The sequence below is a fragment of the Atractosteus spatula genome, chromosome 6 (genome assembly GCF_055471065.1).
Source record: "Atractosteus spatula isolate fAtrSpa1 chromosome 6, fAtrSpa1.hap1, whole genome shotgun sequence".
Classification (NCBI taxonomy): Eukaryota; Metazoa; Chordata; class Actinopteri; order Semionotiformes; family Lepisosteidae; genus Atractosteus; species Atractosteus spatula.
In genome coordinates this window covers 50350422-50494600 of record NC_142711.1, presented here as the reverse complement: position 1 = coordinate 50494600, position 144179 = coordinate 50350422, and the positions used below count along the sequence as shown (strand labels likewise).

Sequence of the window (144179 nt, the reverse complement as noted above, 5' to 3'; positions counted from 1 at the left end):
TGGCATCCCATCCAGAATGCATTCTGCCTTGCCCCCATTGATTGGCAGAATAGGCTCCAGTTTCCCACCTTACTTTTCAGTATAGGAGTGCTCAAACATTGCTCCTCAAGGCACTATTGCTTCATATTTTACTGTATTTCCATCCCGAGTTCTTAAATACCCAATTGAATTAATTGATCACAATACTTCTCTTGCTTTTAGTAGGGAATAGATTAAAAAGATCTAAAATATTTGGTGAATCTGACCTTCTAAACAGGAACTGGAAACCCTGTTTTGTAGATGTGAGAGTCTACCCATAAATGATACGTAACAGTTATTGCTTGCAATTGCTGTCAAGTTTATTGCTAATTTGCTAAACCAGTCACACAGCAAATTTTGGAATGTCTCAGAAATCACTACCAGACATTTATGTGTCTCAGGTTAGCACAGCCACAGATCATGTACCATTATATGATTTATTAACTCATTGTTTAAATGCAGTAAGTAACAGGTAATCTTGCAACACACATACAAAATAAAATTCTCTAGTTGCTGTCATTGGGTCACATTGCAGTCCATTCTAAACTGTCTGTAACCAAGATTATATCCATTCGATTTAATTTATTTTAATTTTAACATATTATAATTCATTTTAGATTATTAAACCAAACAAATAATCTTTGTAAATTGGAGACGTGATGTTGATTAGCAGAATCCTAACACATTCAAATGCTTGTTGGCTATGTTTCTTCATATGTTCTTGAAAGCTTTACTTTAACAGTATTGACATTTGTGTCTCCTCTCCAGGGCCAGTGAAACCTTGAAATTCCCAATACATTAATTAAAAAATACTGTGTATGTACTGCATATATATTTTCTAAATTTGAAAGAATCAATATGGAGTAGCTATTACTGATAATTAAAATATGGAAATAATTCAAACAGAATGAGAAATTAGTGACCATTCGTTGTAATGTTCCATATGTTCCAGCATTTGAATCAAGGACAAATAATATGGACTTCAAAATAAATTAGAAAGGGAACAATCTATTAGCAAGAAAAAAAAACATAAAGACGTGGTATTTTCAACAGGATTTATGGCCTGAAACTGAAATACTGGGAAAAATTACAGACATTATTCCTGTCATGTGATTGAGGTGTGGAACAGGAGAATGAATAATGATGTTTTCCTCTTGGTAATGACAAGTTCTTTTATAGTGTTTTATGGATTTGTTTTAAATGAGCTTAGGATAAGGTGAAGGGATATTTATCATTTAATAACTGTTCTTGAGTGCTTTATTATTTATTTGCATAATACACTTAATTTTAATCTGATTTAATGTTTGTTTTTCAAAGTGAAGAAGTATGTTTTCATACAGTATAATCAGTGTCTGATAAGGCAGAAACTGTTGAGGATGGCAGTCAACAAGTGTACATTTACTGTCTGATCTAATAAATCATTAGTAACACTTCTTCTTTGTAACAGATAATGATTTTGGAGTGCACAGACCAACCTCCAATATCATGCATACACATGAGTTTATAGCTGGATCCATATATTTCCTGCAAGTGTCAAACTGCAGTAATTGGTTTTTTTTAATGTGACCTGCAGTACGGGGATTAGCAAACTTTTATTTAGTTCACAATTTCAAATGTCAGACTATTAGAATCTCCAGAGGTGGACCCATGGCATTACCTTGTTTGACCTGCAGTTTGTTTTTTTATAAGTTTTGATCACCCTTCTTGTTTCTTTGTGGATTGTTGTGAAGGAACAGCAGATTGTGATTATGTGTTTAAAGTTTTAATGAAGTATTAAATCACTTATGTATATTCTTTGTGTGTACCACCAAAGATGATTTCAGTGTCTGAGAAAGCAAGCATGAGAATCAAAATCAAATGCTCCTCTAGTCATATACTATGGCACAGATATTTGGATTTAATATGAACATAAAAAAATGGCACAGTGTACTGTATATATGAGGCTCAGTTCGAAAGCAACTATTTGATTCCAAAATTTGATTATTTGCTTTATGAGTATTAGCTGATAAGTCAATTAGTCTGTGTATTTCTTAATAATGGTAGCAGCATAATGCAAACGATGACGTCTCCGTACACATTGCCTTCTGTCAGGATTGTCAAAGTCAAAATGGTAAACATGGTAGAAAAGTCTAAATATGCTCGATGAATAAAACTCTTTACAATCTCTCAGATGTTCTGTGGCTCACAGAAGATGATGATGTTGTTTTTCAACTGTCAGCTTTATGCCTGAATGACCACTGGGTATGCACATCATGTTCATACAGACAGGACGCTACTAATATTCTGCTGATATGAGAGAATTTCTTCCTGGAATTCCGTGTGCTGTAGTAGCCACAGTTAAAGATCTCAGATACAGGATCTAGAAAGTGTTAGATGTGTAATGGTCCTAGAGTGTTGTAATTCTCTGTCTGTCACTCACAAAGCAGGTTTCCTGGTCTCTGGACTAGTATGATGATTGCTAAAGCAGAATATGACATTTTCCAGGCAGTTTCTCTCACAGACAAGCTAACTTAAATAAAGCTAAGAACTAACAATTTCTATTTTGTTTCTAAAATGTTATTCTACCTCTTGATACAGATTCTTAATCAATGTAATTAGGCATTTTTGTAAATCATATAACATGAACTCAGTGTTTTGTTTCCTAAACAATCACCCTGTCTGTACGCTATGTAAATGTATAATATTATTGTCATGTGTGAGCAAACAAGAAGTATTTGGACTTTCTTTGTGCATTATTGTATAAGAAATTTACATTTTCCATTTAGGATATAGGATGAAGAGTGCTGTAATTAATGTCAAGTTATAGTCACACGTCCCTTAATAATCTGCCTTTTTCCTAATATAATAAGATTAATAATAAAGCTTGTTTAATAAATTAATATTTAGCAATTAATTGAACACCTTCTGTTACCCATTGTGTAATATTTATAGATGAATACATATATACCTTAATGTAACATAGTTTTGAGTATTAGCTCGGATGTGCAAAATTGCAGGAACTAGTACATTTCAATTCAATCAGCTTTTTAACTAGCTCTTTATTGTGTTTACAAACAAATTGAAAATTTTCAGTAGGAAGAGAAAAGTGTAGTGTTTAGAGCTCAGGCAGAAATTATGGAAATTAAATTGAAATGTGGAAAGTGTAATCTCACTTCTGACAGCAGAAAACCAAATGCAAATGTCTTAAAAATAAAGATTAAAGTGCAAGAGAGCAAGAAAGAAGAATTCATAAATAATACAAGGTTCATTTTCTAAAAGGTCTTGAAAGTAGCTTTTTGACATTCTAAAATACATATTTGCAGATCTTGAAAGCATATTGACATTAAGAAATCAGAAACATACATACAGTAATATTTGATACATTTGTCATACAATATCTGTTTGAAAAAATATTTAAATACTAAATAACAGTTTATATCTGCACATGTACATGTTATATAAACATTGAGAAATAAAAAAAAACTGATAAATGAATCCTATACAGTATATACAATCAGTCTGGATTTTTTTAACGTTGATCTGTATTTTATTTAACTTTTTCTTGAAGTCAAGATGGTATAGTTTTCATATGTTTAAAAAAAATCCCCAGGGGACGATAATAAGCTTGTATTGAATTTAAATAATGTAATGAAATAGCATGTAATTGATTAAGCTCCAGACATGTGAACAGCAAGGGTTATGTTGTACAGACATTTCTTGATCAATATATACTGTACATTCAAAGAGGCTTATGATTTTTAATTGAATAGTTACTGTAGGTGCAGGTGTGTCAGCTTTCAATTTAAAGTAAGTCCAATTCTTTTAAATTCCCTAGCAATTACCTGGAATTTCTTTTTGTTTTGGTTTCATTCATATCATGAAATTCTAACACAAAAAGAAAGATCATAATGCCAATCAAATAGAACTATATACTGTACATTATATACATTTGTGTAATGACACTAACAGAGCAGTAGTCAACATATTTGAATCTGTCTATGAAGCTGTATTCTAGACATTACTCATCCACTGTCTTGTGATATCTGCCTCCCATTTTGACAGCCTCACTGTATTTCAGTCAGCAATTGATTAACTTGAAGTTGCATTACTTTGTCTCTGCTCATGTGTCACAGGTTCTCTTCTCCCCTCAGTCTCGTGAAATCCTGATACACCTTGACTGATCTTGTCAAATCAGCATTGTCAATCTTTATTCCTCCAGAGGGTGTAGTTACTTGAGAAACTGCTGAAAGAATCAAAAAGGCTTCAGCATCTGGCCCCATACTGCATATTTCATCTCACAATACAATATAATCCATAGATTTATACAGAATCTTTAAGTGAGAACTCTCCTCAAAGGCACTTTGTAAAAGGAAGTAAAGCAAATCAAAGGAGCAGGACATGAGTTAGGGATTAAAGACACAGATACAATACTTCTGATGTAATCTGGGAGAACGTGAAGAGTACATGAGGGGGTAACCCTGACCCTCACAAGAGTCAACCATCCTCACACAAAGAAGGGTATATTTAAGCCACTGAAAAACTAATACTTGAGGGCACATTCGCAGTTGCAATTTGTATTATTTTAGCACATCAATGCAATCTTAATATAGGTCTAATTATCCTTCTCATACTTAGCGACAAAATTGCACCACAAGAACAATGAAACATAAATGTTATTAATATCTAAGTTTAACAGTCCATGAAAGTATTTACTTTGCCACGACGAAGTTTATTGTACTATCTTATTGTAAAGATAGTGCTATAATTACTATATTATACATTACTATATTTTTAGTACTATATTATATATAATTCTATATTAAAAACTATATATAATTAGATGGTATTATTATAAGATAGTATTATTACAGTATATCAAGTCTACATCTCCTTGAACTCTTTTTCACATTTTGTTGTGTTCGTGCCCCAGTGTTTCATGCATATGTCTATATTGAGGATGCATTCCCCCTTATCTACGCACCAAACTACATAATTTTAATCAGAAAACAAATGTTTTATTGGGGGAAATTGTGTATTAAGATAATATTATCATATATATAATATTAGATATTAAGATTATATATTAAAATTACATTATATATGAAAAATATAAAAGTAAAATAACATCAGAGGATAAGTCACAGTCTTCCAGAGTTAATATTTGGTGGAAGCACCTTTCGATGCAAAAACTCCAAGTTTGTTGGGGTCTCTACCAACTTTTCAAACCCAGATTTAGCAATATTTGACCATTATTCTTTGCAAAATTGTTCAGGCTCTGTCTAGTTCCCTGGCGAGAATTGATTGAAAGCAATCTTCAAGTCATTCCACATTTTTTTTATTTGATTTAGGTCAAGGCTCTGCTTGGGCCAATCAAGGACATTATTTACTTTGTTCCTTTTTGTTCCCCAGCTCCTGCTGATGTGAAACATCCCTATAACATTGCAGCACCATGCTTCACAGTAGGGATGGTGTTCTTTGGGTGATGTTATGTTTTAGGTTTTCTCCAGATGTAATGCTTTGCATTAAGGTCCCATTGGACCACAAAACATTTGCCACATGTTTTCAGTATCACTTAAATGCTTTATTAATTTTGTATTTTTTCAGTAACAGCTTCCTTCCTGCTATTCTGCTATACAGGCCACATTTGTGGAATACTTGGAACATGGTTGTCACATGCAAACTTTGACCAATCTTGGGCACGGGAGCCAATAGCTCTTTTAAAGTTGCCTTTGACTTCTTGATAGCCACACTGCATTCTCCTTGCTTTTCTCTCCTGTTTCTGGACTAAACACATCTACACATCTACTGCTACATCTGCTCTCTTTCTTTTCACGTTCACAACCGTTTTTTGTGCAATATATGCCAGGGACCCGTGCAATACATTTATATTTATATCTATTTATATCTATATTTATATTCATATGTGTTATACGATTTTTCTGCATACTGTTCTATTCTAGTTTGCAATTTCCCTCACGGGATCAATAAAGTATCTATCTATCCATCCATCTATCTATCTATCTTAGCCATCTAGTTTGCAGGTATGGCCTGATTGCTACATGGTCTTGGTGGTGCCATACATTTTCCACTTCAATTGTCATGATTGTGCTCCAAGGGATATTCAAGGTCTACAATTTTTTTATATCCATCCAATGACCTGTACCTTTCCACAACTTTGTCCTTTTTTGAAAACACTTTGGTACTCATGGTTGAGTCTTCGCTTTGCAATGCACTACCAATCAGAGGGAGCCTAGAGGAACTGATGAATTATCCTGAAATAATTTAAATCACTAAAATTTAAAAGAGGAGGCCAATTAAGATGGAGTGTGATTTTGAAGGTGATTTGTTACACCTTAGATAAATTAGGATTTCTATTACAAAGGTGGTTGATAGATATCCAACCATTCTAATTAATTTTCTAAAAAAATATATTTCCAGAATATTTTTTCACTATCAACTTGTGGGGCAGGATGTGTACATAAATTTAAATATATATATATTCATTTATTTAATTCCAGTTTATAAGGCAACAAAAGGTGGATATTTGGGGATTTTGTTAATGTGTATACATAGACACAATCCTTATTGTTTAATTATTATCTGCTTACATAATAATTATATGAACATTGTTTTTCTCTAAACCAATGCAAGGTTTTCAAATAATATGTTCATGAATTGGAATTTAAAACAATATTCATCAGACGAACACTGTTAGTATAGCTAGGTCATTCTGTGTGATCCATGTATAATGGCCAGATCGTATCCCGATTTCTAGGTGTGCACTTCCCCCCCAAGCAAATTACAAGCTTTACACAGATGGGTGGACTAGAGCAATTGGAGTAAAGTACTTCACTCAAAGGGTTTGCAGTAACCTGGGAGCTGTCCTGCATGCATAGGTGGCAAGGCAGAACTACATCCTGGACAAGCTCACTGGCACAATTTACATACATTACTTTTCTTAGCCAGCATGTTTCTGATAGGTTTGAGGACCCTAAGCACCAGCAAAAATGCACACAAACATGGAAGGAACATGTAAGCACCAAAACAAAAAAGAGGGTAGCAGTGATAACTATTTATGTTTGTATGTTTTCTGATTAAGAAAATAAAAATAAAAAGCATATCAAATATATGATAGCAAGAGCTTTGCATCCCTATGTCTGATCTAGTCAAGAATTATTCAAATATAATCCAGAGTGACAAAGTATGAGTAGAGACGTTAAAAAAGGGAGTCTATTATGGGTGTGGTGAAGACATTGCCCTATGTTAACTTACGAAATTTGTGTAGCTCTTTGAGTCCATGACGGTCGGTATGAGCTACATTTTCCATTTGGCTGTATGGAGAAAACAGTCTCCAGGAAGCATTAACCACAGGTGTTTTGATTCAAATACTGTTCAGAGTATACAAAAAGTGTGGAAAATTTAAAGTTTGGGGTTATTGTTCAGAAAATCGAGAGCTCTTTTAGTGCTGTCCGAATTTGCTCACAGGGAATGAGGTTTCCTGTGAAAAGAGCATCTTTGATATAAGCAAGTTGAATGTTTTGTTTTTTTGTCCTTGTAAGATAATACATGCTTGCAAATGAATAAACCATACAATCCTTTAGACAGAATTGTCTTTGTTACAGTGTAGACTGGACGCCAAAGTACTGTACCTATTTAAAAGTTCCATGCCACATTGTAACAGACCCCAGGGCCATCCCAAGAGTCAGCACACAAAAACACATGATGTGCACAAGAAATAATGTCCAGGAGGTCTCATTGTATGCCTTTTCAGGTCACAACAAAAGAAAATCTGTATCAGTGTCTTATGTTTATATCAGCAATTTGCAAAACACTACCTGTATATTTTTCTACTATATCAATTAATACAAATTTTCTGTAAGTGAAAGCAGCTTATTTTAAACTGTCTAAGTCTCTAACCACAGTTCCATTTATGATTCATCAATTAGGTTTTTCATTTACCAGTGCACATCAAAGCAAGAAATCAGCATCAAGGTCAATAGGACTGGCTGCCTGGATTGGTAACTATACTGTAGACTGCATTTGAATCTCTGTTTCATCTTTTAACCTTCAACAAGCTGCTGGTGCCAAATCCTTGTTAAGCACCTCTATTATAGATTACATTACAACTTTAGTATTTTGAGTTGCAGTGAAAGCAGCAAGCTAAGAATTAAAGTGCATGATCTATTTATAAAGCATTAACAACATTGTGGTTTAAATAGCCAAATTACTGCTCTTTTATTACTACTCAAACAACAGTTGTGAGCTACTCTTTCCAATGTGCATTTACAGTACTGTAGTTTCTAAAGGCATTGGAATTCAAGCAATTCCTAGCTCTTAGGAACAATTAATAAAAAAAACTCTGATACAAATTCTGCAAAGAAGTTACTGTATGACTTAAGTATAGTATTACAAATGGTATTGATCTTAGTTTTTTTTTGGGGTCTCTTGGATTATAGTTCAGCATCCTTCAGTATTCAGCATTAATCTGTTTTTGCTAAGTGTCCAAACCCTTGCCATTTTAGTCTTTTCACTCTGGTAATCCTATTGTTTACGTCCTTTCTGAATTGTTTGCCCTGTAACATGCTACACTTGTAGTGGAATGGCCCTTGGCCAATAAATGGTTTGAAGCAACTTCTTAAACAGTTTTTAAGTTTTAGATGAACTTGGATGAACTTCAATATTCTTATGTGCAGTTGACAATGATTGTGGATAATGTTGCAGTGTCAACAAACATCTTTAGCTTGATCTTAATGCTGCTGAAATCACTTTCCGTCTAAAATCAAGTTCACAGATAAGAAATCAGTAAAATTATTTGTCTGTTTACTCATGTGAAATTAACACTATATTTCTCTTTATGACAAAATAACAAAATAAATTCTGGATAAAAAATGTTCAGGATGAAAATATTAAAAGGTAGTTAGGTCCCTTTTCAGGCCATAAAGGCCCATGGCGGAATGAGCCATTTTTCTCGACCATCAGACACTGGAGGTGGAGGTGATGTGGTCAGTATCACGCTCCGGCCAGCCTATTAACCCCAGAAGGCTTAACCCCCGGTACTTATCTGGAAAGCTGGCCGAGTAGACCTGTGAGCCATCTGGAAGGAATTAGAGCAAACTACATCGCTTGCCCCTACCTGGGATTGAACCCAGAATGGCTCCTGAAAACATTAAAAGACATTCAAATGACATTTTTTAACTTTAGAAGTTTGTATTTTCCATTTAAACAAATGGGTAGCAAAAGTTTTATAAATAGCAACTATTCTGTTGTGAGATATTTTCTTCATGATGAATATGTCTAACTGAGATCTTATTCCTCAAAATGGCATAATTTTATACCCACCTCTGCAAAGCAGCTGTTGTGTCAAAGCACAAAATATGTATTAAACACACAAAATCCTTGGACGCCCTCATGGTGTGCATTTACTGAGCATTTTGTAAATGCAGAAGACCTGGCAAATGGCATGTTATTTATCACAAAAAATGCCTCTGATGTGTGTTGCAAATTTGGAATTAAAAGTTTCAGAAAAATTAAGAAAATACCATGCAGTTAGAAAATACGTAAAAAACAATAGGCAAGGAAGATTTTTTTTATTTTAATGCACTTACCTATACAGTACATATACATTTTGTGTGTTCATTATCTGTAACTTCTTATTAGGGTAATATATATACTGTATAAGCATAAGAGACTGGTACTGAGAAACTCACAAAAGCATTCTTCTAAAAAAAAACTTCAGACTGGTATTTGTTTCAGTCAGAAATGGAGATGCAATATTGAATAAATAATTTTATTTAATCATGTTTAGGATGCAAAAGTTAATTGCTGTGTCTCTTACAACGTACACTGTAATAATAATTGCAAAAAAGAAAAAAGAAACAAACATCTCCACAAAACACACCTTCTACAAATGAATATTGGAAACATTATTAATCAAAAGCCTCAACAGTCAGGATTCTTTGAAAAAGTAGAGAAAAAGTTAATTCTGGAGAAGATGTGTATGTTCCTTGCTGATAATCATTCATTTTGCATACATTTCTTTTGGTACTTAAGATTAACGTGATTCTTTCTGACACTGAAGCACAACACTGATTGGAGGAGCTGTTTGATCTTTGGGGTCAGTAAAGTTACTCATTAATGTGTTTATTTGCTTCAGAGATCTTCAAGTTCATTTGAAAGCTGCACTAATTTGCATGATGGGGTCTTAGAACTTCTGCAGTTATTTTTTTTTAACAAACTTAGTGGATATTTTAAAGGGATCCAAATAAAAAATGTATGTAAATCATGGACCATTTACCACCTTGCAGTAAAATGCCCTTTATGAGTTTTAATGACTATTATTAAAAAAGGTATCCTAGACACTCACTTAAGATGTCAGTTAGAAAATTAGTCACAATGGATCAATTGCAAATAACTGAAAGCAGCATTCTGACCTGGAATAACCCTGCGGCTCCTGTTGGAGTCGAGGTACAGAGCAGGAAGGTGTTTTTTTCTGAGGACAGAGGAGGGTGTTTCAGAGTAGGGAGCAGGGCATATGAAGTTTTGGAGGTGGGAGGATGGAGTCCTTTAGGAGGAAGAAGGATAGTAATATAGACACAAGGATAATAATATAGAACAATATATAGACATACTGGATATTAGATCCTAATATAGATACTGTACATATGCATCTTCTTTGTAATTGACTCCAATATGTGAGAAAAGTGAATGTACAAGAATTAATTTTAGAAGAGACAGGATAAACAAAACAAAATATATACATTAAAAAGCACCAGTGCTGTTAAACACTAACTTACTGTTTCAGGGTTACAGATCTCAACTGTGAAAAGTTCAGATATATGAGTTATTTTACAAATATGAGTTTTAAGAAGAGAAAATGTGACCAAGCTACAGCTTCGTTCTCCAGATCCTCTCTTTTCTTGTTATTGCTGTTCCTCTCATTTATTTTGCATTTGTTCAGGTGATCCACCAAAATGGCAGGAACACTGACAATTTGACAGCTACTGTTCTCTTTATTCCCAAATAGGAATAAAATGAAAGTACAGGTATGTGATTCCTTTCAATTGTCTAAAATGGTCACTCTGTTGGATCAGCCAATGGAAAATCAGCACAACCTGTGAAAAGTGAGAGGGCAGCAGTTATCACCTTAATTTGCTACAATGAAATATAACTTAAACTGTCAAATTTCAACTATTCAATAATTTGTCTCTAGGCTTGACTTTGTCAAGAGTGAACAGTGGGTACAAAAATATTAAATTTTCAAACTGCAAGGTCAGGAGGGAAAGGTAGTAAAGCTGTCATGTAATCATAATGGTCTTGCCAGAGGGACTTGGACATTATGATCTTGTCATATTCCTGAAATAAAGTGGTCTCCTCATGCGATGTGGTTTCCACATCTGGTAGAGCAAGATATCATTGTCAAAAGAGCATACAGAGATCATTCTTCTGGAGGACACAAACAATCTCTGGGTGTTTATTTTCAAGTTTTTCCAGTACACTGATAGACAAGAGCCTTTTGAATGAAAGCAGGCAATCTCACCCTGACTCAGATGCAGGTTCTGAGGTAAGTAGTTATTTGGATTACGTTTCAGTGATTACCCAGAAAATATTCAGGTATGAGATCACAAAGAGAATCTGGAGTACAGTGTTTCCTGTTCTACCGAGTGGTGCTTGAGTTACTCCATGTTGGCAAACAGTGTGTTTATACTGATTTGGGAGTCAGAAGAGAAAACATCAGATCTAAAGAGGTTAAATAACCAACTTTAATGCAGGTAAAAATAAAGGGGTCATTTTCTTTCCTATTCACAGGGAGGGAGAGTGAATGTAAGATTGAATCTATTTTCAATCCACCCTAGACCTGTTTTTTTCTTTCTTTTTTCTCTTCTTTGCTGCAATTGCTTGTAATTGAGTTTTGGTTGCAAGGAGGATTAGCTTACACTTTCTGTTTTGCAGTAATTATTAATAATTATTGTAAATTATTAGGAACAGAGGTCTTACAGTCAATTTATTTTTTTATATATCTGTTGTATTATTTTCTCTTACTGTTCATTTATAGTCTGTATTCTTCTTTAAAGGATATAGTCTTGTTTGTGTTTTCAATTACATAGACTAAAGACACTTACTCAGAAACATTAGATAAACTCAACAAAAATTAATTCGGACACAATCAAGTCTATATTTAAGATTTGGCAGTAAAACAGAATGACGGTAAATGACTTTACAAAAAAAATTAAAATAAATAAATAAATGGTTGAAATCCAGTTCTGAACAAGCCAGATGTAAATATCTTAGTAACAGGTGTTTTACAGAGAATACATGAATTATATACAGGATAATATATATGAATACAACACTCATTTTCAATCTCATTCAGCTGCATTGTTCCAAGCTCAGTCAATTGGTACTCACATTTACAGTAGGTTCTGTAGCTCACAATCCACTAACATATTACCATTGTTCTAAGTATAATTTCATACATATGTATTCCTTGTGGTATCTATGAAAATGTGAAAAAATAGCATGAATTAGAATTTGGCATTGAAAAAAAACAACTTTTAGACATGGTATTTTTTTTTTCATGGGTACTGTGTTGAGCATAATATGAAAAACAGGAATGAAATTAAACTTGACTTCTAGCTAAGTGCTGGAGTTAGGCAATTTCTTGGCAAATATAATAATTTATTACAATGCAAATTAGAAATCTAAAAGGGACACCCACTGTATTTACAACCAAAAGCACCACTAACAGAACACAACATAGTATACAGTATGTCAGTGCTAGAGATGTTTGTAGATATAGTTACCATACACTGATAAGACTATTTTATCATAATGCAAGATCATATAGTATTTAATACAGTTGCTTACTATAAGCAGTAATACACAATGTGCACATCACAATATTTACTTGCAAGAATCCTTCTTACACAGTACAATTTCTACAGTATGTATACTTATATACAGTATACACATTATACAGTATATATGTATAAAACTTCTGACAAACTAGTAAAATGGGAAAAAACACTGGAGAGATTAGGTTTAATAAGTTAAAATAATGTTGATGTTTTCATTAGGAAATTGAGGAAGGAAGAAATTCTCTGCAGTTGAAAGCTTCAAAATTGAATCAAGGTGCCTGGAATCAAATGCTTAAAATGAAAGGATATTTGAAAGCTGATCATCTTTCAGGAGATGCAGAACAAGTAGAATGAGTCAAAGAGTCTTTATGTCCCACAATCGGAAGACAAAACTCCTAAAAGCCTTCCAGGAAATCTGAAAGTGAGATTTCAATAAGTGAGAAGACATGTACCATATTATTGCAAGAAGAAAAAAATCAGCTAACCTCTTCGAGACAGTCTGGGGAATGAATGGATAAACGTGATCACAGGGTACAGTTAGGTAAAATAAAAGGAAGGACACAAACACTTCAAATTTCACTGGTAGGCTTGTGGTTAGGATTAATAATTTTCCATGTCTTGGCCCAGTTTTGATTCCTAGTCAGGGAATCCTTGTTATTTTGTCAATGATAGGCTTCTTTCAAGAAATCACATAATTAATTTCATAAATCAATCAGCTCCAAGCGATTGTGGAAGATTCCATTTTTTTAATGTGACCAGGGACCTTCTCCCAATACCTAGAGCACTGTTTGATAATAGTCTTTTCACTTTATCAAACGCCAGCAGGTATCTTCTCTCTTTACCAGTTCTATGGACTCGCATGTCGTCCCTTACCACTTAATAAGTATGACAAAAACACTTTTTATTCTGCAGTTTATACCTCGCTTCACTCTTAGTATTGTTTTTATTACACATAAGCTACTGCCATCACACCAATACTTGTGCCCTATGATGTACCAGGATATAAAAACTCTGAGCTTACAAAGAGCTGATGCTTTACTTGCTCAGCTGTAAATCAATATCTACAGAGGCCCAGTAACTTCTTTCAGTTATATTCTCCCCCATGCCTACTCAAATACCAGTAATTTTTAAACACCTGCATTTGAGGTTACTTGTTTTAAAGGTGGTCTCCAAGCTTATACTTCAGTGGCCTCTAGTGTTACATCCCACTGTTACAATACCCAAATGGGGCCTCCAAAATTCCCTCCTCTATGATACAAACTTCCACACGACCAAATGAGCTATGTCAACTGAATGGCTTTTCTCAATTGTAACGTTTAGTTTGTTATTATGATGTCATTTATTATTCCATGAATAGATTATTTATAGGCTATGTTTTAGTCTTATTGATAAGATGACAAATATACTAATTTCTGGGATTCATCTGTACTCTAACAATTATCTTAAAATCACAGGGTGACACAATGGCACAGCAGTTAGAATTTTTGCCCAGCAGCTTTAAACATCTGGGTATAATTTCTTAGACTGTGGGGTTTCGTGTGCAGAGTTTTCATGTTCCCAATGGTCACATGATTTTCCATGGATATTCCAGTTTCCTCTAACCTTCCAAACACATGTTGGTTAAGTTAATCAGTGTCTCTAAATTGTCTCCGTCTACTTGTGTGTGTGCCCTATGATGTACTGGAATCCTTTTCAGGGTATACTCCAAGCTTCCTTGCTCATACTTTTAAGATACGATTTGGGTTTTCATGACCATTAGTGATAGCAAAAAAATATAAAACACAACAAGTCAATATTAAATATACTCTGTACATAAAATAACAAAAGTGTTTACAAAAAAACACGTAACTGGATGGATACAGAAATGTTACGATGAAAATAAATAGTCCATGAAGCTCTGCCTTAAGGTCTGTGTTACAGTAATGTTATTATATTTTCTGGTGGATATAAGAAGATCTTTTTAAAGTTTCTGAGCTGTTTATCCTAATGGCTTTACTATTTTTTTTGTGACCAAGATGGTGAACTAATACAGAATATACAGTAGAAATAGAAATAAAACTATTTTTGGGAAATATGGAATAAGTCGTTCTTTTAAAGTAAATAGGTTCTTAACCATCCAAGGGTCTTTATTACACTTGTAGCCAGTGAATTTAATATACTCTGTGTTACAAAGGAAATAAAAATAAATTGTACAGAAAAATTATGTATTTCTATTTACATGAGTGTAATCTTCCAAAAAAAGGCAAATATATGTGTTATAACACAGAGGCCATATACTGTATATGAAAGAAAATAAGGAGTCTAGTACAGAGCCTTGAGGAACAAACTAACCATTAAAATAAACTTATCATTCTATATATGCATGTATGGATTTAGGAAAATTATATATACTGATTTTGGATCTTGATTAAAAGTGTTGGCATCATTATGATTAATTGATTGCTTATGATTTCCTCGAATTACTTTGATTATTACATGAGTAAGAAATCACCATATTATGGAGTTTATTGATGCAACAAATGATGGGATGCTTTAGATTTTCTAATTGCTAAGCCAGGTGAAAATTATATAGAAAAAAACAATTAAAAGAACTAATAAACCACATTTATTTATAGAATAACATCTTTCAGCCATCAATATCTTGGGCGCGGGATGAAGGCAATGCATTGTCACATTCACAGCAATTTCTAAACTAGTAAAATGTAAACTAGTACTCTCTTGCCTGTCCTTCAAAGTAGAGAATGATTTCACTCAAGATAATTTGGTCTTCAGATGTCTGAGAAGCTGCATTCTAGATCTATTGATTCTCTGCCAGTTGGAGTATATTGTTGGGCAGAGATGTGTCATTTGCAGTACCAAGTTGGTTTTCTTTCATGTACAATATGACACTCACACTGATCTGGTTCAGAAGGATAGAGGTCCTAAATCTTTTCTGTGATAGACAAGAATGAAGTCTCCCTTTAATTTCCAAAGTTAGATATGTCCCCTTTCTTGTAGGTGGTCACAATGGTCATGTTCATGGTCATTATGATAGTCTCAATCACCAGGGACATTCTTTTCATCCCAGAGGCAGTACATGCTGGTGGAGACATGATGCATACAGTATACCAGTATGGTAGACCTCTGTAAGTAAACCATTCAAACTGCAGTCTCTGTTGGTTTTTATGTGTTGGATAGCAAACTTCAATTTTTTAGATGGTTACTGGATCCACAGAGAATCCTCTAAATGGTTGACTTCCAGTTATAGTGAAGTTTGAAATTCTCATTCCAAATCTGATGGAAGGAGCCAGGGACCATCCTGTTGTGTAGCATATTTGTAATTACGTGGGATCTGTAAACTGTCTTTGTAGGCTAGTATTCATCTTGCATACCTTCTCCACCCGCCCGTTGTTGTTTTTTTATGATGTGCATAAATCTCTTGACCACAGCGTTTATATCACATACAGTAGATCATATCTATTCTTTTTCATTAAAATTAAGAAGTTGTGCCTGGTGCTAAGTTAGTAGTTACTTAATTGTGACAACAGGATTGTGAGATACGTATTATTACTATGTTCAAAGGCAATTTTTTTTCTTAAAAGAGCAAATGGTTCTCCCAAGTTAACTCTTCCACACTGTAAAGTTGGCTGCACTTAGAGGAAGACAGCAAGGAGACAGATGCCCTCCGAATGCTCTTTGGAAGTCTAAGGTGACTTTTCACAGGACTTTCTGTGATGACAACACAAATACAGGAAGAATTTGAAATTCAATTAAATTATGTTTTTTTTCTTTTTTTTCTGGAGGAAAGACAAAGCACTGAGAGATTCAATCAGCCTTTTGTCAATTGCTTAAACATCTGTCCTCCTGTGTTCCATAAATAATCAACAGTTAGAAAATAGAATTTGGTCTGATCTTTGAGAAAGAATTGTTTTGACAAGATGCACAAAAATAGGTTCATGCTGAGATATGTTTGGAAACCATTACTGTAACTATGAAGTCACTTTTTGAACCAGAACTGTGAAAAAATATGAAATAAAGACATAGTTTTGATTGTACAAAATAAAGTCAAATACAGTTAATGTCTTAATAACTCGACCTCACTAACTGTGATTGCCTTTACTAATCTGATCATTTTGAATCCCCCAGAATTTTTTAAAGGAAGAAAACTAGAAACCACAAAGAAGCATGCTGCACACCTATTGTATAGTGTTTGGGAAGGTTATTATTTATTGTTTTCATTGTTTTTCCTCTTGCATTCTTATCCCAATTGTCAAAAGTATTTAAATACACATGATTTCTGCAATTTTTGGATTAAGCCCTAATTATAAAAACATACACAGTTTGGAAGAAAATGTCTCTCTACTGTTGAACTATCACTCTATGTGTATTGAATTGTGTTTTAGATATTGCTTTACACAAAGCGGGAGATGTGTTCCCTCTTTTACAACTATGCATTAGACTTGTTTTCCTGTTTAAAGCAAAACTTAACCTCAGTGTTACAACCAATCGTATGTGCCTAAAGTTTGCATGCAAGTTTGTGCACGCAACACATTGTGTTTGACAGAGTGATTCATGATCTTTGAAAATGTTGTCAGAGGTATTCACAAAACTAATAACTTACAATCTTTGAATGTATATTTTAACAATCTTGTGTGAAAATCTGTATATTTTCTTTGGCTGGATCTATCTACCTGTATACCTCCATTAACTTTAATCGTCAGTTGAATAGTTCAGTTGAATCTACCAAAAAAGGGTTATGAACACAACCAAGATGAGTTCTAATATCTTAATTTCTTAGGAACACATTAGGAGCAAAGGTGCTTTATTAATGTCAGATTTATTTGCAGTTACAAAAATGCCACTATAATGATTCAAGCCATTTGGTTCTACCTAAAGTGATCACTGGTAATTGTAACATTTTCAATTTCTAAAATATCCATCCATTCATTTTCTAATCTGCTTATTTAGTATAGGAAGCTAAAGCCTAACACTGTAAACAATGGGTGCAAGGCAGGATACGCCAATTGACAAGATGGCAGCCCATCACAAGGCACACAGAGACACAAACATACACACACACTCCAACCAGGGCCAACTTTACATAAGCCAATTAACCAAACAGCATGTCTTTCGACCTTAGAAGGAAACACGAGCACTCAGAAGAAACCCAAGTAAACACAGGGATAATTTACAAACCCCACTCAAACAGAACCCTAGCTATTAAACCCAGAGCCCAAGCGGTGAGAGGCAGCAATGTTATCTACTGTGTCACCCTATTAATGCAGATTTTTGCCAAATATGTAATTTATTGCATTATCATAACAATTTAACACACAAAAGGTAATTAATCTTGTCTCAAGGTTAAGGAAAAAAACAGGCTTTACAAATTGAATTTTCCTAGCCTTAATTCAGTCTAATCTTGTGTCCTACCCACATTAACTTTCAACTGTTCCTTTGGATAGGCCATTAGTCAGACATTTATGTGCTGCCTCATAATTGTATCAATATTTACTGTAATGTATGTATTTGTACTCTAACTACCTCTCCTTCCTTCATGGCTTTTATTCATAAACTTATGGTCGGTCATTGCTAGTCACTTTATGATCACTTTAAGACTACTGAAGACATCAGTTCTGCATAATGAGCATAATGTTCAGTATATGTGTAATTCATAATTTTTTTATGGTGGCTTTATATGAGGCTACATATTTTTCCATTTTCAAAACAATTAAAAATATACATTTAATACATTTAATATTTTCAGTTATTTTTCAGTAATTCATCCACTACTCTAAATAGTTAAACCTCCTAGGACTCACAGTTTGTTTGTTTTTAAGTTGCAAAATGAAGGAGATATTTATATTCTTAGAATGTTCCAAGCGATATCTTATTTCTGGAATTCTGGCAATTCTGATACAAAAACACACAACCCAATTTTCTTATGTCTCTGCCACACCTCCAACTTTTGCTTGAACTCTTTTAAATACCACTGTAAACATTTTTCCATAATCCAGTAAGTTCAAATTTAATCACGGTCCATTAATTTATTGTCTCCTTTGCTCCTTGGCTTAGTAAGATTTAAAGTAGGTAATAATCTCCAGCAACATCATGTGGCTACTCATATGAATTAGAAAGATTTAAAGTAGGCTATAAACTCCAGCTCTGTCTTTATGATCTGATTTCTTCTGTGAAAGCATGTCTTGCAATCTTTTATTTTAATTGATATAAATCAAGTTCATTTTAATGTACGACCCACAATCTTTGATGACACAGTGGTGCAGTGGTTATCATTTCTGCCTTGCAGAGCTGGGGCCCAGGGTTTAATTCTCCTCCTGGGCTGCTATCTGCATGGTTTGTACGTATGCTCTCCTTGTGTTTGCATGGGTTTTTCCTGGGGACTGGTGTCCTGTCCAGGAAGTATCCTGCCTCCTTCGCAGCCCTGAATATGATGAAGCAGTTAGGCAATACATAGACGGACCTAGAATATTAATTTACTTTACCAGTACCTGAAAACTGGCATTAAGACTGTTGTATATTTTGTCCAAAGAAATCAGCAGGAACCCACTAATCAAGAGCAAAAAGCAGCAACATTGTTCAAAAGTTCTTCATACTGTCATGCAAGGTGTTTTTAATGTGTTTTTAACATCATTCAGAATATCATAAAAAATGCAAATGCAAAGATGGCTTTTGGCTCTTCTTTCCTGAGTGGTTGCTATTAGCTTAAACATCTAAGAATTCAATTTGACTTTCCTAGAAGAACAAACAGAAAATAATATTATCACTTGAAATGTCCTACAATATACAGTACTTACCAGTGTAATACACTTTATGGAGTCCATAATAAATATTTGAAAAGAGGACAAGCTCCAGGTCCTATCAATCAGTCTCTAAGATCAAAAAATGGTCCACTAGACCAATAGTACTGAGCATTCATTGTGCTAACTAAACTTCACTATCTCCAATGGTAACTCACCAGCCAATGTATATTTGGGGACATTCCAATTTCCTTTTCCATATAGCTAGGTGATTGTCCTCCGGACCAAATAGGATAAAGCCAAAATATCAATAAAAACCCTTTCCACAGATAATTTATTGCACTTTCTTGGGGTGTGTCTATAACTTCAGAATTGAATCTAAAAATGTGGTTGTGAAAGCACTTGCACAGTGCACTATAGCAATGCAAATTGGCTCTAAAGTGGCAGTATGTGAATGCTAAAAGAACATATAGAAGTGAATACAGTTTGACAGACCACAAATTCTTCTGCTTGTTAAGAGACGAAAAGGTGAGACCAGGGAACAAAATGTGTGTTATTCCAATAAAAGCCCATTGGGTTACATACAGGAAGCCTGCAGAATTTTGGAAGAATTTCAGTAGGACACTAAAAGATTGCATATAGAGCCCTCCAGAATCATACCTGTGAGATTTCTGATGGAGTCCAGCAAGATTGCCATAATTTTCTATCATTCTATCATGTCAAGATTATTTGGACTATTACATTTAAAAGCAGAACAGTGAATTTCAATAATGTTAATGCAATGCATATTTAAAATGTAGAAATACTAGTGAATGTTAATAAAAGTGTTAAATTACTTTTAACAGATTTATGTTGGCAAGAGATATTATTTTTCTTAATGCTAAGTGACCATTATATATTATAACCTTCCTTTTTAGCTTCATTCATGAAGTATTAAAGAATCCTGAGTTATTATTCATAGACTGTAAATAAAAACTTCTTTCACAGTTTTTCAAAACAAGGGTAATAAGCATTGACTGATAAAAATGCTTACAATGCATCCATCTGTAAAAGAGCAACAAAACATAACTAAGCAATTATAAATCAATGCCTTTCTTGTATCACATGCACAGTTATGGAAGGAATAATTATATCTAAAATGGTGAAGATTAATTGTATGAAAACAGGATTACATAGGACCATTAACACGGATTTAGAAAAGGTAGGTCTTCTAAAAACATTTGAATTCTTTGAAAAAACAACAGTACAAACAGATATGCAAACCCTCTGCAGTAACAGTGGATTGAGCCTGCCTTTATACAGTAACATAGTCAATGACTGTCTATTATGTAAGTATCGTTCACTGTATGCCAGCACCAAGAGACATTAAATCTCATCATTAGCATCATTACCATCAGTGCAGGAAAAATCTATAAATCCCTCTCTTAAGACAAGCTGACAGGGACTAAAGTTTATCAGAGCTTGTATTATGGCAAGGGGTAATTTGTGGACTTTGAAAAGAAGGAATCTGTCAAATAAGGCACCTGAGTTTCTTAAATAAATTTAAGGGTCACATTATCTGACTCACTAGACATTGCCCTGTCTCCGTCTTGTTCAGTTAAGTCATCATTAGCAATGGGAAAATCTTCACTTACAGTATATCACCATTCACTAGGAAGCCTGCTTTGAAAGTGTACTTCTCCATGTTTTTGAGACTCACACAACTGCTTTCTGGGGTACTGATCATTGTGAAAAAATTAGTCAAGAAAACACATGATGAAACAGTTATTTTATAATGATCCCTTCATTTTCAGCACCCTATTTAATGTTGCCTTTCTCTTCAACAGGCACAAATGTATACACTACATCAGCAACACAAGATAAGTTGGCAACACATATGGAATTTTATAGGTAGTATTATCCTTGACTTGGAGAGTCAAGTCAACATGCACTATATGACCAGAAATGAATGTACAAAGAATGATTTCCTCTTTGTGACAGAACCCACTCTTAAACAAGATCACTACAGGGATCTGATACCCAGACTGCTACCTAACTCCCAGCCACCACTAACATTGTGAGCCTTTGATATACCCAAAAATTCCACCTATTAAACCATTTCAGAATGTGGAATTAGCTACAACCAGTAATTTAACTAGTTATCACCCAGTGTGTCTGTTTACAAATAACAGAGGCCTTTAATGACCTCTAGCAGCAGGTCAGTCTTTACCGATTTTTAGCTATTTATACTATAGTCTATCCCTAAACCTATTACACCTAAAAGCCAATGCACGATACACTGGAGCATGGATGGAAAAAAAACAGACAGACACTTTGCTGTGCTTTAATTTTAACATGGCAAATCTCTATGGTCAGTCCATTCAAGTAATTGTTTTCTAAGATGTCACAGTCCTTATATTCATATTACATACATATTAAAGTCAAAGCCACAGCAAAAGGAACTATCTTCATTTACTAAAATGCATAATTTTGCATGCAATCAGTATGCTTTAAGGTTCAAGGATATGTAAATTAATGTTTTTATATTGAAGAAATATAAGTACCGCTCACTACTAATCATCTAAAAAGCAGGTTTTTGAAAGCCCTACAATTTCTTCGCCTTCCAAGTTTTAACATATACAATATGAATGGTTTAAAATGTAGTTTAAATACTGTCTTAAAAGGCTAAAGAAAGGACAATAAAATATTGAAACAGCATAACCATTGCATTCACTGATAGATCTTTCAGGTTCTTTTTTCTGTGATTAAAACTCTGGATGCGTTTACATATTTCTGAATCAACTGTCTCATTTTTTTTCTATTGGGGTTTGTGGAGAATCACCCATTCACATACATAAATATAATTCAATTTTTGCACTGTACCCTTCTTTTTGTAAAATATCCACATCATGATTCATTACACTACAATAAAATAATGGCTTCCTAACGAATAAAACAGGCTTGATGATCTAACCACATCATGTGCAATCTTTGTGTCACTTCTAATTAACTTTGACATGCCCACTGAAAGTGACCTATGACAAACATGGGTAGCTCAGCGAGTTTTAATGATTGCAGTACAACAGGAGCTGCAGGATGTGGCTGTTTATACTGTATGTACTTATATAAAATCAGCACTATTCATTACCAGGTGCTGATCTTTCAAGGAACTGTTTATTGTATCTTTTTACCAATGTAGAGCAAAGTCCTCTTTATTACTGAAACACTTGTGATATGAAATGTACAAGACCATTGAGGTTATCACTTAATTGTATGCAGCATTCATGTTCATTGACTATGTGTTTTGCTTTTGCTAATACAATACACCGGGCTAAACACTGAGCGTTAAATGTACTAGGCCTACAGAATGAAATATCCAGTACTTTTACTTTTTTAAAGACTTGTAGCATATCAATTAACATCTCTTCTCAAAATGTATATAACCATATTCCTATTATTCTTATATACAATTATCTGAATACCTGAATATTCCTACCTTAAATGTTTTATAAAGGTCAATATGGTTGATTAAAACTTGGAAATTAGCACATTTAGAACTTCATAAATACCAGTGATTTTTTTCATTCCATGTGTAGGGGCAAGGCATATTATTGCTCTTAGAATTAAGTGTTACTAAAGATTTTTTATAACCTTTGCCTTGACCATGTAGCTTGGTGTAAGTGCAGAGGAATGTGGTTAAGAGACATTGTAAAGCTCTATCCAATGCTGAACCACCTAATGATATTTACTGCAAATGGGCACCATCAAGTCTATTTCTTCTCAAGACCACGTGTCCAAGGTCATTGTTCATCACCCAAAGGAAGATCCACCAATGGGGTATCTGCAGGGTGGGTCCAGATCTATACCTGTTAACATCCTGACCAATCAACAACTGTGATGTCACACTTTAAAAGCTATTTTTTTCTTGGTTAACTTACTGGTCCCTCTTCTCTCTACAACTGAACTGGTAATCTGAATTTTCCAACAATGTGACAGCAAGCAGTCTGAGGTTTCACAAAAATGCCAGGCTGAAAGAGTAAGACAGTAAATTACAGAATACTGTCCAAGATATTTTTTTTCTGAAACAAAATAAATCTTGTATTCAGAAACCTATTGTTATTTTTGCCTGATCAATGAAATAAGACGGTTTGGCTCTTTTTATGTCAACACCCTGAATGTCCAGGCATATTCAGCACCAAGCTATAGCTGGAACGAACCAAACCCTGAAACTACTACTACTACTACTACTACTACTACTACTACTACTACTACTACTACTACTACACAGTGACCCACAATTAGAAATTAAAAAATGGCGGTGTTGTATCCATCTGTTTTAAGGAGGGGTTGTCATATTTAAGGGAAGAACAGGGTGATTCCTCTACACACTTACCCCAATCGTATATTATTGTTACAACGAATGTAAGTGACTATTGAAGTGTCTTGAAAAATCTAGATACAATGGGAAGTATATGATTTATTGTCATCCAACAGTCCTGGCACACAGCATAAAACAGACAGGTAAAGAAGAGAAGAAGAAGAGGAAAGAGTCAGGAGAAGAAAAGAATGAGAAAGGGAGATGGGGAGAGCGCCTTTTCTTGATCGTCAGATTGGAGTTAAGAATTTGAACCTTGTTAAGAGAGCTTGCTTTACAGTTATTTTTAGGAACTTCGGTTTCTTTTACAGGGAATTCCACAGTTAAAAACAATATCTTGATTAGTGGATGCATTTTTAGAATAGGGATATAGGTTCAAATTCATTTTATAGCATCAAATTTTACAGAGAGAGATATTGAACTGTACAGCAGGTATTCTGTTTGATTTAGAAGGCAACTTTCTCTTCCTTTGTACTTTGCAGGCATCGTATAAGAGTTGAATACTTCGTAGAAGTCTATGGTTTTTCCAGGTGGTCAGAATATACAGTAGGCCTCTTGGATGCCTTGTGTGTACATTTCTAAATTGTTTAACTTGTACTGTATGCTGTATGTATGTTGTATGTTTATATTATGTGTGGTTTATTGTGTGTATTATCTTTGGTAATAAATATTATTTTAACCCAGTGTGCCTGAATTATCACATAGCTGTGCTAGAAAATAGAGAACTCGGGTGCCTCCAATTATACCAACAGCTCGGGTATATTCTGGGCAAAATCTTTACAAGTTGGGGTTTAACATTATTTATTTTAAACATTGATTTATCCACTAAGCCTATTTTTTTATTTTCTCTATCTTCGTAACCCCTATTTGTAACAATATGTTTGACAAAATTCCCTAAATGTATGCAAAAAATATTGAATTTAGACAATACATCTAAGTTTACAATGTTTCTTTCTTTTCTATTATATAAGAACCTGTACATGTGGAGTCAGAGGACAATATTTAATAAAATCAAATTAATATTGTTACTTTTTTTCATACAGCTGCTGAGCCTGAACTGCAGCTTGGCACTGAGTTGCTGCCAAGTGTTCAAAGCAAACTGAAATGCCACTCCAAAAAGGTCATCTCCACATTTTAATTAACATGGATTTGAGTTGATAACAATGTCATGGGAAAGAAAATTAAGTAAAACCTTGTCAAAAGCCAATATGTTTTGCTACCCAGCTGAGAATATGCTGATTTCCTTCTCAACTGCAAAAAACAGCTTTTTTAATGCCCATCTTCCGCTTCTGATAAGATAACATTGCTTCCTTCCAGCTACACTGTACATCCTATTAAAGCTGCTTTGACGTAGAGACAATATTGATAAAACAAAACAAAATCAAAATGTAATTCAAAAATTAAATGCAGCAGGTAGTTTAACCTTGAGAATCATAAAGGGTCTAACATAAGGTAGAGATGCTTTTATATTTATTCAACAGGAGTGAAAACCTTGAAAATCTAATGATTTAACTGTGATAGGATGTGCTCATTGTAATGTGGCAGAGCTATAAGTTACATTGTGCTTCACAAACACCTCAGGAAGCAGCAGTTTTTGCTGGCTTTTCCAAATTCTGAAAGAAAATATATAGTGGATGGCAGACATTCTTTCACTAACTGTAGTAAGGTACTTGTTTAAACAAAGGTCACGTATGCAAACCGAAGGGGTTAAACAGGATAATTGAAACTCTCAGAGGACATAACAACATTCACTTGGCTTGATTGGTTCTCTTGTCTGCTCCTGGCTGCCTGGTAATTTGAGTAATCACCGCTTTCCTCCTGCACAGATTCACATTGATTTTTGTGGCAGGAAAGAGGAGAGCAGACTGATTTTTCCCTCTCTCTTGAGTGTCTGGATTCATGGCTTGCAAGCGCCATCACAATATATCTTCTAGTATGATCGAGCATCTGCCGTGGATGCTGAAGCTGCTGGCACTGTCTGCTTTTACCCCGGAGCACGTTACAGATGGCAGTGTCACCAGCAGTAATGAAAGCCTAATATCCTAATGTTAGAAACAAGGGACATCTGCTGCTTTTGTTGACTTTTTTTACTTCTATATCTGTCAAAATCAGAATGTGCTGTGTTTACCTTTAAAAGCGTAGGTTAGGAGAAAAAGATTTGAAAAATACTGTCCACTGGGTGGGGTAGGAGTTTAAAAAAGGATAAGCCTTGAAATTGTTCTTGGCTCTTATTTATATCTACAAAAGTCAAATACATTTCGTGCTTATGATTGTTTTGCAGATTAGCAGATTATTGGATTTGCATATGTTGTTTCCTATAATAATATCTATGTTTTTAAAGTATGTAGAATATCCAAAGTGTTCTTTCGAAAAACAATTACTCTGAAAAAAATAATTCAAAAACGATTAATTTCAATTGAACGTGAAACCTATTAAATGTATTTTTATACATATTTTTAGCTATCACAACATAGCATTTCAAAATACTATTTCTATGATCCTATTGTGTATATTAGACTTTTGTTAAGATTTTCCACACCAGTTTTCTTTTCTATGGTTACTTTTAGTGTTTGGTATACTGGACTATGTAACCTATTCAACTGAATTCCTTCTTTATTACATTACTAAAATAACTAAATAATGCAGTGTTTCTACAGGGAAGCAATATTAATCAGGATGATAACACTTTAAAGTGTTTACTTCATTCAGCATTCCATTCAGATGCACATTCAAGTAACAGTCATATACAATAAGAAAATTGCTGTTACCACTAGACACCGAATGTTGCCAGAGAAGAATTTTAATATTTAAACCTTCAAAAATCTGTGCAATGTTAATCAGAAGTCGATTACCAAGCTTATAGACAATAGCTGTTAGTCACACAAGAGGTTTTAATTTGCACTCGAGCTTTAAGCAAAGAACATTTGTTTATACACAATTATTTTAAGCCAACAAGTAGGCTAATTCTGTGACAGACTATTTAGAAAGATTCATCAATTCTTCTGAAGAGAAAACAAATGATACTTGGTGGTGAAGTATAACCAACAGATCCAAAATGAATGTTGCTTGTTGTCTTCATCTTAAATTAGTTATTTTATTATACTTGGAAAACATAATTGTGAAGTAAATGTATTTGTATTTATTTCCCTGTCGTTGAACGTTCATACAGTATATGAATTTTTCATACTATGACTGAAAATTGAAAATGCTGTTCTTGTTCTTCAAAGACCAGTGATCTAATAATTAGCCTGAGCTTTTAAAGCACACTTCAATACATAACTGCTTCATAATAAATAATTCTAATCACTTCATCCGATATAGGGCCGCGGGGGAAGATGGAGCTTATCCCAGTAAACAGCACATGCAAGGCAGAATACACCCTGGAAGGGACACCAGTCCATCGCAGGCAAAGCTGAATATATTATAAACTAAAGTTCTAAGGTTTGTTGAAATGTGTACTTGTCAGGCCATCCACCTCTTTTTCACAGTGGCTTCAAAATGAGAAGAACAGGACCGTAAGGAGAATAGACGCTTTAATCAGTTACACTGGAAGCCCACTGATCCCTAGCAATACTGTATATAGGGGGTCGATATTGCATGGCAAGACAAGTATAACCAGGTCAATTGTGCATTGTCACTTGAGGAATCTCATTCACTGTTGTAAAATGACATTATCCATATCAGAAATAGTAATACTCTGTAGGACTTAACCTGGGCTACACACACACCTTAAAGATTTATGCCATTTTGTAGGAAAATTGTAGGTATTTAGGACTATAGTGCTAAAAAAATGAATTTAAGTAATATTGGCCATTTCTCAAGTACCTTGTGTATCAGTAACAGCAACACTGTTAATGATGTTTCATTGGGATACATCACATTAGAAAACAAAGAAATACCATCCACAGATAATAGCTCTACTGGTAAATGAATAAACAAGATAATTCCTTGCATCAGCTTATTGCTTTTGATTCCAAAGGTTTCCAAAACTCTATGTATATAAGAGGTTCCACAGAAGTACAATGACCACTATATAAAGTAGGGGTATCAAAATTATTCACCATTGTGGGCCAGATTTGATTTAAATGTATGGCAAAACAGCATACCAGCCTTTAAAATGCAATAAACAACTATTCCATTTCACTAGATGCTGTGACAGTGTTTAGTGGGAGGCACCGCAGCAGTGGGAACACCGGTAAAAAGTTAATGCCCCTGGAGTGGGGACAGATGCACCAGTGTGAGGCTAGCAGGGACCAAAAATAAATAAAAAAAGCAGAAAAATTAGTAAAAAACAAAAAGAAAGTATTTCACTGTGCTGCGTTACCTCCAGGCTGGGCTTGCCCTATTTAATGGGGTCCAGCCTGGGTAAAAAAGAGAGTCGCTTGCACAGCGGTGACCAGACTGGACTGACCCTATTTAGCGGGGTCCAGTCTAGTCAGCAGGGTGTGTAAGAATAACAAAACAAGAACTTAGTGCGTAACAAAAATGCGTATGTACGCCTGCCCCAGTGAAAGTGCGTGATGGGACAGGCCAAAAGAAAAAGAAAACCTTAGGCAGTTGCAATCCCCTCCGGGACTGTCAGTGAAAACTCCCCCCCATTCCGGGTATGGCCTTGCTCATTTCCGTCAGAGGGTGACAAGTGTGCCTTTTTAGGACCCGCCCAGCTAGGGCTCATCAGCTGGAAGCCAAAACAGCTGAGACTACAAAGGCGAGGCGTCGCCCCTCTAACTGGGCTCCGCCTCCACACTGGACACACCCCCTGCGTAATGCCACAATGCTAATTTAGCAAAACTAACTAATTCTCTTTTCTGAGAACTGGATGTATTTTTTACTATTACGAACCATGATACATTACAGTATTCTGTACAATGCAGCTCTCTGCTCTGTTAAAAATGATTTGATCAGGACCTTTCATTCAACAGCTGGTGAAAATAAAATGCAACTGTACATGCCAGGCACATGTTATACAATTTACAATTACACAATTATTTGGTAATTTTTTGCAATTTACAAATTGTTAGTACATCTATGATACTTCCCTTTGTAGCTACCTCCCTTTTGATCTCACTTTGTGATTTTTATTGTTGAACATCCTTCATATTATAACATCATGTTCATAGAGTGTTACAAAATAAAACAAAAAAAGGAATGCATTTTCCCTGGAGGCTATAAAACTATTATAAATTATTTAAAATTTTAATTTAAATAATTTAAATTATTTTTTAAACTGGGAAACTGACTCCACAAAATGCAAGGTTAAGTGTTGTTGCCTGACTATATGCTGAAAATGCATAACTCCATTTGGTAGATAACCGCAATATGAAAAAAACATCTTCCCTTGTACGGCTATTGCTGCTTCTCTTTGGAAAGTACTGTACCAATCGGCACAAATCAAGTTTGTTCCATGAAGACATACAAACTTTTCAGTTTCTCTTGAACCATACAACTTTTTTCTTCTTTTATGAAATTTCTAGACCCTTATTATTATGTTCCAGCATACCCTTTAAAGATCATAAAACACACACTTGATACAGTTTCAGTGAAATCAATTTTAGTATTTGAGTTTACTCCAAAATTAGTAGGAGATAAGAGGAACTGTGCACACAAGTCTTTGTTGTCAATTTCCCCCCCATTGTTTTCAGGAAAAAAAACAGTCCTGTCAAATTCAATCTACTGTATGAAAACATCAAACAGGGGCACCTCAATTGGATGAAGGTAGAGAACCATAGGGACTGCTGATCTTGTAAGACTTTTACAGTAAAATGACCAAGGGCACTTGCTTCATGTGTAGGTTAAACAGGCCAAGACAGGACACTAGTTTAACCCTGTCTGATGGCTTTGACAGGACCCTACCATGAGCCATATGTTTGACAACAGTGATACTGAGGATCAGATAGTGAAGTCAGAAATTACTTCACTGATTTAATTCAGGGGGGGTTATAGGCTTGTGAAATTTTGCAAGCCCAAATTTTGCAACTTTAGCCAGAACACATGGATTTACACCCCGTGTATTTTATATAGTGTTTATGCACTTTTACAAGCTGTGCCATGGGAATCTTTTATAGCCGAGTCATGACACTGGTTTAATGTCTCATCCAAATGATGAATTTTTTCTACCTTTCTGCCCAGTCTGCCCAGTCCTAATGAGGCACAACCTTGCTTCTCTTCTGAGATCTGATAAGAACAGTCAAGAAGAAGGTCATGCTGCTGAGTTTTATGGCGTCTTCTTGATTGTAACCTTAATCATATTATTAAAAATAAATTAACAAATGTTGTGATGTAATGTTCAGTTAAACCATAAAATAAAAATATAATTCTTGCATGAATAATTCTCAAGTGATTATTTGACAGGACAGTGGTTATGAACTGTTACCTTGAAATATTGCATTTTATATCTTGATATATTTTTTATTATAATTTATTTTATGTTTCTTTTCATTGTATTATTGAATCTGTCTACATGTTTTGTTACAACATAAGTAGAGAGAATACTACAGGCCCTGCATTATAAATCCCTTCTGTGGTTACAGTACTGTTACCTATAAAAGTGTGGTGAACTAAACTGTAGCAGTATCAGTGTCAGTAGTTATTCTCATTTCCAAAATGCATAACAGACACTTTTTGATTTTCTGTGACTAATTGAAAGTGTTATTTACAGTACACACATTGTTATCATTTCAGTTTTTGGTTGTAGAATTGTTATTATAATACCATAGGTTAATTCATAATCATATCTGTACTTAGCTTTTCATCATTCCTGTCACTGTTCACAGTATACTGTAATTTACAGAATTGTATTTAGTGTGTATGCAAATAAGTAGAATAAAAATAAAACTGCAATATATTTCTGCCACTGTTTATGAACGTAATGTAAAATATATTGTCTGCTTATTGCGCTTAAAACATTTTTAAAAATCCTAATCAATGTAACCTAGTCACAAATCAGCTTCTTGAATCACAGCATTAGACAGAGACCTACTGTAGCTTCAGGGAGGTCTTTCATATGAGGCATGTTTGTTTAGCTTCATGGTAATTTTCACATTCTTTTTCATCTTTGTCTTATTAGCCTTACGGTTTTTACGCTTTAATTAGGTGTATCGCAGTAATCGCTACACCACCAATACATTTTGCTCTTCCCCTCTGTGTAATATGGCTGAACTTCTTTATGTCCTTACGGCCTACTTTTCAGCAGGAGCATGTCTCCATATTGAGTGTATCAAATCCAATCCTACGCTGTATTGTGGATAGCCCCGGTTGGTCCTGTTCTAAGATTTTCCCTCCTTTTCTTTTGAAAAAGGCATGTTCTGTTACCCTGCTGGTGGCCTGAATCACCTCAATTTGTTCCAGCAATCAGCCAGCAGCTGCTCAATGTGGGAGGAGTGGGGACCACAAAACAGAGCAGTAAGCCTGACCTCAGTTTGAATGCAACAGTCCAGGCTTTTTCTACATGACCATTCGAGCATGTGCAAACAGATTTTCTGTAGCACAGAGGAGCCCAGTGATTTAAAGCAAGTTTTCGTCTCTCTTTTTCAAAAGAGTATAAAGCCAGAGACAGAAGACAGAACAGAACACAATCTTAGTAACATCTGTTACCTTTCAGACTAGTCTTGATTAAGGACAGTTTTGGAAAAAAAGGAAGAAGGGGGGAGGTGTCCACAGTATTAGTTGAACAAAAAATACGTTTTTCTCCAGAACAGTAACTTAGGTTCTTGTTTCTTCCAACACATACAGTTGGATTCTTTCTAGTCCTTTTGTCATTCTAAATACTTTTTAAAAATAAATAAGTCTTCTTGCTTTAGGAAATTTAAGAGTAACAAACCCTCATCTAATTATAAAGCTTAATAAACTCCATCCAAAGGGAATACTTATTTTTGTTTCCTTTGGGCGTACATTATTTCTGCTTGACAGGCTCAATGGCACATCTAAACAAATCTTTTAACATATTTTCACACTTATTACTTCACAGTACCTTGGGTATTCCTGTTGTTTCAATTTCAGTAGATGTCTGTAAGTGTTTGCCTTATGTGGAATAGTGTTTTATATAAATTAAGAGTAAAAGTAGTAATCAGATTTTCAATAAATTCTGTAATACAGCTATTTCATCCAGCACACTATACATTCATTAATGCAATTTATTTTTTATGAAATTATACTACAGACTAGTTATTCAGTTCTTTTAAAGGGCTACTGTCAACAAAAAGTAATTATACCATTTTAATTATTTTCATAAGCTATAACTTGACAATTAAAACGATCATTTTATTTAAGAAATAGTATTTATTAGCATTAGGATGTCAATGGATTGAATGTAACAATGATTGAAAAGACTGCTACTGCCTTAGAGCTAGTACTTTTGGGGCAACAAAGGACATGAATTGTTTCATTTTTCTCTTCGTACTACTGTATGATAGCACAACTGCTTTTTGTTCATGGATTAAGACAGCTCCTTCACAGACAAAAAAAAACTAGCTTGAAGAGTCTTAACACTTACTGTCTGTGATATTCCAAGAGGAAAAAAAACTGCAGTTCTGAAAGAGTCATGTCAGCAATTTGAATAAAAGGAACAATATCCTAAATATAAGCTTCAACACACAGAGATCATCATATTAAGTGATAGTAAACGCTGTGCATCATCCTAGAAAAAATGTATTGACATTTTAACTTTTCTATTTAGGTGTTCTGAAGATTTATCTTACAAGACACTGGAATGAAAAAAAAAGGATTGAACTCCAATCTGTAAAAATATTGAAAACATTTCTACATGCTTATACTCACTTATTCTTATACGAATATATATATAAATTTAGAATGTTTAAGACATAATGGAAAACGTCAAATTCCACTATCATTCCAATGTTATTTGTAGTATAAAAGAATTGTGAAGCAACTTTATTAACATTTCATATTTATATTCTTTAACTTGTGTATGGAGATCTATATTTTGTGGTCTCATGGATAATAGACTTCTCTTTACATAGAAAACTGGAGGTGTATGTTATACATAATTGTTTTCTATAATAATACTATTTGTTGATTTTAGTCTGCTTGAACCCCATAGACCAAAAATCATGGTGTTGGATGAGCTATTATCTGACTCCACTCAAAATTCTGCCAGGTGCAGATTCAACAAGTAGCATTCTAGATACTGCTTGAGATTGGGTGGGCTTGAGTTAATCATTTTACTGTGGAACAGTAAACCTCTGTGCTTCAGAGTCCTACATCACACCTCCAATTGATGTTTACTGTAGACGACATGAAAGTTGCAGAGTAGAAAATGGAGAATGGTTCTACAATGTACATTTCAGTGTAATGTATGTACATTGTTTTCCCATTTCTACTGTATGTGTTAACCCCAGTGTTCTGGACAAATTTCCCCTTATAATCTCAATTTGTTCTGTTCCCTACTGATAGCTGATATTGGGTTGGTGGACTGGCACGCTTTGACTGCCATCATCTCAGTGGGTGCTTCACAATGGTGGTGGTGGAGGGCAGTCCCCATTAACTGTGAAGTGCTTTGAGTGGAGTGTTGAGAAATGTGCTATATAAGTTTCAAAACACTTTAAATGGTTTGGACACATTATATTTGAATTATGAGGTGTAAGGTGCTTTTCTAAATTGATGAAAGAAATGTGCTTAATTGAAAATTCAAATGCTTTTCCTAACTTATAAACCACAAAAATTAAACTTCACTGAGCATTACTTATTGAGTCTATGACATAGGATGCTCAGTATTTCTGTGTTCATTATAATGTAATTATTTTCAGAACAGGAGTTTTCTGAACAGCACTCAGTGTGATTATAGATTACAAACAAAGTTACAGTACATCTACTGTTTAAATACTGTATATTTTTATGTGTGGGCATATGTGTTTGTTCCTATATTAGGTTTTAAAATGCACTATTTGAAAGAAAAATAAGTGTTTTGGTTCTTGCTTTAACATTTGCTAGATGAAAAGTCCCAGACAAGAAACAGCACTTAAAACTTTTAGTTACCTTATTACTAAACAGATTATAAACTAATAAAGGTGATATGGATCCCCTTTCCTTTACGTTTTTTGGTACTGTATAGACAAATATATAAACTGGTATTGTGGCTCTAAGAAGTAATGTTTTATAAATTATTGTCCACTACCATTAGTATAATTTTAAGTTCACATGGAATAGAAACATGTAATAAGAACATTTATTTAGAAATGCTTAATGAGTTAGGCATAAGAGGATTTGAAGGGGATTAAAGTAAAGGATTCTACCCAGCAGGAATGGTGGTAGAAGTAATTGAGCTTCTGCTTGTGTTATTCATAGAACAATGAGCATAGAGGAATACAAATGGAGAGCTGAAGCAGTGGAGGGTGGAGGCTAAGGAATGGGTACTGTATGCCTGTTGTGTTGTATTGGACACAAAGGGACGGGAGGGAGAGTAGAGGTAGAGGAACCTGCTGACTGAGGCGAAGGTGGGACATTAGATAGACCTGGCACCAACTAGGTGGCACCAAGAGCAGCCAAATGAATGGAATCCAAGGCCGAATAACACAACATGCAACAACTAAGTCAGATTGGCAGACTGGCAGAGGAGAGAGCAACACTTACTGTAGATTTCATATTGAGGAAGAGAATGAAAATAGACTTGGGGCCTGAACTGTAATGGGATGGGAATTCTCAGATCACGAGGGTTTTGGGTAGAAAGTTTGTGGATGTGATGGATAGATGAAAGTAGATACTAACTCATGCTAAGGACCATGGGTCAGTAAAGAGAGAAAAGAGTCCTAGAATATCTGCTGTCTGAGCTGTAGGTAAGGTGCTGGACAAGTCAGGGGCTAGGAAAGCAGAGAAGGGACCAAAAGAATCAGAGCTGGAAGCATCAACTGTGATGTGATGTCTTTTGGGCCAGTAGGATGCCAGGGATAGCGACAGACAGAAGAAACAGCAGAAATTAACTTTACAGTGTGGAACTGGGGCTTGAGATTAATTAAATTGACTGGAGTACGTTGTGGGCTTTAAATGGAACAAGAAACAAGAAAACACATGTAAAGGTGGGGATATGAATAGACAACATTAGACATTTGGGTACAAAACATAAATACGACAGAAGACCTGACAGGTATAGGGATAGGCAGTGCAAGGATCCTTGCAGCAGACTGGAATCCAACAACATCGTCAATGACATCTCCAAATTGAATATGTTTTTTTCTGCTACAAAAAGAAATTCTTACAACAGATGCCTATAACAAAAGAGAGACGATTCCAGATTTCATTTTCAAGGACACAACAAAGCAGAACATCAACTAGAATTTTCCAATGCCCCTATTCTATTACATCTATGTCCAACACCAACTGCAATTGGTTAATTTTCCATCTGTAATTTTCACTTATTTTAATCTCCATGTGTTTACGATGATGAGCAATTAAAGTTCAAGTCTAGTATATTAACCTTCCATGTGTTTGACCACACATGTTGTTTGAACTTGCTCTGAGTAAAAAGAAGCCCAGAGAAATCTTTTAGTGTTGGGTAATTAGAATTCCAGTCGTGTGCTGCAGACATGAACTGCTGTGTATTAAGATTCTTTTTTAAAGCATTTCATAACAAAACAGCTTAGTTAACATTAATAATGTGAGTGATGTTTGTTTATTGTTGTCAGTGCTATTTTAGTGCTAAGGTTCAACTAACTTTCAACTAACACAAGGATTACAACAATAATTACATTTAAAACATTACTGTTATACATGGTAAAATGTAAATGGTTAAGACAAAGCAGAGCATAGCAGAGAATTCTGTTACATTTTGCTTTTTCTTAACCCTCTACTTTTCACCCAGTGAATTAAAACAACAATTCTGTAAATTATTATTAACAATTACAGAAATTGTTTTAATCTTTGTTTTATTGAAAAAAAAAATTGCTGCACAAAATTAGCAGTTTTTTAGAAGAAGAATTTAAAAACTCAAAACTTGATTTCAAACTGAAAAATAATATTCCACATCTTCCATATAAGCAGCTCATCTACTTGTGTACTCTGATGGGCTCAGCTACTGCAGTCCCAGTATGTAAATGGTCTTGTCCATGGAGCTTACAAAGCACTCTTTAAGGATTTTATGGGGGCAATGATTTGTATCAAAATAACAGCATTGCAATTCTGAAATTTGTACCGTTTTGCCTTTTTACCTCTGTCTGAAAGTTAGAATATTTACCCCTGTTTGAGGCATGTACTGTACAATAAGGAAGAGGTATCCTGAATTCTACCTACTCAAACTCACTCTTCTGTTTCCACTAAAGACATTGAACAGAAATCCTGTTGTGTCTTCTTCACCACTAGAAGGTGTTACTCACCACAGTTTCTTTAATCTTTTCTCATTCATTACTTTATTTTTTATATTGTGCTATTTTAGTCATTTATGAAGGACTTTAATACTGTCTATACATCCTAAAGGATCTAGCTTTATAAATGCTACTATGAATGATCATAGTGAATGTATACGTATTGTATTTACTCTACTGAAAAAAGGTTTGCCAGCTACAATGTTAACCTAATGACTAGTGTCAGTTCTGGAATTAAGGAAAGGACAGAAGCTCAGGTTATAGAGCTAATTGAACACATCTGTGCTACTGCTGTTGTATTTTTCATCCATATACCAATATTCTGCTTTTCGTAATAAAAAAAAGCATTTGCATTAAAAGTTGGTGGTGGTAGGAAGTGGAGCATTTGGTGGCTTTAATAGAATATTAGGCATTTTCTCTGACCTCTAGAAATGTCTCCACCATAGCAGGTGCTATTACTTACCTGTCATACAGATTTAATATTCAGTGAGGATTTCGGACATGATTGCTTGTCATGCGAATAGCTGTAATTGAAAATAAACATTTGCAATAGTGCCATTCTAAAATATTTGAGTAGGGAGCTGTGTCAGTGTGCATTGGCTGCAAATTAGAGCAAGTAGAGGTTAATTCCACACTGAACTATATTCCACTCTGAAATATTCAATTTGTAACATTTATGAAAGCACAAAGTAAACGACTCAATTATAAAGAAATGCCATCAAATTCTGTCGTAATGTTATATATATAATTTAGATTATTTAAAAAATATATATAATTTTGTTCAGGATAAAGAATTAATATCTAAATAGGTTATATACTTCTTCTTCATAGATAATGTACTGGGCATGGTGGATTAAAATATGGTACTCACTGTTCAGAAGTACATACAGCCTGGTTTACAAACCCACAATTGCCTTTGACATTTTTTTTTTACCAAAAAAGGGATGTTTTTATGCTATAGTTGTTTTTTTAAGTATTTTCTTCTATATCTAATAAGATTTTTTTTTTCACCATTCACCAGCTTGTAGCATCTGACTACTATTTAGATCCTGCTAAAAACAGACTCCAACGATTTGAAAGTGTTCCTAAAAATCCTAGAGGTAGCGATGAAACATCATGAAAACCACACAACTACAGTCCCTCGAGGTTTGTGGCACCCAAGAAGAATGTTGTTCTCTGTAACAGGATGCTACAGTATGTGGTCGCTTGCGGTGAGGTGCATTTAGGGCAATATGCTACAGTGTTAATTTGTCCGCCTTGTACTGCAGTGGCTATTTTTTTATTTTGACTAACTTGACAAGCTCGAAGAAAGATGAAAAAGAGAATGAAAGAAACTTTCATTTTCTCCTAAATCTCCGAGCTTTCAAATGCAAATATCACCTCGCCAAGAGATAGATTGGTTTCAGCCCCACCTCCTTCAAGCCCTTTTCTGATTCCCCCTTTTTAATTCGTAGGATTCATTCTATAGATACTGACAAGTGGGAGTTCTGTTGTGGGTCACTTTGAATAGTACCTAGTCATACTAGAGTGGTAAAAAAGGCTTGTCTCTTTTTTTATTATTAGTCTCAGCTGAAGTGGCATTAGGAGTTGAGGCGGCTGAGCATGATTTGCTCACAGCAGTCCGGAGCTCCAGAGACCATCAGTTCACTGCGCTGTGTGCGCTTCGCGTTGAAATCTACTCTCAGCAGCTGTAAGTTCTCAATGGAGTTAATAGCAGCTATCGCACGTATGTAAAAGGACACGGGCATTAGAATCAAGCTGGATCGGTCTGTTGCAGCATCCGAGAGAATCTGAGTCTGGAGGTAAGGTTCCCAATGCGTTTCATTTCTTAGCTCGTTGTCTTATGTGCGTGGTTTAGATTCTGCCGCAAAGTGATTTGCGCCACAGAAATAATCCGGCATCTGACAGTGGTCTGTACAGTATATAACCTAAATGAAGTGAATTTGGAAGAGCAGAGGAAATAAACCAACTATACAGTATACAGGTACTTTATCATCACTGAGCCCTATCACTACACTCACGCATGTAATGTTAAAAGAAAATAATAATTACAGAAAAAAAGTTTTGTTTGTCAAATTCATATAGTTAATTCAATCTGGAAAGTGAATCTAATACAAGAAGAAAGAGGACAAAAGGTATTTTAGAAAAGCTTTTCTCGTAAAACAGGTGTTCCTACTCTATATTTGGATAGTTGATAATGTTACGGTAGATTCGAACGTTCTCAACGTTTAACACTGCATATCTACAATATCTTATGTTAACACATCTCTAATTCTTTAATTAGTATTCAGTGGAGTAGGTTAGCGCTGCAGTGCCTTTTCTATGTTATTGACCCACGTTTATTCCCCCGTCTTTTTTGGGGGGTATGTAGAACATAAGGGGTAGATTCGGAAATAATACTCTTTCTTTTTGGAAAGAATTTAAAGAGACACTTCTTTCTATATGTATACATTGTTTGAGATTATGGTTCAGGTGAAATAAGGCGCATACAAAATCCTGCCAGGTGCTTACAGGCATTATAGTTCATAGGCGATATTTTATTTTCTTATTCGTGTAAAGGAGCGAAATACTGGGCAGTGTTCTTGATTTTATAGGTACGCAGTCCGAATACAAGTAAGGAGATGAGCAAATGGAAGTTCACCTTTAGATTGTTGAATTGTAGTCATCAGTTTCTATCCTGCTTTATTCACACATGTGTTAAAACTATGGTGGTGCTGCTTTACAGATAGTTGATCGTTTCCCGTCAATTCCGCTACAATGTTGATTTAGTTTAGGAATTTAATATTAATTTTCTTTGCAGGTCTGATGAGATTGTCATGTTTTCAATTTGCTATATTAAGATCTGTTTAGAAATATAATCCTTATTCAAGTAGAAATCATTGACTTAACCTTATTGCTTACTGGTACGATTGCTCGTCGACATTTACGTTCTTGGTCATTCCATGTTAAGGCGTTTAATGTATAAATTTAAACTAATTGTGCAGAAGACGTTTTATCTCTTGTCAGGAGTGAAGTAAATGCCTAAGTCAATGTCAGAATAGCTAGTTCGCCTTCAAAAACCACGCTAGGGTAATAGGAGAGACAAAATGATGCCAGCCTTATTATTTCATTCAGAATTTAAAGATCTTTCTTTAGGGGAAAAGGAAAAATAAAACTAAAAATATATTTTCTGAAAATATATTAATGGATAGACGCCAAGAGTACATATTATACACCAGCTTAAAAAGTAGCCATGTTCCTTAACTTTCATAAGAAAACTATCACAACTTCTTAAATATCTATTTTTAACATCGAGAGAGAACAGAAAAAGACAAGCATATTTAAATTTTAAATATCTGATTTTATCTTCGCGCTACAAGTTCCCAATTCTCAACATTATAAATTTTGCGTTTCTATAGTGGTTGTTATTATTTTTGCCTTAGAATTTAACCAAAAGCAATTAGCTTTACTTCCACCAGGTGGCGCAGACATTAGATTTTAGGGTAAAAGATGTTACTATTTATTTCTACTGTTTCTTTTTCTTACAAATCTTTCAACAAGGGGCCGTTAGTAATAAGATGAATACAATAGCTTAGAAAATGAACACAAACACCTGTTTAATCTTAGATTTCTTCAGTTATACAGCTGTCTTCAGCAGCCTGAGGGCAAGTTACTCTGTTTTATTACTATATTAGTTTGTTTTTATCAAAAATGCTATGCCTGAACAAAAAGTACATTAAGTAAGCATAATGTTCCACAATGTTCAAGCAGTGCTGAGACTGTCCTTTTTTAATCTGCATGTAAAATGGTGTACATTAGCAGTGGTTAGGCAACTCGTAAAAAAGCCCTTGTTTTCTTTTAAAAGTTTGATATATCCAGCTGCTAAAATGCAACATACAATAAGAAAAAAAATATTTTACTTCATTCTTTAAGTCAGATACAAGATATTTAACATTTAGACATTTATACTAGAATGCAGATTTTTTTTACTAGCACTAATTAAGTTTTAGGATGTCAATCATAGGGCATTTTGCCCTGATATTAGAAGATACATCATGTAATTAGGAGCTGCTGCAAGATATCATAACAATATTAAAGAGGATCATGCAAATTTATTCAGGCTTCAGTGTTTTTTTTCCAGCTGAGTTAATGAGTTTGAATGTTCATTCTATAATAAAAAGAAGGAATGCTCATTTGTCCTTAAAGAGTTTTTCAGGGTCAACTGTGAATGTTTTGTTAAATACATTGCATGATACATGCAAAGCTATGCACCATGACTTCTACATTTTCTTGTCCATAGAGTATATTTCCAAAATATTTTGCTTATTCTCTATCTTGAGATAGGGGATTTTTTAAAAAAATGTTTATTAATTATAATAAACATTAAAAATACTGAGAAGTATTAAAACACAAGTGTGTGATGGAACCAGTAGCATCTGTTGCATTTTAATGCCTCTCCAAATACTGTATATATATTAGTCTGAAAATAGCATCATTGATTGTTTCATTTTTATCCTGAATTATACTTTTCTTAGGAAACTTTCCATGTCTAAATATACATTTTTAAAAAATGTTTCTTGGTCTTAAATATAATAATATAATCGGAATTATGATTTTAAAAATTCTAATTATGCAAAACATTTTTTTCACAGAAAAATGTGAACTGATACTCAAGAATAATAGTACTTTTACAAATTAATGTAAATAATTTTAAAAGCACACAATGTGGATGGTCTGTTATCAGAAAATATACATTGTTAAAACTTCATAGTCTAATTAAGTAGTCTAATAGTCATGACTTGTTTCCACATGCTGCATCCCTGGATTAATGATTAGATAACCAAGTAGTATATTCCGATTTGCTAAAAATATCCAGACAACTGAGTGTTAGCCTATCTCTTCTTCTGTCTTGTCAAGGAATTGCATGCAAGACTTCACAAGGCAATAAGGCCCATCTAGTGCAATGATGCCATATGCTCTGAGTCTTCTCTGTGCCTCCTTTGATATCCAGATGCAAAGTACAGTATGTGTTCTCCAATTACAGAACTCCCTTGTGGATGCTCAGGCCAGTTAGCAGTAGGGAGGGTCTGGTTTTCACTCGTGTCATATGGCAGTAGGAACTAATAGGCTTTATCTTTCTGTCGTGGTCTATTTGATTCATACACATGTTCAAAGTTCAGCATTGTGAATGCTGAAGTTAAGAGAGCACATTCAGTAAGGGGTGTTGTGTATATGCAATGAAAGCAAGACACTAATTATTTAAAGTGCTTTTAACTGCCTTTAAGATTGGTAAACATTCAGTCCTTCATCCATAACCTCAGACACCTTCATATCTATATTGCAAAAAGATGTGGGTGGAAAATTCATAATCCTATTTTTTCATTCTGAAAATGTCACTTTGAAGTAAAACATTGTTTTCATGCTGGAAAGCTAAAAACGAACAGTTAACAAACTAGTTGCCTCTTTAATCATTCTGATGATATTCACATTGGAAAAACACATAATTAGAGCCTTTATGCACTTCCATATTCAGAAATAAGTGTTGTCACTTTTTGAGGTTTTGTTTAATGAGAAGACTGTGAAAAGTCAGAAGGTACATTCGTACTGCATTCAACACTTTTTTTCTATTAGACTTTGAACTTTTTTCAAATGCCTCTTAATATTATTCTATGTCCCTAATGCCTGTGATATGCCATATATGTATATCGTCATGTTAGATTTCACATGCTTAGGATGACAAGGTCTAAGGTAATCTTAGTAACTTAAGGGAACAAAAAAACAATTTGCTTCTAAAAGAGGTGTTAGAGGATCAGCAGGATCAGCAGCCATATCACCCTGCAGCTCATACCTGGCAACCCACTGAAGTAAAGCAGGTATGAGCCTGGTCAGTACCTGGATGTGAGACCTCCTGGGAAAAACTAAGGTTGCTGCTGGAAGAGGTATTAGTGGGGCTAATAGGGGGCGCATATGCTGCAGTCTGTGTGGGTCCTAATGCCCCAGTATAGTGACAGGGACACTGTACTGTAAAAAGGCGCTGTCCTTCGGATGAGATGTAAAAAAAGTCCTGACTCTGTGTTCATTAAAAATCTCAGGGTGTTTCAAAGAGTGTTACCCCGGTGTCCTTACCAAATTTCCCATTGGCCTTTACCAATCTTGGCCTCCCAACAATCCCCATCTACAAATTGGCTTAATCACTCTTTTCTCCTCTGTATTGATAGCTGATGTGTGGTGAGCATACTGGCATGCTATGGCTGCCATTGTATCATCCAGGAGGATGCTGCATGTTGGTGGTGATGGAGGGGAGTCCCCACTATGTGTAAAGTGCTTTGAGTGGAGTGTCCAGAAAAGCACTATGTAAGTGTAATTAATTATTAAAATTATTTATTATCAGTAGGTGGCAGGACATCTCTGTTGTGATAGGAATTTTCCTATGCCATTATATGGTAACACGGATCACTGTGCGGCAGGATGTGCTTTGCTCCAGAGAAAATGTTCAGATGACTTGAAAGCACCTTGAAAACATTTGAAAAAGTAAGCTTAGCCTGGTTCTCTGGATATATTACAATCCAATATTCTTATTTAGGAAACTTTTCCCTTATCAGCTGTTTAGTGACCTGCAAAGTCAATGTTAGCGAGGTTTGATAAGTATTTGCTTATGCCCATACCACCCTGAGTCTGACCAATCATATCTGATCTCAAAAACACAGCAGTGTCTGGGTTGATTAATCCATGATGGGAGACAACAGTTGAATATAAGGTGCAATATGCTACAATTTTGGTCAACATCTTATAGAAAGTGGCTGCTTTGGAATCAGTACAGAGAAGACCGAACAGATAAAGCCTTGGTTTAATGGATTGTCCTACACTGACACACTGAAGAAACTGAACCTTTTTAGTCTTGAAAAAGTCTGTGAGGGGGCTTAAAACATCCAACAATCCATTTGTACTTGTTTCATCCAATTCAGGGTCTCAGGGGAGTATTGAGGCAGCAATATTATTCGTTGCACCACCATGCCACCCTGGACTTAATACAATTATTAAAAATAAAATTCTCGATGGTATCGACTTTAGAATAAACAAAAACCAAAGGACACAAGCGGAAACTTCATGAAAATGCGTTTACCCCTGAAAACAGGAAGCACTTCCTTACCCAAAGGGATGTGAGAGTATGGAACCAGTTAACTCGCCATGTTGTTGAAGCTGATATCCTGGCTTCTTTTAAGAAATAGCTGGATAAGATCCTTGGATCCATAAGCTACTACCAAAAGTACAAGATGAGCCAAATGGCCTCCTTTCATTAGTAACTGTTCTTACTTTTTGTATAACTACAAGCAAGACAATAATCTGCATTACAATGTAAACATGCCAACATGCTCATACTAACCATATGAGAAAGGCGTTGCAATATTTTAGACCTGGGAGTCTTATTAAGTTCAACATTTTACTGGGGAGAATGTTATTTGTTTTCTTAAACAATTCTTAAAAAACGAAAACACACCTAAAATGTTTGAGATGTTTTAATATTAACACAGTTTATACTTAAAGAAATTATGCAAGTGATCTTACAGTTTACCAAAGACTGTTATGTACCCTCATTTATTATGATCATTACCTGTGTAAAACAGGTTCCTGTATAATTGATATTAAGATAGGCAAGGAACTGGTGATGCCAGTGGAAGTAATCCAGAGGCTCCTGATGCAGTGCCAGCATCCTTTTAGTTGCTAGTGGGACCAGCCAAACCAAATCTGTTTATGCCACTGAAAAAGGCTAGGAGAGAACAAGAAAAGTGGCCAAAACAGACATCTGTTTGTAAAACATCATAATTGGACATTCCTAAACAGATAAAAAATGAATCACTGGATTAAGGTATTTGGAAGCTGTACTATACTATATATTCTTCCAAATTGTTGTCTCATTAACTTGTTTTTTATCTGTAGCATTCAAATCTTGATTCCAAATACTAACATTTGGTTAAAAACTTCAAAATACTCATACACAGAAAAAAGCTAGTCAATTTGATTTTCCTCCAAATGTATTGGGTGCTTAGAGAAACTTGTCCCCCAGGGGAGGTAAGAATTGCAGAATGAAAGCATATGTGGAGAATGATAGAGACGCCAGTTAGCTAGTATTGAAATTATAGGTCCTGGAATAAGTAAAGACCATCAACAATATCTGCTAGAAATGTAATATCTTTATCACTCCAATGTGAAGCACAGCAAGAGTTTCCCTGCACTTTGAGTCTTTCTACAAAATGTCAGTTCATAAGTAATTGTATAATTACTGTACTGTATAAGGAAAAAAACAACAATAATGCAATGTCTTAAGGCAGAAAAAAACAAAAAAAAGTTTTTAAGGTTGGTTCTCATGGGGTAGACAATAATAAAAAGTTATTTCTATTTTTATATGACTTTGAAATTTTGGGTATGCAATTTAGCCTGATACCCTAAAGGAGGAAAAACACTTGTACAACTGATCAAATGGAAGTGATGTGAGCTTGAAGAGAATTATAGAACTGAATCAATCCATCCAAGTCAGCACTCAACCCATTTAAAAACGTTACAGTAAACCCTCGGTTGAATAGACTCACAGAGTACCACTGATATTCCTGAATTTTAAACCGACGTAGCACTTTTACCTTTTTATTATCTGTGGATTTTATCATTATTGCAGCAAAAGCACAGTACAGTAGTTCTGATTTCACAGACAAATTTACCCTTTAACAGATTTTGTCTTTTAAACCCAAAGTCCATTAAAGCAAAGTCTTTTAAACCAAAGATTTACTCTATTAAGATTGTTTACCATGACACCATCTAAGGTACAGGGTACCTAAACTATTTAGTATCTAAATGCTAAGGTTTCTAAATTGTCTGACCAGTGGCACAGTCAGTGATAGATTCCACTGTAGAGTTGAATGGCAATCTGTCTAGCTACTTTAAAGGGAGAGAAGGAGGAATAACAGACCTGAAAGAACAAAAGTGAAGAAATGCATTCATTTGTATTATGGAGGTGCTTTCAAATGAGTGTCTGCCTGTTTGAAAATGTTAATAAAGTTATTTCCAGTGAGAGTAACTGCATAACCTTAAACACCCCCCAGTATCTGAGGATTTGAACAGAGGCAAAATCAAAGAGGCTGACATTATCAGTTGCCAATTTAAAGCTAATAGTGCTGAACAATGAGCCAATTTTATACTCTTGTGAAGCATTTCAATTATGAAAAAATAGCTGGTAAATAAGGTAGGGATTGGGAGAGATATAGAGGAATATGCAGTATAGAATACTGTTAACAGGAATAGCCATAGAAATGTAAATTAATAATAATTGCTACCACTTATATAGCGCTTTTCTGGGCACTCCACTCAAAGTGCTTTACAGGTAATGGGGACTCCGCTCCACCACCACCAATGTGCAGCCCCACCTGGATGATTAAGCTTTTTCCCCATCTCTTCTCTGCTATCACTATTAGGTACTTCATCTTTTATGAGATCACATCAGCCCTATCACCCTTCATATTCATTTATTGTATTTTATTTGTATGATCATTTTAGTTTTGTAAGGTACTTTCTGATAAATGATAATTATAGAGAAATGTGAAACATCATAATAGTATAGGCATCATAATGAAGAAAATGTCATCAACTGTTATTTATATAATTTCTGAATAGCTTTCAGGACATCTGGATTCTTATGCTATTAAAAAGTCACATGCATAGACAGCTCTAAAAATATATACAAATGTGAGCTCTCAAATATATTCTGCGTGCCACAATCAGGCTGGTGCAAAACCTGTTTTAAAAATGTTTAAGGAGTGCATTGTCAGGGGACAAAGTCCCTTGGAGAATAAGGAAATTCAAACAGACAGCATAATAGAATTATAACAGCGTAAACTCCTTCCACATTACATGACTATCTGGAGTCTGCCATGATTCCCCCCTAGGCTTGGTCAGATACTTAAGACTAATAAAAATTGAAGGAAGCAGCATGTCATGTAGCATTAGACAGAGAGAATGAATAATGCAGGAGAATAATCTAAATCCTAAAAATACTCCCATTCTTCCATACAATTTTGTCTCAAGAAAAAAAATGAGACATAAAAAAAGAACAAAATCACCCTTTTAAGTTTGCCCACTTTATGGAAATAAAGGTCCAATGTACTGTATTCTGTCAGGCATGGGTAAAATTGAAAAAAGACTGAGTATATATGAAGCTTGGGATTCAAGCAGGCTGAGCTATGTAAATCTCTTTTGAGGTTCACACTTTTTAAATTTGTTTCCAATGGCTGAGAGTATGCTGACCAAACTCCAAAATTATCAGTTACTAAGTGCTTGTAATCCTGTTGTAAACCAAGCTTTGCAAATGAGATTAAAGGGATTAGATAAGACATTTCCATACCATAGTCACCCTGCCTTTCTCATCCGTACTAGTGAATTCAAGATCAAATCCTTTGAGAGGGTTGATGTGACCATTCTTCCAAGGTGCAGAAGACATTGTCTGGGGCCCCTGTATTGAGTATGTAGAATACCGAACACCACAACTATGGTAACACCCCTTTTGATGTGTGTTTTCTCTTGAACTGCAGTATTGTCATCTCCAAAAAATCTTCAGGGAATTAAAAACTTTATCTTTTAGAAACTAAAGGATCCGTGCATGGATACAAAGTTACCAACCCTTATTATAGAAAGGAATAGGATCTTCTAAGAAACACAAATCCTTGGATCATTTACTTTGATACAATCTGATAAAGCCCAGTGAGCAGTATGCTTTTTTCTTCTTCATATCATTTTAGGATGGTCTTGTGTTTCTATCAAGATAATGTCTTTAAATTGAAAATGAGCAAAGAACACATTTAAAACCTGAGTGTTGACAGATTCAGGACAAAAGATAGAAATGCTTCTTATGAGAAGCAATACTTCTGTACCATTATAAAAGTAAGACAGAAGTAAAATTCTGTTGGTGCTCACTAGCACAGAATATTTGTACTTACTGTATGTTTAAGGTGGTACTGGACATACTTGAGCTGCTTTTTTCTTAGGTTCATGCATTTCTTTGTTACATCAGAAAGTAGGCTAATCAGAACCTGCAAAACAAAAAGAATAATAAAAAGATCCAATTAAGATCCCTAGATCTCAAAAAGATCACAAGCACTTTTTTGATTTATAAGAGAAATTGGTTATTCTCATATTCTCAACAGTACACTGTGATTTTCTTTTTCTTTTAACAGTGCATTATTTGCCAAAACCAATAAAAAGGAATATGATTTAAATATATGTACTTATAAATACACATCTATCTAAAAACAATAAACCAGTTATGAGTAAAATATATAATAAAGATGTCTGGATTTCACTGGATATATAAATAGCCACTTCAAAATATTCTGAGAGGTATTACTTGAAGTTTTAGTTCTATTTTGTAGAGTGTGAAAAAAAAACACTGTTCTAAAACAATGTGACATGACCAGGTCATGCTGTGCGTGAGTATTTATGTTTTGCAAAGAGTAAGAAATATTTCAAAGAATTAGGTGAATGTTTTAGGATTTTAAAAGGGTAATTTTGCTTTTTAAAAAATTTGAATGTCTACATTTGAGAAGCATTTCTTCATGTTTTCATAGAAACATTTAAGAAAAAGAACTGTTGCCCAGCTTCACCAAGCTGATTACCTGTACTTTCTGTGTTATGAATTTCTTACAATTATTAATATGGATTAATACTTGTAGGTTAACAGGCTTCTGGGAAACCTGACCCTGGTGTGAATGTTCTTTGCTTGTGTATGGACTGTCTTCCTGTCCAGGGTGTATCCGCATTGCATCCTTTGCTTTCCAGGATAAGTTTCCTCTCAATAAACAATATTGTTCCATATTTTTTATAATAAAAACATGGCAATTTGTTTGTGTGCTTTATCCAGCATTTCCATTCTTAAAAATGATGTACAGTATGTACAGATCTCTCCACATTCATTTATAACACAATGAAATAGGAATAAAAATATCATAATATAGAAGGAGTTATGTTTTAGATGAAGTCTAAAAATATTACACACAAATCTTGATAGCAATTCACCTGCTATAAACAATTCCACTCCATAAAACATGAGGATCACATGTATTCATACCACTCTGTATGCATTTCAAAATCAGATCTACAATTAAAATGCTGCTCTGTAGGTATGCAATAGAAGCCTCTGAAGTTTATTTCCTTGTAAAAGGGGAGGCAACATACAGAAGACATTCTAATACTGTATGCAACATCAGTTCAGAGAGCACTCTAATGACTGTTAGAAAATGGTAATTAACTTCAGTAAGTTGGAGGATGAAAAAGATGAATTGACCACTTTTCACTGTAGTATTCATTATTAAGAAATTTAAGACTACTGCCACAGTGCCAACACTGCCAGGTAGGGGGTCTAGATTGCTGTGGGGCTTGCCACCACTCTTCTTATACCAGCTGGCATAGGTTGTCTAATTGTGATTATCTGCAGTTGATGTTATGGGCATGTTGCTCCTACATATGTTCTGTTAACCTCAGGTTAGGAAAGAAAAGCTGACCATGATAAGATCGCAGCATTTTCTTGAAGTCATGCCAATGTGCTTGTACCATCGTGTGGTCTTGCATTGGCCTCCAGGAAAACTCACAATAAGGGATTGGCACATTGGAAAACAAAAACAGGAAAGAACCATTGGCTTGAGGATTTCATCAACATAAGTCTGAGCAGTAAGTCTTCCCTCAGTATGTACCAGCTTATATTAAAGCTGGCTATTCCCTGTATTATCATTAACCACTACATTAGTTGACTTGAACGATGTGACAGTCTACGGACATGCATTGCAGAACAGAGGTGAATGTCAGATTGTCCTACAATGAGTAAAGATCATCCTCATTAAAAAAAAAAAATGTTAAAATGTGAATCCCTTCATCACTACAAATTGAAGCAGAGAAATTACCTTTAAAGGCCTTTTATGATCTGTAACAGACTGGCATGTATCCTGAAACACTGTATTGAATAAGTGCTGCAACCCTGTATTGGATACGTGGTCAGAAACTGGATGGATGTCCTTATATGATTTTGGGAAGTGGAAAGTGGAAACTGTTTCCTGGAACGTCTTGATGCATTACACTGAATGTCAGTTCAGAAAATATTGTGTAATTCTGGGGAAAAAAAAAAAAACAACCTTCACTGTCCAACACAAGATTTAACTTTCCTTAATGCATCCTGAATATAAATTGAATTCCCGTTTGTATATGGATTGGTCCTTTATGGTCTCAGCCTTATATAAAACATTAAAAGTACTTATTAGTCTATAATTAATTTTCGTTAGTATTATCAAATCATATACCACCTCTTGAGGAATAGGCAGAACGTTGCAAAGTGCTACCCTTTTCATTGTGGAAATATTAAAATGATTTTTTCATCCTGGATAACTGTGGCACAGCGTCAATTTAAGAAGGTCATGGTTTTCTGAAAGCACTAGGGAAAATTAGGGAAAATCCCCCTAAGTAAAATAATGGAACACAATGTATTGTCACACATCAATCCAAGAGACAAGTTCCTGTTTTAAATATTTTCCCTTTTTAATTGGTTATAATAGAAAGTTCAAATTCAAGTTAAAGAAAACAATACTGCAAATATGCCAAAGCAATAAATGTAGTTTTCTCAAATGGTCCAATTAGTTTTAAACAACCTTTTAGTGTGATATACAGTGCCATACGTGCCAGTGTATTAAAACCAAAGTACAAAGTACAAAGTGCTTTGAGTTCAATCCTCCAAATTAATTTTAGTTTAGTGATTACTGGTGTCACAGTAAAGTAGATAAAACATTTAAGCTTTAACTTGAAGACTGAAGTGCAAACACCAAATCCTTTTCACTATAAATTAATTTCTTTAGATTTTATTAGTTTGAATCTTGCTTAATGTTTTGATTCTTGCCATGTACTGTAGGTGAAATTCATCATGTCTCAATCAGTTCAAGTCCTGTGAATTCCAAGGCATCAAGAGGTTAATTTTCAAAGCACGTCTTTGATGTTTGAAGTATTGACAATTTACTCTGAATCCAACACTGGTCAAAAACAGTACAACTATTGTAACTTATTTGAAAAATAATGTACTTGGTTTTCTTTTACTGCTGCTGGCCAGTTAAAATAAGCATATGCTTTACAAACTGTTGCCTAATAGCTAAATCCAGAACAAGACACTTTTGCACACACCATTATGTAGGAAGTCAGTAGCTCCCAACTTCTTTCTGTGACTCACACATCTAATGTACTTTTGATAGTTGAAGGTATATCTGCTCTAATTAGATGGATTGAAAATGGAAGATTACATTACTCTTTTTTAACATGGTTGAAAATGTTCATAACATTAATTTCAGCTATGATCTATTGCAGCTAACAGAAAATCTTATCACAGACACTGTTGTCCTATAATAATGCAGTGCTTCTCATTTCATAGTCTTTAATCAGTTTGCTGCTATACATTGAAGAAATTGTTTTTTACTATATATTACAAATTCTTAGGTTTTATTGCACAATATAGTTCAATTCCTTTCTATGAAGAAGTCCATATTTTTACTCATCTGTGAACCTAATAAATCCTGCAACATTGGTATTTTCCATCATGACTTTGAATGACTATAAGAAAGAAGCAATACTTTGTACACCATGGTTTCTATCCACGTATTAGTATGTTAAATGTTTTGACTTTCTCCATTAGCTGAGTTTGGCACATTAACTAACACAACAAAATTGTATTTAAAATGCTGCAATCATAACTATTTCTTAACAGCATTTAATAAAACAACTTTTTTTCTTTCTCTCTATAGGTGCCTTTTACCCGATTTTCCCCTGTGAAGTCAAATTTACATCATCCACCTCTCCTCACCCAGTGTGCTACAAATGGTCATCTCTTGATTCCTGCAGATTTTCTCTGGGTCAAAAAAAAGCTTGCTACAACTCCTGCAAATATTTCAAAGCTCTTGTTCTTTTTGTAGATTTCTTTAATTTCCTCAATACTGTAGCAAATGAAGTCAGTGACAGTAAACATCCAGACATTTCTGGGGATTGTGACCCTTCTCCTTTCCCTGTGGGAGGCAAGTTGTACTGAAAGCTCAAGCTCAGGCTCACATTTACACTCCCAGCACTCAGGTGCGACTCTGCGGAGGGAAAAGCGAAGTTGGGTGTGGAACCAATTCTTTGTACTCGAGGAATATACTGGCAATGATCCACTTTATGTTGGAAAGGTATGTGGACTTTTGTTTTGTATTTGAGTATCTGAAGTGAGAAAGGACATTTGTTCATCCAAATGAAGTGGATGTTTAAGCCTACAGTAAATAAAACATCTAACTGGAACAGTGCACGTGGCAATATCTATAGAATGTTAGCATATAATCATATGGAGAGGAAATGAAGGTAATGGATTTGCACCTAATGCCAGGGTAACCATTGTCAGCACTGTAACAATACATCTATATAATGTATTAGCCTTCAGATAATTTTATAGATATCATTGCCTCTCCATGCCTGACTATGTGTAACTACAAGAATGAACTACACATTGGCTTTGGCTCCTGGGTTTCATGTTTCAAGTTATGAAAAGAAAAGCCCGCAGCTTCATACTATCCCATGACATGATGCAATAGAGTAGTCTAAAGTAGCACACATGGTTTTATGTCTTACTTAGTAGCTTGGCTTGATTTTATTTAATACAAATGCAGAAAGAATATTAAAATTTGTCTTTACTCATAATAGCTGCCATGCCAAATGATTGCCAAACTATATTGTAATGGACTACACTTTTTGAAAGCAAAATGGTTTTGGAATCAGTCCACATGGTTTAATTTTGATTTCCTACACAAACAACAGTGTTTTGTTTCAGTTCTAAAAAGTTGTTCTAAATCTACTTCAATACCAACATGCAAGCAACAGTAAAATAATCTCAAATGGAAAGCAACCCCAGTTCTGCATCAGTGGAGTTCAATCTGTTTTTCCTGAGGGAATTGTTTCATTCCGCAATTCAAAACCAATGACTTGACGTACTTGCGCTCATGGAAACAATATGACGGTTTTCAAATTGTTTGTTTTAGCAGTTTAAAACAGGGTGGAAAAGAATATTGATTTTATAGTAGTTTACTTTACACTAGTTAATATTAAATATCCTACTTCTCATTTAGCACTTATACGTTTTGCTTATGATATAGATGTACGGCATATACTGTACACTATATACAGGGTATGTATGAAATTTGAAACATGCCTCTTGATATGCTCCTAATAAATATATAGTTATTCAATGAGGTATGCCACATTTCCTACCAAAAACAAAACATTCAAACTGAACATTGTTTAAATTTTTATTATGAACAAATACCTTCCAAACAGCCTGCCAGAAGAGGCCCCACTATTGTATTCTATCCAAACGGATTACTCTCTAGTGTTAAGAGGTTATTTATAGTTAGACACTTTATTTAAGAAAATGCTCTAAATAACATCTTATATTAGCACCATGAAGAACTACGTTCATGAATTCTGTTAATGAAATGCTGGTGCATCAAGTAATTTACAATCTAAATTAAGAAACATTGTTTATGAAGACATGATTGTGTGCAATTATTTATCAGTCAGCATTTTTAAAAATGTTCTAGGGACTTATTAATGCACGTGCTTAAAGTTTATTCACAATGTGTATGAAACATTATACAATAAAAACTGGTTTTGCAACAATTAAGCTAAACAGCAAGCAGTAAATAGCCTATGGTGTAATTTACACCATACATGCTAAAAAGGGTTCTGGTTGCAACTTATTGTTTTGAAAACGTTTTTGCAGAGTAAGCAAAATTCTGTTAGTTGCATTACTAGCACTGATTCCAAAATAAAAAGGGGTTCATGGTGAGGCACTGAATCACTAGAATTTATGCTATGCATCAAAATGCACTACTCATAATTGCAACATATACACAAAGGTTTGGGGAAAAATGCCAATCTTTTTTATAGAAGGTGAAATGACATTTTATTGAACAGTTATGACAGGCAAATTCATTATGCTTAACTTTTGTCAAACATGGTGACCAATAGAGATTTTGTGGGTGGGGTTACCGTGAATGTCCGTAAAAGACTAATAGAGTATGGCCACCATCTGAAGCAACACGAACTGTAATGAGCAGCACATTACACTAAACTGTAATGTTTAGTGTTGTACTGATGGAATATTGATACATCTGAATGAGCCAGCCGGAACTGAGGTCTCAAAATTTGATTTATATGTGCCATGCAGTCAGGTAGATATCCGTTACTGCAGTGGAGTTCTGGAATTGGATACTCACTCAGACTCCCCATTGATTGGTTTTCTGTACACAATTAGCATATTGGTCTGCATGTCTGTGTCAAACTCGCAGACATCCATTAGGATGGTCATGATTCATTGCTAAAGAGGACTTGACCCTAATGCTGATGAGCCACGTGACGTGTTCCTCCAACATAATGATGGCATGAAGGCATTGTTCTCTTGAGCTACCATGCCCTGTTTATTCTTTGTGTCTTTCTTGATTTTCACCAAGCTTGGCATTCATCAGTTACATCACATCACCAGGACACTCATCACTTGTGCTCCCTCTCAGATGAGGAGATTTTGTGTTAATACAACTATTAAAGTCACTTAAGTGCATCACTGACTGTCATAAAAGAATAATCGAAATTCCCTGAACATTTAATCAATATCCAAATTTGTACACTTTTAAAAATATGTGAAAGTAATTTTAAGCGTACATAAAAAGAATCGTATCTGCAAAGATTAATAGTAGGAGGATGAATTACCTTTTTTCAGATATAACATGTCCTCTTCACTTACAGTAATGGGAAGATCTTGCGACCAGTCCCTTTCAAGTACCCTTATCATAAAAATAAAAATCAATCTGAATAGGCTTTACAATAAAAAAAACAACAGAGTCAACTCATGACTAAACTGAATAATAAAAACTAACATAAACTGACTGGAAAAAGGCCATGCTCAAAGAGATGTGCCTTGGAGGAATACAAATCTGCTATTTTCTGGGAGAGCTGATGAAATGTGACAGTATTTCTTCATCCTCAGTATATGCTATAGTACATCCTTAGATGAATAAAAAAGGCAGTGGTGGAATGCCTTATAGTTATAAGAACCCTGTTTTTCTTAAAGAAGGGTATCTAAAGTTGTCAAAATAGAGTATTATATAAATGTGTTTGTCTGGGATTATTATCTTATATGCTTTGATATGCCAGTACCATGCTGAACGTAATTGAAAAACATTCTGTTCTCAAGTAACTTGATAAAACAGTGTATCTTAAAACTTATAAAATGACTAGAAATGGGTATAATTTACTGATGTGCAAATGTTATGTACTGTGGTAGAGTTATTTTGAAGAAAATGGACTGTTGAGTGCACTACACCTAAAAAATAGGAACAGAGCTAGATGCTAGGAACTACTGCCACCAATCCACCATACTACCAATCCAACTTCCAGGAGCACTTGGTTACTTGTACACCCCCTTTTTGGAGCTTATGGTCACATAACTAAATTGGCATAGTCCTGATCAGAAGCATGCACATTTACGATCAGTCACATTGGAGAACAGAATTTACTAGTGTTTAGTGATAACAGTAGGAATGTTTTTGGTTAATACTGGACATCAAGAGAATTACCTATGGCATTTAAATTTGTCAGTATGGTTTGAGTTTGATGAGCTTAAGCAATATAAATTATGCATCATAGCTAAAATACAATACATCCAACAACACTTTAAGGGAACACCTCTAAGGGAATAAAAAATCAGATAATACACTGAAATGTGTGTATAAATAGTAGTAATACCACTTGAAGTTCAAGAAAGAAACGTCCTACTTATCCTCTATCCTTTTGGCTATGATATAGGTATTCAATCCTATACAATAATATTTCTGACCTGAAAGTTTAAAAATCAAGCCTTCAGTCAAAATGTACATTGAAATAGGGTACTACAATATGCATGATCAATACCTAGTATAAACAAGCATACAATATTGGAGACTGCAGAGAACAATGTAAAAGGAAAATAGGAATTGTCAATCAATTGTCAGATCAGTGATGTTGTTTGGCAGTAATTGACAATGATGTACGTTCCTACCCAACTCATTCCATGGATCTTTTTATTTAAGATTTGTACATAAGATTTGTTTAATGCAGGCAATTGATCCAGACTAGTGCATTAGAATTTGATACCTCTGATGTACAGGGACAGACATTATAAAATTGATAGCAATGCTATTAATGTAATGAAATAAAGTAATAAAGGAATGCTAACTTAATGATGGCATTGAACATGTACAGTATATTGTTCTATCATAAAAGGGCATGCAGAACTGACATATTCAAACTAATTCAACTATTTACAGTATGAATGTCGGAGTTTGTACAAGTTTGCAAAAAAGCATTTTAATTAAGAGTGTATAATTCAAGTGATATAATTGTCAGTGTTTCTGAAGGCAGACTTGGGTAATGCGTTGATTCTGACATCAAAGGTACTTGAAAAGATTTATTTCTGAATTGCAGATAATTGTACATATAATAATACATACATTGCGCATAATGTCAAAGAATAGCAGGCTGGAGCAGGTAGGACCCTGTGTGTAGCAGTCTCCCGTGGCATCTGGTCAGGAGGTGGATAAGGTTCCGAATCAAAAACTAATCGAAAACAAGAGGCAAAGTCGTGATCGATTATGGTTGCAAGGAGTCAAAAGCCAGCAAGGACAGACGAGAGAAATGCTAGTCTTCAGGAGAAGGAAGTTTTAGAGCAGCTCGGGGAGGAAAGCTTAATAGTGAGCAAGGTCCAAGAGGAGAGTGAGGGTTTAAATAATAGAGTGTGTGCGGTGTTGCTGCGTGGACGTTTACGTTTGCATTTTTGCATGCGGTTCGTGACACATAAGATATTTGGTGCTAAGGTGTCATGGTACACATGCATTGCACACATACCAGCTCAGAAGGTAGTATGTTCTATGATTAATTTGCAAAATATCACAACTGACAAAGAGGAGAGGAAGCAGGTACTTGGGATGTTAAACATTATTGGTGTTTGATGCAGATCTCAATATTAATGCGATAACCATTTTACACTTGTTAACTATGTTTGGATGACTATTAATACTAGTTATAATCCATTGCCTTTGTTCCACATAAGGCACTATAACAAGACAAAACTGATCTAAAACACTTAACACACTGTTCAGTACTTGGTTTGCAGCTAGTTTTAGGTGGTCAGAAATTATAGTCATAAGGATTTAAACAGTCCAAAGATAACTGACAGACTATGGTTTGTAAACCTTAAGAACAAATTCCTCAGCAATTTGCACTGCAATATTGGGCAGCAAATTGAGGTAACCCTGGTCACAGAGAACAAAAATGCCATTTTCTCTAATTGTTTAATCTATCAATGCCAGAGAGAGCAATTTGCACACAACTGTTGTTGACTGAAATGGTTTAATGGAAGAGGAGTAATTGCTTAGTACTTTCCAATTCCAATCAGAACTCGTTGGACAGGCTAGTCTTGCTATCCAGTGCTTTAGGGACACCATCATCAAGCAATCCTCTATTCAATGTATATACAGCCAGGTAGACAACTCATTTTCCAACAGTTCTTGCCCCAACATTGCCAGGATTACATCGGCATTCTTGTCTGTACACAGTGCTCAAGTACTGGGATTGCCACTCATGACACTAATAAATGATAAATTATTTCATTAGGCTTAGCTATGCTTCAGTGTGTATCAGTCCACATTACAAATTGAGCAAAACTCTAGCACCTTACATTTTCTGGTTGTTGTCAACACCTTACACAAAGTTCAAAACCATACAAAGATTTAATAATCTAAAGTGTAGAAGTCTAAACACTTGTCTACAAAAACACAAGGATAAACTATGAAACCTGAGGTGATAGGAAATTATATTAAATGTCTGGCTGTGATAATTGATTCAGTTAACTGGATGAAGTGATTTGGTTACAACACATAGAAATGGTAGACCAATGTTTTTCCTTCCCAGGAATAAAGCAATAAAGCATATCATTTTCTCAATAATGTTTAAGAGGGAATGGTTCCTTGTGCTTAAAAAGCTGTGGAGAAACATTAAAGAATGAATCCTTGAAAGTGTACTTGCTATATCTTACAGCAGATAGAGGTCTCTTGTGCATGAAGTATTTAAAATTATTGATCTCCCTGCTCTTGGAAAGTACTGTCAATTTGTACAGTGTTTAGAATGCCTGATGTATAAAACGAATGCCATTAAGGGATCTGACCAAGTATTCATTTGAATAAGACCTAATCATGGAATTCTTCCTCTCTGTGATGGTAAAAATCGCATCTGATGTATCATTTCTATGATGTTCTCTCTGAGAGATTTTTGAACCTCAAATCAAGTACTGCAATTCCTTGGACAACAACTTGAAAACAAATTGTGTTTGACTTACGATTTATTGAACATTAGGATACATTCATGACTGGACCATTAAACCTAAAGCACCCCTTTGAAGCTAAGCATGCCAGACCAGCAGCACTGGACAGGGGCAATATGCTGCTACTTCCCACCTCTTCCAAGCAAGAAAGATGGAGGTTGAGGAGGGAGAGAAAAAATCCAAAATTAGCAGTAATGCTTCAGGTGTTAGGGATTCGGTACGAGGGACCGAACCAGTGAGTGAACCCACTTGCAGGAGCGAACAAAGCCAAGCCGTAATCCAAAAGCAAGCCGTAATCGTAGGAACGAGCCGAGAGTCCAGGGGAAGCCAGATATCCGAAAGGGAACGAGTACCGAAGCCGAAGCGCGATCCGAAGTCGTAGTCAGTAGAGCAATCCGATAATCCAGGGGTAGCCAGTGATCCGAAACAGAGCGAAAGTAACCAAGCCAAACCGAGATCCGAAAAGCCGAAGTCCAAAGGGAAAAGCCGCAAACCGAAAGCCAAGACGAACACAGGGTAGAAGTAGGAGTAGCGCAACCAGGAAGCTCGAAAGGAAAAACCAATACTGAGCAACGAGGTAGGGAAGGACAGGTGTTTAAGTAGGATGAGACGGGGGTGTGGTGGTGAATGGGAAAACTAATAGGTGAACTGATGGATAGGGGCTACGCCTACTTCTGCCTCCTCCGTTGCCGGGAGGCAGGGATCGTAACATTACCCCCCCCTCTACGGGCGGCTCCTGACGCCCTAACGGGACGATCCGGGAAGTTAAGGTGGAAGTCTTGGATGAGGTTGGGGTCCAGAATATCCTTCTCCGAAACCCATGAGCGCTCCTCCGGACCGTAGCCTTCCCAATCGACGAGATATTGTAGGGATCCACGAGACCATCGGGAATCCAGGATTTTAATGACCGTGTAAGCAGGGAGTCCATCAATTACTCGAGGCGGTGGGGGTTTTTGTTGCGGTTTAGACAGGGTGGATCTGTGAAAGGGTTTAAGGAGGGAAACATGGAAAGTAGGGTGGATCCGAAGGGTAGGAGGCAAGGCCAGCCAGTAAGTTACTGGGGTAATCTGGGCGAGGACACGAAAAGGACCAATGTACCTGGTAGCAAGCTTGCCAGAAGGTTGCTTAAGAGGAAGGTTACGAGTAGATAACCAAACAAACTGACCACGTCGAAGTCTGGGTGGGATCCGACGGCGCCGATCAGTTACCTTCTTCTGCTGAGCTGAGGTGCAAAGAAGGGTGGCTTTGGCCTTCCTCCAGAAGGTCTTCAGGTTAGAGATGTAGTCCTGAACCGAAGGTACCTCTGTGTTGGGGTGGGAGTCAGGGATCAGAGGAGGCTGATAACCTAAGGCACACTTAAAGGGAGACATGCCAGTAGATGTAGTATACAATGAGTTGTGTGCATACTCTGCCCATGGGAGCAAGGACACCCAATTATCATGGGTAGAGGAGATATAAGTCCGTAAATAGGTCAGCAGTTCCTGATTCATGCGTTCTGTCTGACCGTTGGCCTGAGGGTGGTAAGCTGAGGTAAGTGAGACTGAGGCGCCCAGTGACTTACAGAAGGCCCTCCAAAATCGGGAGACAAACTGAGGGCCCCTATCTGAAACAATATCCTTAGGGATGCCATGCAGTCGGAAGATATGCTGTACAAACAATTCTGCTAGTTCTCGAGCTGTAGGTAAAGATGGTAGGGGAATAAAATGAGCAGATTTGGAGAAATGGTCTACCACTACCATAATAGTCGTGTGTCCATGGCTGGGTGGAAGGTCAGTAACAAAATCTACTGAGAGGTGGGTCCAAGGACGATCCGGGATGGGTAAGGGTTGAAGTAGGCCCGCTGCCCTCATCCGGGAAGACTTCATTTGGGAACAGATAGAGCAGGCCTGGACATACTCCTTGATATCCTTAGCCATAGTTGGCCACCAGAAGTCTCTGGAGATGAAATCCAAGGTACGGTGGACTCCAGGGTGTCCAGCGAAGCGGGAGTCATGACCCAATTGTAAAACCGCCGATCGGACGGGATGAGAGATAAATAACTTGTCCTGAGGACACTGAGGAGGTACCGTCTGCCCAACCAAGGCTCGTCGGACAATCACCTCAATGTCCCATCTTACCGCAGCCAGGAACTTACCAGACGGAATGATGGGTTCTGGAATCAATTCGGCCTCAGGGGGGTCATGGATCCGTGAGAGGGCGTCTGCTTTGATGTTCTTAGAACCTGGAGTGTAGGTGATCAAGAAATTAAACCTGGAAAAAAAAAAGGGACCACCTAGCCTGGCGAGGACAAAGACGTTTGGCCGACTGCAGGTACTCCAGGTTTTTGTGATCTGTGTAAATCAAAAAAGGGTGATGAGCACCCTCTAACCAGTGCCTCCATTCCTCCAATGCCAGCTTAATGGCCAAGAGCTCACGGTTACCCACGTCATAGTTCATTTGGGCAGGGGATAACTTCTTAGAGAAGAAGGCACAGGGATGAAGAATCTGTTTTTCTCCATGACGTTGAGAGAGAATAGCCCCCACACCATGGCCAGAAGCATCCACTTCGACTACAAAAGGCAAAGTTGGATCAGGGTTTTAGGATGGGGGCTGTTGTGAACAGGTGTTTCAGACGCTGAAATGCTTCTTCGGCTTGAGGGGTCCATTTGCCTTGTCTTGGTCCTTTACGAGTCAAGGAGGTTATGGGAGTGACCACCGAGCTGAAGTTTCGAATAAACTTCCTGTAAAAATTAGCAAAGCCGAGAAATCGTTGAATGTGTTTGAGGTTCTTGGGTGTGGGCCAATCAGTAATCGCCGAGACTTTACTCGAATCCATTTCCACACCCTCTGGAGAGATGACGTAACCTAAAAAATGAATCCTCGAAGCATGGAAGGTACACTTCTCCAGTTTGACATATAGTTTATTCTTGATGAGCCGGGAGAGTACTTCTCTGACATGGAGAACATGATCCTGGAAGGAATCAGAAAAAATTAGAATGTCATCTAGATAGACCAAGACAAATCTTTGTAGGAGATCACGAAAGATGTCATTAATAAAAGACTGAAACACTGCTGGGGCATTAACCAAACCAAAGGGCATGACCAAATATTCGTAATGTCCATGGGTTGTCATGAAAGCCGTCTTCCACTCGTCCCCTTCCCGAATGCGGATTAGATTATAGGCCCCTCGTAAATCCAGTTTGGTGAAGACTTTGGCTCAATGCACCGACTCAAGTGCTGCTGGAATTAGAGGCAAAGGGTACCGATTCTTGATTGTGATCTCATTGAGGCCACGATAGTCGATGCAGGGACGAAGCCCACCATCCTTCTTTTCCACGAAAAAAAAAACTGGCACATGCTGGTGAAGTGGATGGACGTATAAGTCCAGCCTTCAGAGAATCCTGTATGTAGACTTTCAGGGCCTCAGACTCAGAATTGGAGAGCGGAAAAATACGACCTTTAGGAGGGATAGTACCTGGCAAAAGGTCAATGGCACAATCATAAGGTCGATGAGGTGGGAGGGCCAAGGCCTCCTGCTTATTAAAGGCTTCCTGTAGATCGGAATATTGAGGGGGTATGGTAGGAACCCCTGAAGGGGACGTCGCCGTGAGTGCAATTCGTACTGGTAGACAACAGCAATCTTTAATACATCTGGGTCCCCAAGCTAAAATTTCTTTTCGGGACCAAGAAATGTTAGGGTCATGCTGTTGTAGCCAAGGAAAGCCTAGCACCAGAGGATGTGTTGGGGTCTCAAGGAGATAAAACCAGATGTCTTCCACATGGGTGGCGCCAATCTGCAAGCTTATAATTTCAGTTTGCCATCTAATAAGTCCTGGAGATACGGGGGAGCCGTCGATCGATTGAACACGAAGTGGTGTAGTCACCGGGGTCAAGGGTAATTTCCAAGTTCGAGCGATGGAGGCGTCAATAAAGTTTCCTGCCGCCCCTGAGTCTATAAAAGCTAGCAGAGGTCTCCTTTCATTACCCCAGAATAGTGTAGAACGAATAAAAAATCCAGAGGAAAACTGAGGGGATTGAGAAATCTCACTCACCTTAGGAACTTGAGAAGGTGAGCTGCGCCTCAAGGATCAGTATGAGGCAGGGCAGGCCGCTTTAAAGTGTCCTAATTTCCCACAGTACATGCAGCGACCCTCTCGTTGGCGCCTCTCTCGTTCTTCAGGGGTTAACTGGGTGCGGGCTACTTCCATAGGTTGATCTGAGTCGAAAGATCTGATAGGAGATAGCCGAGGAGCCTTTAATATTGGGGTCCGAGATCTTTCAGCACTCCTTTGACGAATTCTGATATCCAATTCCAACACTTGTGAAATTACTTCCTCCAAGGTACTGCCCAATTGCGGCATATTTACCAGACGGTCCTTTATTTCTTCACTGAGTCCTTGACGGAAAAGAAAAATAAGGACCTCGTCGTTCCAGTGAGTCTCCGCTGCTGCTACTTGAAAATCTATAGCATAGTCTTGTACAGACCGGCGGCCCTGGTGGATGGAGGAGAGGCGGAAGGCAGAGTCTTGACCGACTACGGGATGACAAAAAACCCCCTTAAATTTTCCTAAAAAGAGATCATAATCCTGAATTTCAGGAGCCCCGCGATCAAGCAGAGCAGTAGCCCATTCCAAAGCGCGGCCGGTTAGCAGTGAAACTATGAAGGCGATCTTGTCCTGAGGAGAAAAAAAAGTTTCCGGATGGAGCCTGAAAACCAGCGCACACTGTGCTAAGAAGCCCCGACATTTCGTAGGGTTGCCGTCAAACCTGTCAGGTGGAGTTAGTGGAAGAGGCCGAGGGGCAGGTGTAGGAGCTGGCGGGGGCAGAGCCGAAGCGGCAGCTCCAGCGTTGCTTCCTTGATTGCCGATGGGCGGCATTGCAGACAGGTGCGCAGAGATCTGTTGGACAGAAGCCTGGAGCTGGAGTAAGGCTTGTCCGTGCTGATCCAGAGCCGAGCGAATCTCCTCTTGCTCCGCTGGGTCCATGTTAAAGGGCTCAGTATTCTGTTAGGGATTCGGTACGAGGGACCGAACCAGTGAGTGAACCCACTTGCAGGAGCGAACAAAGCCAAGCCGTAATCCGAAAGCAAGCCGTAATCGTAGGAACGAGCCGAGAGTCCAGGGGAAGCCAGATATCCGAAAGGGAACGAGTACCGAAGCCGAAGTGCGATCCGAAGTCGTAGTCAGTAGAGCAATCCGATAATCCAGGGGTAGCCAGTGATCCGAAACAGAGCGAAAGTAACCAAGCCAAACCGAGATCCGAAAAGCCGAAGTCCAAAGGGAAAAGCCGCAAACCGAAAGCCAAGACGAACACAGGGTAGAAGTAGGAGTAGCACAACCGGGAAGCTCGAAAGGAAAAACCAATACTGAGCAACGAGGTAGGGAAGGACAGGTGTTTAAGTAGGATGAGACGGGGGTGTGGTGGTGAATGGGAAAACTAATAGGTGAACTGATGGATAGCGGCTACGCCTACTTCTGCCTCCTCCGTTGCCGGGAGGCAGGGATCGTAACATCAGGTAGCTTTAAAAAGCAATGCCTGAATAAACATATCTAAATGGTTTCCCTTAAAGGCTATACTCTATAACAGAATATATTGTATACTGTATGTAAATATTTATCACTTTATTTTCCTTGATCTATTTTGCTTATACAAATCCTGGAACAAATTGTGACTAACATCATTTGATAGGGTTCAGTTGACAGTTGTTTTTGGTGGCCTGACTGTTGAGCTTTTGAGGCTGTTTAAGCTGTTTTTTTTACTGGGAACATTAGTTTCATGGTGACCTGTTACGAAAGCTTTAATAAAATACATTTCACTCCAGGACTTTTTATTTTTTGCTCATGGGTAGACCCATCTCCTTTCATGTGTATTAAATCATTGTTAACTATATAACCAATTATATACTTGATGATGGCTGATGATCCAAGTACTATATATACAGTAGGAATGTATAAATGTAGCAACACAGTAGGATGTGTAATGTATTTTGAAGTTTCAGCAATAAGTTGCTTAAAATCAACCTTCCTGTGGCAATTATTTCTTCAATTGAAGTCTGAGGATAGTTTTATTGCAAAATGGAGCCAGTCTCATTTTAACTAAATTTTGCAGTTTTTTTCCCCCAGTTTACATTTACCAAAATGTAGTTTCAGCTATTGCCTTTTTTAACTGAGGATTTTGTATAAAAGTAATGTATAAGTAAGATGCTTCTAATGATCACAATTTAAAGATTATATAATAAATCCACACTACACTACTTGTGACCAAAGGCAATAATCCATGTTGGTGATTAAACATTGCTAAGATAGGTAGAATTTTGCTAGGGTAGTGCAATGAAACCTCAATTTCTAAGGTCCCCTCTGGGGACTTATGGGTTGCTGGCTTCTTGGACAGGTCATTCTATGACTTGAGGTGGATACTTAAGGGCTGTTTTTTGAAAATTATTGTTTTAGATGGTTACACATTTGAAAATGTATGAAAAGGAAGAAATTACAGTTTTGAAACCTTTTTTTTAAACCACAGTCTTAAAACTTTCTGAACTAGCTAAGTACATGCGGAGTACAGTGACTCTATAAAAAAATCTCTAGGAAAAAAACACAGACTCCAAACCTTCCATCGTCTTTCCCCCTCTGAAGTTGGTCCTTACTTCTTGGAATTTTTATTTTTTTTATTTTCATTCAGTAGTGAGAGCCCCTCCACAGTTTGAATAAAAAATAAAATAAAAATGTTTTTGGATTACATTGATATAGAAAGAAATGTCTTATTAAGGCTTTGAACATTCAAGAACACAAATAATATTGGGTTGTTGGTCTGGGATTTTGATTTTTTGTTTGGGTGCAACAGGTACAGTACCTAGTTCAAATCCCAGATAAGCCCATTTGTGCTCTTTGCTCAAGGCCAGGACACCTCCATTGCTCACCTAAAATCTCAAACACTGGTCTCAACTAGGAATCCAAAAATAGAAATGGTGGTTGCTGGAGACTACATTTTTTGTTTGGTGTCTTGCTGGAGCTAAGGTAACTGTGTTCTACACAGAACAAATTTAAACAACTCAGACAGAAATGTAGAACAGGACTAAGGCTCTGTTTTCTCAGGAATCTTAACAGCAGTGGCAGCAAAAGATGAACGACTACAAATGTTATTCTGTCAGCACAACACATGAATGTTGTGATGGGCAGAAGAAGGCTTCATCTTGCTTGCCTACTGGAATCCTTTCCATAGCAAAGACATCTGTATCTGAAAGATATCTGTATAGACGTGGCAAATTGCATCTAAATTAGATGTGTACCACTCATTGTGATGAACCGTAAAGAAATCCCAAAACATTTAAACAAGAATGAAACCCAAGTAAATCACAAATAAAGTTGCATTTGGAGTAAAGACCAAAGGAAGAACCAAAGGGAAAAACCGAAGATCAAATAATCTAGTGTTTATAACTAAATACAAAGATTATTAGGGACAGATTAGCTGAGATAGAAACTACCACATTAGCAGGTACTGTAATTCTGATGTTACTGAAGCATGGCTGACCAAATATGATGAAGATGAATAGAACAATAGTGAAAACACTGTTTTGATGAGATAGGAAAGAGAGAATGAGAAGATGTGGAGTGCTATATATCAAAAAGAGTACTCAGGCTCATGAACTAAAGCTAGAGTAATCAATAATTTCTGAATCAATATAGATTTGATCATTTAAAAAAACATTCTAAGTTAAGTGTTGTGTTAGGAGTATGTTATAGACAGCCAAATGCAGATGTTGATTATAATTATATACTGTATAATCAAATGACAAATGTCTGTGCTAAAGAGTTCTTTATGGGAGACTTCATCCCCTCATAGACTGGGAAAATCCCAACTGCTGCAGAAACCAAAATGACATTGTTAATGCCTGCTTTCTTATCCAGTCTGTCAGAACACCTACTGCATAAGAGAAAATGTTAGAAATCTTGGCTTTTCAAACAATTTAAAATGTCTGTGAGGCAGAGGTGAAAGAACAATTAAACAGGCAACTTTTATCATAATGTGGTACATTTTGAAACTGTACAGGTTTAATTCAAATTACCAGACAGCTGGAATTAAGTTGGTGAAGGTTTAAGAAAAGAAAAAAAAGAATGGACATCTGAATGGCAAAAAATTAAACAACTTTCTAACCACTGTCCCAAAAGTGAATAAATCAATATTGAATTTTGTATGCCAGGAGGCTTAACAAATTGATTAGGAAAAATATAATGGAAAAAAATGCTTTACACACGATTAAAGAACAAAAACAGCTAATTAAAGAAAAGGAGTACAATGAATTGTAAACACATGTAAAAAGGTTATTCATAAAAGCCAAGACAGAATTAGGACAATATTCTTATTACAATTCCAACTAAAAATGGTTTCAGTCTAAGGTCTTCAGCAGTTTCATTAATCATCAATCAGGTAACTTTAAACCTTTTTTGCTAAATAAAGTTACAGTAAATCAATTATATATACACATTTTATTATATATATAATAAGTATACACAGCCTTCAGGTTTTACCCAAAAGTGGAAGGTCATGGTAGGACATCTTCTAAAGGCAGGGTACACCCAACAGACTTAAAGTACAAAAGTCAGCCAGAGATCTCCAGCACTTGCCACTAATGTAAACCAATTAAAAATCCACTCTATCATTCTCTCTATAGAGAGATACTAACTTTGTTGCATATTCTGGCCTAACTGTCTAGCCTCCTTAAATATTATCAGTGTACAGAAATTAAACATTAAACAAGAGGGCTTAGTCTTCACTTCGTGATTCACTTAAATCACTTAGTCTTCAGTCATTTTTCCAGCTCTTATCAATGATTTGTCTGTTCAGTCTAAATCAGTTTCTCCTCCATACAAAAGCAATTACTCATAATCACTCTGGTCATTTTCCTTTTAGTCTCCTAGGTCTAAGTCTATCTCTATCCCTGCCTTCACCCCTCCAATTCTTAAAAACAAACCAACCCAGGTGACTTTGTTTCCGGACTCACTTCCTCTTTCAGGGTACTAAGGATCTGGGGGCTCGTAGTTCAGTTGCTCTTATCTCTATTTCCATTAAATGCACTTTGGAAATATATAAATGATGTAATGATAAATTGATAGACATTTCTTTTTGAAATTATTATTTTCTTTCAGTGACATTTATTACAAGTAATCCAAGGAAAACTAAAATAAGATAAACCATCTATCCAAAGCACTGTCTATTTGACAAAACATGTTTACAAAAGTTACGTTTTACTTTAGTGCTTTGAATATGGGATGGGTCAAAAACATATTATACACAATTATGAAATTTGTGTAAGGAATAATTTAATTTTGCTGTTCATTTACCTGCTGCTATAAAAATATATATTTTCAAAGATGTAGCTGATGTAATTTATGAGCCCCATTTGATTTGTTTAGTTTGATTTTAAAGCAGCTTATGTAAGATACATTAGAATTACCTATAGACTGCACTGAAGCTTGGCTAATTAAAGGCAGTTAAGAATGAATGAATCTAAATTACTGTATCTAAAATAGAAAACTAAAAATAACAAAAAGTAAAAGAAAAATTGTAATGGCAGCAAAAAGCTCTGTTATGATCTTGTTCATTTTTGTTTTCATCACTTTCTCCATTCATGGTAGTCCTTGGAGAGTTTCTCATACAGCTTACTCAGCTTTGCCTACAATTTGACAGACATTTGCACAACAAAGACTTTGGCTGTTATGCCCCTTGTTAATTCACAAAGATTTTCCTATTATTATGCCTAATAATAATGTGAAATGACTAACTAAATGACTAATGAAATGATTAACCACATCATCTCCTGTTTATATGCATCTACCTAGTTATCTGGAACATTGCATGACCCATTATAATTCAGAAGTACATGAATCTCATAGTAGTGCAGTAAGGCCTACATTAATTTAGCTGTGAATAAACCTGAGTGTTTTTAACAACTTTGACAAAGGGTTGATCATTGCTTTCCATTGGTCTGTCCTCTGTTATCTGTGCCTTATGATGTGTTAATTTTGCAGTACACACTGTGATGTATTCAAAACCCATAGGGGCTTAAAGTCCCATAGAAAGCTATGGAAACTTCAGCACCTAATTGTTTTGAATATACTGTGTGATCTCTTGCAGTGGATGAAGTGGGATTAATTTAGATTGAATTAAAAATATAATAGTTGTGTCTATAGTTAGAAAATGGTAAAAAGCAAATTGAGGGAAAAACAAAATGTAAAGACAAAAAGAAAAAAAATCCTTAAGCATGTCCTCTAAACATGCAATTCCTTTTAAAATTAATAATGCAGTATGGATCTCACAACTGTTGGTGAATTACTTTCGATAAAAGGTAAACTGATGTCCCAGAGGCCTGTAAGTTGAAAAAGCTAGGTTTTAGCAACCCTTGAAATATTAAAAGCAAGACCTGAATTTTTCACGTGCAGTTTTGTTGCATACTATATAAATATAGAAAGTTTTGAAAGATTCATATACAGTATATGTGTGTACGTGTCTCTTAAGAACTACAGTCAAATGTACAACTATTCACTTCCAATAAGTTTTTTTTTAATTTGAATTTTCTGTGGATTCATGATTGTACTGTACACCCAACTAATTCTCCTGTCACCATTTGTTCCAAAGAAATTTCAATCTTTTCAAAGACACTCTTAGAACATTCTTACAATTCCTACATTATTGTAATAACCATTTATTCACATTTCTGGTGTTTCAGAATAGCAGAAGTTTGTCGTTCAAAATTCCAAATCAGAAAAGAGTGTAGGATCCATGCCACCTAAAGAATATGCTTATATGAGATTTGGGAAGTTTTGCATGAGGCCTAGCTCCACAAGAAATGTAATTTCATTTTTCTTTTTCTGTGTTCCCAATTATTTTTCTTCAGCTGCCTCTATTGTATGTTGAGTACTTTAGAATTATTCATTCCCATTCATTCCAGAACAAAAACATACCTAAGCCTACAACTGTATTGTACTGTAAGTGACACTATTGTTTTGAGTGCTACAGTATGTTTGCATGGAAGCTCACAAAGGGGAATCATAAGATGAAAACACAAACAAAAATGTGACATGTAGGAATTATCACAACTTTAATAGGATTTGAGCAATACAGTACATTATTAAGCATGGAATATCACTGACCGATCTACTTTCTTTTTAATATAAATATCCTGAGCAAATATGAGAAATATAAAAATGTTTAAATTCTATGGAGAGCGAATTTAAAATTCCCACATCAAAGTAGCTCTTATGATGTTATGCATAATATTTGAACCCTTTGCATCAGAAATTACACTGTCTCTCTCCACATTTATATACTGTATAAGTGATACAGAGATCAGGTGGAGTTTTAAATGCTGCACAGAGGATCAAGAAAATGACATTGCTGAAGAAAACAGGACAATCTACTGTAAATGTGCTTTTTTTAGTCTTCGCAAATATTTCAGATTTTATCATCTCTCAAAGTTGAGCTCCAGGATGTTAAACCAAACAGAAGGTATGGAATATCAATACTTACTATGAAATGGAAAGATTATTGTGAATATTTAAAGACTATTAATTCTCACTTGACCTTTGGAAATATAAAATATCAATATGTTCTTCCCTACTATAATAAGACAATCTTGCGATATTTTTTCATGTTTTGATTTCCAAATAATTTTATAGGGGAAAAATCAGTCTAGTTTCTTTATAAATTTAGCACAACCTTTATTCCTTTTGGTGATTCATCACTGGTTCCTCTAGGACATGTTTTAATTTTGATAATAATTCATCAGCTATCCCTTGTGGACAAGAATGATTGTCCTTCTTGAACCTGAAGCTGACTGATAAGAACAACATGGGATCTGCATGCTCTTTGGCAGGTTGAGCAAGGTTCAGATTATAAACTGCACAATCCAGTCTTTATAAGCTCCCTTCAAAGCCTTTACTATATTCGTTTAACCTCATCTGGTTGTATTACATATATATATTAGGAGACTTTCAAAAATATGTTTTAGATTTTTTTTTTGGCATAATTGCAGAAAGCTCCTTGTCCAGGTCAGTGTCAAAGCAATCCAGATCAGGGGAGATTAGCGAGCAAGACAGGACTGCTAACACATGACTACTCTCACAGGAGTTTTACCTTGATGATTCTGTCATTATACTTTCTAGTGACTGGCATTTAAAGGAATATATCATAGAATAATATTATACAATGTAGTATATTTATATAATATATGTTATTATATAATTTAAGACTGATTTAGTTGGAAGATCTTATAGCAGAAACATTACTGTATATTTGTAGAAGATGATATTATAGAAAATCTAATATTTCACACACTACATTTTCACTTCCCAGTTGCTTAAAGTGACTTTCATATCATAAATGTACAAGCTCGCTTTATTTCAGGTGTCATTAATATGCCGTATGAAATTCGCCAAAGCATACAAACCACAAAAAACACCCACCTTAAGCAATTGACCTACCCTATAGGGCACCATTGATATACTTGAATTTTAAATTTGTGGTATTTAATTTTACCTTGTTTTATTGTTTGTTCATTTTCCCATTATTGCAGGGAAAGTCTAATATTTCTGATTTTACAGACAAAATTAACTTATAACAAATTCTGTCCATTAAATCTGAAGTTTAATAAAGCTGTATTTGTCTGCTTTTTATTTGAACTACAACGTCCAATCAACACTGGTAATATCTATGACTCTCATTCCAAACAAGGAGGAGCATAGACTGCATGCAGAAATCCTCCAAAAGTGTCATCATTGTGCTTTGCCAGTCCAAAGTTTAAACAGCAGAAATAAGAATAAGATCCAGCTTTTCACAGGCAATAGTGAAAACCCCCAATCTTCCACAGTGAAGTTTTAATTTAAAATTAAGATCAGGTTGTACTTTTTAATGTTATAAGTTGTATAGGATGCTGTTAAAACTGATATACAGTATAAGACTTCCTGCTCCGATAAGTACTACCAAATGAGCTATTGGCCACCTCTCACATTCCTTTGTTCACCGATTCTTATCCAATAACAAATCAAGGAAACCCATCTAGTTTCTGACAATATTCATCTAGCTTCTGATTCCTGTTACATTCCACTGTAATTCAGAATCATATCAACAATTTATGGAGTATTTGATCCTGTACAGAAGTCTTTATTTTGATGGTAGAAGATATTGGTATGTTGTTAATTTTGTTACATATTTTGTAACATAATCCACCCTTTTCCATTTTATAAAGCAATTCTAGATTTATCAGAAATATTGGTACCTGTCAGTTTAATTAGAAATTTAAATCAAAATTGGCAGGGGCAATCATTTTGTGAATATCCAAGGAGGTTTTATTAATTGTCTAGTTTTCTTTTAGTCATGCAAGTTCAATGAGTGTATTACGGAACTTTTAATAAAATAGTTTTTTGAATTTCCCTTTTAAAGTTCATTCTGCCATTTTCATTATTTTGAAAAAGTGAAATCATGAGACCGAAACCAATTTCAAAAGACAGTGAAAATAGAAATAAATTACTGCAAAAATATACAACTCTAATTATTGAATCGCTTTTATAATATTTATGATGTAAATAATTGTCACTAGGCTGGGGCCATTAAAATAATTGTATGCTCAGAATGTGAATAAACAAAATAATAATCCTTTTAAAAAGAAGTTACTTTTTTATCATAATCATTTGATTGGATTTTATTTAGGAGACTAAAAAGAAGCAGGAAAAGCCTCTTTAAGCTTCTACTGCAAAAGATGAAGAATTACTTCTGAAAATTAAAATTAAAGTAAGCCTGAAATGGCAGTTATTAAATATGTATAATGATGCTTTTGTGTTGGCAGACACAGTTATCTAAAGTAATATATTGTGGTTAGTATGCCACAGCCTGGCATTGCAGGGTCCCACTGTAGTTTGAAGTGAAACAGTTTTGCTTCTTAGGAAACTGCAGTGATAGGAATATAACTCTGTTGTGGGGAATTCACACCTCCATTGATATCTTCATTGGCTTTTTTTGGAGTTTATCATAATCTCTTATGGAAACATAATTTACATGCATTAATGTACAAGTGATGTAGTTACCATCTGTAATTTTCATAAATCTACAATACCTTCTAGAAAACAATATAATAGTTTTGACATCATAATATTTATTTTGTATATTTATTGGTTATACTTTATGATGAACTATTTGTATATACTGGCAAGTATTAGCAGCCCCTAGCTGTGGGGCTAATTATACTCTAAATATATATCCTAATATTCCTCCCTTGTAAACATCAACTCATGAAATCTGTTGATAACTTGATAATTTAGGCTGCCAATTGCGTATGAATCAATCAGTAAAGACACTCAATATGAGAGTAGTGTGACCATTATAGGCATGGCATCTTCAGTTTATGCCTCAGCTGTCATTATCCATCTGTCTCCAGCTTTTCCTTGGTGGTAGTGCCAGGTTTGGGTGGATCAGCCAGTGTACAGTCATGTCATGCAACAATAGCCATTGTGACTTGAAGGTCTCCAGTGAGCTTCTGGTGGCAGCAGCAAGAGAAATGTTGTTCAAATGTAAATCAAAATAAAATTGGCTTTGAAAGCACTGTGGAGTCCACAGTTCATAAAACTAAGAGTAGTTTCTGAAGTGTTTGTGTTGTGCAGTTTCACCCATTCCACTGCCTCTTGTATTGGTCCAAGTGTTGGTGCAGTGAACCAAGTTGAACATCTGGCAATTCCAAAAGAAAACATGTAAAGTGACTTTCCCAGCTATGGGTGAATGTTAAGAGGATTTTATTGCAGCTTGAACAGAGAACATACATGATTTGCATCCCAAGAAGTATCTTTTAAAACACCCTGAAACAACTGATTTTAGCTTGATATAAATAGAAGATGGAAAAACATGTTTTGTGAGACATGGAAAATTCCAGTATATTATTGTGTAATTCCCTTACTTCATAAGTGTGCTAATGCCTGCAGATCTCTTTGTTATTTTCACATTTCTTTTTGCTGTTTTCCTTTTTGGGTGTCGGTACTTGCTGTCTGTCAGGATATGCTTCACTCTAATGCAAGAATATGTGTAAATATGAGAGTAATAATGCAAGTGTTAATTTTTCAAAGAAAATAAATATAAAATCCAACTGCTGGTTCTGCTTTTATGGGCAGTTCTGCAGCTCATGATGTTGCTGTCATTGTCATGGTGTTGTCCAGTCAGAATCTAAAATTACTGACAATACCCATGAGCAATGTTACATCAGTATTTAGGCATAGCTGATTCTTCTCTATTGTTGACACTGAGTACAAATTATAATATATAATGTTTTTAACTATAATTAATATCCTACAAATGAGGTTTATTTTCAAATCAATATTTCATATGAACAGTAGAAAACTCTGTAAACTCTGTATATACAGTAAAATATAAATAAATGCAACAGTTTCAAGAAACACTCTTGCCAGGATAAGCATCCAATTCTCATTTGAGGGTTTTGTGGTCAGTAGTAAAAATATAAATTAGCAATACTTTGTTGTTAAGAAATATTCCTTATTTCACAAGACACAAGATCTTGAAATCATCTGACTGAAATAGCCATTTTCAGAAAACCTCACAGTGATATCAATAGATTGGAAATGTTTCAAAGACACAATTTGCAGTACTACTGTATGTTATCAAGTTAGTTAAAACAAAAATTTTAATCTTGCCTAATGTTTATCTTAGTTGGTTTATAGTAGAAAAATGTAGTATAATTAGTGATTTTTTGTTGATCTGTAGGAAAATCAGGATTTGCAACTGGAAATGTATCTATAGAGCTCAAAGAATGAGAGGGTTGCTTAGATTTACAGTATGACATGGAAATATAGCTTGGTGGGGAGATCAAACATAATGCTTCTCTCTTTTATCTTCTTCTACAGAGGGTAGTTTTGCAGTAGTGGAATAAAAGTTTAAATTGGACTTCAATAACTTTTGTGCAGAAACACTGAAAAAGTACTTTGGATCCGCTACGTTTAATGATGCATGCCAGTTCTAAAATGGATCTTATTAATTTAGATAAAAACTATTGAAATGCTATTTAACTTTGCTAATTGTAGTATTTAATGCTCATTTGGATAAGCTTCTGCAATTATTTATTTTCCTGATATTCATACATGCTTTTAACTAATATTAAATATTGCCTTAAAATAATCATAATTATCAATACTTTCATAACTATTCACTATACAGATACAGATGGTGAGTGATCGTGTACTTTCTTAATCCAGCCTGCAACATACTGATGGCATGGCAGATGACAGTATTATCCTGTTGATAATCTGGACATACAGAATCCATTGGTTTCCAAAGTCCACCCCCTTGTCCTCTCCATGGAACCTGGGCAATGAGTGATATAAGATCAACATAATAGCATGAAGTACAGAAGGACTCCTTTAGTTCTGAAGACAGCAATTACCTGTTAGAATACAGTAGTTAACATCAGGCCTGTTAAGATTTCTGTATGCTTCATAGTCAGCAAATGGTCCTCAATAGCAGAACAGTTCCTTCGGTCTCCATGGCAGTGGATGGAGCTTCTGCCAAGATATGTGAGGAAGCTAGTATAGTTGGTACTGTATCTTCTCCTCACTAAAAGATGTTCCTCCTATTTTTTTAAGTATTGGCAACTAGCTAGTAGTGAGCCTCAGGATCACAGAAGGCAATCATGCTCAACTCTGAGAGATTTTCAATAAGTGACTACCTCCTTTATGTACAGTATTTTTCATTCTTGATTTTCACCAGGGTTGATGTTTAACAGGTTAAATCACCTCATCACTTGTTCCCAATCAACTACAGTATAGTTATCACTAGGTTATTTAGTGATTATACAATTGGCGCTCAACTAAAAATGATGCCAAAATATTTAATTAATAACCAGAATATATATACTTCAGTTTTTCTTAATACATCCATACTGTACTGTACATATATTTAGTGCTGTTTTTACTGTATATTTTACATTATATATGATTAACTGTGTGTAGTTCCTCAACTTATTTGCCTTGAATACAACACATAATTGTGTTATCTTATCTTATTGCACAGTACACACCAAGGCCGCAACATTAGAGTGTTGTTGATCTTTAAAAGTACAACAAAAGGTCATATTTCTCTCAAAATAACTTTCCACATTTTTATAGATGACTGTTAATATGTAAAATTTTTACACCATATACTTTATCTGGATTATTTTTAGTATTTATTTATTACTTTTATTTACTGTGATTGTTTCCAAAATTATATTTAAATATCCAATTAATTCATTTTGATGCATTATATACTAACTGGGAGCAGCTACAATGATTTCTTTATAGATACTGATATATGGTATATATATACTGTATATATGTTTGCACTTTTCCATAAATCAAGTAACTTCTGTCTATTCTGCTTGAAGGATTGTTAGTGCTTTAAATTATTCATGAAATAGGAGGCCTATAGGGTTAATTCAGTTATCACCACAATTATTAAAGATGACCAGAATGGCTTCATCACTAGTAGACATCTTTATTATTACCCTCACAAGTGCTAGAGCATTTATTATGCTGGTAATAAATGAAAATGTCTGGCAATGTTAATTGCAATGGAGCCTAAAGATTGTTTGATTTGCTAGGTCTCCTGTTTCTCACGTCCTCTAGATTTACTTTTCTTGAGTTCCTATTTCGGGTGCTATAGACAAGCCCCACAGAGTCATTGATTGAGGATGCTTGGGAGTTTTACTCTGCCTTTAACCTGGATAGGTGACAATCTGGCCATATGGCTGAAGTGGTCCAATGCTCCTGAGAGAGGGGCTGCTGCCAGGACATTGATGAAAAGGTTGGTGGAGGGTTATTGTTCAACAGAAAATGCAGAAAGGAGAAGGTTAAACTGAGGGCTTTCATTGTAAACTTCATTACATGAAAAAATACGTTGTCAGTTTCTAATTAGTGAAATACAGTTAACCTTGGCATATCTAAGAATATAATTTATTAAAGGCAATACATCTCTAACACTAAGTCAGCAGTAATTAATTTATTTTATTGATTGTTTGTGCTTATCTACAAAGAGTTGATTATTGTAGTGATAGACATGGTGAGTCTGCCAGAGGAAAACAGTGGAGCTGTTAAACAGCAATGATATGTTCTTTAGAAACCTCCTTTAGAAGAATTTCTCTGAATTCTACATTGGCTCATTTTGTCCAGAATAATATTTCAACTTAAAGAATGTGATCAGAATTTCACACTGTATCCTTAAACCATGGATAAGCATTTAATATTAAAATAACTTCAATTAGTCAGGTTTCCTAGATAAAACTACACAAGACACGAAGTGACTGACTGTGCATTACAACTATTTTCTTACTGTGGTGCCAAAAACCACTGACTGATTTCATGGTCTTGGATTTGATGAGTGTTTACATGGTCACACATCATTAACATTCCTGCCTTACAGCACTGTGGCTCTGGGTTCAATTCCTGGGCTGCTATCCGTGTGGAGGTTTTACTGTATGTTCTTTCTGTGTTCAACTGGGTTTTTGCCAGGTGCTCTGGTTTCCTCCCAGTCCAAAGCAATTCTAGTAGGTTAAATGGCTTCTGGGAAAACTAGCCCTGATGTGAGAGTGTGTGTGTTTTTGTCTGAGTGCCCTGCATCACATCCAGAGTGTGTCCAGCCTTGCACCTGTTGCTCCACTATGACCGTGTTAGAGAAAGTGGTTAGCTAATTGATGGATGAATTTAATTTCTTTAAGCTTGTGTTTTTTCAGAAACAAAACATATGCATCAATAAAATAATGAAAGCAACTTGTCTTCTTTTACATGCATATTCATATCAAATTGTTAGTTTTTTAATTTTTCTGTCAACACCACTTCTCTGAAGTAATTTTTAACATATGTTTGTTAATTAAAATTATGTAAAAGCTAACCCAGGCCTTGCAATTACTCTACTTTGTCAGCCATCATACATGCAAACAAGCTATTTATCTTCAGTTTAATGTCAGCAATATGTCTGGCACTCAGCCTTTTTTGGCTCGTGTAAGAATTTAAAATACTCATTTCAACATGTTTGCCTATATAAGGCAAAATGAATAAACCAAAAAATTTCAAACAACCTGTGATTACATTTATTAAATTTTAAAAAAATGTGTCCAGGAGTTGAAATAGAATTTATCTAAGAAATTTCATCTTTGGAAAAAATTAAACATTTTAGTTTTAAAGGCTTGGTGAATTATTTGGTTCTGGTTGTCCAGGAGTGCTCATTAAACCTCTTCTTTCAACACAGAAAACAGCCAAGCCTGCTACCAGTTTTATCTTGTTATAAGCCTTCTCTGAATTGTTGGGCCTAATGAAAACCTTTACCTCCAAATTTTATATTTTACAATTACAAAGTTCTACATGGGGTCAAGAAAAGGGAACAAATAATTAAATCAATAGATAAAACATTTTAAATGAGGCTAAGGACAATGTCCAGTTCCATTAAAGTTTGATAGTCCAGTTGCCATGCCTTTGGGCCATGACGCTATGATCCAGAAAGGTGTTACTCACTCCAAACTTCCTTTGATGCAACAAAAATGTAGACTTTCAGCTGTGCCGCTTTCTGTATCACTGCTAGCAGTGGGACTTTTTCCTTGCTGTGTATGAGCACGTCCCTATCATCCCATGGGACTTCCCTCAGGCAACAGATGACCCACATGGCTCTGCTTTCTTCTCTTTTTGTAAGTTGTTCTAATCCAAGGCTATAGAGCACACCGGGGGGTCCTGTATGCCACAGGAAGCATCTTGTCAAGCTGCTGGCTCTTGCCCACACTGCTTGTGTAGCGTCACACTCCCACAGCATGTGCTGGATGGTTTCCTTCTGTCCGCAACTGTCCACAGGGCACTTGGCTGTTGTCCCCATGTTCTGCAAGTGCATCACAGCTCTTGTTGGTAGAGCCTCGTGTGCAATCAACCAGGACATGTCCCAATGTCTGCTCAGTAGGTCGGGGTGGCTGACTGAATCTGACACATTTGATCCCCATTTTGCATCACAAGTTCTAGTTTTTTTTGCATTTAGCAAGGTGTCCAAAGTCTCTTCCCCACCTGCCAAGTTCCATTTGCTAAAAAAATGAAACTTTTATAATAAAATACAGGTACAAAAGTCTAAATGCAACTGGAGATGTTAGGGGATATTCCTTTTAGTGTCTTTAGATAAAAAGACAAAAGCTGCCTTCAATATCAGGCTGTCTGTGATCTTCCTCTCCGCTACTCCACAAGCCTGACCTGGGTGAATAATTTCTCCTAAAACAGATTCTAATCTCAATGTCAAGCATTTGGATACCAATTTCAGGTCACAATCCAGAAGTTATCCGATCTTTTTTTAAATAAAAATGCTACCCTTTTTTTAGAGCTTTCAAGTTTTCAGCTTTTAAAGATTCCTTAAAAACAGTAAAAAGATTCCCTGCTAAAATACCTCAGAAAGATTTATAAAGTTCAAAGGGCAGATCCAGTCTCAACATCTTACTTGTTTTAGTGTTTTTTTTAAGCTCTCAGTTAGCTCCTCCATTGAGAGGTCTTTTGACAAAATTGTGCTATCAGGATTAAGTTTCCAACCACATATATGAAATTTCTCTCCTATAAAAGTTCAGTTATCTTCAACATGTCTTCTGTCAATATTTTTTAAAAAAGTCTGGACCTTTCAACCCAGACATACTGTAAGAGCCTCCCTAGCTCTTTCACTCTGCTCTGGAACATGACTTTTTGCTATCTGTTGAGATCTTTTATACTGTAGTTCACTTTTGACTTCCTCATTAGAATCCCACCCTTACTCCTTCAATTTAAAATATCTATGTAATCTTTTTTTTAAGATTTTTTCCCAACTCCCCATGCCTTATTGCTTTTTGTCCCCTTTCCCACTCTTAAAAAAAAGTTTTGGTGTGCTCTTTTACCTCATCCCACCACTGCACTCTGGTACTAAAAAGTTCATAGGACTGCTATTCTTTATAACTTTCCCTGACCTTACTGGTTATTTCCACATCTTCCAGGAGTGAGGTATTCAATTTCCTTTCTTCCTCTAGTACTCCTGTCTCACTAAACTGTAAGAGTCTGTGAAAAGACCATCTCTGACTACCCTAGGAACTGCTTTTATAGGGAGCTAGAGTCCAGGTGCAACCAATTCAGTGATTTCCCTGTGAGAATCCAAAGAATGTAGTTCTCCTAAATGAGATGACCCCACCCCTGGGGAATTCACCCATGTCTTGGTCCCCTTCTTTGCTACAGTGACATACAAAATTCTAATAATACTTTGACTACATTTTGTTAAAATATGACTAGCCATGTTTAGCGGAGAATTACCGCCTAATATGGATATGTCTTTTAACCCTAATGCTTTTCTCATTTGTTTGGTGCCACATAAAACAAAAAAGAAAGATTCTGTATTATGAATTCAGGTTTCTTTTTGAAGCCAACTGAAATCATTTTATAATCACTTATAAATGGGTAAATAATAAGTAAATTATCAACAATTACATTTTACTGAGAATAAAAATATTTCTTAATTCTGCACAATTAATCATATTGGAATAAAAAACACTGCATGGAAAATAAACTTTTGATCACATTATTTGGAATATTCTTATATTCAGTGTGAATGTGTACAGTATGTGTTGTACTTAGTACTAAAATGGTCATTAATGATTCTCAGTTCTTTTTGCAAACAGATCCTTATGTTAGAAATGATTCCTTTACTTTGAAAAATAAAGATCTTGGCAGTTTCTGTTTCATACAACACTGGTCATTGCTAATTCAACATTTTCATTAAAGGTGAAGAAGGTCAATTACAAAATAATATTTTATTGAAAGAAGTCCTGAAGATGAATGAATTTACTATTGTCCATTTGTGATGCAAAATAAAATCCCTTCCCCTTTTGTGTCCTTTATTACTGTATTTCTGAATCACATTGTAAGGATTTCTTTTCCAGTTTTAATTGACAGCAGCTCTAGTTTGTGGCATTTCCCCCCTGATTCATTGGGGTGAAAATGATTGATTATATTATGTTCATAGAAAAATGGAATCGACTATAAAATATGTCTCCTGAGTAGTTCCACTGGTAAAGGCAGAGCTCTGTTATGTGTTTGAACCTTTGTCATGTCACTAGTTGATTTTGACTAGGATTTCCCAAGCAGCAGTGCAATTGGATTAGCACGTACAAGTGTAAGTCAGCCAGGGCTGTCTTAATTCTAAGGAACACAGCAACCCCTGTAGGAATGCAATTTAACCCTTAGTATGATTGCTATGGGTTGCACAACATGGAATGGCATTAAAAACACATAGTTATTGGCTATTCCAAATTGTGTGTATGTCACAAAAATACTAGTTGTTAATAGGATTTTTTTTAAATGGCTCCATAAGCTGATTTAAGTTGTTTGCACAAGAGAGCAATTTAATAAGTTCATTGGGTGAGGGCATGTTTTTTTCATTGTCTTTTAGAACCTGTAACGAAATGATGCACCCAATTGCACAGGGCAGTCCTGTTTTTTGTAAAGTACAAGCTCAGTACCGAATGCAATAAGCACATTTTGGGATGTTATAAAGTTCACATTTTAGTGTAGTGAGAAGGACCAACATTTACAATACTCTTTTTAGGCAGGGACAGAAAAATCATATTTTATCTTGTAATCTCACTATATGTGCTGTGATAACATTTATCATTCAACTTGGAAACTTTACCCCTACCCAAAACACTACATAGAAAGCAAAAGGAAGAATTCAAGCTTTATTGTTATCTTCTGGGGGAAATTTGTTTTATGGTACAGTGCAGTACAACAATACAAGAAGGAAGACATACTGTACATTACCAACAGAAAAGATAAAATAAAATAAAAGAGCTCCTTTACATTGTTTGAGTATGATATTGCAGCAGAGATGAAAGATTTCCTGAGTCTCCTACATTTACACCCAAGGACACAGAAGTGTCTCCCAGATGGGAGTAGTGTAAATTGACAATGGAGGGGGATGAGAAACACACTCCGTAATGCTCTTGGCCTTCTTTACAACCCTCTGTTTGTAGAGGATATTTAAGCTGATTCCACTCACCCCAAATATTTTGTTACTTGTTTTCACTAATTTTCCCAACCTATTCCCAAGTAACGGTACTGATGTTGTCAAACCACAAAGTGAAGACATTATGTTAAGACTCTTTCAATAAATAACTTGTCAAAAAGAGTTAAAATAATTCTATCTGCAGGACTTTCCTAAGAAAAATGGTTTTTGTTGTCCTTTTTTATCAATGGTGTCACAACATACTGTATGTCCCTTTTCAGAATTTTAATGACCAGTCCCAAGTACTTGCAGTATTTGACAATTTCTGTAGTTTAACTGTTAATTACCATAGATTGGAGGGGTGTTTTATTTTTCCTAAAATCAGTGACCAGTTTCTTTGTTTTCAAAACATTCAACTTAAGATAAGATCACTTTATTGGCCATATACAATTTCTTGTGTTAGGAATTTGTCTTTTCACATACCCCATCTTGCTCTCCATGAGACATACAGTCAGAGAGAGAAACTTGGGGTCAGAGCGCAGGGTCAGAAATTTATATGGCACCCCTGGAGCAGTTGAGGTTAAGGGCCTTGCTCAGGGGCCCGACAGAGTAGGATTCCTCTGCCAGCCACGGGATACAAACCAGCAACCTTCCAGCCATACAGTAGGTGCAGATCCATAGCCACAGAACCACCGCACCACCTCAAAGAGAACTCATTACACTATTTAGCAAAATCATTTAAAATAGGCCCATTAACAGTTTCTAGATCCTTTAATAAGCTGACAAGGACTGCACCAAACTTAGTGTGTCTATCTGTGTGTTTGATTTTACAATCATTAGTGTACAAAATGTACAGTAGGGGGACAAGACACAGTCCTGTGGTGATCCAATGGAAATTTAGTGTATGTCACATAACCATTTTCGCAATTTGATCTGTTGAGACCTGTTTGCTAAGAAGTTTAGTACCCAACTTATCAAGTTGCTATTTAAACGGAATGTCTTTTAGGGTTTTTGTGCAGGCTATGGTGGGTTTATTCTATTAAAAGCAGAGGAAAAATCACATATTCTTATAGCTTGTTTAAATTAATTCTATGTGAAACAAGTGATGATATTTAACTAAGGAAAATGCTCTCTTGAAATATAAAAGTATACTTACACTGGAAACTAGTTATGGTGAAAAAAATAGTGTGGCATGATATTGCAGACATTTTGTGAAGAATAGCAAATAAAGTGCACAATTTATATTCTAGAATAAATCTGTCTTTGGTATAAAAATTAAGGTATAGATAAAGTACATATACTGTACCCAACACCACCAAGAAACCTTCTGTACTTGTAAATGTTAAGTACATTACTGTATATGCTAGATGATTTAATTGGGATGTACAGTATAGAGCCACCTGATGAGATAGGAGATTTGAAATTTACACATAAAATAGATGGATTGATCATTAGTAGAATTAAAGCAAAAACTATGACCGTACCATATTTAATGGGTGTTATTCAGTGAAAATGTGTTACATTTCGTGGGATGTGCAGCTTTGGGAGACTGGGAAGGTGTCTGGGTTACAACAGATTGGATCTTGGCCAAAGAAAAGCCACACACTCAACACATAGCTAGATGAATAGTGATACAGTGTATATATACACTATATATACATTTTTAACGTAAAAATGTGGAACAGTTTTAAAGATAGCTTTTAATCATGATAGTTACTTTGATGTAATCCATGTGTTTTATAATGAGTATTTTTTACAGAAAGCAAAAACAGATATTCTGTGATTTTACATAGAAGAGTGGTGAAATGAAATCCACTATCTTCAGGCTTAATCATTTATGTTAAACTAACTAGTGTGATTATCACTTGGTAAAACATGTTACTTTATATATAACAAGCAACAAACTGATTGTGAAAACATTGTTTATTTTAAATTTAAAATAAATATTCTAAGTGAAAATATAGGAGGATATAGAACTATTAATATGTGTGGAAAAAAGGTTTCCACTTTTATATTTAACTTTAATTGAAGATGGAAAAGTGAAGCAAATATTACAATGGATCAAAATTATGTCCTCCTATAAAATTATTTTACCATGTCCAATGTTGATTATTTTCACATGACAGTGGTAATGTACAGTATCTAGTTTCATGCACTGGAGACAATTATAAAGGAGCCAGTCCTAACATGCTGTCTGGAGCAAACCAATTTGAACTTAATTATAATAATAGAGTAGAGGAATGAATTACTGTTTTTTGGCCCTTTTTTAGAATAGCAGGGCAGGTTACTTTCTAAAATATGCAATACTTTCCTATATTATCTTGACCCTTGTATAATATCTCTAAATAATTCAAAGTGCCTTCTATTTACTGTAGGTTATCACCGGGTAGTGGTGAGCAAACCAGCACTGTCTTCATAATAAATTACATTTGTATGAAGCTATCTTATTAAGCGTGTTTCAATATGATGGAAGGCAGACAGTTGAACACTAAATTTGTTGAATGCAAAACAAGCAGTATTTGTAATTTGTAACATAATTGGTCTTGGGAACTGACAAATGACATCATTTTGCAGGAGGGATGTAATGATACACTTAATTCATTTTATGTATCTTGTTGCAATATGCTTCTCATGATAAGCTGGATCATTTTCTGGAAGGTGTAATTTGTGAAAATTGTCGTACACAAAAGACTGTTCTGTTGAAAAGCAGAACCGTGAGGAAAATAGGATGGGGACGTATCCATAATGTAGATGGAAAGTCATATTACGATTAAGACCTTTTTTAATACACATGGTCCTTCTTAATGGAATTAAAATATGAAGGCTACTCTTTAATTGCACTTGTAAAAGTGGACTATCTAGTTTGTGGTTTGAGTGGAGTACTTTGACACAGATGTCTTTCAAACACAGCCTGGCCATTAAGTTTAAATCAAACATATCAGGTTATATTTAAAGTAGTTCAAGTAGGGACTGTAGCTGTATCAGCATGCATAGGCTGCAAAGGAACAGGTAACGGGCTTATTTCATGCTGAAAAAAAAAGAAAGGAAACACAACATTACGGCTGTGGAGCCTTCCTCAGGTGTGAAAAGCCTTCTTCACACCTGAAGAAGGCTCCACAGCTGAAACGTTGTGTTTCCTTTCTTTTCAGCATGGAATAAATCAATTATCTGTTCCTATATTTAAAGTACTGTATATCTTATTTTTCTGCCAAACTAAAGTTGTCACACTTGTTTGAAGAAAAAAGAAATCTAATGTGACACTATTTGAGTCACACTACATTCTTATTCCGAAAAGAAAACTATAGGTTTAACATTAATGGCTTAATGTCATGTCTTAAAATAGAAAATGTTATTGGATGTGGCCTGTTGCTTTTCTCCCCCAAATTGCAGCTTCTTGATGCCATGCAGGGATGAAAGCAAGCTGCTCCATCTGCTACAGTCCACAGAAAATCAAAAGCTTCTTAAACATGTCTTCTGCTTTCATAGACTCTGGGTTCTGTATCCCATATTGTTCAGCATATTCACGTAATGTCATTTGCATGTATTTTTCATCTGTGTCAGAGCACTATAATGGGATTCTATACTTCAGCCACTCTGAGGTTACTGACCTAGGAAAACAAAGCTTCATGTTCAGCAGTGGTGGACCCCTAATTACAGTATTAATTTTTAAATTCTGTATTTAAAAGAAACTCAGTTATTCAGGAATGTGACCTGTTTTTTCTACAAAACTGCATTTTTCTAGTTAGTGCTATTGTCTCTTCTTGTAATCTATCATTTATACATTTTTGTATTTTTATTTTTTATCTGCTTATCAAGATTTTTTAAAATGCTGGATAATTAAGAACTTAAAATTCAGATCTGTATTTACAAAAAGTATGCAGTTTTAGAAACACAGAGCAATGAGGGGATATGACATCATGCATTCTCCTTCAATTAAATCCCTAGGTGTACTAAAATCTTTGCATTCCTGATCACATAACTTACACATTGTTCATATATATTAAAAGATATACAGGGGTAGAGATACAGATGTTCACGGTGATACATCAGTATTTCCATATTTAATCAGGAAAAAGGGCAAGTGGAAAAGTAGAATATACTGTAGAATCTAGAAGAATATAGTCACTTCTTTTTTTTCTGATATAAATATTTGCAAATAAAACATACAAAAAGCTGTTGACACTTCTGATGCTTATTTTTCACTCTTAATATCTTTGCATACCTGAACAACTTCTTTTTAAAAATGGTATCCAAATGTGTTTGCTTATATATCTCAGGATATATATCTGAACTGATTGCATTTTGAGTACTACAAAGATGCTACATACGCTAATAAGAAGAAATTAATAATGTATGTCTTCAGAGACCACAACTTTTAATTTGTTACTACGGAAAACTGATTTATCAGGAAACCAGCGTACATATATCATTTATCAGGCAACAAGTGGGCTGTCAACACTCTGATATCAATATCTATATATTATAAAACAGAAGACATCCCTTCACTTACTGTATACAAAGATGCAAGTGAATGTAGGGATCAGATGGAGACTAATGAAAATGGGAAACTGTGAAGTACTATGTTATTACAATTAGCTGTAGAATGACTGTATCATTGTATCATAAACGCAGACATTGATATTACATTGGAATCAAGTTTATTCTTCATGTTTCTCCATTATTTGTTGCAGGGTTCAACCACTGGATAAAAATATATTAAGTACCTGACATGTAAAACATACATCACTTTAGCAAACACTGAGTACAAAAGAAAATGTGTTACTGTTTAAGTTAATATTGAAAAATAACACATATACTGCATACTGTCTCTATTCACAACCGTACTGCGTATCATTAAAGTGATTATTGAATAATATGAATGATGAAACAGAAATGTATATTAAAAGTATAAATTAAATACCCCACACCAACCTTCACCAATATTTTGGTATAACATTACCAGAGGTAATGTAGCATAGCTCATATTATGTAGCATTGCGTTGTGTCTCCGTAAAAATGCTGCATAGTTATTTGTTCAGAATAACAATTTTGGTTCCAAGGTTGAATATCTGGCTCTATTTTTTAATTTCCAAAGGCTTAAGTGAAATCCATCAAAACTAAAATAATATAGTGATTTAATCTTAGCCCTGGTTGACAAAGAAGTCTTTGACACAAAAGAAACACATAATTTGGCACAGTCAGGTAGCCATTTAAAGATGAGAGGACATGGATTGATGGACATAAAGACTGAAACCTCTCACCACCTAAGTGGCTGCTTCAGGGCATAGTAATTGAGGCAGACTAACAGGAGGGAAAAACTCATTTCAGGCACCATGCTGTGCTTGCTCTTTGGGGAAACAGAGATCTGCAGTCACCAATGCTATCCATCTGGAACCTCTTAGATGCTCTAAAAACTACAGAAAAGAATAAAAACAAAAGCAGCAAATACCAAACAATCTATACATATTGAAGCAAATATTGCAGTAGTGGCATGTATACAGTTTTTTTCATTGCTCGATCTCCACCAATTAAAAACAAGACAAGAAGAAGCTCCTCTACATATGGAACAGAATAATCTTTACTGGGATGTTTAAAAGACAATATTGAAATTACATACTTTTTCATTCGCATAAACTACAGGCTGTCATTGCTGTTCCTTTCTGTACAATCTCTTTCCCACAAGGTAACCTTCTTCTTAATATTGCCTCCCATAATTTATTTATAGTTTTTGTAACCTCACAAAATCAAAGTCAACCTTGCCATCATTTCTTCTTTTACATCTTTAAAGCAAGCTGAAGCAACAATATATACACTGTATTCTCCCAACCTAATGCAACATTTGGTAGTGTTTGCTTTGAGTGCCCCTTACTGTTGTAACATATACATATAACATATATAGGAGGATAATAGATACAGTATATCCTATTGCCCCTTAAACAACAAATCCTCACTCACAATGTACAGTATCCTTTCTTGATTTAACACACATCTACTTCTGTTGGAATTTAATTGTGCAGTTTTGAACTACAATGCACATCTCAGAAACTGTTAAGTGCCATCAATAACAAAAAGAAAAATAAAGATTAAAGAACATCTTATAGTATTCTTATAAGGAGCTTTTTTGCTATAGGTGACTAATCTAGCCTGTAGGATGCTTGTGGGTGTAGAATTTTGTTTGGACTTTGATCAACACTGTGTACAAAGTATTTTGAATGAAGGGAAGTCTTCTCTTCTTTAGTGCTGAAATGTGAGTTTGATGACTTTCATCAGAGATATTTTAAAAGCCCTTCAGCCTTGTTTTAGTTTTGAAACCACTTGAGACTAATACTAAAAGGAGCATGCCAGCTGGAAAGATATGAGAAAGTGCACAATGCTCCCTCTCAAGAATGGAAATGCAGCAATCTCTTTCAACATACTCAAGAATGCATTATCTTTACTTTTCAGGTAACATTAGCATGGGATTTTAGCACATAAAATATAGAATATTGATATTATAATCAGTATAAGCATGAAACATGATGGTACAAATAATACTATACACTGTACACATTTAACAGAAATTACATTTTCTTATTTCTAGTTTTTTAAAAAGAAAACTGCCATTTTTAAGTTTTGTGCCTTGTTTCTTCATTTCACATGACAGAAATGGTACAAATGAGTAGACATGGAATGTGAAGCTATTGTGAAAACAAAGAAAAAGTGAAGATCTTCTTACATTACATAGCATTCTAAGTTTTTTGTGTAATTTTTTACAAAACTCTGTAATACTACAAAACATATCCCTGTAATTCAATGTCTTGTTTGCACCCTTAATGTTTTCATTTCACAAAACTGAAACAAAAACATTTTCTCTACTGAGAGTTAAAGCCAATCCAGATTATGTTTGAACTTTGAGCATTATGGATACACTGTAGTTACACTCAAACCAGAGAAACATCAGTTGTCAGTAGATTGGATAGGACAACATACGTAAGAAACCAAGGTAAAGGTAGATTACTTACAATTGTATGAAGTTTGCGGGTTGGCATAGTGGCACAGTGTTTAGCATTGCTGCCTCACAGTGCTGGGGGTTTCAATTCCGGATCTGAGGTACTATCTGTGTGGAGTTTTTATGTTTTCCCATGTTCATGTGGCTTTCCTCCAGGTGCTTCTGTCGCCTTCCATAGTCCAAAGACATACTGGTGGGTTAATTGCCTTCTGGTAAAATTGGCCCTGGTATGAGTGTGTGCCTGTCTGTGTTTGTGTCCTTCTGCCCTGACTGCCTCATGAATACTGGCAGTCAAAACTATGGGGCTTCTAGGAAAGTTCACTAAAATACTAAGAAGAGAAAACTATAGTTAAAAATGTATATCAGCAGATTTATACCCCTGAAACGTGTACTTTTTTGTAAAGGAGGACACACTTTCCTCTCTGAGATAACTAGGGAAAGAAACATAGGAATAGCAGAGAGAAGCGAGAAGCTGACTGACTGGGAGGCCTGAACAGAATGAATGCATAGTATGTCAGTTAACACAGTTTGAAGAAAGGATTTAAAATATGATAGCCATGTATCCATTAAGCCACTTCACAAAGAAATATAATCTGGGAGGAATACTGCAAGATGTTTTGCAGACCACATTTATTTGAATAGTGTTTCAGGAAGAAATGGGTCATCTAAATTTGCATGTAGGCCACAGTTGATGCACTGATTTAATCTTAATTCCATTCAAATGTTATGGAGTGAGCTCGACAGAGGAATGGGGAAGAAAAGTAAGTGCAACCAGTATAAATGTTCTTTTAGTATGTATTTGACCACATTGAATAAACAACAATGCTCTCATAATGCTGGATTACACAGTAGAATATGTGATGCCTTACTAGGGTCGTATTATGCAGTTACATTGCTTAAAAGGTTTTATTCTTTTGCAATTCCCTTTAATTTGATTCATAAATATTTATATAAATAAATCAAATACTCATATATTTTTGCTCTAAATAATATTTCAGAGATATTCTCATTATTGTAACACAAGTTTAAATTTAAAAAAGAACTGTGTACAAACCCATCATTGATCCCAGTCCTTTAAAAATGCCCTTATAATACTCATGTTTTGTTTTTTGTGTGTCTGTTAAGTCTATTGTTTCCTTATACCTTAAAATTCAAACTGAAGTAAAAGTAAGTATATATAGAGATATTTGCTGAACAAATACATGCTATGATTGATTTTGATAAAGCATATAGTAAAGAGCATGTGGTACAGTATATCATTACAAAGTTATAATTATGTAAGTGCCATGTATTGTAGGAATACAGAGAACAGGCAACATGTTATACTTCTAATCAGGGAAATGTTCTAATATTGTACTTTCTGGTATTGAGAATTCACGAATTTATTATTACTATTATATTATTTTGGATACCTTAACTGCAGTGCTTTAGAATTCTTTTTAACTTTTTATTAGCAATCTATTAAGTATCTATAAAACACTGATAAGCAATACCTTGATATTAAGTTTGTCCGGGGCACAGGTGCATTCTAACATGTACATTTTCAAAATTAAAGGTAGGTCATGCATAGTGATGATTACTCATAATCCCATAGACCCACATCCCTGCAGGTTTTATAGGAAATTTCAAATCCTCAGTGCCTAAAAACATGGGTGGGAGTTTAGATCAGTGACATCAATTCATAATGTCATAAAAGTCTAAGTCAAAAAACAGAAGACCATATGGATTTCCACAATATATGTATCCACCACCCTGCTTTTCCTAGAAACAGCTGAAGTAAATACTCAGTGCAATAGACTACTACCAAACAAATGCCCTCTCCTTGTATAGTACATCTTGTAATATTTTCATGTTTCTTAACACTACAGGCCTAGCATAATTAAAGCAATAACAATCAAGCTGAATTTGTTATGCAAAATGTGGTGCTATTTTCCCAATAAAAGTTACTTTATAGACATTCAAACTTTTAAACAATGTCTTGAACTTCCACTTCAAAAGTTAAACTTCTTCAATACCAATTATATTTTATAAGGGAAACTCTGCTTGATGTGACTCATTTCATGCATTTCTTTTTCAAAAAAAGCTTCAAATTCCTTTGCCTCCTTTGCCTTCTGTGTTATCCGAAGAGTCAAATTGCATGTTACAGCACCTGACAAAATAAATTATCCCTACCTACTTTTGATGGGGCTAGCATTCCTCTGTGTGTTAACCTTGTCTCATATCCATTTTTCAACAGCTCCACTCTGATGTTGACAAAGGAGATGGTAACGTCAAATATGTCCTGTCAGGCGAGGGAGCAACCTCCATTTTCATTATTGATGAAAAAACAGGAGATATTCATGCAACTAAGCGGCTGGATAGAGAAGAACAGGCCTATTACACCCTGAGAGCTCAGGCTGTGGACAGTCTCACAAACAAGCCAGTGGAACCTGAGTCAGAATTCATCATTAAAATTCAGGACATCAATGACAATGAGCCAAAGTTCCTGGATGGACCCTATATGGCTGGAGTTCCAGAAATGTCTCCAGTGGGTAAGTTACAATTCTTTGAAGGTAAAAACCATAGTTACATATGTATGTGTTTTGTCAGCTCTTTTCAAATACCCTTCCTTTTCCTTTTGTAAATATATTTCTTCTGTCTAGGGCTTTGTGGTTATACTGCTTGTGGTACACCTCTAACAGAATAGACATAGATAATATTATTTTTCTGATTTCAAAACTTCACTAAACCAAACCGGTTTTATGTACAATATTTAAGCCTATTGTCATAACTCATGAACTTGGATTAACTCAGGTGTCAACTATTTTGTCAACTTTGTATGAGATCATAAGCATACAGTATTTTAGTAATTGTTATTAAGATCTGTGTTTTATAGGTGTAACAATTATCAGTTATCATATTACTGGAAATTTACATGGAAAATTAAAAAGACCTATCCAGCTTTAATTTATCCAATATTGAAGAATACAGTCAACCAATTTAACAAATACAGATAGAAAAGAGGTTTTGTACCACACATACAGAAATTATTGGAAAAAGAAATACCTTCTCTTAGAAAGAGCATAGCTAAGATTATCTGGCAATGTTATAAAAAACACTCTGAAATAACTAGGATAAAAACGGTAGTGTTAGAAGGGGAAAAAACAACAAAAAACAGAAAATAGCATCAGTACTGGAAGTTTTAATATTGGATTTAAATCTGATTTAACATATGAAGCAGAAAATAGAGATTTATTTAAAACAGAAAAATGCAGTGCCTATAAAAAATATTCACTCTCCTTGGACTGTTTCACATTTTATTGTCCATAATTAAAAAGGTGAGAAAATATGGAACAACTGTGAATCTGCCAGAACTGGCCGTCCTCCAAAACTGAGTGTCCGAGCAAGAAGAACTGTAGTAAGGGAGGCCACCAAGAGGCCTATGGCAACTCTAAAGGAATTACAGTCCTCCATGACAGAGATGGGAGAAACTGTGCATCAGACAACAATAGCATGCACATTCCATAAATCTGGCTTGTATGGAATGGTGGCAAAAAGAAAGCCTGTGTTGAAAAAAACTCAGACATCTCGACTGGAATTTGCCCAAAGGCATGTGAGAGACTCAACAATTTGGAAGAAGACTCTATGGTCTGATGAGACCAAAATTGAATATTATGTTTGGCGCAAAGCTACAGTAACACAGCACATCACACTGAGAGCACCATCCCTACAGTAAAGCATAGTGGTGGCAGCATCATGCTTTTGGGATGCTTCTCTGCAGCAGGGACTGGAAAACTCAAAGATAGAAAGAAAATTGGATGGAGCTGAGTACAGAAAAATTCTGGAGGAAAACATGTTGCAAGAGCACTGGGATTTGGGAGATGATTCATCTTCCAACAGGACAATGATCCAAAACATACAGCAAAGCCACACTGGAGTGGCTTAAAATCAGAAAGATTAATATCCTGGAGTGGCCCAGTCAAAGCCCAGAACTCAATCCAATTGAGTATCTGTGGAATGACTTAAAAATTGCTGTTCACAAACGATCCCCATCCAACTTGATGGAGCCTGAGCAATTTTACCAAGAAGAATGGGCAAAACTTCTAGTGTCAAGATGTGCAACGCTGGTAGAGGCATACCCAAAGAGATTCACAGCTGTAATTGCTGCCAAAGGTGGTCCTAGCAAGTATTAACTCTGGGGTGGGGTGGGGTAAATACTCATGTATTCAATTATTTTCTGATTTTTATTTTTAATTAATTTAGCAAAATTTCTGGATTTTTTCTTCACTTTGACATTATAGAGTTCTTTGTGTTGATGAGTGGCAAAAATTAGCAGTAAAATACATCATGGTTCTATTGGTTCTATTCATCATGGTTTTATTGTAATAATAAAATGTGAAAAATTACAAGGGGGGTGAATACTTTTTATAGGCACTGTGTGTTTCAGGTCTAAAGCAAGTTCTGTTTGAAGGATAGGCTTTCATTTTAAAACTATACATAATTCTCTGCAAAATGTACTGTGCATAAATACACAAAAGTTAAAATGTTAACTCAGTGTGTGAACTTGAAGCATTTAGTGATATTTTTAAAACGTATACATAAAGGGACTAAAACTTTAGGTAGAGTAAAATTCAAGTTATAACACCATCAATTTTCTTGTGAAGATTTACACTGTAGCAATAAATTGGATATGTAAAAAATGTGATATTAACACAAGCACTCTTCTACCTGTGAGATTCTTTCCAGCTGTTCATTGAAGAATTTCAGGGAATCAGCTTCAACAACATTGCTAGGTCATCTTTCAGAATTGTAAATACTCTGGATAGATAACTCAGAAATTAATGATAGTAGGGTGATGTATGAAAAACATTTTTTTTAATTAACGAAAGATCCCGAAGACCAGTCCATTTGAAACAAGACCCAACAGTGTAGAAGAGTTTTATGAGAATTTAAAAATTTAATTTAATTTAAACTTTACGATTAATAATTTTTACAAGTTAAAATTTATGGTGAATTAAAGCTAAATATCAGGAGACAATATTACAGTAATCAACACATTCAAAATGTGCTTCAGAGAGTTCATGTAAATCAGAAGAAATATTGTTAATTTGTAAATAAAAGAAGAATGGTGTGATTTGATTTCAAAAGAGAAAAACATACTGAAAAGGGGATTGGGAATGCAAGTATTTTTAAATTACAGAGTGAAAACTACAAAACTTTTACAGTAATTAACACCTACTATAATTCTTTCATTTAAATAAGAAACAAAGTTTCTTGTTCATATGGTTAAGTAATGCACTGAACAATGTTGATGGGCAAAATTACTTTAAGTATATGTGCATTGATCAGACGGAAATGTTTTATTTATCTCAAACCTTTATGGTATTATGTATTTTCTAACAGGAGGCAGGTGACAAAATTGTTAGTGGGTTACTACATGCCAACTTTGAAGCATGATTTTAAAACCCTTTCAAATCAACTTCTGAATGTCTCATGGAAAATACTTTTGCAAAGTCCATAGACTCTGATTATTATATAGCTCTTTCTATTTGTACAATGTGCCATTGGCTTCTGGGACTTAATGGGTAAAATATTGACACTTTTGGAGGACCTACCATTATTTACAGTTACAAGATATGTGAATACAAATTTAATTACATATTAATGACTTAATTATGACTTATTAATGATAATAAATGTAACTGATGTAATTACAGTAACTGTAGATCCTTTTTCCAGGGTGATGACTTTCTGTCCTCATTGGCAACCTCATTCATGAATTTCTTTACAATGTTGTAGTTGTTGTTTGTAGTGGTTACTTTACAGAATCATTTTTTTAAACATCAAAATAAGTAAAACTGAATTTGCAAATACGTGGGCTGTGGCTGAAAATAGTATAATTCATATGTTAGTCACAGTATCAAAAATAAATCTTGAAAGGATAGACATGTGCCTCAATGGATAACAAAGGCGTGGGTTGCAGAAATAATTCCACCAATCTGTCACGCATGACAATCCCACCAAGTTGTTGCACAGAACTATATGGTTGCACCTCACTGAGAGCATATTTTTATACTACCTTTCAATCATACATCATGTCTTTTTTGACAGTTCCTCTTACTCAATACTGTATATCCCCTTTTCTTATGAAAACAGCACAGCTTTTCAAAAGATCTCAATTGGTTTGTTTCTGGCATCACACAAATGACCAAGTGAGTAGCTTCTAAGATGGTAGTAACAAATGTATCATTCTCATCCTAAGCAGTTATTTAGCAAAGTCTAACAAAAAAAACAAATGATGATTGCTTAAATCATAACATTTCAGTCACAATCTATGTGATATTTCTGGCACTAGCAGTTGTAAATAATGTAATGAAAAGTAATTATGTCTGCACGATGCATGCTGTGTATTGCCACATTTGTTTAAAAGAAGGAGTATTTACAGTAGCACATTACAAGAAAATATGTAAAATCATAAAAATAAAATGTAATCAGAGTTGGGTAATTAACTAAATAACACCTACATGTAAAGTTTTCTGTTTTCTTTTCATAAGAAAGAAATATTTGTGTGGATTAGTCATTACACAGAATGCACTGTGCCAAATGACAATAATGAATTCAAATCTAAGTCTGTGTAAAACAAGTAAAATATGTTTAATCAGTGATAAGCACAAGTAAATGAAGCTTCATTTAATAGAAATTATGTGTATTTTAGCTACATCAATATCCATTGACCTTTAAATCATGGCTATGAATTTTAAGCATTAGAGGCAGATTAAGTACATGGGAAGAATTATATTTTGGAATAATATAAAAACAAAGAGCATTAGTTTAAATAAAAAAACATGCTGAAGATTTTAACACCTGAAATAGTTTCAGGGTGCATACTGTAAATTAAATTAACTAAACTTGTTAACACTATTAAAAGCTTTGTTGTCATTTATGCAACACTCATCTTCTAAGGTCATAAATGCTACAAAAAGTGCTTTCAAACTGATTTTTTTTATTTCAAACTAATGTATTTCACTTGGTTAAATCCAAGTTAACATTCAGTAATAAATATACAACACGCAACTGTATTACTTTTATAAGTCTATTGAAAAGCATAATTTCTTTTCAATAGAGCTTACTGTATATGCCCTTCCTATAAAACTATGGGTGAAATAAATTATTTAAAGGGTTAATTTCTGCATTCATTAGGGACTGTTTCATAGTCGTCCTTCCATCAGTAAATCTATCAAACAAACCAATAGACCTATAAGGATGTTAAAAAGCTCAGGAGGAACATAAAATAGAGGATTACAATGGCCGTTGTCATGTAGATTTAACTTTCAGAAGTATTCACTCCCTTCCAATGATGTCTCAGTTCACTAAAATACAAAATGTTGTATAGTATACACATTATTTTAAAGTGCATATATTTAATCAAAAGTTCAATGCACAAACTGAATTCTGTTATGGGTGAAGTGAGCCATTAGGTAGAAAGTGTGTTGTAACACTCAGACTGCCTAGATCAGTCTGTAACTCCAAAGTGATAAGTGGTGCAAGAATACAGTAAATAGTTAGGCATACCACAATGAGACCGCTGGCAACTTTGAAAAAGGTACAGAGCATGGATGACAGTGGACAACTGTCCATACTTCAACAATATCCTGATTACTCTATAAAGCTGGCCTATATATCTGTATTTGCAACTGCAATGACTAGCACCATATTTTAATTGTAATAACAGTTGAATGAAATACTGTAGCAAAGTAATTGTAACTTCCGATAACAGTCTAGCTGCAATTAGAATTGACCCGAGGCCTGCAATACATCCACTGTAATGAATAACTGGAATGGCACTGAGTGGCCTTACCTTTATGTTTAGGACAGTGAATACAAAACAAGGTTACATCATCCAAAAAAGAATAATGAACAACTGTGGAGGACATTTCACTGTGCGGGTTTTGATTTTGACAAGATCACCCAGTCTGCAATTCCATAGTATAAGAAATGGGCATGCTCTGATGAAATACTGGCTTCACTGAAGTTGAAGGACATTGCACACATTAAGAATTACAGTATATCATGTGAAGTACTTGATGCAGATGTTCTGAAGGGTCATTTGCTTAGGAAATAGTAACCATTGATCTGTGTGACATATTGGATATATTGTAAATCAGTGTTTATTCAATGTATATGCTTCAGTAACTCCAAACTAATGCATTGTCTGATTTTATGAAATGTGCTCATCACCTATGCAAAGACAAGAAACAACTGAATGCTGTAAATGGTATCTCTTATAAAGGTTGTATCAAAAGCCCATCTTAAACAGAAATAATGAACATATTAAATATGTGATATGCATCTGAGATTCAGCTATTTTAATGTAGAAAACAACTTATTAAGTATCTTATTGGGTATAATTTAGTAGGTAGTTCACTTGGCTTCAAATAATCGGAACAGCTTAGATACCACCATGTATTGAATAAACTAATATAAATAGGATGGATTACTTTACTGGATTTGAAAGATGAATAGTGCACTAAGATCAATAACAAGGCTTGGTAAAATCTATTAGAATAGAATTGAGAAAAGAATATTTCAAAAGCCATAATGTTCACCTCCTGTAAAGTTACAGTTTTAATTTTTCACATCAAAACACAGTATTTTATGGGAGCACTTTCAGAATATTTTGGAATTATTTTTCAGAAAACAACAATCATAAAACATCATATACAAGAACATGTAGTAAATGCTTCTTCAGCAAGGAAAACAGGAAGGGAAGGGGGGTTACATAAACTAGTTTGGAACATAGGAGGAAGTACCCGGTTTTGTTTCACAGTTTTTGTGACAGCACAATTATATAATTTATTTTTTTAAGAAGTATATTTTATTAATGTGTTTTTCTTGCATTGTTATTGTCAGATCCACTAGTTTGCAGCTGACAACAGTTATTGTATAATGACAAAAAACTGATGTTCTACAGAAGGTCACCCTACAACTCACAACTGGCAACCCACTAAAGCTAAGCAGGTGTAAGCCAGGTCAGTACCTGGATCGGAGACCTCCTGGGAAAGCTAAGGTTGCTTCTGGAAGAGGTGTTAGTTGGGCCAGCAGGGGGTGCTCACCCTTTGATCTGTGTGGGTCCTAATGCCCCAGTATAGTGTTGGGGATACTGTACTGTAAAAAAGCGCCGTCCTTCAGATGAGACATAAAACCAAGGTCCTGACACACTGTGGTCATTAAAAATCCCAGGTTGTTTCTCAAAAAGAGTAGGGGTGTTACCATGGCATCCTGGCCAAATTTCCCATTGGCTTTTACCAATCATGGCCACATTCCCCATCTATGAATTGGCTTCATCACTCTGTTCTCCTCCTCACTGTTAGCTGATATGTGGTGAGTGTACTGGCACACTATGGCTGCCGTCAAATCATGACAAAACATTTTAATATTATTTTAATGATTTCTTGTAAAACAGTGGTTTATATAAATGCATCTAGATGATCGCAGTCTAAAAGAATGTCAGTAAAACTATAGCTGATGTACAGTGTGGATATCTGTGGATGTTAACAGAAGTTTTAAATATGCGTTGGGCGTTGGGAAATGTAGTTTTTTTTATACATATATCTGACTGAAGCACTGAATTAAAACTGTAGTACGTTCTGTGCTTGAGTGGGGAGACACTTCCTTTTTCTGTTTTAAGTAGACCCATTAAAATTAAAATCTGTAAACTATTTTAGAAATGTAAAATTAATAAATGCCACTCACAACATTTGTGTTTTCTTTTCCTCACTCTGTTAGAGTTAGCAGTGAAAGTATTATTATTATTATAAAATACTTAGGTCAGCTTAGGTCAAGAGTAGCACCTTTGTGAAAACTAGCTGTTAGTTCTCCACTACCTTCTGCAATACTCCTGTCCTGTGCCATCCTGAGAATACCTTAAAAATCATATTTTCTATTTTTTTAGAAGACAATAACAACAACTAGCAACCAAATTATGAAGCAACCAAAGAGACTAGTGTATCACAAATATAGACTTCAGTAATATTTGTATGTGTTAACAATTTTGAGGAGAATATCTTTCATATTACATTTGTATTGGAATGTCTCACATTTCACAAAGATGTGCCTATCTGCTTTCAATCATGCTGACCTCCCCAGGCCTTATAATGTATTTTCAGTATTATTAAAATTATATCAAAATGTTTCAAATGGTGCATACCTAAACAGTATAGTGGCAAATTGCAATATTATCAATTTAAATACTGTATATTGATCTTAATATACTGCAGACTTGTATCAGTTACAAGACAACTTAGAGTACATGACAAAGTTGTCCAAATCACTACTCCTCAAAACTTTATTTTAATCTGGCCTCTTTGGACACATTAACATTAAAATTCATTTGCTTTTAAATACAATATGTTTTTCCAGCAAGTTTAAATATTTTATAATTCAATTCTAAAATAAAATTGTTTATTGCCTAATAACTATACACAATTATTCACAATAACTATACACAATCTAATAACTATACACAGCTCAAACATATTAACAGTGTATTATTGCATTCAATGAAATAGCGCTAGTATGCATGCAGTATGATTAACACAAGAAAACACTAATGGGTTAATAAACATTTAATACTGTTTCAGAACAACCACACACAGCTGCGGTACCTTAAGGATTCACTGTGTCACCTGGCAGTTTTACGGAGTAGTACCTTGTGTATTCTAAATGTTTCAGCTGTACCATTGTCTGTCTTGTTACCAAAAGATAATGAATTCCACAAATTTGTTTTTACTGTGTGTAGCAGTTTGTTTACTATAGGAGAACAAATCTTAAATCTAAATTATATGTGCTCTTGTATTTTCTTTTCACATAACATTTTCAAAAACTGATTGAACCTCCTCAAATCCCACATTGTCTACCAGACCCGTCAGAAATTCCTGTGAGTTGGCCAAACATTTTAACACAACTTACCACCCATAACTGCATTTCAATACGAAATAAAATTATGCTCATGTGTCCTAAGTATTTGAGGATGATGTGCCAGCAATATACCTTTTGCTCTACACATCCAAGAATTTAGCAGATTTCTTCATCGTTATACCCAAATATTTGTGTAATTTTTTGTTCATGTGCTAAATTTAGGAAAATGAAAGCACCCACATTTTCTTAATGCAGTGTCCTCCTCTTAAAATAATTTGTTTTATATTCTCTGCCTCTGACTCATTGTGTGTGGGATAATAATTTGTATGTCTAGCAAAAAGTATTTTTTGTACTTAATTATGGTGATACGTAAAATATCTTTTAATACTCAAATCTTACCTTGAAGAACTGATTATTTATTTAAAAAGTTTATACTGTACATGTCCCCTGAAATGCAAAAATGCACATTAAATGCTTAAAAATCACAGTTTTATCACATTAAACAAAAGAAGAAAATAATAAGGGGCAAATCTGAAATGTAATGCAACTGTAAAAGTATTTTTCCAGTGATGTGCCCTCTTTCATAATTATAAGGAGAATCCTAATACCCTGTTTCCTAAGAACAAGAAAGAAATATCAGCGTCCATGGTTGTGATTTAACTGTATGAATATTTGGGGCCTTGTCATTCCAATTATAATTTGCATCTTGTAATTACAGGAACTTCAGTTATTCAAGTGACAGCCACAGATGCTGATGATCCCACATATGGAAATAGTGCCAGAGTTGTCTACAGCATTCTACAGGGACAGCCATACTTCTCTGTGGAATCAAAGACAGGTAAACCATGGGTCATTGAGCATCTCTTCAACTTGACTTTATTAACATTAGAGCTAAGGGAGCTGGTATGCAGAATTCCTCCAGGACACCAAAAGATGCTTTTTTGGTCCTTTGTCATTCGTCTTTTATGTGCTGGATTCTGCATAAGTCAATGATGAAAATGTATAAAACAACTATAAAATATATTGAAGAACATGTGTAATAGAAAATAAAATTAGATTATCTATTACAGTGAAACTCTATGATGCATCAGAAGGTTATTTAGATTGAATGAGCACTGATATCTACACTTCTTTAGCAATCACAGCAGGAGGACGTTAAATTTGCAAAGCCCTGCATTCAAAGGGGGCTCTGCATTTTTTTGAGTGTGACAAAAACTTGCATCTGACATTAACTTATACAATTTTCTTTGAGATTGTTCAAATGCTTCATAATTGTAAGTGTTATTGAATTCAAAAGACTGATAAACAATGGTATATTTATTATAATTTAACTGTCTTACCAAATATGGTTATTTTGGCTTACATTAAACATGTCTCTAATGTAGGTTTGCAGATTTGATTCATTTTGCAGATTCACACAAAAAGAAACATTGGAAACATAGTAGTGGAATGTGAGTGCTTTGACTAGGAGTGGTCATACTGTATGTGGTCTGCCAAAAGTTGTATTTATTATTCTATACTTTCTCTATAATCTCCTAGTAAGGTTTTAATATTCTCACACCACCATACCCCATCTGCTCTCACAGTATGGCAAACCTATTATTCTAAAAAGTTCAGTGAAGACATGAGTGTGTTTTTAAACCATCTCTGTACTTTTGGTGAAAACTCTTACCAAGCAGTGTGTCCTAAAAATACAAGGCACCTGAATGTGGTTGTGTAGAAAAGGAAGGTTGTAAGGTTGTAACTTTTTCCTTGCAAGCTCAGGGTTCAGTGTTGATTATGAAACATTATTATTGTTGTAATGTCTGCATTGTGTATGTTTACTTTAATATACACAATGGCGGCTAACTGCTGTATAAATCTGCTAAGATACATTTTTGCAATATAGGTTTTGTAAGAATTTTGTGCTGAATTATTCTTTCCTGTCATTGAAATGTAAGAAAACTTTCAATTTTACCATTCTTTTCACTATTCATATCATCATTAGAATGGGACAGTTTGCTATATTTGCTGGCTGCTTTCAAAATTGTAGTATCATTTTTGCACTTCAAGAAAGAAGTCTTAAGGCCCTTTCACACTTGAAAGGTTCTTTAGATTGCTATTTCCACCCTGAGGCAAACCTCTCAAGATTACAGGGTTGGAAAATCTCAACCTGGGGTGAAAAACAAAATATGAATGCTATAGGGTTTAGTTTACCCCAGATTGGGAATGCGTATGACAGCAGACACAACACAAAAGCAACACAAAATCAGCTTTTCTGTGCACCACAAGTTTTGTTCATATTTCTAGCTGCCATCAGTGTCTTTCCAAATGTCATCATAGATGCATTCTGAAGTAACCTAAAAAATTATGTCTTGTGTTGAGAATACTATGTTGCCAGATACTTGAGCCACTTTTACAGGGATAGACTGAATGTAATATAAGAAAGAGCCTTGCCGATATCACTACTGTACAATGACCTATTACTTCCCTTTCTGTATTTGATTTGGGAGGAAAATAATAGTATTCATGAACTTTGTTTAAACCATGGGATTAACTTCATTTATTTTGTAGAGCAAGGTGAATGCAAACAGGCCCAAACAGGCAAACTCAGGCCCAGCCATAGTAAATTTGACTCGGGATTGGAAAAACTAGTGTAAACTAAACTGCTCATTTCTAAGATGGTACAATTTGCATGCATTACAGATTCAAATGTGTAATATTATACTTTCTTGGCAACAACTGTAATTAAGGGCACTTGTTAATATTAAACCCCAGCCCCCCAAAGGCCATTTTCGCCTGGAATGTATCTGTCATTAACATTTTGAATTATCTTGGAAAGTATATACAGTACAGGCCTGGTTCAGGAATTGAATTTAAGGTAACCTCTTGGGCATCAAGTCTGAAACACTGGAATTCTTAGGGAGTACACACATCTCAAAGAAATATAAACACATTTTAATTCTTTCTTCAAATGTCAATTTCTCAAGTAACACATGTAGGGACTCCAAATTTTTACCATACCTTAATTGCAGTCGGTCCTGTGTGATTAATATATTAGCTCTATAATGTCTGCAATTGCATATGTCAATTGTTGCAGAAAAATAATGGAAAAACTTTGTATTATAAAGTTTGTTTTAAAATTTGTTTAACGTTTCATCTGGAATCATAACATAGTGTGCACAGAAGTATACATCAAAACTTTAAAGGCAAAATCCAAATCACAATGTGCGATTCCAACAGTCATGCAAGCTGAGGTAGGACCTAAGAACAGTAAATTGTTAAATGGTGAAAATCTATAAATTTGGAAACAAAACATAACCAACTAATTACAGAATAAGTCTAATGTCTATTGCATGTACAGTAAGGCAGTGGAAACATTGATTAGGCCTATACTAGGAAATCACATTTATTGAACTAAAATCCTTGGGGATAGTCCACAAAGTTCATTTAACAGGCTACAAAAGAAATGGACACACAGAACATACAATATGGTGGCTTTTTAAAAGGTGAACTAAAGTTCGTCATTGAAGATTAAGACTCAAGTTACAGGCACTAGGCATTTAACTACATGGTAAATCTTAGTGTTTTGATTGAGAATTTGTTAATATTGTAGATCAAAGATTACACATAAGAGGTGAATGCTCCCTTTTGGGTAATTAGTGTAGTGCCACAGGTATTTGTACACTACATTTTCTTATTCATAGCAATAATTTGCATTCTGGTATAGTAAACAAATCAAGATCGCAGTTATAAGCAAAGTAAGTCGATTAACAAATAATTAAGAACTTTAGAACTTTATACAAGTCAAGAGGCCTACATCCTGACCACTCAGAAAAACACCAGACTGCTACCAAGTATTCAAACTCTCATATAATACCTTCAAAGTCCATCAAAGTGATAAAGCTGTCTTCTAAAAAAACAGAATGCGACCTACGGTTAAATCTCTTGCTGTATAAATATTGATACTGAACTACAAAATTAATTGGAAACCTATCTCCCTAAACCTAAAAATGCATCCAATAACCAAGAGAGGCTGTTTTTAACCAAGGCAGACTTGAAACATGAAATCTGAGTTTCCTAAAAACGACAGAATAGCAGGCTCTCTTAACAAGATTCCACTACTTAACTCATATCTGGTCTGTTTAGATGTTCTGGACAAGGAGCTCTCACCTTCTGTCTCCTGTCCACCTCTGTATATTTCCCATCTCTTTTTGTCTGTCTGTTTTATGCTGAACTGATGATTCCTGGACACTTAATCATTTACTCAGAACTTAACGTTACGAATGCTTTGATAACTGAATCTGAAACCCCTGTATCTCAGCAGTCAGTATCTAGATTCTTAAAGACACTTCAATAATCAATACAATTCAAAATGGGAAATGCTGAGATTGAAGAGGCTACTTATTAAAAAACTCTTAAAAATGTATTCCATGCTGAAAAGAGAAGAAAAGAAACACAAAGTTTCAGCTGTGGAGCCTTCTTTGGGTGTCGCACCCAAAGAAGGCTCCACAGCCAAAACATTGTGCTTCTTTTCTTCTCTTTTCAGCATGGAATAAACCTTTACTTGTTTCTTTGCAGCCTACATGTGTTGACTCAGCTACCTACCTGTACTACTTAAAAAATTTAATTATATTGGCACATCATTTACATCTTTTGTATGCTTTTATATACATTCTTATATAAAATTATAATATACAAATATACAATTAGACAGGTAAATAAAATGTTAGAATATACAGTTAAATCAAGAAACATAGTGTTAACAATTGTATGATACACTAGCAAGACATCATTTTCAATATAGTTTTCAAGTTTGTTCAAGGTATTGCTGGAATTAGTTCAGAGAAGAGCAACTAGATACAGTCTGGGGACGTGGAAATGTCCAACACCAAATCCTGATGAAGGCTTCAAATTTTGACAGGTTAGACAGCTTCTAATAAAAAATAGAGTAGACAGAGTTTGCAGTCTGCAGGTTGCAGATGATGTGACACTTCTTTGTTAAAAGTCAAACTTTTTGATTATTTTCATTCATTTCATACACATCCATGATACAGTAATTACTCTAAATAAGAACATCATTTAGCACATTTTCATGTAGGAACACTTGCAATGAAAACAGCTTGTGATATTTAATATGGAAAAAATGTTAATGTATCCGTCCATTAAAGAAGCCGCTGATGGCCAGTAAGATTTGAAGCAAACTGAAACCTGTCCTGGGAGTATAGAGCACAAGACGGAACCACACTCTGAATGGGTACACAAAGGTCATGTGCATACAAGTAGACAGGGAAAATATAGAAACGCCAATTCACTCAACCAGCATGTTTGGAAAGTCCTGAAAACTCACACAAACATGGGAAGAGCTGAGAGCATTGCCAACATTTCCATTCCCCAGAAAACAAAATGCATATTTATAAATCATGCAGAATTTCACCACAAAGCTCAGTATTTTACATACATTAGTTTTAAATATAAAAATAATTAAGCGTATTATTGCATAAATAATAACTTTTTTTTTCTTTTAGGGTTTGGTGGCAGTACGTCCAATTTTCGTTGTAATAATTCATCTCTATTTACTAACAATACAATAGCACATACGTGTAAATCACAGAAAATATGAATCACTCTCTAGTAAGAAAAGAAACTGAACATGAGTGAATAATAAGCATATTACAGTTTTGTTTCATTTTTTTATGAGTAGCAGTATATTTTGATTGATACAGTCATAGCTAGAAAAGTACAGTACATGTGTAAAGTTTCCTCAGGTTTATGTGACTTTCTTCTAGGTACTCCTGGTTCGTACAATACTAAACTATCCCTGGTGTGAGTGTGAGTGCATTTGTTTCTGTGTGTGCCTTTTAATGTACTGGCATGCCATCCGGGATGCATCACCCACATGTCCATTGCTTGCCAAGATAGGCTTCAGCTCCCCTGTGACCCTATATTGGATAAAGCAGTTGCACCAGGGCTGGATAGAAAGTGAACCCATCCTTCCTGTAAGCAACTTGTTGAACAATGCTCTGAATTGTACAAACAACTGTTTTAAATAACAGTATGTTATACTTGTCTGGTTTGTTAGGATACTGTATGTTGCACTGTAGAAGCACTGCTAATACATTTAGCAAAACAACACAGAATAAGGAAAGTAAATAGCAAGACCATTTCTTTAAATATTTAAAAATAATATAAAAATATTAAATATAATAGGATACTTTTTAATGGTTATTGGAAGATTGTTCTCTTGATATACTCATTTCATTTCTTGCTCCAAGGCCTACAGAAGAGAAAATAAATGATGTGTTCCTGTGTTTGTCTCTGTGAATGGTATCACTCCCTTCTCATTCTTTTCTGGGGATTCCTTATGATGACACACATCCGGAAAATAGGTTTAGCAGTGGATTACTGATCCATGCACCACAAAACACATAAGTACAAAAAATCAACATAGGCATACTGAATATGTTTTTGACAGCATTTCAATGAAAATCAACTGTTTAGCAGCAAGCGATGTACTTAAAAATCTCTTTTAAGCCAAGAGAGAGACAATGGAAAATAATAATACAAAGCAGTTTTGATTTTCCTCTTTAGACCACTTTATCTTTACCTTTCCTGTTAGTACTTCTAATTAAATTGCGCCTTGACATTTCATCAAAATCAATTGCTTCATCTTAGATTCAGCTCAGTATTTATTATTTGCTCCTATTTTTTTCTGTGGCATATAAGGAATAAATTAAGATATTATTTATGATATTGTGTTCATACACATATTTAATATATATTCAACATGTTGAAATATTAAAAAAGACATTAGTGCTCATTATTTTTAGCTCTAAGAGGCTTGGGTTATGGATCAATGTTCTACCTTCTGATTTCTTGTGTTGTTCTTTTTTTTTTTACTTATTAACCCATAAAACTGCCTATGTTTTGAAAGGCTGCCATCAATAAATGACCAAATAAGGACTCTTCTATAGATGTTATGTAAGATAACATTTAATTTACCAAAAATAGGTTAGCAGGCTTCGGGAAACTATTTGTCACTTACAGCTTGCTAATACAACTTGTCACTGTGCTGCAAGAATTTCTTTTTGGAGCTCTAAAATCCTGAAAACCTTGAAAATAAAAATAATGCAATTATCCAGTTAAGCACTTTCTGCAATTACTTTAGAGCTTTGATTCATTAATACAAAAAACACAAATGAAACCAGTTGTCAGTCAGTAAGGTAAAATGTCTATATACACAATTATCACTCTCTTTCATGTGCTAATAAAAATGCAGATAAATCTAAAATAATTAATTACATTTAACATAGATATTTAAGAAAAACATGCTTTCAATTGGACAAACCTGATATTTATTAAGAGGGGAGACGTGAAATTACTCATTTATCTTTTCCTCACAGAAAGATTTAATTAATTGGATGAAAAATGTTCCAAAGACTGAATAAAAGGGATAGATGCCATGCCAACCAAAACTGGAGGCCAAGTTCAAACGGGGTACTATAATGGGCACAACTTTGCATTGTAAAGCTACTCAAGCAACAGATGCAAAGCTTCCAGTCTTAACCACTGTAATAACAATTCCATCTAAATTACTACATACTGATGCCCTTTAGAATGCTCCAATTGAGAACTGCATTTTCTAATTCATTTAGTTTTAGTGCAGCAATGTGTCAAGAGGCAATTCACATACAAAAATGGAGTGACAGTATCATGGGAAAGCTGTTATTTGACTGTGTATGGGATGGATTCTGATGAACTAATAAAGCAAGATTACCCTGGCCAAAAATTGTCTTGCATGTTAACCCCAAAGGTGTGAAATTATTGTCATTTATTTTCCCCAAGCGGGAAAAAGAATAGAATACTTCTACCAGCTAATATGCTTGATATGACAGGTTCATGTTTGTGTTCATTTTGGAGAGATTACAAGAAAGTATGTTTAGCATTTTTATTAGGCTCCTTCTCTGGTCCATCTGAAATAAATTGCTTCAATAATGTATTGACTGAGTAGTTTAGAAGGACCTGGCAGCATACATAGCAATCAAAGGAGTTTAAAAGGATACAAATCAAGAATCAGCTACGGGCTGAATCATAAAAAAAAGTTTTGCAGGGTGGAATAAAGCATGCTGTCTGTGTTTCAGATTGAACCGATGCATAATATGGGACATAATCAAATTAAAGTTGTTTCCTAATTTAATAAATTATTTAAAGATGCATTACAAGAAATTATAAAATCTTATTATTATGATATCTAAAGTGACACAAATGCATTTAAAAATAATATATTGGAGTATTGTGCATTACATTCCATTGTTGCTTATTGTCTTCTGCCTTTTCACACTCCCATGTGACTCAGCCTTTGTTTAGAGTGTTGATTAGAGTGTTAAGAGTCGAGTAACCAATCACTCCAGTGTAAACAAATTCTTTAAACACTGCTTAAAGTGGAATTTCTATAGAATTATGCACATTTACATGGATTCACTAATGTTTCCACCACACGATGTGAGACATTTTCTTGTTTTGTGCTTTCTTTGAATGTTTTGTGCCCTTTATAAGCTACAAGAAGCACAGAAACTTAACTGAGCTCTTGAGAACCATAGGTTAGTGAGAAACTGGCTCTGCAAAACAGTAGCGGTATCATAAATGCACTGTAGCTCAGAAATAATTGTTATTATTGGTTCTCAGACAGTTTGCTACTGCAGGTTGAGTTATAAAAATCAATCTTGAATGAATGTTTACGCTTATTAACCTCTGTATTTCAACTAAGCTTCAACCCAGGTTTCTTTATTTGTTCAAATACTGTAAGACTTAAAGATAATACTATAATAAAATCTACAATTAAGAGAAATAAAAAATCACAGCTTGACAGAGAATTAATTTGTACCACTCTGTATGTAGATGCCTGGGCTGATTAATGTAAAGAACAGATCAAAATTGTAGAAGTGAAGGAAATTAGACCTCACTTGCAAAACATAGTACATATTTATCATTCATCAACTGCTTCCTCCAATTCAGGCTTGTGGGGGAGCTGGAACCTATCATGGCAAGCAACTGGCACAAGTAGAGTGTACTCTGGCCAGGACTCCAGTCTATTGGAGGGCAGACACATAAATACACCATGGACATGCATACACTCACAACTAGGTCCAGTTTTTTTAGGAAGCCAATTGATCTACCAGTGTGTTTTTGTGCTGTGGGAGAAAACTGGAGCACCCAACAAAAACCCAGGCACACACAGAAAGAACATATAAAACTCCATGCACATACTGTAGCATCCCAGGAATTGAACCCAAACCCTAAAAGATGCTTACCATGGAGATGCTAACCACTGCACCACCATGTCTCCCATATTGTATATACAGTATACCTTATGTAAAACACATACAGTATGTACAGTACACATGCATGTGCTAACATATATTCAAAATAGTACCCTGACTTATATGTCAGAAGACCTCAAAAAGTATTTTGTGACAAATTATTATTGCAATCTGCAATTTCATTAATAAGCAATTTCATTAATATTTTATTTTTATAACATTTTGTTTCAAAAAGAGTAGGCCTATTCATGCTGAGGGAAACAGCTCCATAATTTCAAATTTTAAGTACAGTAATGCATCACATGACAATACTGGTTTTATTTCACGAGAAAGGAAATTTCCTCCTTGCTGTTTGGTCACAAATTTATCACCTGTGTTCAGGCATCTCTCCCAAACCACCTCTTCTAGGCTAGTGCCCCAGATCGCTTCCACTATGTATGCTTCTTCCTCATTGTCTCTATTCTCTTCAGAACTAATAACCTGAAAATTTCTATAACTATCAAATGGATGGCACACTAGCAGTTCTCCACTTAACTCTCTCATCTCTCACTTCTTGACCCCCACCAGTTTGGCATTCACCCAAAACACACTACTGAAACTGCACTTCTCTTAGTTACCAGTGCCATTCAATCAGCTCATGCTTCTTCCCTATCATCAGTCTTAATCCTCCTTGACCGCTCTGCTGCCTTTGACACTGTGGATCTCACTATCTTTGTGTGAACACTTGCTGACCTGGGAACCCCTGCCACCATTTACACTTTTTTTCATCCTATCTTGGAAAATCATATTTACTGGGTCTCAGTTTCCTCCCTCTCACACTTTCCAGTGGTGTCTTCCAAGGCTCTGTGCTGGATTTTTCTCTCTTTACTCCTGCTCCTTAGGAAGTGTGATCCCTGGCTTTTCATTAAAACCTCTTTTAAAAAGAGCAGATGATGCTCAGATTCTCTTCTCTTTTTGAGTCTTTGATACAATGTTTCCTTCCATATTAATGCTTCTGTCCACTCATCGAGTGCACCTTCCTGGATGCGCTCACATCTCAGACTGACACTTTCTAAACTTGGCCTCCTTTTCTTCCCTTTATTTTTTTCCCCTTCTCCATTCCTCTTGACTCTATTACTTCTTCCCCTTCCTCTTCCAAGACATTCAGTGACATTCTTGTCTCTTCTTTCTTCTCTATTCCTAAACATTCCTCTTCTGGTGCATTCTGGTATTCTTCTCAGGATCTGCCCCTTTTTCCCTAACTTGCCTACACAACTTCTAGCTCACACTTTGGTTGTCAGCTGAGTAATACAGCTTGGAACTGCTCCTAGTCAGTGATATCCTAACACTTAACTGGTGTATTCTCTACATCTTTTCACTTGTGAGACATACATGAGGTATGTCCCCACTTTATTAACCAACTTTTGACATCTCCTCAAGACAACACCTATAACTACTCTCACATTGTTGTAGAAGTTTACCACCAACTGACATTACAATCTGCTCAATGGCATTTCCTCTTTATTGTAATAACCTAATAATAATAAACATATATTTTTTAAGTAAAATAATTATTTTTCTGTAGAAAAAGTATTGACTCCAATTGTATTTTGCCACATTTTGTTGTGTTACAACTGATAAACTCAGTAGACTTACAATTTTTTTCCCTTTTCATCCAGACAACATCCTCTACTATATCAATATGTTTAAAACTCTGGAGCTAAAAAATAGTTAAAAATAAAACCCTGAAAAATCATAATTGAAAAAGTATTCACCCAATTAAAATTAACACTGCTTAATGAGCTTATTTGCCATTTGCCTTCAGAATTTGTTGATTGCAATCCACCTGTGTGCAAGTCAGACAATCAGACAGATTGAACACTTTGTAAGGTTAAATACATTTGTCTGTGTGAGTTCCCAGCACTGGACATTGCATACAAAGCAAAGACAAAGACAAAATAGTTTCCACAACAACTAAGGAATAGAGTTTGGGACAGACTTACAAGTCAGGTGAGGGATATAAAAAGATTTCAAAGGCATAAGTATTCCACAGAGTACTGTTAAATTAACTAATCAGGAAGTGAAGGATACATAAAACTACTCAGAATCCTCAGCAACCAGTTTGTCCTCCAACATTTAGCAGCCTGGCAAGAAGCACATCGGTCAGAGAAGCAAGCAAGGGCCCAAAAACAACCCTCAAAGACCTTCAATGTCACAAAATTGAGATTGGAGTAATTGTGAGTGAGTCAACAACAGCTCACAAACTCCACAAACCTGGGCTGTAAGGTAGAGTGCTGAGGAGGAAGCCATATTTGAAAAAAAGCTCTCATGAAGTCCTGTTCTGAATATCCAAAAACTCATGTGGGAGCCTCTGAATTGATGTGGGAAAAAATGTGGTCTGTTGAGACATAAATTGAGTTATTTGGCCTATGTCTGACAAAAGAAGAGCGCTACTCAACACTTAAAAAACACTATTCCCAGACTGAAGCATGGCGGTGGCAGCCTAATGTTGTGGGGTTGCATTTCATCAGCAGGGAGTGGTATGTTTGTTAAAATAGAGGGCAGAATGGATGGAGAAAAACCTGGAGCAGTCTGCAAAAGATGTGAAACTGGGACGGAAATTCATATTTCAAAAAGACAAGGACCATAAACACAAAGCCAACGCAACCCTAGAGAGGCTTAAAAAGAAGAAGGTGGAAGTCCTTGAGGGGCGCAGTCAAAGACTTACTGTAAATACCACAGAAAATTTGTAACAGGAACTGAAGGTTGCTGTACACCACTGTTCCCCCTGTAATCTGCAACAGCTGGAGCAATTTTGCAATGAAGAGCAGGCAAAAATTAAACCTGCAACATGTGAAAAGCTGGTAACAACATACTGTTCCACAGAAGCCTTGAGGCTGTAATTGCTGCAAAAGGGGAGCAACTAAATATGACATGTTTAAGGTTTTTCAGTTTTCTATTTTTCACAAAATTTTCTTTTACAATGAAAATGAGTATGGCCCATCAAAATGTTAAGCATGTTTTGTTAATCCTGCTCAAATGTGTTGCAATTTAATGTTTTAACACATCACAATGTGGTGGAGGTCTAAGGGAGGGTCAGTGCTTTCAACACCCTCTTTACTCTGCATGTTGTTTACAGATCAATAGACATTGTCTTCACTGTGCTTTGAGTAGCACAATTATTAGACTCACTATCATATGTAGCATATCTCTCAGGTCTAAAGCAGGTGTGATAGTTAAAAAGTGAATTGTTTTAAATTCTTAAAACAAAACAAACAGAAGGCCAAGAATTATACACAGTATATCGATCTCCTATTTAGAAGATTATGCCCTCAACTTGATCACTTTTTATAAATTATGTGATTCATTTTTTACAGCTGTAGCTGAAGTCATATTATTTTAGGCTATAAAAGCACTGAACATAAAAATGTGGATAGAAGTATATACTGTACATGTTGTTTTCAACTAGAATGACCTTCACTGACCATTGCCGTGAAATCTTTTCTGACGGCAGCCTGTAACAATGGCTCACACAGGTGCAAGCCAACTCTATGCTTCTGTGGACAGCCACTTTAATTGGCATTCTGCTCACAAAAAATCAAGAAGGCTGTCCTAAATGTACATGATGAGAAGTATTTTTTTTTCAACTTTTCTGTTTCACTGGCTTTAACTGATGTGTGGTTCAAGGTTGTATGATAGTAATTTAAGTTCAAATCATTATATTTCTTAAAATAAACAAAAGAAGTACAAGATACAATCATAAAAGAAAACAAAATAAACCAAAGATAAGACCAAATTCTGTAAATGTTTAAGACATTAGCAATAAATGAATAGATTCAAATATATTAGCTTCAGCCCAACAAATGGAATTTCATCTAGTGACCCACATAAAACAAATACAGTAAACAAGCAGCACAGCACTTTCAAAAAGGCCAGGGGTTATTTCACAACACCTCCTCATGTTACATGATACTTACTATGTTTTAAATCCAAAAGTGTCAGCAACTCATTCTCTGATCCTTACAAAATACTGGCAGCCTGTACTCTAATGAGCAATAAATCAGTACCACAACATTCTAGCGAAGGAAAATGAAAACAACAAAAAATATTTTATGGACAGAAAACTATAATGAATCCAGAACAACCTCAAGTTTAAAAAGAACTATCAACGGGACATCCTTTAAAATACTTAGGTGACTTCATCAGCATCTTCATAAGTGTCCAGTGGTGCAGAATTTACCAATAAAGCAGAATCTAACTTTTTATTATGTTATTTAAATGTTAGTAATGTATAATAGTTTTTGGATTGTATTCATGGGACATGTGTTAATATTTTTTTAATACTATAGACATAGTTGTATTTTCAGTTAATTTACCAATTGATGTTATAGGCTTGTGACACCTGTCACATAACTTGAACTAGTACATCTATAGCGTTTACTGATTAGGATACTCTTTATCATTTTTATTTTAAAAGAATCAGTTCATGAAATTTATTTCCTTTAATTTTTCCCCCTGGCCAACAACCTTAACAGTCTGTTTTTTAACACAAAACATCACTGTAATTGCTGCATTGTATTCAGAGAAGAATACATCGTGTGTATGTTATAAACAGTCAATAGATACTATTACAGGAACTTTTATTTAAGTAAAAACAATTGCTGATCGATAAACTATATAGGGTCAGGAAGTTGAATACAATACATTAAAGGTGGACACATACAGTATAATGTAATTACAGAAATCATCTCAAATAAGTGCTTTTACTGATTAATAGATCCTTGATTATTATTGGTTGAATTAAAAGGAATATCAGGATGTAGAATAAAGGGAATTTAATATGATTGCTTGGGATATACAGTATATATATATATTCAAATTTAACAGTCAGAAACAACTGACTTCTAATCTAGATTCATGTGCAAAGAGCAAAGGTTTTAATCATTAAAATCTTTTAAGCACCATTTATTTACAAAATTTGTTTAAATTTTCACTTTTTGTTTTTTACAGGAATTATTAGGACTGCTCTTCCCAGTATGGACAGGGAACTGAAGGATCAGTATCTTTTGGTAATTCAAGCCAAGGACATGGTAGGACAAATGGGAGGATTATCTGGAACAACCTCTGTCACTGTCACTCTCACAGATGTTAATGACAATCCACCACGCTTCTCACACAGTAAGGATACTGAATTTTACTATTGCCCCTTTACTGATGTGCGTTAAAATTCTACATTAATACATTTTATTTTGTTTATGTGTTCTATGTTTTATTAAGGGAAGCTAAATTCTGAGATGTATTTGAATTCAAGAAAAGGGGCTGTGTACTTTACATTGTCCTCTTTTGCTCAAACTGTTTAAGTGATGTACATGTAGCTCTTTTATAATCTTATAGTCTATAACACTCAGTTCAAGTTAGCTTATACTGTATGTAGTGCAGGAATGTATTCTTATGGCTGATGTGAATCCAGTATTCCTAGTAGATACTGGATACATGCCATTACATGCTACTGTACCTCTGTAGCAATGTTTGGTGATGTCAATAAAAACTGCAGACAGAAAGTGTGAAATTAATTGTCCTTGTGAAGGTGAGTGTAGTTTTTTTTTTTAAAAAACTTATGAGGATGCATATAATAAAACTTCTGCAATAATACTACATGAACCTTCGTTTGCAAAATGATGCATTTATCCTTTTAGACATCATGTTTTCAGGGGCATCAAGGGATATTAAAAAGGAGATTATGAAATTTAAGTTTTTTTATGATTTTGTTTCCAGGTGACCATAACATTTTTTAAGTTACAATTCATCACAGTATGGACTAGAGAACATATGGCAAAAAATGTAAATGAGGTGTATGATGCTGTGAGTGCAGCTTTAAACACTGAAAAACAGATCTGTGCTGATGCATAACAGTGCCGTATCTTGAAGCAAAAGTAAAAAGTTAAAATAAACTACTGGGTTAATCTAGGTAATACTGCTGAGTAGGGGGCTCTTTTAAACTGTAATAGCAAGGTCATTGGACAGAATCAATATTTTATTATCACCCACCATGTACACTAGTGATTGCTAACTCAGTTTGCTACTTTCCATTTGAGATCCCAGCAGGCTCAGGATCAAGGGATTGAAAAAAGGGAAGCAATTTTGCTATTTAAGGTGCAGCCATTCCACGGTGTATTAAAAAGCCATCAAAAAAGATTATGCGCTGGCAAACAACGTTAAGTAAATTAGCATTTTGAAACAAAATGGCTAATCAAAACACTGCATAATATCAGGCTGCTGAAGTGGAGAAAAAAAGCTTTAATAAAAGTCTGCAGTTGCGAGTTTGTGGATTGTGATTATGACTTTCTGAGTGGGGAAAAAGCATGTAATTAGGTTTTATAGGTAAGGAAGAAGACTCATCAGACAATTTGTTGAATCAAGAAGAAAAATATGCCTTATCAAAATATTCACTTTGGTTCTTGTTTAAAGGATTTATTTCTTTATGAAGCTTATCTAATTTTAACTGTACATCTGAAAAATCCTGATTCTTTGGAATTAGCTCTATGTTATCAGTTATATGTATTCTGTATAGTACTGTATCTGCTCTATCACCTGGCAATTGTTCTCCCAATGGTATCTATTGTACTCTTTCTTTTGTAATCCCTATTATTAAAAAAAACGTTAAGGACTGTGAGAAGGAGAAATAAATTGTACAGTAATTGGAAATTTCGTGGCCAAACATAATTCCTCCAATGATAGTGAAGTATTTTATGACTATTTTAATACTTCAATTCCATAGTAAATTGTATATACTGTATATGCACAATTATTTTGTGAAATGAATCTAATTAAGAATAGGCATTGAAAAAGCTTTTCTAATAATGGTGCTCATTTATTTCAGAAACATTATTTTCAATGGCAGAAGTGCCCAGCTTGTTTAAACCTGTTTGCTGTGACATCTAAACAGACATTTGAAGAAAGCCACTTGGAGACAAAATCAGTTCAATCAGCAAAGTAAAAACTAAACAGTCTAGCTGTTTAGAAAACGGCTGATAAGAGCAAGAAAATTGCCTCATCAATAACCATGTTGGGTTTTGCAGAAATCTATCGATATAAGGTGCCTGAGTCTTTGCCTGTAGCATCCATGGTAGCAAAGATAAAAGCTGCTGATGCTGATGTGGGACCAAATGCTGAAATGGAATACAGGATTATAGATGGGGATGGCCTTGGGACGTTCAAAGTTTCTGCCAACAAAGAAACTCAGGAGGGAGTCATAACTCTTCAAAAGGTAGTGTACCCTAAAGATGTATGAATTCAGAGCATTTTGTAAACTATTTTTTTTCTTTTCATAAAATAACTGTTAACGTAAATCATTTTCATATCTTAATTTCAAAATAAGTTAATAAATAAGTTTGATTTCTGTTTATTTAACAGTTACTCCTTTCAAATTATCTACTGTAGACAATAACAACAGTTGTTCTTTACCATAGTTTTAAAGAATGTCTTATAGTCTTTTTGTCTGTTACCGATGTTCATTTTTTTAACTCAACACATAAATATTAATCTTATATAATTTTTCAGTCACTAAACATAAGAAATTCACTACAGGAGGGGGATATGTCAGTGAAATGGAAAAATTTTATAACAAATTCTGTACAAGGGTGTTTGGGAAAACAACACTTAAAAACACACCTGGTAGTTTGACAATATTTTTCTTGAAATGTTAATACTGAACATAAATATCAAAATTGCACTTCTTTGAAGTTGTTTCCATTAAAAGAGGCTACAAAACTCTTACATTATAACTGGTTTAAAAACTTTATTCAATATATAATAATTATTTGGAAGTTGGAAGGTAGAGTCCAGTTTAGTACAAGCATGCTGACTGAACTAGGAAATTGCTAGGTTTTATACTAATTTCTCATTTTACAGAAATACACTTTCTTTCGAGTTGTTTGTTAAGTGAGATTTTAGAATTTAACGTTAACTCTTCACACTGCACTTAGAAGCTTGGAATTGCAAGGAATTAAAGCAATAGCAGTGATATTTCAAGAGATTGACTACTGTGTATTAATGTGCTCAGTTAACTCTGCTTATACAATACAAAGATAATGTATCAATGCTTTTGTGATTGCCTGGCCAATTAGCACATGGCCTGATCACTTCCCTGTGGAAACACTTGAAAAACATGAAGTCAAATATATTCCTAAATTGAGAATTAATAATACATCTAAAAACTGACAATCTCAAAAAGAGTAATGATGATGATATGTGCAGGACTACTGTACATCATGTTCTTCAGAAAAGCTTTGTACAAGTATTCAGTATAAAAATGGCTATTAGCTACTGAAAAAAACCCATAATGCATTGTTTTTTTAACAATGTGCAGAGTAGCTAAGGATTGTGCAGCTTTTATGACTTTGAAAATGTGTGATTGATATTTAGAAGTATATTTTTTGCTTGTGTTTTTAACAGGGGCTTGATTTTGAAACGAAAGAAAATTACACTTTGAGAATTGAAGCTACAAACAAAAACATTGACCCTCAGTTTCTGAGCCTGGGGCCCTTCAGTGACATAACAACAGTCAATATCACTGTTGAGGATGTGGATGAACCACCAATCTTTACATCTCCACTGAACAAAATGATTGTTTCTGAGGCGGCAAAGGTTGGCACTATCATTGGAACAGTATCGGCACATGACCCTGATGCCTCTAATAGTCCAATTAGGTACGCTAGAGAAAATAACCTTTTATTCCATTTTTCTTAATGTATTAAGTAATGTGGTCATTTAACATGAGCAGCTCTCAGGTAAAGGGAAAACATCTTCATAACACAGACTGATAAATTATTAAAAGATATTTCATCCTTCTTACATTGATTCTTACATCTATATTTTCTTACATACAGTGATATCATCTTTGTGTAATTACAGTTGGTCACTCCTTGAAGTGATTATACAGCAGTCTTCAAAACTGGTCTTTAAAACAAGACAGTCTGAGTATTCTGGAAGAATGTGAAATTTTCTAAGTCAGGGGACTCAACTAAACATTCTTTACACAAATATTTATTTTTAAAAATACCTTTGTATTCTCCAACCATTCAAAATTATTAAGTGATTTTCAAGTTTTGATTTCCTTTGAATTGTTTAGAGAAAAATGTAGATTTAAAATTTAAAATCATGCAGTAGATAATGTGCAGCAGAAGTGGTGAATAACAATAAGCACTTTTTGTAGTTAACCATATTTTTTTAAATGGCATTGGATTTCATTTGGAGAATGGAAAAAAAGTGGAATACATCAGAACAAAGGAACACTTACAAACAAGAGAAGGCCATTTGTCCATCTAAGTTTGGTAGTTAGAAGATAAGTATTCACAGTATCTCATTCAGCCATTTATTGAAAGAAGCCAAGATATAAGCTTTCAGCAAAATAACTGAGTAGCTACAAACCTTAAAGAGTAAAAGTGGGAGAAGTGAAGCAAATTATACATCAGCGTAAAAATCAGCGAAAGTTGGCAGCTTTTTTAAGTATCTGGATTTTAAATTGCCTGTTTAAAACTATTCTGTTATAAAGTAGATTGCACTGAGTTTGGTGTTTATTTTGTGACATTTAAATTTAATTCAGTTAATAGGAAGAAAATTGACTCTCCTCAAAATACTGTATGTTCCACTCTTTTTGCAATGTGGTTACCCCACTGTCAAAGTGTTTTCTCTCTTTTGTCTTACCTGAGCCATTCACTTCTCTTCTGTCTCTTTTTTCATATTGCAACCATCCTGGCTGTCTGGTGCTTTGTGATCATTTGTGCATTCAGGGTCCATATGTCAAATCAATATGTTAGTGCAATCTAGGAAGATAGTTAATCTTCCAAAAGCACCCAAGCTTCATCCCTGTATTTTGGACATATGGTTCACTAAATTATATTAATTCACTAAAGTATCCACAGAAAAAAGAATTGTCACTTGGCAATATTAGTTAGACATACAATAAGTACAAAGAGCAAGAATGATAAAATTAAGCTCTGTATAAAACAAATACAGAGCCATATTACTTAAAACCACATGGAATAATCAGCTCCACTTTAAATAAATCAACAGCACCTTCTGTAGACTTCCTAGATTTTTAAAGCACCAGCACCTGAAGAGCTTAATTCAATTACAATTAAACTGATAATGAGCAGATTAAGGTTCTTAAGAGCTGGATTTGAATGAAAAACTGTGGACAACAAGTGACCTTAGAACAGGATTTGATATTTATAATATTACATAAAGTCTCTTGAGTGTCACAGTAGATTTTTTTTCCCCAGAATAATCCCAGATGCCATCCAAGGAAATGTAACCATGAAATTCAGAAAAGTACTCCAGACAACTAGATTTTCATTTTTATGTATAATTTGACTATTTACTTTCAACCACTGTTTACAAATTGTTTATTTGTTTACAAATTGAGACACAAATAAAATTCATCACCTAGACTTCAAATGGAAAGCCTTGACAAAAAGCTGGACTTTATTAAATGGCATTTTTTCTCATCATTCCAGATATTCAATAGATCGTAATACAGACCTTGAGAGGTTCTTTAATATTGATGCCATGACTGGAGTCATTAGTATAGCGAAACAGCTGGATAGAGAAATGAATGCAGTGCACAATATTACCATTTTTGCAATGGAAAGTCGTAAGTATTACAAAACAAAGATTTCCTTTGTTTTATATTCTTTTCTTTTTAATACTTGAATAATCAATGAATAAATAGTTTTTAATCTGCTCAGTTTGAATTAGCACTATTTGGTCTAAGAAGTGATACCGTATGTACAGTATGTCACATGTTGTCTTTAATTCATTCAGTGTACTGTAATTCAATAAAAATATAAAATTATATACTGAACATAAAAAGAATCATATTACACATTGCTTGTATGTTTATCAAAAAATAAACTTCACAGATTTGGATACCGAATAAATGTTTTTGGTGTTGTATGCATTGATAATTCTTGGCAGATCTTGATACTCTTGGGAAATTTTGCCTATTGCATAAGCTTTAAATAATTAGTGAGAAATGATTTGGTAGAGGTGATGAGGTGGTATAATCTGTTGAATGACCAAGAAGCTTTCAGAAAAATTCAGAGATATAATAAAGTTAAATAAAGGCAAGGATTTAGTTACAAAAACAAAGACCTTCAATATTTCTTTGAGCATAGTGAAGTCATTAAGAAGTGGAAGACAGTCAGACACCTCCTTCACCAAACTGAGCAGCTGGGAAAGAAGAAAACTGGTTAGCGATCCCACTGTGAGTTTAATGGCTATTTACACAGTTACAGAGTAATGATGAGTTTTGTGGCTGAGATTAAAGAAAATGTTCATGGATCAACAATATCTTAGCCACAAAAAGGGCCTTCTATGGAACCTGAGATGGAAACATCCCAAGACCTGCCTGGGGTTTTCAACAAAGACCTAATTGATACTGCAAATATGCGGCAAAAGGTGTTGTCAGACAAGACTTTTTGGTTTAAATGCAAAGTGTTGTATCTGGCACAAACACATCATGACTGAGTGCATCACTCTGTCAACACATTTCTTACTAATAAGAATTGAGTTGTAGTTCTGCTTCTCATCAGCAAGGATTGGGAAACTTCTTGTTAAGATTGATGGGAACATACTGTAGGTAGAACAAAATACTGGCAAGTCTTGGCATGGTCCTAGTCAAAATCTTAACTTGAATTTTATTGAGATACTGCAGAAAGACTTGAGAACTGCAGTCTGTAAGCAATCCCCAAGTAACTTCAGAGATGTTGAACAAAGAATCCAAGGAAAATAGGCATAAATTGCCCCAAGCTAGTGTGCACAAATTTTAAACACTTGCCAAAAAGACTCTCAGCTTTGAATTGACAATATGTATTTCCACCAAATTTTCATGGGTCAGTTCTGATTATTTATGCAGCATAATACCTATATTTTTTTACGTTTCTGCTGATCATTACTGTAACTTATCTTAAATTTAGATAGATTTAGTTTAAGGATATAGGTATTGAATAAAATATTAAGTTTAATAATGTGTATGCCTCATTTTGTAATTGCATAAAATGGTACACCATAGGAAGAGTTTGCAAAACATTGCATGCTTGGCTTATCAAAATATCATGTCATCTAGCCATCTTAATGTTGGTGATGGAAATCCTCTTTAGCAATGAAACAAGATTTTGTATACATGATTGTGGTGCAGACATGCAGAAGAAGACACTAATTCTTGTGTATAACAGGCCAATTAATGAAGAGGTAATGGTCTGAGTTATAGATGTCTGCTGCAGAGCTCAATTTGATGGCAACCTGATTACATGACACTACAAGTACAGTACCTCTGTTCCTGCAGGTTCATTCTGACATGTCATGGACTAGGGCAGTGTCCCATGAGATAGGATCGGAAGTCTTTTGCAAAGCATATATCACAGATATTTCTACTGACGATGGCCACTCATGCCACTAGCCTGTCACTTTCAGAGTAGGCCCCCTGTTGATGAATCCTGTTGATGACATATGCTACTCACCATAATGAATTCATTTATTTCATGTACAGTATGTTCAACAGAATGTCAGTGCACTTGTGGCAACAAGATTTTGTTTTTTTCCTGTTAATGAAACTATTGTGGTAAGAAAAAAAAAATCTTTTCAATCTCAGTATATTAAAATTGTCTGTTTGAAAACGGTTCTACTAAAAGTGAAAATGAGTTGGTTTAAAGACAAGATGCCACACAGACAAAGACACACACTTACACATTCGGCCAGAAGCCAATAAACCTAAATGGACCCTAAATGTAACCAGAGTATGGTTACATATCTATCTAGTTAGAGTACACTCTACAATTCTACTTTTTATAAAAAATACATTATTTTGTTCAGGCTTTCTTTAAAAGATGCCAAAATATTTTGAAAATAGAAGACAAGTAAAACCAGAAAAAGAACTGCATATCCAGATGTCTGTGGATGTGTTACCTTATGTGGCCTCTAGCAACTGAGTAAATGATTTTCTTTGTTCTCTGTAGCATTAAACAATCACTTTAATGTCTCAGACAGCATGCAGTTTAGTGCTATCTCCAATGACACTCTGGAAAGAACAAATTATAATTACAGATGCATTTCTCCTCCTCTTTCACCCTACTAAATCAACAGCAGGTGTGCTACTATTACATCCAGATGTACAAAATTAATTTATTTGAAATCTTTATTGAAAGCAGTATTATAATGTTTCACTTTTATTTTAACAATCGATTACGGTAGTAGTTGGTGTGTCTTAAACCTTGTTGCTGAAATACCATAATAAGCTGTATACAGTATATACAGTATATCTAGATCTACACATGTACAAGCATCTCTTTAAACAGCTGCATTTAATTTGCATTTAATTAATATTTGCTCCTTAATGAAGGTTTAAGGTGGCATAATTACAATAGGATTTGTTTCATCATCAGTTTTCTTGATTCCTATAATTTCACTATGCCTTATTAAACTGCACCATTAAAATACCACACTGTAGTGTTTAGTCTTAGTTTAACAAAAATAGTAAATTTGCCCCAGTTTTATTGCTCAAAAAGGATTTTTGGATAAAGTATGCCTTGTTCATTTTAGTTTTTAGCTATTATAACATATTAAGCCATAAGCATATATTGTGAATATGTTGCATACAATCTTATATTATTTTTTATGCACTTTACAGAAGATCCAACACAAGTTGGAAGAGGGGTTGCAATCATCACAGTAATGGATATCAATGACAATGCACCAGTATTTGCCATAGAATACGAAACGTTCCTATGTGAAAATGCTCGACCTGGACAGGTACTTTTTAAAACTATTTTCTGCACCATTGTAATATTACTGGATTTGAATAATTAGCCTAAGTAACAATGATAACGGCTACTGTTTTCCATTGCATTTGCAGGTTTGCTATATGTAGAAATCCTGGGTTCTGTTTTAAAACTAATGCTTTATCCCTTTCTCTCTGGTCAAGGTGGGTTTTTGTCTTTACATAACTCTACATTTAATCACAAGTGAGGATCACCTTTGGTTCAAGTGCTGAACAAAATTACGCTAGTCCAGTGCCACACAGCAATTAATGCAACTAATACCACCCTCGTAGGTCAACAATGATGATTTACTGGGAGTAAGAGTGGTAAAAGCACTCTTAACATAATGGTAGATTCAGTGCTATGATGCTGTATTTTTAGGTCCTTATCTGAGAATGCATATTTGAAGAATATAAGACAGATATTTCCAAATGATTTGTGATTTAGGTCAATGAAATTAAAATGCCAACTTTTTACTCATTCATGTAGAAAATGTAGTATCATTCAACTGATGAGCTGACTGCAACATGAAAATGAAGTTGGATATACTACTGTATAAACTAAACTCATCCTTTGAAAATTGGATTTTCCATACATATTATTTCCATGCTGGATATTTTTGTGGTAAAGTAGAGGAGTTAATTATGTAATATTAGTATATAGTACCTCAAAATTATATTACAAAAAATAAAATTTAAAAATAATTTAAAAAAGCTGAAACTTGAAATTCACCTTTTCCATGTTTGAATTTCACATTACTGTGTGTAAGGTCACCATTAATTTCTTTGTGTACAAAAATGTTAAAAAACAGCAAATGTATTTGTTTTGCTAGAGTATGTCTAATCTCAGAATATTCTCTGTGATTACTCCAGTTTACCAGTTTGATGTCCAACCCCTGATTCATTGATTTATTTTTTTGATCATATAAAATCCTTAAGGTTAAATGTTAAATTAACTTAGATCCAGAGTTTTCAGGATTTTACTTTGGCATGTTTGTACAGTATACAGTATAATTGCAAATAAAACCTTTTTCACCACTCCTCTCTGATATAATTTGTTATTGTTTTTACAGGAGGTAAATGTGCCTTTTCTTAATTTGCTGTTTCAAATTTAATGTTTTCTTTTCACAGAAAAGTATTACTAATTCTGGTCATATTTTAAACACTGTAACATTTATAAAAATGCTGTTTCTAGGAGTGATCATCAACAATAATTGGACAAGAGGACAAGAGACTGATCATGCCTTCCTGACAAATTGATTTAAATTGCGCTTGTATTCAATAACCTGTTGTCTTTTATCCTAATGAAGTCACTCATATTAAAATATCCTTCTCAGAAGACATAACTTTTATGGATTGATAGTGATTCTTCCTTGGCTGCAATATTAATTTATTTTCTGTACAGGATAATATAGTGCAGTAGTTTCTAACACTCTTGTCAATACATACAGTAGATGCATGAAACGGATAAGTGAGTCACTGCTAAAACTAAAAGTTTGAAATTGTGTTATAATAGTTCTGTAATACACAAAAAGTCACTTTCACTGTTTCTCTTATAGTCATGAATGCACAGAGTCACAGCCCTGCAGTATTTCTTCTACAAGAAAATAGTTAAAAAAATAGGAGCAGAAAGTGTGCCTATCATTGCATAGCCTCTAGTTTCTCTGATCCATTATATACTGTACTTGGATATTCGCAAGCAAGCAATAGGAACACCATATTGTGTGCTTATACAGTGTGTGTTTGTGCCCTGTGACAGACAGGCATCTCATTCAAGTAGTAATCCTGCCTTTTACCAGCACTTTCAGGATTGTCCCTGGATTGCTGTGACTTTTATCAGGAAAAAGCAACTTTCTGATAATGGGTTGAATTATAGTACCCAATTTTCACTATCTTCATTATTCTTTTTTTGTTGATTCTTTTGACAATATTAAAGAAATATCCCTTGAATGACAGCTCTGCACTATTGTGAAGATTTCAAAATAGCATATAAGAGTGTAGAAATAATAAAAGTAACATTTTTGTAATGCTAAACCCCACACATACTGTACAAGAGATAAGAAGAGTTTCAGGAAGAAGATTTAAAATTAAAGAAGATTATGTAAACACTTTCTTTTAGGTCTTTTGGGAACTAACCTAAGACCCCAAAATTCTATTACTAGTGACACAGAGATGACCCAGGGCAATGCATCAATTAATTGCCTAATGAATTTTTACTCTTTGCAATTTAACCTTCTTAATTAGATGTCTATGCAAGTCAATGCTGGCACTAAATGTACCAAGATCCACCAAACTCTCCTCAACACCCTCCCTCTCCTCCAACTTTGAACTGCTTGCTGCAGATCCACAAAATATTTTAATTGGGTAAAAAGGTCCATTTAAAAAATAAACAGCTTGGTTGTCTAGCCTGATTGGAAAGCAGTGGAGTGGATGAGATTTGAAGATGTAAAATGGTTTCTAAGCAGGGCTCTTGTCTTAGGTGGAAAGCTCCCTAAAGAATAAAACTGTCTGTGCAATAATAATTACTAAAGCTTTTAGACCCTGGTCACAGCAAATCTGTATTTACTTTTGAAACTGGAAAGCAGAGGTCCCTGGGTTATCTGTAGGTACTCTTTTTTTCTTGTCTGGCAGAATCAACAAAGTTCTCAAACACAAGTATGGACAAATACTTCCAATTGATTCCCCACTTGCATCTTGGGTAGCTACAATCCATCTCTGTGTATTTATATAATCTAATAAATACATTTCCCTATGCTTTGTTGTTAAGGTCATTTTACTAAACATCAGTACTGAATAACTACTTCCGTGCTGAAAACTCTGTAAGATAACCTGATTGAAAGAAAGTCTGTGGTAGTATTAATAAAATCTACTGATAATTTATTAGCTATGAAATGATAATTCCTTGTTTTTCACTGATTAATGAAACTATATCCCATTAAAGCTGTGAGAAAGACTAGAAGGGCAATTGAACATTAAATAAGTGACATCCATTTAAATTGTGTCAGTGATTTTAAGATGAGGATGCGTAAAATAAATCTGTGTTCAGATTTAACTAGAGATCCACTCTGATGAACACTTTCTTGGTTGAGAGCTGCAGCAATAAAATGTGTAAAAACTGCAGCTTTCACAACTCATTATGACAATTTTTAGCACAGCAGAAAAACAGGAGTCTCTATGGTTACAGCTACAATTCCTGTATGTCATGTGTTTTTAGTTTTTCCTGTTATTTTATTTTTCACATGAATATCAGACTCACAGACTCTGAGAATTGAAATACACAGAACTGATGTGGATTACAAAAAGAAAAGCTAATTCTGAAAAAAAGAACATTTGCACTTTTAATACTGTTGTTCAGTTGATTTGATGAAAATGACACCACCATTATTTAACAGTTAAGGTCTCTTACTCGTTATTGTGATAGTAAAATATCTGTTTAAAAAAGGAGCACAAACACTTAAAATAAAATAATACAATAGATCCAAATTACATAATTTACTTACCACTGGTATTATATAAGATTAGACTGAAGCAGTTCTGTATAAAATGCATAATATTTATTAAAATACAAAAATAAAGTTGTAATCTTTATTTAAAAATGTATAATGTATTTAACTTCCCAATCTGCAGTTTACAATAAAAGCAGGTTTAATGTTTTTATTATCAATAAGGTATCTCAAAATCTGTGTTAGTTAATCCCAATGACCCAGAATGCCCCTCAGTAAATCCCATAGTTCTTCGAAAATGTATCCATGTCCTGTGATCTTCAAAACTGTATTATTTTTCCACTTGAATAGTGTGGATAAACAACCTTGCATTTTCCATAACTGTCTTGTGCATTACAGTGTTGTGTTGAAAGGATAGGCATGACTAAGGAATTTTGTATTGTGAATTACAGCGCCGTGTATCTGCATAGCTTGTGAAAAAAATACTGACCAGTTTTAAAGAAATATTTGTTCAGTGTTCAAATTGGTCAAGGAAACGAATCCCTTTTTAAATATATTTTTGTTTAAATACACATCACCAATTATTTAAAAGAATGCAATATTACAATTTTTCTAAAATAATTTCTAACTATTAAATGATAAAAATTAAAACCTTCAAAACACACAGATCAGAATCACTTTCCTTTTGGTTATGAGAAACGTATAAGTCAGTAATTGCTAGTGTTGTCATCACTTTTGTCATCACATGTGTCTCCAAACAAAGATACATTTCAAATTGAATGTGCTATAGGTTTGTCTTTTTCTATATTTTTGGTGAGCTATGGAATACACATTTTTGTTGATCAAAAATCTGGAAGAATAAAAATCCAAATAAAAATAATTATATATATACAATATAACTGTTTGTTATAATTAGCATACTGTACATTTAATTTTTTTCAAAAATCCATTATAGCGTATTTGTTCCACACTAGTTACTGTAGGGATACTGGGTCTTTATTATGGATTAAGCTAAGCTTAATATAAAATATTTCAAATATTTTGTCATTTGCAAAAATGTATTGAACATGATAAAATGTGGATAAAATTGAATTAAGAATACAAAATGAGGCATTATTACTAATATAATATAATTATTACTAATTACCAAAAAGAAATAATTCCATTGATAATACCTGTACTTTAAATTGGTCTGCAAACCTCTTCTCTGTAAATTGAGGTACACTTTTCTAAAAAAAAATCACCTTCTGTAGCTCACACTGCTTTGCTGACACCATCTAACTTTTGTGTATTTTAAAAATAAGACAACCACTTTTTGACTTGTTTTGTGTTGTTCAAACGCACAATCGATATTTCTGAGCTGTGACTGAGGAATTGAAATTTGGAAAAAAAAACCTTTGATCACCTCTGATATTTGCATACCTCAGACAGATATGCAAAGCAGTCGTTTGTCTGAAATGAAAATGCCATCATGACTTTAATTTGAAATTAGATGCTTTCAATGTGTGCTGTCTATTGGTTAATGATGTAGAGAGGGCTTATCTACCAGAGCTTCAAACTCCTGTTCTTTACTAAGAAGAAGAAATAAACTCTTTCTTAATTAAAAAAGCTTAAACACAATTCAATTTGCTTAGATCAATAGGAGTCAGCTTAAGATCATTTAGGAGGTGCAATATGCATTGAAGAGACATGCAGAGCTTAAATGGTAGTAAGCCTAGATCCAAATGTTCTGTAGGTTTTTAAATCAAACTTCTTATTTGTACCAAGGGCAAGCTTAAGGTATTTTAAGTGGAAACCGTGAGAAATAAAACATCATTCAGTGTCATTGTTTAGTGATCTTATTTTATATCAATGATCTAGATTGATCAGTAAGAGGAAGAAGCATCAAATAAAATTCAAAAAGATTTACATGGAATTCTGGATGAGGATCTGGAAGAGTTTATTGTAGTCATGCAGAGTATTACAATGCACATAGAAAAAAAAACAGAGACTACAAATACAAAGTGAGAAACATTGGGCTTATGTTTACCTATGAAAAAGTGTTTACATTTATACATCATTTACTGTATGTATTCTGGACAATGGGGGATAACAAACTGCTAAACTACAAAGTTAAAAGATTTTAAAAATTGAGCTGTTATGTTAAGTTTGTGCAGTGTAATACATCAATAACAATAATGTGTGCAATTTTGATCATTGTGTTGCAAAAACGTTATTCCTGCTGTGAAATCAATCCAAATACTAGCAACTGGATACTTTCTCTGACTTAAATAGATGTCTTACACTGACAGGCTAAAATAATTTAACTTTTTAGTCTTGAGCAGAGAGTAGGGGACCTGACCTGGGTATTCATAACACTCAAGGCATTGACAGTGTCAACCAATGGACTTCTTCTGAATTACCAGTGAAACAAGAACCAGGGGGAAAAAGTGCAATATGGAATTACATTTAAATCCGAGCACAAGAGGCCCTTTGTTACACAATGAGTTGGAGTAGTATGGAACAAACTAAACAGTCATATAGTTAGAGATGATACCATGGCTGTGGTAATTGCTGCATTGCTGAAAGAGATCTGCATATCAATTAGCCATGCAGCTTAACAAGCTAACAATGTCAATTGTTTTTCTGCCATTTGTAAGCTTTTTAAAGTTTTTTTTAATAGATGGGGACTTGTAGATTTGATTCTATATAATACAATTGAAATGCTGTTAACAGAGATTTACTTAATCCATAAATATGAGGTTTTCACAGCCTTAGAATGAGCTATTCTTCAACAATAATTCCTCTTAACATGAAGTAAACGTTTTTATGGCTTCGCTCTGCAGAACCTAAATTCATTAAATTCCTTGAGATTCAGATTTATTATTTAACTGAATTAAAATATCCATATGAATCTCTTCAAAGTTAAAGGATTATGACTTGCAAAGCATGGATAATTTACTGTATATTATTAAATGTTTCTCTTTGGTCGCTCTGAGTCTGGACATTATGTTGTCAGAGAGCAAGCAAGCTATGCCATAAGTTACTGTTTGCTTTGCAAGACATTTTTCAAGAGATGCTTAGAGAAGATCTTATTTACTGTACATTATAACACATTCAGAATTGTGCTTCAAAATGCAATGAAGTGCACAAACATAATAGAACATAATCATGGGAATGGGACATAAGTGATAATGTTTTAATTTAGGAGCTGGGGTATGCAAAGGTATATTATGATGCATATAACAGGATACATCAAAGACAACAAGATATAGGCACACAGAAAAGAGTGTTTTGTTAATGCACTCATGAATATGTGTCTAAGCAGGCAAAAGGACGGGCAATGTATGCAAAAATCCCAACAAAATGTTATATGTTTACTACTTTCTGTCATAAGTGATTTTACCTCATTTGCCTTACTGAGAGACAAAAATCAGCATTGTTCCTTATGGTGCCAGTGGTATTTATTTGAATTTCAAAACCAACACAATGAGCCTGCTACAATGCTGTAACAGAGTTAATCATGTCATGTCTTCTTCCCACAGCCATTTAAATGAGTCATATCCTCTACCTTTTTCCCAGGTGCTACAGCTCAGTCTTTGCTCCCTGACTTAGTTTGATTTCTCACATATGCTGTATATTTCTTGTTTTTCAGGTTATCCAGACTATCAGTGCTGTTGACAAAGATGAACCACCCAATGGTCACAGGTTTTTCTTTGCCCTGACTCCAGAGGTAGCAAGCAATTTAAACTTCACCCTGAGAGACAACAAAGGTGTGACTTTAAATATTCATTTCAATAACACAACTGCCATGATGCCTTTTTTATACACAGAAGGGGTCCTCATTTCACAGCCATTTACTGCTGATTCTAAACAAAGTTCTTTTGCTGGCTGGACATTAATTAAGGTCTAATCAGTGCCAAAGTCATTTTTATTCTCAAATTAGCTGTCATGGCTATAAAACCATTCTTTAAATCACTGGGACACCTAGAGGAAAACAGAAGGGGCTCCAATCATTTCTTAGTGAAGCTTTTCACATTCTGCATTTGAACCACTTTATCTGAATTAGATTGAATGGCAGACACAGGCTGAAATTTTCATAAGCCTCATGTTGTGCAAACACAGTCTGTGCTTTGAAAAATGAGGCCGTGCACAGTTCAGAAGTGTAGTTCTTGTGTTTGATAAAGGTGACCCTGTGACAGTATAAGTTAATGCAATAAAAGAGAGATGATAATGGAAGAAATGATGCATGAATGCCACAAATCAGTCTATGTAAAATACAACATTTATGTTTTGCAATGGTTCTCCATCAACAAACACACTTATTAAAAACTGATGAAAATAGATTAAAATCAGTTTGCTGTATCTCAACACAAAGCCATGGCATTCTGATTTTCATTTTTAAGCAAAAATTGCACTTCCATACTGGATTTTGAAAATCTAGTTTTATAAATGGCTATTGCTTAAGTAAAATAGCTCTTATTTGTAGACTTCCAAGTCATGGGAGCCTATAACTATTGTTTAGATTTTGTTACAACTGATTTGAAGCAACTCATATTTGAAGACAAGTACTGGGAAATTAATTGTCTTTAAATGTATTACACAAATTGCGGTCCTACATCAAACCAATATGGGAGCATTCCAGTATTTTCACAAACCATTAAGCCTTTTCAAAACATTTTTTAAATGTTAACACCTGAAAACTTGCTATGCCTGCAAATAGTTCATCATGCAAACTGCTCTTGCTCAAAAACTGGCTATTGAACTATGAAATGAAATAAGCATAATTTTAATAATGATACAGAAGTATTTGAAAATTCCTGCATACAGCAAGATGACGGTATGACCACCTTTTCTTTTTTACATTGTTAATATGTGACTTGTAAGATATTCCTACTGTTAAAAAACAATTTAGACAATTATTTTCAAAAATGGTAAGGATCATTCTACAAAACATACCATCAACATGTAAAATGGCATGATTTTTTTATTCCAAGAATACTTCACAATCCCCATTTTGTTTTCAAACCTCAAGCTGCTGCTGTCATGAGAGTCCCCGCACTGATTAAAACTAGACTAGTATTGAAAGCAATCAATACACCACCTGATTTGCACCTCACAAATTGCTGTTATAATGTCTCACCTATAGCAGGTCTACAGATGATCCCTATTTATGAAGTAGCATTGCAATTTAAACTCAAAATTAAACTTTGCTCACTTAGGCCTTTGTCAGGGGTTCTGGGAGTTCTAACCTTACTTTCAAGGTATCAAACCTTCCTAACCCAAAGTGGTCAACTGACAATCTCCTTTTTTGTCTCAAGCTGTCTTGTCTATCAATGCCTAAACAAGCTAAACACCTTGTAAACAAACAGAACCAGGTATCTAACCCTGTATGAAATTACTCAAACAATTTACACAAATGAAATACTGAAAATAATTTATGTCTCAGTTCCTGTTTTGTCATGGTCTTGTGTCTATTATCATTAAAGACCTTTCATGGAGTACTCTGCTATGTTTACTACTTAGCAAAATGTGGCCTCTTGTACAAACTGTTACAAAAGTCCAGTTAACTCAAAACATGGTACTGATCACTCTAATGAGAATGGAATTACTATACAACAAAATATGATTCCGGCTTAAATTAAACTCCAGACAGCCATTTTTCTTCAATTTTTGCAACACATTCTTTACCAGAAATGTCTCCTTACCAAAAAAAAAAAGACGTGTTCAAAAATTCAACTACAGACATGGACATTCTAGTAACGATGCAGTAAATATATAGCAAAACTGGTTTTCTTCATAACCCATAATAACCTCATAAATGAAACTATCACTTGTGAATTGTTGTAAGATGGAATTGAAATTTTGCAGGTTTCATCAGACCCAGATCTGCTTTAGAACTGCACCTCACAAGTCACAGTAATATCTGATATGCCTAGATCTTCGCCTGCTTCATGAAATGTTCCCAATACTTCTATCAGTTCTTCTAGAAAGTCTGTTAGATCTATACACTCTCAAACTAGCCAGGAATAATTCAAGTAACAATATAATTAACATACATAACAGCCTCCGGTTTACAACAAGTTGGCTGCCTGCTTACCATTTCGTTTTCAAACCTCAAACTACCATTATCTTAATAACTTCTACATCAGTTGACCTACAAGGTTTCATCACACTAAATTTTACTTCAGATTGTAACCCACATGAGGAAATCACAATTTCTATGCCCGTAACAGCTCAACACTTTCTTGGTGAAGCATGCCTTATTCTTCTAACTACACTTCTTCAAAAATAGTTTGGCCTTCAAAAATATTTTGGAAGGAACTTTCTTGGAGGTCTTTAAAATTGCATACAATTTCCTAGTTCTTTTAATTGTTTGTGCTCCCATGTTTATTTAAACATGTAAATGTACAATGATAACTTTCATCATACTGTATCAGATCTCAATAAATGCACCAGGCATGTGCATTCAAAGCTGTTGTCTATCTGATGTCACTATTCACTGCTAAAAAAATAACACTGGTTACAGTTTCTATTGCAATAAACTTGAGGAAGATCTTTTTTTAGCAGGTTCAAGTTATGTTAGAAACTTCATTACAAACAATACTACCTTATGGCCTGTTAGTTTAAAAGCTGAATAGCATATACGGCTGATGATGTATGACACAGCATTTATGAAATGCTCTTTATTTGATCATCAAGTGTATTTTTGGTGTTATTTCAGGAAAATAACAAGGACCTATAAGTAAGAGTGTAACAATTTGCTAGTTAATACACAAATAACTGGAATTGGACATTTTGTATTTAAAAAGGCATTTACAAATAATAAATGTGATGTAAATTGCATATAAAAACAACACATACAGTCTGTAGGATGACAATATTATGCATTGAAAATGTGCTATAAAATTAACTTAGGTGAATTCTATTTGAGCTGAACAACGTTCTGAGAATGAATCTCCTGAAAAGTGACAGAATATGCTGGGAAAATTGAGCTATGGGTCAGATCATTGAGCTTTTCTCTATGTAAGATTTAAACACTTATTTGAAGCTGATTCAAAAGTGAAGAGGAGTATAAATTTTTCGAACATTTTTCCTTCTTTCCAAGTTTATAAATGGCAAATTCAAACATATTGTGTATTGATGAACCATTACCTCACCTCAGAAGTAAATCTAGGACTTCAATTAACACAGCTCACACTAACAAACTGTTCAGCTGTTCTCTTTCTCAAATGCATGGAACAGTATTTTAACATACCTACTGTACAACTGCTTGTGTTAGGTCTCTTGGAAATAGACATGCCTCTTGTCTTCGTAGGAGATAGACTTCCTCACTGTGTCAGGATTGGTTTTTGCAATTTATTTTACAGTATGTAAAATAGTACAGTACAGTATAAGAGTTTGTTTTGACACGTTTGAATCTGTGTGGTGTGATTGTAATCCGCAGGTGTACAAAAATGCTATGATGTTTTGCAGTACAATGATGTTGAACTTTTTCAGTGCGCATTTTTAACAGATTGACAAGAAGATAAATTAGGAGATAGAGATAAATGCAATTACAATTTAGTGTCATGGAAAAGTTGCAGTAGTTGGCAAAGGCAAGCAAAGCTAAATAAAGCTGCTAAACAAATAATAATCATATGATGTAGACTGTAAAGCCTATCAGCTTACCTGCTAGAAAGGAGGAAAACTGAAATAATAAAAATGATTGAAACATTACCTGAAGCAAGTACAGTATAGTACTTGTTGCTTGGACATTCCCATATTTATTGACTTTTCTTTTTCTTTATTTAGACAACACAGCATCCATTCTGACAAAACGAAATGGCTTCAGGAGACAAGAACAGTCACTCTACAAGCTACCTATCCTGATTGTGGACAGTGGAAGTCCTTCACTAAGTAGCACTAACACCCTGACGATAAAAGTTTGTGACTGCGATCAGGAGGGCATAGCACAGTCTTGCAATGCAGAAGCATACATGTTGTCAGCTGGACTTAGTACTGGGGCCCTCATAGCAATCCTGGCTTGTGTATTAACATTGCTAGGTAAGCTCTCTTTCTTTGATTCTACTACTGTATATCTAGGTTTTCGTACTGCTTTATGATCATAAAGCATGGCAAATAAATGCTCTTGCTTAATTTATGTTTGTACATAAACATTGAATAAAATGTGTTTTTTGAATAGAAGAAATTATAGTACATAACTTTAGTAACTAAATCATCTGCCTGCTCTGAGACTGAGACTGAGAGTTCTGAGCCCTGATGTCTATCTTCTCTCACATTCACATTCACAGGAGTGCAGGATATATGGATTATATTTTTACACTGACAAATTGCAAGGAGTTATTTTAGGCCAGTAAATCCGACCCTGGGGCCAAGTCAGCCATGGTGCAGAAATTGCTGAGTCCAATGGCTGCAGAATCAGTGGGGGATATAGAGAGCATATCTTTTTAATACAGATTTCTGATAATCATATTGCCTATTTTTGATTCCTCTGAAAAGTGATTGATAATGCACTGTCTATTCAAATACAATCAGATCAAACCTATTAGGGTTTGAAGGTTAACAGCGATGCAGTTAAAATAGTTAAAAGGCCTTGTTTTAGAACTCCCTTAAATATTTTGGGGTCTCTTTTAGGAACTTGATTGTTCAGATACTAATTTATTATATTGCTGTATCTATTATTGCAAAATAAATAGTGTATGCTGCTTCCTATCTTTGCTCAACCTGTATCTAATATGCTTACATATACAATTATACTTGTAACGAATGAAAGAACACCAAGATTCTGAGGTAATCTAAACAATTGAGAAATAAATCTCAGATTATATCATCTGATACAAAGACTATTGCCATTTTGGATTATGTAGCATTGGATTCTATAATATTTTACCCTCAGGCGATGTATGGGTAGGGGTTTAGTGAGATCAGGTAAACCTGTCCCAGACAGAGTAGAACATAGATAGCAAAGTACACTGGACTTAAGGGATCTTGTCTTTCAGAAATGGAAAGCAAATGCCTGGCTGAATCAGCTGTATGCTCTTAGTATTGCTGGGAAATTCAGCAGCAGCCCATGAAATAGACATGACTGCTCCTTTGCACTGTAATCTCATACCGCAGGTGCAGAAGTGTTGCAAAAGCAAATGTCGTGGGTATCAGCTAGCCCAATTATAGGATCTGACACCAACAGCCTCTTGTTGTTTGCAGTCGTGACAATGTCATTCAGTCACTACTGCCGTTGCCATTTTCACGGGCGGATTACTGAATCCAAGGTGCAGCTCTTGTAGCAGTGTCATTGCAAGGACAACAGAAGTGACATTCTGCAGACACCATAATCATGAGCAAGAAAAAGTATGGCTTAGTCATAAACCGAACATGTTGTTTAAATTACAGGAGTTCCACATGACAGATATGATCAAAACCAAAGACAAAGAAGTAAAAAAAAATACAACACTACCTGATAAATAAAACTTTTATGTAAGTGATAAAAAGTGATGTGTTTAAAAATGTACCACAGAACACCCATCAAATTTAGGACATTGTGAAAGAAGGGTTATTTAAAAACAAAGAAACTTCTGTTAAATTGAGAGTTATCAGATTTGTGATTATTGTAGATCAATAACTCAACTTAAATTGTCAGCATTAGCTGATTCAGACTGTCATGCTAGATAATAGAAAAACAATAAAAGTCTGCTAGCAAATGCTAAATAAAGTATTTTTCAGGATTTTCAATAGATTTTCATGGAATTTTTTATTTACTATTTAGATGTTTAGATTTTTGTTCTAAAAAATGGCTTGAAATATGCAGATAAAATGAGCAAAGAAAAAGAAAGATCTTATTCTATGACATACTATATTCATAGACATTTCTGAGATATCCATGTGTGTTTTTTCTGTACTTTTCGGAGATATCCATGTGTGTTTTTTCTATATATGTTCATACAATGAGTATAAAGACATATCTTACATGTCCATGCTACTCTGTCTTATTTGACCCCTAGGAATTTTTTTCTCATATTCTAGAAGACAGTTGTTACATCCCAGTGTGTGGTCTAGGTGTGTTTGTTGTTATGTTCCACACTTCTGACTTTGATTGTTCTCCCTTCCCCATTGGCCCACCATTACACTATTGTTTCCGTATGACATCATCTTCGATTAGCTTCTCGACCAATAACAACTTTTCACTATATAACATGAAGGTTTTCAGAAGGAAGAGGCCTTTCGTTTGACTTCGGTCCCGCTCGGCTTTTGGTTTTCGCTTCGCTTCGCTTTTGGATTTGCTTCAGTTTTGTTGGTTTGTTGTTTTGCTTTGTGTGTGTGTGTGTTTTTGTATAGCTTCGGCTTTGTTGTTTTGTTGGTTTCTGTTCGTCTCTTTGTACTTTCGTTTGTTTGTGTTATCCTTATTTTGCCATTACCTTGCCCAAACTTGTTATTGTATCAACCTCTGTGTTCTTTTGTACCCTGTAACTTGTCTACTCTCGTTTGTATTCGTAGTTCACTTGTGTATTTGTGTGAACTTTTATGTATAGAGTTAGTTCAGGTTGTTGGGTATATTTTGCGCACACGTAGTTGATTCTTGTATTAGTCACACTAGTTTAGTATGGGTGAGTGCCGTTTGTCTTGTATGGTTTTGGGTAGTCAGTGGAGGTTAGCTAGGGTGTTGAAGACACCGAAGACCGTGTGTTTTGGGTTTTCTTTTGTAGTCAGGTTAGCTTTCCCTCACTTTCCTCGCCAGCTCCATTTTGTTAGTTATTTTCTTTTCTTTTGCACCATTCTAGTTCCCTTATCCTGTGTGTTATTGTGTCTTATTTCGTACCAGTCACCTATTCAGCTTAAAATCATTACTTTTGCACCGACCCTTGTTATCACAATTCCTAAGTCCCTCACCAGAATCTACCTGCTTCCAAAAATTATCCTAAATGTTACACCCCTTTACCCCTAGACACTTGAGGTCGAACACAGTTTTAGCACAAAATTGTTTAATTCTTGTGCAGAAATTCAATTTAATACTTCTAACATATTGATGAAACATTTTTCAGAAATAAATGTCAGATCTACAAACAGATTTTTTTTCAAATAGGGGAATTGTGTACTTTTTTCTATAATTTCATGCAGGAAATAGGATAAACATACACTTAATTATGTCATTTTCAAAACTCTTTTTCAAAGGAAGTAAATCTGGAATTTAATCTGTAGGTACAGTATATAAGTTTTCATTTCTAAAAAACATTCAAAAATACCTAGATTTTCTATTTGGTCAATGGTAAACAAAGTAAGTGGATTGACTTAATAGCAAGATTGCTATTTAGTCAATAAAAAGGAAGCAATTATTTATTCACCAAATTTACAGCAACATTTAGATGTGTCTCATCTATTTATCTTTGACTATATTGTCTGGAAAGTAACTTTTCTCATTTTGATTAATTTATCTCATTAAGACAACATGCATGAATACAAAATATAGGATGATGTACAGGTAGTAAAAATTCACATTCTCATGGCATCAGCTGATCATTAGATACTGTATCCGCCTGCTAGCTACAGCATGGAAAGTAATTGTATGCTCAATATACAGTATTTGCAAGCCAAGGAGTGGCTAAAGAAAAGTTGCTTTGTCTTACATGTCCATAAGGTATTTCATTTTTCTCATGTCAGAAAATCTGGCACATTCACATATCTTTTGAACATCATTCTTCGGCTTCGGAAATACAGTAATACTCACATTTTACCTTTAAAGTTTGTCCTGTGTCTGATTTTAGGAAAAAGGGGCGTAAATGTCACAAATTGCAAGAACTCTTAACTCTGGATTGGTCTAGATTTCAAAGAAACCAATAATAAAATTAACATAATAGAATTAAAAAAAACATTAATGTTTAATGTTTTGTTTGTGCAAATTTATTGAAGCTATGATTATCATGTGAAAGATATATAGTGTAACTACATATATCAAATTTGAAGTTATTATATTGTTCACAAAACATATTTTATGACGAAAAACCGGCTTCTCAGAAATTTATTGTTCACATATTCATTTATGCTTTGTATGCAGAGCTGTCATTCTCCTTGCATAATACCTACAGAGTAGCTTTATTTTCTAAGGTATGAACCATGAACAAAGCAAATTACAGACTAAATTGAAAAAAAAAACATTATTCATTAGCATTTTTGCCACCAGCAATGTGGAATCAATTTGAATTACAGCCTAATTAATGTTTTGCCATAGGGTGCACTTTTTATCTGGATGGGACTTACTTATTGCTGAAATTAATTTTTCCCATACTGTTTGTGACAATTATTATCACAGGTGCCACCATACTCCAAATCAATCTATCGCTCAGTCCATAAATAATGTGTTTTTTTTTCTTGAAAACAGACGTTGTTTTTTTTCCCAATTAATTTAACAATCATACCAAGACAATCTGGATATGGGTTGCAATGGCTACCATATAAATCCACTGTCTGGAAGCAACAAAATGACACCCAACGTCTTTTCTGTGTCTCAGAGACAGAAAATGAACCACAAAAAAACACCAAAAAACATAAAATCAGCACAAATGGCACCATCTTGAAAGAAAGATTCACGAAATTATAACAGCTGTAATTTAAACCATATTCCCCACTTACTGTCCATAGAAGTGTGCATAAGTAAATGTATACAAGGGTAATTTGTTTTCAGTTGTGTATACAGTTTGTACTGTAAGTACACATATTCCTTGTATTTTCCATCTTAATTTGGAAGGAAGTTCAATCATTCTGTGTCTGATTTTTCACGTTGTCAGTCATCTTAACTTTGCTTTATTCTCTTCCATTTATCATTCTTAATATAAATGAACAAAAAGCTGAAAAACCTTATATTATAATATGTCCTTTTCAGTCAGATTTTATGTTGCCTTTTTCAAAATGTCATCATAGAATATTTATATTTATTTCTCAGCTCTTGAAATACTGTAAATCCAGCCATTAGTTTAAAGTAGTGGAGGTCTGATTGTCTCTCTGTTTCAGTGTTGGTGCTGCTCATCGTCACCATGAGAAGGAGAAAGAAGGAGCCACTAATTTTTGATGAAGAGAGAGACATCCGGGAGAACATTGTGCGCTATGATGATGAGGGAGGCGGGGAGGAGGACACAGAGGCTTTTGACATGGTGGCACTCCGCAATCTCAACGTCATGCGGGACACCAAGACACGAAGAGATGTGACGCCGGAGGTTCAATTTTTCTCTCGCCCTGCTTACAAAACGCTCCCTGACAACGTTATTTTTAGAGAATTTATATGGGAAAGACTAAAGGAGGCAGACATAGACCCCTCTGCTCCCCCCTATGACTCCCTGCAGACCTATGCTTTTGAAGGCAATGGCTCAGTAGCAGAGTCACTTAGCTCCTTGGAGTCCCTGAGTACAGATTCGGACCAGAATTATGATTACCTCAGTGACTGGGGACCTCGCTTCAAAAAACTGGCAGACTTGTATGGAAACAGTGAGAGCAACATATTCTCTTAGCCTTTGAGTTAACTTTGGAAGAAAAAAATAAGACATTGAAGACATTTTGGGATGAAGGGGTAAAAGATAAAAATATTGAAAAAAAAGAAGGAAAAATGTTTTTTTTTTAATCTTTAAGGTTTGTGGGTTGATACCTTCATTAGAATTTTCAAAGAGAAACTCAAGAGAAATTTAATACAACAATTAAAAGCCTAGACTTTACATGCTACACACTTGTTTTAAGCCAGCCTGGAGAAATGGCATATCATATAAAGAGGCCAGGAACTTGCCAAATGCTGTCGAGATCCTCATTCCACTGCCAAGCTTAATCTGAAGAACAGTATATTATTTAACAGCTCTGGTACATTTCCTGCATTTGTTGTTCTCCTCATGACATCCAATGTTTAGGTATTCTGTCTGTAGTAATTAGATGGTACAGCAATTTACAAGTTGAGTGATAATTCAGAGTGTACACTTTGATCAGTATAGATGTTTATATGAAACCTTTAAAGGAATCCTTAAAGGAATATGTTAACATGGACTTGTAGGCAAGAGAGTGTTTTTTTAAAAAATCAATGTTTCCTGTCAAGATCTGTAAGCTAGACACAGATCTAGTAAAGCGATTGCTCTGTTACTATGTAAAAGAGATTTTCCACTTGCCATATTTTAATGTCAGATGGGAACCAGCTGTAAAAAGCAACTAGCAGATTTTATCTGTTTAGGACTTTTCATTACCTCTTCTGATTCTTACAGGAGAATAAATGGTGTTTTCTTTTGGTATGCTATTGGATATGTAGTGTAATATTAATTTTCAGAACTTATATTTGGTTTCATGGGAATGGTGGGTCTCACTGCCAAAGTATTACAACAGATTCTATTGGATAATATAACTATTCTGTCACTAGAATACACATTGAATCCAGGATTAAAAATAAGAACCTAAAATTAAGAAAAAAGAAATAAACACAATAAATTAGAAAAATCACAGCATGAAAATCAGGTTTTCTCCTGAAACACTTCTAATTTCATTCACTCTCCAATACCTGAATTACCTATGCCCCAAATTTATTTATAATAGTGCATGATGAATTCTTATATTTTGAGTTTGATGGCAGATTATTTCAACAAGTTATTTGCCTCACTATTTTCAGTTTTTACTTCTGTTGTTAAACATGTGGAGAGACCAAGTCTGGTAGAAATCACCTAAGTTCCTGATATTAAATATTGAATATTTCGTTTAGTAATGCTTTGAAATAAAATACCACTGTAGAGTTTTAAATTAAACTTTTTTGTTTGATGGATAATTTATTTAATAGCTTACTGTAACAGTGTAGTGTTTCAGCATGTCAATATAATTTTAAAGACATAGACTTAGACAAAGATATTATCACTTCTTTTCAATTCCCTGGGGATAAAATGGAATGCTGAAAACAGTAAAAAGGGAACTGGTTTGTTAATAGGTCAAAGAGAACTGGAGCTGATTTGATGGACTAAAAAGGTGAGCAACTCTTCAGAATTATATTTTTCCATAAAAAGAGAGCAAGGTTAACTGTATTGAACATGAGGTAAATGAAGCATGTGGAGTGGGAACAGTCTTTTCTGCTGCTTTTCTGAAGAAAAATAACAGGGACTGTATTTTATTTGAAAAAAAAATATCTGTGCTTTCACAGAAAGCTGAAAGACCTTTAATAAATTATGTTCCATGTGTTAAAAAATTGTAAACGTCTTCACAAATTAGCAAGGTATTCCTTATGAAGGAGTTTTTTTAAGAGTTTGTAAAACATTTCCCTTTGAATATTCACTGAGCAGTTGTAAAGCCTTGCTCCAAAAAACTAAAGGCACCTTGTTTGATATTAACTCAAGTTGATGATACATTTTATTTCTGCTGAATAAGGAAAATTGTGATCTTCTGGTACTAATCATGTCTTTAACATGTGGTTTTGAAACAAACAACAGTGTAATGATTTCTGCTAAAATGAGGGATGCACATCTTCACAGATTTTTCTCCTTGGATGTCATATTCCTTGTCTTAAGTTGTTTTTGCTTCCCTTACCTGATGTGTGGCCAACTATCAAAAGAAAGAAAAAGAGCATTTATTAATAACGGTCTTTTAACTTAACCAACTGGGGAGTTACAGTAAAATGAAGAAAAGACATGGCACCTCACCAGATAACCTTCTACACTGCCACCTCAAGCACTTTTACAATCATAAGACAATACTCATGATGATACAACTGCCAGAGGTTCTTGTTTTTAGATAATCACAAATGTGTAGTGTGCTGTGAAGCAGTGAGCCTTCAGTAAGTCCCAAGGGAAGACTTATCTAAACCTAAAGTGTCTTTCATAAGGATGAGAGATTCATCACTACAATATCCATAACTTCTACATGAGGTAATTTCATTGATTCTGTGTTGTGACATTTTTAAAATACAGTGACTTTGAAAAGAAAAAAAAGCATTTGGAATTTAAACCAGTCTTTATAAAAATCATTAACAACCTTATTGGGATCAACACAATGGCTTCATTGTTTCTTTTTTGTAAGGTGAATCTGATGATTTGCCATCTTTCTGGCAAAGGGAAAAAAAGTATTACAATATACAAAATCTGAAACTTCAAGTCTTTGAGCTGCTTCTCCCAACTGGCTTAGATGTACTGTACTTCTTGTAGGAATCCACTTCCAAGAGTGATGCATTATACCCAGGTGCTGTTCTGTACGTTTTTTTACAACATTTATTTTCATAAGAGAAATTAAAGATGTAAAAACAATACAACTGCAAAAAAGAAATTAAGATTGTACAGGAGGATGTGATCACATAGTGTTTTTGACAGTTTATGACAGGTTAAATGTGATTCAATCTTGCATAATTCTTAAATTTCTTGAAAATATTTTAGTCATTCTTTTCATAAGTGCATGAATATAATTATATCTTAAGAGCAAATGTACAGCAACTTAATTATATTACCTTGTTATGCTTAAACATACTCTAGAGGCTAAAAGAAGGTTAACTTGACCAGAAAATAAGAAATACACTTTTAATTAAGAAAATAAAGAGAGTCTTAAATACCCATTGAAGGGGTATCTCAGAGATACTGTAAGTTCTAAATTTTAACCAGAAAATATATATACTATAAATAAATATATATATATAATTGGTAATAATTTAGGTTATAAGTACTTGAAAATACTGCACTGTACTTTATATTTAAGGTTAAAATTTAATTAAACATTTAATCCATCTTTAATTCACCTAGAAGTGGTGGTGTGATTGTATGACTAGAAATAATCCCAGTGCCTCTATTCAGATACTGTGCAAGTTAAAAAAATGGATTTGCTATACTGTAAATTTAAAATCGTACTATAAAAAAAAACAAGTATACACTTTCTGACCAAGCTAACTCTGGGTAACCTGAACATTAAGATAGGCAGGGGTATTATTAAAAAATCCAAAAGGGTGAAACGTGCAAAACGTAAATCAAAATGTGTCCATTTGATTACCGTCAGCATCAGCATATTCCTAGTTAGAATTTAAATCTCTTGGTCATGTTTGCAGAAGCCCTAAGCCATCATTTTAGAAAAATCAGTACTAGAGTCTCTCCTGTCTTCAACCACCTCTCACCTTCACCAAGGCCATTTCCTTCTTCATTTCTTCTGGACCCAATAACTCTTGTATTGAAAGAAAAACAAACCATAACAATGCTACTAGACAAAATATGATTTTATAGTTTCAAAATCACTATTAAAGGATTTAATTTTCATCAGGGGCAGAAGGCGAGAAGATTTATGTATCACAAAACATGGAAAAGGCTGATAGTTTTACAGTGCAACACAAGTGGTCAACACATGTTAGCCCCACGGGAACTGTATTGTAGGCCACATTTCTGCATTTCTTCATCCCTTTTCAATGTCATACTCACAGCTGAAGAAACATTATTTCCTGCATAATAAAATATTCCCATAAAAATACTCATTCCGGGAGATGCCCTCTGAAAATCCTGCAGCTTCTTGTTTAAATATTTTCTATTGCTATTGTTAATTCAATTTATGTTACTTTTATTAAATATAATATTCTCATTGATGCTACAAACTCAAGTCTTGGATTCAAAAGTCCTGGTTGTGAGAATATTATAGAAATTACCAGTTATTCTTTCAGATATTCTGATTTAACTCAGAACTGGGCACTGCTGACATGCCTGTGGCCTTTAACATTTTCTAGCAATAAATGGGGCTGAAATGTCACACTAAGAACTCCTCTTGAGTCTCCCCCAATCCAGCAATGTCTCCCATATTGGAAGATGAAACACTTAAATATAATCTGGACAGAAAACATTAATATCCCAGTTTAAACCAAACTGATTTGGCAATTGCAATCAAGATACTATTTCACAAAGCATCTGTATGCTCGATACTGATATTCTGCTTCTGTAATTTTCATATGTTTGCAAAACAATTATTCTCTAGAAACCAAGCATGAGAGTGCAATTTGACAAAAAAATTTATTCTAAACAAAACAGAAAAAGAAAAGATAATAAGAATGGAGCCAATCTACTGTACATTCTGTCAGTTTGATTATGGTACTGCTTATATGAAAGTGACCTTCATTTTACCAGCACAGGTTGGTAGTTAGCTTAATTGACTAATGAAATGCCATCTGTAGTGCTGTTTTTTCCTTCATTTGTACTATGCATGCAGAGTTTTGTATTCGAATTTTACATATTTACAGGTAAGTTGCTTTACGTCACATGCATACATTTCAGTAAAGACGTAGAATTGTTTTACCTGGAGTGCAGATGCATTCTTGTTTTATAAACTTCAGGAAAAAGCTTGATACAGTACAGTATATCACTAATATAATATATTAGTAATATATCACTAATTGCTAAATATTAAATGTTAGCAGCTAGGAACTGTGTTAAAAATGAACATTTGTATATTGATTTTTTCTAAGACCTGGCCCTGATTTTAAAAATTCCCTAGATTTTGTCTTATTGTTTTCTCGACAAATAAAGGAAAACGGTGATCATATTAAAATATAATTGTATATTCATTTTAAATTAAATCTATCTGTATATTATTTGCTTTAATGTTTAATAGAACATTATTTATTTTTCATTAATCAGGAATGAACACTACAATACAACAATGGTACAATAAAAGTGAATTTAATAAAATCTAAGTTGCAAATGTCATATGTCTTAAAACAATTACAATTTAAACTAAAATCAATAGAATTCAGGTGTTGCAAATATGTTTATTACATATGTTTATTATTATTCTTTTCTTCTTCTGTACTGTATTTGTCTTCAATTACATTAGATACTGTAACAAGATTAGAAACAGTGAGACTCACTGTATATCTATCTTGATTTGTCCAACTTTTTTATGTAGTCTGCAACCTAGCAACCTAGAGTCTTTCCAAATGTGGTCACCTGCCCTATCCACCAAACCTACATACTCAAATTAAGCCAAGGTTAAAGTACCAAATTTGATTTCAGACACTCAGTGCATGTGCTTTTGCAATTTAATAGTGTTGAGCATGGCACTTCAAAAATCAACATCTGAAATCAACATTTGACTGTTTACTATATGATACTTAATTTACCAATGGGCTCTTGTCTCTGGTCTAATCCCATGTGAAACAGTTTTGTA

The 144179-nt window shown here is 34.7% G+C and overlaps 1 protein-coding gene across 1 annotated transcript; it reads left to right on the top strand.

The window, feature by feature from the left end:
• The first annotated feature begins 51240 nt into the window (after positions 1-51240).
• LOC148833017 (cadherin-7-like) lies at positions 51241-138588 on the top strand. Its single transcript, XM_088918756.1, has 11 exons — positions 51241-51459; positions 89882-90176; positions 99260-99379; positions 112830-112997; positions 114899-115086; positions 116274-116527; positions 118337-118473; positions 121507-121628; positions 128713-128830; positions 132852-133103; positions 138060-138588. Exons 1-11 carry the CDS (start codon positions 51241-51243, stop codon positions 138551-138553), a joined length of 2367 nt encoding a protein of 788 aa, XP_088774882.1. The 3' UTR covers positions 138554-138588.
• The last annotated feature ends 5591 nt before the right edge of the window (positions 138589-144179 follow it).

Excerpts from the sequence above, each read along its gene's own strand:
- LOC148833017 (XM_088918756.1), top strand. The coding sequence starts at position 51,241 with ATGAAGTCAGTGACAGTAAACATCCAGACATTTCTGGGGATTGTGACC. Across the intron at positions 118,474-121,506 it reads CATTTTTGCAATGGAAAGTC|AAGATCCAACACAAGTTGGA; the intron begins GTAAGTATTACA and ends TGCACTTTACAG. Across the intron at positions 133,104-138,059 it reads TTGTGTATTAACATTGCTAG|TGTTGGTGCTGCTCATCGTC; the intron begins GTAAGCTCTCTT and ends TCTCTGTTTCAG.